The following is a 140,144-nucleotide window of genomic DNA, read 5'->3' as shown; positions in this document are numbered from 1 at the left end:
TAAAAACGAATAGGGGCGGAATTGTGGCACGTGAGTGACATCCATTTGCCACAGCTGATTCGCTGCGGTACCTCTGGGGTTAATGGCATAAGAAAAGGTAGGGGCAGCAGCGGCACAGTGGGGGCAGGAACGAACAATAGAACGTGCGTGATCAGCAGGAATGTGAAATTGTCGGGCCAAAACAGAGGCAGACTGATGAAAAAAGGAATGGCTTTCGATGAGGTCAGAAAAAAGGGAATTTACCTGACCACGTAATGCGCGATCAGCGTGCGCATTGCCCTCAGTGAGTAGCCCAGGCAGAGGGGTATGACTGCAAATATGAGCAACAAAATAAGGGAAGTTATGAGTGGTGAGGAGATACTGTAAGGACAAAAACAGGCGAAGAAGGTCCGCATCGACCTGAGGGGTAATGAGGGCAAGGGGTAAATGATCAATTACCTGATAAACATAATGGGTGTCCACAATTAAATTAAAGGGACAATCAGCAAAAAATTGAAAGGCCAAAATAACAGCAGCTAATTCCAGGAACTAGTGAAGCTCTCCAAGCGCTGTGCATGCAAATATTGTTGTACAAGTGAATGAAGCGCTTTCAGCTTTTCTAGTGGGAGGGGCCACTGGTCAATCCATATGGGCTCTAAGGATTGCCATACCAATGGTAATGCGGAGGGTAAGGTGGGTGGGGGAGGGTTTGGGGCCATTATATATTAATGTCGAGGGTAGTGTCCAGCTTTACAAGTAAGTCACGGCCCCAAATATTGAGGTGGACAGGGAGCACAAAAGGGCGGATCGTAGCAAGGGCACGGCCTCCTGGTTTAGAGACCCTGACCCAAGACAAACTTTGGCGCCCGGGTTTGCTACCCCCGATCCCCTACAACTCTTTAGAAGGAACTGTTGGCCAACTGACCGGCAAGTCCTGATCACGAATCACCGTAATGTCAGCTCCAGTGTTCACCAGCCCTGTAAAAGGAAAATTATTTAAAAGAAGTGTTAACTGAGGTTTCGAGGGGCGGAGCGACATTGTTAGAGCAACAAGTTGAGAGGACATGTCGTGAGGCGGCAACTGAGACGGCGTCGATCCAAAGCCACCTCCGCCCCGGGCTCGATCCTCTGCGGCTGGCACCTGATAGGGGACTAAAATCAATTGTGCAATTGACCGTCCACGCGGGAGTGACTGCGGAAGATGGGTCCACACCTGAACTTTAATAACGCCAGTGTAATCGGCGTCAATGACCCCTGGAATGACAAAAAAAACCCTGTTTCCCAGCGTGTGAGCGAGGGAGAACCAGACCCACCAATCCGGCAGGGAGAGGTCCCGTCACCTGTGTAGGTATGGCGCAAACCTCCCCCGGCAACTGAAAATCAGCGTCGTCCTGCATAATCAAATCAAGCCCTGCACTTCCAGCAGTCGCCACCCTCAGGGAGTCTATGGATTTTAAGGCAGAGGAACAGTTGTCTGAGTGGGAAACACCCCCGTTTGGCCCTGGATTCGGGGGGGACCCGTAGTGCAGTTTCCCGACCCGCTATGACACTGATTAGCCCAGTGATAGCCCTTCCGACACTTGGGGCACTTCTTTGAGGGGTGGGTGGGCGCCGTCGATGAGCAGCACTCCTTACCACAGCGATAACCACGCTTCCCTTTCTTCCGACTTTTCTGCAGGGCGGCAGCCAGAAACCCAGCTTTATGTGCTTGTGTGCCGATGTTTTGGCACGCCCGCAGCATGTCCGACAGCTCTAGAACGCCAGCGGCTTGTGCCGCCTGGAGAGCACAGCGGCAATCCTCGTTTGCATTTTCAACCGCCATTTTTAACAGAATCTCCTGAGCTGCCGCAGGGTTATCCACCTGTCAGAGGATAGCCTCCTGCAATCTGTTGGTAAAATCCATAAAGGACTCTGATGCACCCTGACGGATACTGGCAAAGCTTTTGGTAGGCTTGCCTGAATCCGGGACCTTCCGGAAAGCATGCTGGGCGCAGGCAGAAATAATGGGGAAGACAGCCTGCTGGAGTTGAGACTGCATCTGAACGGTAGCAAACGGGCCCTCCCCTGCTCATAAGTGACACCTTGTGCTATATATACCTGGGCTTGGCGTTCCACCATCTGCCGATACTCACTAAGCCAAATAACATACTGACTGGGCGTCACCATCATGCGCAACAGCGCCTTCCAATCTTCAGGGACCAGGGTGTACCCAGTACCTAGCCCTTCAAGGAGACCACGTACATACGTGCTAGTAAGGCCGAACTCGCGAATCGCTTTCTTTACCTCTCTGATCACCGAGTAAGGCAAACTGACCCAGTTTGCAAGCTGGTTGCCCTGGCCATCATCCTGCCAGGTCACCGGGCAAACTGAGACCAGATCAGCTAATTCCACTGTTGTAAGATCTGGGCGAGTCTTCGCTGCGTGAACCATTTGTTGCACCAGCGAAAGCCCCTGAGCAGACGCGGACGACCCCCCAGGGGGCCCCACGGGGGGACGGTGACCACTCACCGGCTCCAGAGGGGAAGACAAAGGAGGCGGCAGTAATTGAGGCACTGGGGGCGAAGCAGGGGGAGGGATGGCTGCAGGAGCGGACGGGGGTGGCGAGATCACCAGCCTCTCTATTGGCGCGAGGGAGGGCCTTTCCGAGGCGACACGCTGTATCGTGTCGCGGCAGAGGTGCCAGGCATATAAAGCCTGCACGGGCGCCCGAGGCTCTTTGTGCAACGTCTGGCCCAACCGCTCCCAGTCCGCTAGCTTAAGGGTTCCGGCTTCAGAGTACCACAGGCATTGGGCACTCACCTCCTGTAGCAGGAGAGTGAGTTCTCGAGTGGGGCAATCATGCTGAGCCTTACGCAGCAAATACTGTAGCTCACTGCGGTGTTGCACTTGCAAAGCAGAGAGGGAGCTTCCCATACTTACCACAACGAAAAATACTCACCGGGATCCGCAAAGCGGATGAGTGACGCGTCCGAAACCCTTTCTGGGCCAGGTGAGTGCTGAGGGCCCCACGTTTGGGTGCCAGTTGTTGCGGTCCAAATACAAGACAGAACAAGGCTTTAAGCAAGCAAGCAGGCTGGTCTGCCGACGGGTTGGTCTGCCTGTCAGCTTTCCACCCTCTCTTTTATTTCTCTCCCTTCTCCTGCGCATTACATACTCCAACAGATAAAAGGAATACACTGGCTTTGTTTAATATTCTTATTTACCAAAATCTATCTACCGCATTCCTTGCTCTCGGGCCTTGAGCCCAGTCCTGGGAGGCTTCTCACAGTTCATGTCAACTGGGTGAGATTCCAAGGTTCATGCCCTTGAGAGGAGCCGTGTGTGCACTGCTCCTACACAACACTCCGGGTGTGCCCTGAATGTTGCCAAGTGCATGAACCCTGCATGAATCCTACACTGGAAAGGATGTCATCAAGTCCAGTCCCATATGCTGAGAGAGGACCAAGTGAGCCTAGACCATCCCTGACAGGTGGTTGTCTAACCTGTTCTTAAAAACCCCCTGTGATAAGGATTCCACAACCTCCCTTGGAAACCTATTCTTATAATTAGGATAACTATCCTTATAATTGGAAAGTCTTTCCTAATATCTAACCTAAATCTCCCTTGCTGCAGTTAAGCTCGTTACTTCTTGTTGTATCTCCTGTGGACTTGGAGAACAATTAATTACCATCCTCTTTATAACAGCTCTTAATGTATTTGAAGACTTATTAGATCCCCTTTCAGTCTTCTTTTCTCAAGAAGATGGCTAGTGTTTTTAACCTTTCCTCATAAGACTGGTTTACTAACCCCTTTATAATTTTTGTTGCTTTCCTTTGGATTCTCCAATTTGTCCCCATCTTTCCTAAAGTATGGTGCCCAGAATTAGCCACAACTATTGTATTTACTTCATTTTAAAATAAATTTGTATGTACAGAGTCTTTCACTCAGAAGATTCCCTACGCAATTTACAGCCTGCATATACAGAGATCAATCATCCATCAAAAAATGCAATCTTCTCTGGGACCCCCGCCATTAAAGGAAATCAATGCTCACTAGCACAAAGATACTAGTGCTTGGGTGAAGGGATAGCTCAGTGGTTTGAGCATTAGCCTGCTAAATCCAGGGTTGTGAGGTCAATTCTTGAGGGGGCCATTTTGGGATCTGGGGCAAAAACTGGGGATTCGTCCTGCTTTTGAGCAGGGGGTTGGACTAGATGACCTCCTGAGGTCCCTTCTAACCCTGATATTCTATGACTCTATGATACAACTGTGATGTGTACACCTGTACACTCAACACTGCCTGTGAGATTACCACAAGATAATGGGCTGGATTTAAACCAGTTAATTAAAAATGAATCAAGATCCCATTACAACTCTTTAAACCAAACAGCCCTTTATTCTTTTAATCTTTAATAACACTAAGCTGTCAGGGATTCGATTTTATGTTTCATCTGAAAAATCCAGATTCTCAGGGTAGATGCAGAACTACTAAAAAGTTGCTTGCTGCTATTTCAATGGGCATCTGCAAACCAGTGTTAGAAGCTGAACCACTCAATTTGTGGGAGTCCCTGGGCAGTCACTTATAGTTTGCTGAAGTTATAAACCGATATTCTTCATTTGAATTATTGTGTTAAAATGTGAGGAACTAAATGGGAATGGAGAAAAGAGGAAAGCTAGTCTTGTGTTGTAGAAAATCTTATGGTCTGTATAGATCTTAATAGTCACAGCACTTGGTCTTGTATGAGGTTTTGTGGGTGCGATTTCATGAAGAATTGCTAGAGAACTTTCAGTGGTAGAACATCAAAGCTTTATAGTGAACTTGGCTCCTAGAGGTTACCTGCAAGGATTTTGAAAAATTGTGTTCCCATAGTCTTTTGGGCTGGTCTCTCCAGTTGGAACCCTTTTTCATGGATGACACAAAGTTGGGAGGTATTGCCAATGTGGAGGACCAGAATGTCATATAAGATGGGGAGGACCTTGAAAACTGGAGGAATAGAAACGGGATGAAATTTAATAGTGCAAAGTCATGTACTTAAGGACTAAAAAAAAAAAGATTGTTGCTATAAACTGAAGACTTATCAGTTGGAAGTGACGGGGAGACAAACCTGGATGTATTGATTGATCACAGGATGACTATGAGCTACTAATGTGACACAACCATGAAAAAGGCTAACACAATCCTAGGATGAATCAGGCAAGATATTTCCACTAGAGACAGAGAAGTATTATTGGCATAATACAAGGCACTGGTGGGATACCTCATTTGGAATACAGTGTGCGATTTTGGTCTCCCATGTTTAAGAAAGATGAATTCAAACTGAAACAGGTTCAGAGAACAGCTACGAGTTTGATCAGATGAATGGAAAACCTACTTTATGAGGGGAGGTGCAAGGAGCTTGGCTTGTTTAGCTCAACCAAATCAAGGCTGAGGGGAGATATGATTGCTCTCTGTAAATAAACCAAAGGGATAAATACCAGGAAGGGAGAGGAATTAATTAAGCGCCAATGTTGAACAAATGGATGTAAGCTAGCCATCAACAAATTTAGACTTGAAATTAGACAAAGGTTTCTAGCCATCAAAGGAGTGAAGTTCTGAAACAGCCTTCCAAGGGGAGCAGTAGCGGCAAAAAATTTATCTGGCTTCAAGACTGATGTTGATAAGTTTATGAGGCGGATGGTAAGATGAGACTGCTAAAATGGCATGCGGCCTATCTGCAAGTGCTAGTAGCAAATATCCCCAATAGCCACAGATGGGGCACTAGATGGAGAGATCTCTGAGTTACTACAGAGAATTTTTTCCCAGGTGTCTGGCTGGTGGGTCTTGTCCACATGCTCAGGGTCCAACTGATCACCATATATGGGGTTGGGAAGGAATTTTCCCCCAGGTCAGATTAGCAGAGACCCTAGAGGGTTTTCACCTTCCTCTGCAGCATGGGGAAGGAGTAACTTGCTTGTTTAAACTAGAGTAAATGGTGGATTCTCTGTAACTTAAATCTTTAAGTCATGATTTGAGGACGTGAGTAACTCATCCAGAGGTTAAGGGTCTATTACAGTAGTGGGTAGGTGAGGTTCTGTGGCCTGCAATGTCAGGAGGTCAGACTAGGTGATTGCAATAGTCCTTAAAGTCTGAGTCTCCTGGGAAAAGTCTTCCCCCCTTTTTTAATCACATAGTATATCAGCTTTTGGGTACTTGTTTTTATTTCAGCAGTTAGTACAAGTTTGACATTGTATGTCGGGGGAGAGGGGAGCAGAGGGGTATTTAAGTGAAGCAAAATGTATTTCTGTAATATTTTCCTCAAAACACCACATCTGTGACTCCATCACTTAAACAAAATCTAAACTATATATCTTTGACACATTATTGTAGCAGTCTAAGTCATATACACAGTACGATTGAGGAGCTCCACACAACATGGATAGCCAGATTTGCCTTATACAGGCCCAAAATGAAGATGTTTATTCTGAAAAAAAGTTACCTACAAATATTCAGATTAAGAAAGGGTGGGAAAGATGTAGAAAACATTCAATTTCTTGACTTCAGCTGATGGACTAAGGACTGAGAAGACTTTATTTTCCAGCTCACTTCCCAGGCTGCTTTTTAAGTCCATGTTTTTCCTAATTAATATATTTCACACATAGTTTTTTGCATGGGCAGTGAAGAATTATTTTTCCATATGAAACTATTAGGCAGCATCACTGGTAGAATATTTGTTCCATATGCTAGTAAAAGCTGGTGAGTCATAGAACATTAGGGATGGAAAAAACCTGTTAGGTCATCTAGTCCATTTCTCTGCTAATACTGAGTTCTTCTTTGAGTGATTGCACATGTCCATTCCGATGTAGGTGTGTGCATGCCCTGAGCACAGTCACCAGAATTTTTTCCCTCAGTGGTATCCGTCGGGTCAGCTCTGGCACCCTCTGGTGCCACATGCTCGTAACGCCATTATCAAGGGCCCAGCCAATGCTGTGCCCTCTCAGTTCCTTCTTACCACCTGTGACACTCACTGGAATTGCTCTCTTTGCTTTGGCAAACTTTTCCAGTGGTTTTCGCTGTTCTTTGTAGTGTAGTGTACATAGTTGATTTAGTTGTAAATATTCAGTTTTATTTAGTAAGTGTTTGGAGTTTTCTCCATCAGTTTGCAAAGTTTGTTTCCTAGTGCCAGGGCATGGCTCAGCCACCGGGTTTCAAGCCCTGTGCCTCCTGCCCTAAGTTGATGCTCTTGAGTGACCTGCACTCCAGTTGTCTCAAGTGCTTGAAAGACAGCATTGAGACCTGATTTTGAATTGAGTCACTTGGACTTGGCACCAAGTACCTCAGCATCGGTACGGAGTGCCCCTCCCACTGTGCAAGAGTCTTGGCACTGTTTGCATCCCCAGTGCCTAGAAGAAACACAAAAGGCAGCTGGCTGAGAGCAGTCACTCCCCGGCACCAAAGATGGCGAGGCATGGAGACTGGAACAGAGTGAGACCTGGGTCAGGCCATTCCTCTACCTTGGCACCACAACAGCTGGTACCAACAACCCCGGTTCCTACATAGGCCCTGCTGTCTCTGGCACTGGAGGCGCTGTCTTTGGCAGACAGCGCAGTACCAGTATGTTTATGGTACCATCAATTCCAGAGACATTCACTACAGCCAGGGACCTGCTGTCATTGCTGGTGCCTGTATCCCTGGCAGCATAGGGATCAGCACCACCGCTACTGTCCAGCAGGAGAGATCTGTCTTCTCTCAGTTCCCAGCTGGTTCCAGGTGCAGTGGCACCACCCAGGGACAACCTTCAATCTTCAGGTGGTGACTTGACCCGCAAGCAGTGTGCGTGGGAGTGCCTTTTTCCAGGCCCCAACTCTCGCGGTCTCTAGTAACAGATGCGTCGGCAATGGGTTGGGGGGAGCACTTAGGCAGACTCAGGACCTCTGGTCCCAGGCAGAACTTTCACTGCACATCAGTGTCAGGGAGTTAACAGCGGTGTGCCTTGCTTGCCAGACATTCCAGGCCCATCTGGAGGGCAGATGTGTATCTGTATTGACCGACAACATGATAGCGCTGTTCTACATAAACAGACAGGGTAGTGCTCTCTCCTCTCCCCTGTGCTGGAAAGCCCTCAAACTGTAGGAGTTCTGCATTGTCCATTTGATACATCTAGAGGCATCATAAGTTCCAGATTCCAGAACTGGCCGATCATCTCAGCAGGTCATTTCACAGACACGAGTGGTCCTTCCACCTGGGTGTTCTGATCAACATCTTCCAATGGTGGGTATTTCCCCAAATAGATTTTTTTGCAACAAAGTACAATAGAAAGTGTGACCAGTTTTTCTCCTGAATCACACCCCGGGCTCATTCACAGACACTTTTCTCCCCCCTTGGAAGGACCATGTACTATATGCTTTCCTGCCCTTCCCACTTGTATACATGGTCCTGCTGAAGGTCAGAAGGGAGGAAGCATCAATGATCTTAATAGCACCAGCGTGGCCTCGCCAGCACTGGTTCACCATGCTTCTAGGCCTGATGGTGGACATGCCAATAATCCTGCCCCTGGTCCCGGACTTGGCTATGGTCCTGGGTGTTCATCTCCAGCATCCCACTCTGCAGTCTCTCCATTTCATGGCAGAAAACTCCGTGGCTAAACCTCTCGGCGCTCACATGCTTGGACCCTGTTAGAGAGGTCCTCCTTAGCAGCAGGAAGCCATCCATTAGGGCCACCTATCTGACCAAGTGGAAAAGATTTTCCATTTGGGCATTACAAAAACACACTCTGCCATTACAGTCATCGATTCCCTTTATCCTGGACTATTTGCTGCATCTAAAACAGTAAGGTCTGTCGGTATCATCAATAAAAGTGCACCTGGATGGTCTCTCAGCTTTCCACACCGGTTCGGCCAGTTGCTGAGTTTTCACGAAACCCATGGTGGGCCACTTCCTCAAATAAAACAGCCAATTCCCCCTTGGGATCTCAACCTTGTGCTTTCTAGACTGATGGGACCTCCTTTTGAGCTCTTAGCAACATGCTCCCTCCTCTACCCTTCCTGGAAAGTAGCATTCTTGGTAGCTATAACTTCGGCCAGGAAGGTGTCTAAGCTTAAGGCCTTAACCTCAGAGCCCCCATATGTGGCCTTCTATAAGGACAAGGTACAGTTGCGACCACACCTGGCCTTTGTCCCGAAGGTAGTTTCACAATTCCATGTGAACCAGGACATTTTTCCTTCTGTGTTCTTTCCTAAGCCACACGCTAGCAACAGGAAATTAATGCTCCACTCCCTGGATGTCAGATGAGCATTAGCCTTCTACATTGAGAGAATGAAGCCATTTTGAAAATCAATACAACTCTTCATTACAATTGTGAAGCGTATGAAGGGGTGTCCAGTCTTGTCCCAAAGGATTTCTTCTTGGATCACAGCCTGTATCTGGGCATGCTCTGACTTGGCAAAGCTACCTGGGGGGGTTGCACCTTAGGATAGCAAACCAGTAGGCTCTGATGGGTTGCTATAACTTTAATACGTGGAATGCCATGCACAAATTTCTATTCCCACCCTTCCTCCCCATCCCTCTTCAGGGACCCCTCTCACAAGCAAATTTTGGTCCAGAAGGTCCAATCCCTCCTTTTGGGAGAGAACCGTGGAAGAGGCTCCGCAAAACTTGAGAGGAAAGGGGTTCTACTCCAATTATTTCCTAATTCTGGAAGCCCATGGTCGTCTCAAGCCTGTTCTCGACCTGCACCACCTCAACAGCTAACTCAAGGTTCCCTCCTGAAGTTCCTCATGGTCTCCCTGGCTTCCATAATTTCCTCTCTGGATCCTGGGGATTGGTGTGCTGCCCTTGATTTAAAGGACACCTATTTCCACATATACATTTTCCAAGGCCACAGAAGGTTCCTCAGATTCATTGTGAACCACACACACTACCAGTTCAAGGTACTCCCGTTCAGCCTATCAGCTGCTCCACGGGTTTTCACTAAATGCATGATGGTAGTGGTGGCCCTTCTGAGGAGACAAGGAGTAATGGTCTTCCCATGTCTCGACAACTGGCTAGTCAAAGGCCAGGTGGAGTCCAGCATACACCTCATACAGTTGACTTTCCAGGCCTACACCTGTTATCGTGATTCTTAAAACCCAAAGCTCTCGGTAACTATTACTCTTGTTGAGGTGGTGGTAAGAAATAAATCAGTGGAGACAAGGCCGTCCAACTAACAGGTGACTGGCACAAACATTATGAGTCCTTTCACTTAAAGCTGCACTTTATTTTAGTCTCAAACACTTACACATGTTCACAACTGGTTAGTAAAACACTCCAAAAATAAATAATTACCTAAGTCCTGAGTGGTTTTCGAGTGGTACACTGACAGCTGTCCAATTGGCCAGTCTTTTATCTGCCATATGGGACCCTAAGATGTGTCCACGAAATGTTCCTGAAGAATCTACCTAGCCAGAGCCATCCTGTTCATAGGGCAGAGCGGGGCAACCGCCCCAGAACCTGTGCTTTGGGGGGGCCCGCGCTTCAGTGGGATGCGGGGGGTGTCGGAGAAGCGGCCCGGGGGTCTAGCAGGGGGCCTAGCACCAGCAGCAGGGGTCAGGCCCGCACCCCGCACTCACTGGCCCAGCCGTTTATTTCTTTTTCTTGCCCACAGCCCACCAGGCTTAGGCTTGGGCTCAGTCTCTGTAGCAGCAGCAGCAAGTGACCCGGCCCCAACCCGCTCCACTCCGATCTGTCAGCTCCCGGTGTTGCCTACCACTGCAGGGTCCTAGCGCCCCCCACCACTAGTGCCAGGGCAGACTGACCCTGCCCTTCCACTCGGACAGATCCTTCCCTTTTCCAGCTGGACCCTCCACCAGCACAGGGGACCCCCTCGCCCCTAGCACAGGTGAGTGCCATCCAGCAGTCTCCACCATCCCTCGCCTGTCACCCAGCCCTGGTGTCCCCACAGTGCCTCACTTCTCCCCCTTCCACTGCCCTTTCTCCCAGCACTGGGTGGGGTCCTCCAATGCCATCTCCAGGCCAGGGCCAGCCCTTATCACTCCCCTGCCTCAGGGTCCTCCTTGCCTTTCATCTCTTCCAGCCTTGGCGTCCCCTGGACCCCACACCCCCCTAGGGATGGCCCCTGCACCTAGCCCGTGCTTTCTCTCCTTATTTATTTGGGTTAATGTAACAATAACATGTCAATAAAAAAACTTGTTAAGCAAACAATTCCACAGTTTAAGCAAGAGGTTTCCTCAAAACATTAATTAGACAGATGTGTTACAGCAGAGTCCACATCTCTTGAGAGCCCTGACAAACACATTCCAAAGGGCAGATATAGATAAGCTTCCTGTTCTTCTAAAATACATACCTCAGCAATTTCAATAGAGATCTCATCAGGAAGGACACAGGGTTGGCTCCCCCCTCAACCTCCTCCTCTCCTGGCTTCTTGCTAAGGCTGCTGTACAGGCCCAATACAGGCTTACTGACTTGGCTGCTCTGGGCAATAAGCATGATAATCGATAGTCCAATTATCGGTAGTGGTCCAGTCATTCTGTTGGTCCACTAAGATCTCCCCGTACAGGTCTACTAATAAATTTGCAGAAGTCTACCCTCATCCTGGTACAGAAGATAGAGTTCATCGGAGCGGTACTTGACTCCACTCAGGCCTGAGCCTTCCTCTCAGAAGGCTGGTTTCAAGCAATCTTTATAAGGTCCCTCAAGGTCCACCTGATTACAACAGCATGGAGCTCTCTGAGATTCCTGGGCCATATGGCATCATGCACTTACATGATGCAACATCCGAGACAATCTCAGACCACCTCAGGCATGGCTGGCCACCATGTACTTGACAAGTCGTCATCATCTGGACTCAGTTAACACTATACCTCCCTGAGTCCCTGTGTCCCTGGATTGGTGGCTAGACCAGCATGCAGTTTGTGTGGGAGTTCCCTTTTCGTGGCCCCAAGCTTCAATGTCCCTGATCTCGGACACATTGGCACTGGGCTGGGGAGACCACCTGGGGCCACTCCAGACGCAAGGCCTCCGGTTTCCAGAATAGCTCTCTCTCCACATCAGTGTCAGAGAGCTCAGGGCAGTTCACCTAATCTGTCAAGCATTCCTACCTCACGTTATGGGCAAGGATGTGTTGGTTCTCATGGACAACACTACAGCTATGTTTTACATCAACAGGCATGGAGGGGCATGCTCTTCCCCCTCCACCCCCTCAGCTGTGGGAGTTCTGCATAGTGCATTCAATCCACCTCAACACTTCTCACCTCCTGGGAGTGCAGAACCAGCTGGTGGATTGCCTCAGCAGGTCTTTCTCCAGTCACCATGAGTGGTCCCTTCAGCCAGACATCACAAGGGACATTTCCTATCGGTGGGGGACTTCCCAAATCGACCTTTTTGCTACCCAGATCAACAGGAAATACCACCAGTTCTGCTCCCTGCAAGGCCATAGCCCTGGGTATCTCATGGATGCTTTCCTGCTAGCATGGATAGATCATCTGTATTATGCTTTCCTCCCTATCCTGCTAGTGCACAAGGTTCTGATGAAGATCAAGTGGGACCGGGATGGAGTCATTTTCATAGCCCCAGCATCGCCAAGGCAACACTAGTTCACTGCTCCTGCTTCCTTTACATCCAGATCTGATCTCCCCAGGATCATCTGAGAGACGGTTGCCCCATCTGAACCTTAGCTCTCTTCATCAGACGGCCTGGAAGCTCTATTGCTGAATCCTGGAGAGCAGGCTTGGTCAGAACAGGTTTGTCAGGCCCTGTTAGGTAGTAGGAAGCCCTCCACCCGGGTTACTTACCTTGCAAAATGGAAGCAGTTCTCCATCTGGTCTTGCCAGTGCCAAGTTTCACTCTTGTGTTCTTCATTGCAGGATATTTTGGAGTACCTCTTGCACCTGAAGCAACAAGGCTTAGCTATCTCTTCTGTCAGGGTTCATCTTGCAGTGATATTGGCCTTCCATCACCCAGTCGACAACAGCTCCATCTTCTCCTGTGAGATGGCTATCTGTTTCCTGAAGAGCCTAGAGGTTAGAAGTTATACCCCCAGGTTAGAGAACCCATTCCTCCCTGGGACCTAAGCCTCATCTTATCAAAGCTTATGGGTTCCCTGTTCTAGCCTCTAGCTATGTGCTCATTAACACAACTTTTCTGCAAGGTGGCCTTCTTAGTGGCCATCACTGTAGCCATAAGGATGTTGGAGATCCATGCCCCTCACATCAGAGCCTCCATACCTTGATTTTTTTTTTAAGGATAAGGTGCAGTTGCATCCACACCCTGCTTTCCTCCCATAGGTGGTTTCGCAGTTCCACTGCAGTCAAGCAACCTTCATACTAGTTATCTTCCTGAAACCACATGTGAATAGAGAGAAGCAATGTCTTCACTCTTTAGATGTCAGATGGGCCTTAGCATTCTACAAAGAAAGGACCAAGCTGTTTTGTAGATCTACCCAGCTGTTTATAGTGGTAGCTGATAGGATGAAGGGCCTCCCTATCTCTGCTCAGAAAATTTCATCCTGCATCACATTGTGCATTTGCATGTGTTATGATCAGGCGGGCGTTCCACCTTTAGCTAACCTGACCACTCATTCCATGAGATCATAGGCTGCCACAGCTGCTCCTAGTGCAGGTCCCTATTCAGGACATCTGCAAAGTAGCAATTTGGTCATTGTCTCACACATTCTTGGCACACTGTGCCATAACCCAACAGGCCAGAGATAACACCAGCTTTGGCGGAGCGGTCTTGCAGTTAGCATGTCCATAGACTCCGAGCCCACCTTCTATAAACTGCTTGTGAGTCATCTACATTGGAATGGATAGATGCAAGCACTCAAAGAAGAAAAAACAGTTACTAACCTTCTGTAACTGTTGTTACCCCTGGGGAAATTCTGCACCACAGTGCGTGCACAAAATTCATGTGCTGCATACATTTTTAAAATTTTTTTGCAGAAAATAGCTTCTGCCAGAAAGTTGCCACAGTTCCTCTTTTTTGCCCACCAGAGGGTGCTGTGGTGCTAGAACAGAGCAGCCACTCCCGGCCAGCTAGGAAAAAGAGAGAGAGCATATAATGCCTTCTTCACAGCGCCTATTGGGCCAGGTCAGGAGACAGAGGATATGGGGAGACAGACAGCATGGGGCTGCTGGGGGGTCAAACAGGGACTCATAAGAGTTAGTGGGAGAGGACAGACTGGTGCAGGGGCTGAATGGGAGTGGAGACGCAAGAGATGGGGAAGGGAGTGCAGGGCCACATAGGGAAAGGGAGGTGCCTGAGTGCGGGCACAGACACATGGGGATGGCGCAGATGTGTCTGACTGAATGGGAGAGGCTAGGGGTCAGCCAGGATCTGCATGGGGGAAGCTCCCTAACAACCCCTTCCTGCCCCCCCAAAAAACCTGTCCCATACTTTTGCCACGCATATCCAACACCCCTCCAAATTCACACCCAGGCTTCTTCCCAGCAATTACTTCCCTCTCCCTCAGCTCCTCCGTTATCCCTGACTCCCACAAGCCTTTGCATGCTTCTGAAGGGTGCAGGAAATATGATTCTGTATTGTAGTGTAAATGAATTATTATTCAGAGTTCTGTATTAATATGCCTTGTAAGGAATCTATTTGTCAAAAAACATTTCCTGAATCTTTTTTGTTGTCTCTATTGTTACAGACATACTTGCTGACAGGTATTTTGAAATAAATTACCAAAATAATTGAAACTGGTGTGATTATATTGTGTTATTTTGACAAATAAAATATGCAGAAGTTTGCAGAATATTAAAATATTGTGCACAGAATTTTCGTGCATAAATTCATAAAAGCTTATTTATTAATATAATGGTTTGTACTTGACTAAAACTTCTAGACACTAAAAAATTTCCTAGCTGAAATTTGTAACAATGGCAAATTGTCTTTAATATCCTTCCAGGAATTATGTCTATTTCAATTAAGTTAGAAGATAAAGGACACTTAAAGAGAGACTCCCGAGCTGTTGTTTTATGCCTTTTCCTTTCATCCCAGTCCTAATTTTTGGCACAGAATTCCCCCAGGAGTATGTTGTTGTTTGAGATGTGTTGCACCCGCCTTTCTACCCCTCTGTCAGAGTTGGCCGGAAAGAAGGAACTGAGAGGGCACAGGGTCGGGTGGGCCTTTTATACTGGTGCTATGAGTGTACAGCACCAGAGGGCGCCAGAGCTGACCGAATGATACCACTGAGGGGAAAAATTCCCAGCCACTGTGCTCGAGGCATGCACAGACCTATATTGGAATGGACATCTGTAACACATCTCAAAGAACAACAGTTACAGAAGGTTAGGAACCATTTTTTGTTCATTGTGTACATTTGTCTTTTGTCAAGTCTAATGCCAAATAATGTACTTCTGCCACTTCTTATGGGAGACTATTTTACAACCTTATAGATCAGAACGTTTCAGCTAATATTCATCTTAAATATTTCCTTTTTTAATTATATCCCACTATTATAACACTAATTTCACTATTTTATTACTATTAATAAAACTGCTAGTTGCACTCTGTTGTATAAATATTTTTTCTCCTCAGTGTTCGCTTCAAATATTTGTAGATATTCCTGTCCACCTCCCCAGTGCTAAGTCACCATGGTATACACCATTGAAATAAATGAGACTATTCACAATGGTAAGCACCATGCTGACTAGTGAGTGTCTGATTTTGCATCACTGAAATCAATGGGACCATTGCCGTTTACTCCTTGGGTTCGGAATCAGGCCCTAATGTTACTAAAAGGGCCCATTTATAAAGGAGGATTTTAATATACCTGTGTAGGGTATTTTTAATTGCATGCTTTCAAATTTCAGAGTTAAGTCTTCGACAACGAAAATCTGGTCTATTTTAAATAAATTCAATAAGGACTTTTACAGATCTAACTAAAAAAATTATCCCACTCCATCATTGCTCCAGCCATACCTACGCCCACCCTCACCACACATGAATCTTAAGTTGTGCAGAAATTTCTGTGGGTGCTCTGCAAAAGAAGCATTTAAAAAGAGGTATTGCACAGCTCTGATGTCACAATTGAGAGTTATAACCATCTCATGACCTCATACCCAAGTGTTACCTTGCTTTCCAACAGACAGTGTCAGTTATAACAAATGTGTGCCTGACAGGAAGGATGAAGAGCCTGATGGCACTTAGGCAAGGTACCAGCTGTTATCACATCAGTGCTATCTATAACCCCTACTGAATATACCTACTAAATGGATCCTTTATAGGGGGAAAGTTAATATGTAAGTTGAAAGAAAATGAGAATTAGAATGTTAGACAATTTGAACTTACTGTAAATGTCTTATAACTTAAAGATTCTTTGAGGGCCTGTCCATATATATTCCACACCTGGTGTACATGTATCCCGTGTGCTCAGGATTTGAATCTTTTGCCCAGCAGTTTCTGTTGGAGCCATGGATGTACCCTGAATGTCCTCATGTCAAGGGAATAAAGGATGGGGTGGGCCCAACTGCCCCCAGTTCCTTTTTACTGCCATGGCTGAGAGACAGAACCCCAACAGTGTCTGCATCTCAGAACACTTTCTAAACCACTTATTGTAGATATTTGTAAATAGTGTAAAGATTAGGGTTTTTTTAGTGTAGTCAGTGTAGTTTTGGCCCATTAACATTGGCACAATTGTTATTTTTGGAGAGAAGTAGTTTTCTCCTGGTACTGGGACTTAGTCATGACTGAACCTAAGTCTCCCAGGTCCAAAAACGGCCCCTCCAGTGCAGCTTAATGATGGTCATACAAGATTACCTCAGGGACAGACACATCCCTCATAAATGTACCATTTCTAGGTCCCTTTCACAAAGGATCCAAAAGGTAAGAGAGGCTCACTTCAAACTTTTTTTCTTGGACCAGGCTTTGGCCTTCCTCAGACCCAGGCAAGCAAGACCCACCTGGACTAACTCAGTTTGAGTCCAGAAGTGCCCCAGTATACCCCCAATCAATAACTAGCTCCTAAGTCCCGTTCTCCAATGTTAAGGAAAAGTTAGCACATGTGACTCCATTTTGGTTTGGGGCCCACCATTGTTTAAATGCCAGCACATCATACACCAGGAGGAGTAATCCTTAGATACTGAATCCCTGTGAAAATCCTCCTCCTTGTCTCCAGCCTGCCTTGACTCCCCAGTATCTGGTTTTTGTCAGTCTTTAAGTCCCTGTCTCTTGGCCTTGATGTGAGGCCTCCCATCCTGATAATAAAAGTTACTGATGCATGCCTTTAGGACCATGCTGTGTAATTAACATACTGGTATAGCACGAGGAATGCACCAAGCAGGGATAGGTGGTAGATAAGACAAGGGTTTGTTTATTGGCTAAGGTTTCCGATGCACGAGGGCAACATGCTTTGCTAAAAGGTATATAACCTTTGTATAATCTGCATTCAGGGTCCCCTCCTGGCTAGCAGGGGGGCACCACGCTCGAGCGTAATAAACTTAGTGTCTTTTGGGAACTCTGCAGTTGTGGACTTTATTTCTGTGCCTCAGCCTAGATTCGAACTGTGCGTGACCTATCGGGTATAATTCGCAGCATTGGTGTGCGTGACCTATCAGGTATAATTCACAGCATTGGTGTGCATGTCCTACAAGGTATAATTCGTAGCACTTGTGTGCGTGTCCTATCAGGTATAATTCGCAGCAGTTGTGTGCGTGTCCTACCAGGTGTAATTTGCAGCAGTTGTGTGCGTGTCCTAAAAGGTGTAATTCGTAACACCAAGATGGCCCTGACTACAGACACTCACAGGGCTATGGGATCATCAGCTAAAACTTCAGATAGAGGTAAGAAAGGAGCATCACTCCTTTAGAAAACACTGAGGCACATCCCAGCTAGTTGACCCAAGCAAATAGAGAATGAAATCGCTTCTTTACTCACAGTCTAAGGGGATTTCACAGCCCGAAAAAGGTACTGCTGTAGCCCAAAGGGAGCATGGTACCAGACTCTTGGCATGTCTCATGGTACTAATTGCATCTGATACCAAATCTGCAGTACCAATGACTCATCCAACACCAGTTACTTTGGCACTAACCATTACAGCACAGTCAGCCCCCCCACTGCTATTTGCAGTACCAGGGTGGTATGTATAGTGAAGAACTTGCTCAAAAAAGCAGTGGATGTAAAGAAGATCCATATTTGGCACTACTCAACTATAGAGCTACATTATTGCAATGTGGAAGTCATCTACAACAGAAGTATAAATACTTGATTACCAGATGTGGGACAAAAACAAAGGTGGACTAAGGAGACTGTGATAGTGAGAAAAAGACTGGAAAAGTACAATTGGACAAAATATAAAGGAGTAAGACATCTTCCACAGTTAAAAAACAAAGACTGTGTGAGAATTTGGGAAGATGAGCACTGGCCAGTCAAAGCTATAGTGATGAAAAGAGGAGTCACCTCACTTATACTCACTGATCATAGATGAAGGCAAAATCTTACACGGGAATGTGCTTGAGTTTCCCCCGACACCTTAGCCAATACAAGAGAAACGAGAGTAGATGCATAAGGTGAAAATATTTCACAAACTGCCCCTATTATTTCATGAGACTGACCAGTTTCTTACAAAGAAAGACTTGTCTAAAGATGGTTTGCAATACAGCATCTCAGGAAGACTTCTGAAACACGCTAACAACTGCTCAAGACATGGCTGTGTTTAAGCAACTTGAAGGATTGTTGTTAGTTATTGTATTTATCATTTATAGTCTTTTAATTTAATAATGTTTTAGCTCAAAACAGGAAGATAGGATGTAGAATAAGTCCTCAGGAAGTGCAGACACGTCCCACTTCCTGTGCACTCTAGATGCAGTCCTTGGTTTCCAGCATCGCACTGCTGGAGCAGAACAGGGCTATCACAACCTGCAGCTCTGCAGAATAGCAGAACATTTAGATACCTCACTTCTGTACATAGACTTCAGCTTGAAACTGGTCAGCTCATCAGTAAGATACTACAGAGGAGGAGATTGTAGGAGAGGTATAGCTTGTGATGAGGGATTGGCTATGGGCATGGGTTGTGGCAAGAGCATGTGTGGCTATAGGGAAAGATATAGGTTATGGGTGTCTGGGTGTAGGAAGAGTAGTGGTTGTTTGTGTGTGTGTGTATAGATGTGTATATAGAAGAGGATGAATTGTGGTGAATGTGTGCAGGGATGTGTTTTTGTGTAGAGAAGGATACAGGACGTAGCAAGAGGTCTGTGTGTGTAGGGGGAAGAGTATGGAATCAGACAAGAGGTGTGTCTGTTCAGGGAAGGGGTTGGGAATGTGTATATGGAGGAGGGAGCAGAGTGGTGGGGGTGGACGCATGGGGGTATGAGGTGTGTGAGTAGAGGATAGGATAGAGATTTTGGTGGGGGATGGAGGGGGTCTGTATGGTACAGGTTGTGGGGTGTGTGTGAGAGGGGCAATACAGGTTGGGGTGGAGTGTGTGTGTGTGAAGGATGAGGACTGTGGGAGAAGGGGAGGGTACAGCGTGGGGTGGCGTAGGGTGTGGGTTGTGACAGGAAGGGGTTGCGGTGGGGTTTGGGGAGCAGGGGAGGGGTTGTGCTGGTGGGGTGTATGGGCGGAGTGGGGGTAGGGTACAAGTTATGGTGTGAGGGCTGGCGGGTGGGCTGTGGGTTGCGTGTGAGAGAGGGGAGGTGCGGCACAGGTTGGGAGGAGGGTGACGGGGTAGGAAAGCCATGGGTGGTTGCGAAGGGAGGGGCTACGAGCGGGCCGAGGTGAGACTCCGGGGGCTGGCAAGGTTCCCCGCCGCAGCCTGTGCTATCGGAGCTCAAGGTAGCTTCCGTCACCCAGCGGCAGCTCCGCGGTCTCTGCTGAAGCCACAGAGGCCTCCCCGCCCCAAGGGCTAGGTTGAAATCGGTGCAGTCGCCCTCGCTAAAGATGGCGGCGGCTGACGCTTGGGTCTTGCCCTTGCTAAAGATGGCTGCAATCGAGGCGGCAGCGCGCTTCCCCTTAGTAAAAGGGCGATTGATGGGAAGTCGCTCACGACCACTCTATTGCCCACATTTAAGATGGCGGCCGAGAGCGTTCACGCTGTCCTGGAAGGGGTCAGCTCAGTGACGCAAATTTCACTACCGGGTGAACGCCAGCGGGCGCCATATTGTCTTGTTCGTGAAGACGAGGAGTACGGGGAGAGGAAGCGGCGGTGGTGGTGGTGAAGGAGACGAAGCGGCGCCGCCTGTGACCGGTGGGGGGCGGAGAGGGGGCATGTAAGTAACGGGGCGCGAAGCGCTCATCGCGGCGACTGGGGGGCTGAAGCGACCGGCATCCCCGCCCCGCTGAGCCTGGGGGGGAGGGGCTGGAGGGCGCTCGGCGCTGTTGCCCGAGCCGCTGGCTGTGTGAGGCGCTGGGTGGGCAGCGCGAGCCTCCCTCCGCCCCTGGGGAGAGATTTATGTTCCCGATGAGAGGGACGGCATCTCCCGCCCCCGTGGCGGTTGGCACTTGCGCATGCGCTGCGCGAGGGAGCTGGGGTACAATCGAGGTGACTGGAGAGAGTGGCCCCCGTTTCTCGTGGTGCGCATGCGCTGCTGTCCTAGGGGGTACCCAAGAGACTGATGGAGACGGGTCTCCTGACCCCATATTGCGCATGCGTAAGTGGTCAACTCCAGCAGAACCCAATGGGCTGGAGCGCGTAGTCCACGCTGCTTTTCGAGCAGGAAGGGAAGCTCTTTGTTGAGGTCTCTGCCATGTGCCCATGGGTGTGGGAGACCTGCCTATTGTGTCTAGGGCTGCCCAACTTTTGGGACTTTGCCTGCGACAATGCTGTTAAACAGTCTCTGAAAACCAGTTGAGCCACCCTGGGTGGGTGGTTACTAGGTTTGCATACACCGACCTGCTCTGTGTTTAGGTCGTAGTGACGATTATATCATTGGGGTAACTTAGGCAGTGCCTTGTTCAGGTACAAGAAAGTTAGTGGCAACAAGGATAGGTTCATGATCTGCCTGATGGATGTGCACAAGCCGCTCTTTAAACTCCAAAAAGAAGGATTCTTCAGCTGATAGCATTGTAATACTTGTTGACACAGTGAAGTGGTGCTGATTCTGTGTGCTAGTGACCAGGGCATGAATACCTATGAGCCAGGTTTTTGCAGTAACAACGTTAGGATTCTGTAACTGTTAAATTACCAGGATACCTCTTTTAAATACTTAATGTGAAATAAATATATGTTGGATTGCACAGTATGTGTGATGATCATTCCACTGGGGAGCTCCTAAGGGGTAGCATTACCAATATTATCATTTACAAAATGCCTACACTTAATTGAACAGCTCAGCAGAGATGGGATGTTTCTAAACACCTTCTTAATCAGAGCTCAAGTTTTCAATCCTTACTCCTGTTAAGTGAATAATACTTATACAAGCAGTTCCATGGAGTTCAATGGGACTGCTTGTATGAGTAGATACTACTTTCTGTGAATAAGGGATTGGGTCCATAATTATGTAGATACTGTTCTACCTAAAACTTTGATCTGTCTAACTTAGGGAAATTTAACTTCATAGCCTGTTGTGTATTATTTCTTTTCTTCTGTTAAGGGGGGGTCTCAAGCAGGTTAGGCCTTTGGTTAGGGGGTCTCAAGCAGGTTACGCCTTTGGTTAGGCTCATCAAAATAAGATATTGTGGGGGCAGGTGCTTGCAGCTTCGTTCTCCTTTCATGGCTGGCAAGTCAGGTATGGATTCATAAGGTTGCCATTGACAACAGGTTACACTTTGCAGTGCGTATTTGGATGGGTTTTACTTGGCTAGAGAAATAAATATAATGGAAGAGTCACCTTCCCTGATGCACAGACATTACTTATGTATCATATACCTCATCAGTGTGCTTGGTTTCTATAGACAACAAATCATTCAGGAAGGATGTTACAGTCTAATGTAGACTGACAGTACTATTCAGGCACACAATATATTGGATGATCATTTGAAAAATCCAGTGCCAGTCCTGTTAGTTGGGGTGGCTTGATTTCATTTCTTTGTGCACCCATCAGTTCTTTCCTGAATGTATTCTAAATTCAGTAGAATTGACCATGATTTTAAAAAATATTTTTCTCATGTAAATGTAAACAGTCCATCAGCTGTTTCTGTATATGATATCAATGTAATCTTCTATATGAAGATAATTTTAAAAATAGCTTTGGTATATTTGTTACATTAGTCACAGATTTGTGAGATTATGTGATCCACAAACAGGTGAAGCAGAATAAAATATGACAGGTTATGGTGTCTTGGATGTACCTGAGCGTGTTTTGTCTTTATCTTTCCAAACATCCGAAAGTGAATATAAGACGCTGCAGTTGCCCATTTTTTGCCTAGTGTGCTTCTTAAAGTTTCTTTCTGGCTCAGTTCATTATGCAAGTATAAGTTTGAAATAACAGAAGACTAAAGTTTTATCCCTTCAGATTATTCTTTCAGTACAGGCGTTTTTATAACAATTTTTCAGTTAAATTTACCTCTGTTCAACCTGCTTCATTCCAGTGGGTAGTAATGTAAATGTTTCTCAGAACTGCTGATTCTTGAAGACTGTTACAGGTGCTAAACAAGCCACACATTACAATTTATCATTTATTTGTCCTTTATTTTGTATCGTCAGTACATATTTGGAAGGCCTGTATTCCGTGCTTTGACAAAGGCACATTGAGAAGAATGGTTAAAGTAGACTTCAGATACTAAGACCTAATGCAGTTAGGCCTAACTGTAAGGGCCATAATGATAAGTGACTGAGATAAAAATGCATTAGGTTTTGCTCTGATCTGCTGACAGAAGCTGTAGAAATAATTGTATTCTGAAAGAAGTTGGCATTTGAAAGAAATTATAAATATATGATACTTCTGACTATCTTAGGTATAAGGCAGATACCACAGTAACTAAGCATTAAATAACTTTAGCAACTTAGAAATACTACTCATGTTAACACTGAAGCCTTTGGCCAACTAAAAATGGGTTGGGTGACAAAGAGTAACTCCCAAGATAATTATATTAACTCAGTCCTAACTCACTTTGCAAAGATTTCATATTAAAGGCCACCAAATACAGTAATATATTTAGTATCCTTTTTTTTTTTTTTTCCAAATGAAATAAGGGAAACTGGTGCTTTTACCTATTGTTATCTGAATGTATAGCATATTTGGGCACACATTACAAATGCACAAGAAGAGATTCTGTTGCAGGGACAAGGAGGGAAGCAAAAAGAACAAATGTGTGTTTTCTGAGAGAAGTGGGAAATATATATAAAATAAGGATATTGTGACTGACTACTGTTCTTGGCTGTGGCTGAAGAGTGCACGCTGCTATTTGAGGGGTTACGCATAGATATCTTTTAAGTAACCTTTGTGCTTCCCTCTGTCCTGGGCTGGCTCTGTGCTGGGTCAGCCCCCACTGTAAATTATACTAGTTGCCCTTGGCTCCAAGAGTCTGTTATAGCTGTTGGGATCACTGGACCATGCCATTACACCAGCTCTACAGCAGCAGAAGGTCCTCCTACAAAATGTTGATTCTCTCATTGGCATCTGCTTCAACATTAGGCCTTTTTTTGTGTGGGTGGCATGGCACAACACAGCTCTACTAGAGGGGAAAATCTGGGCCAGTATTTTAAAGAATAACACACACAAGCACTATTACAGAGAATGTTACAAGACTGTTTATATTATTCTGTGACCTCCTATTAATTGTTAAATTGTCTGTAACAGGAAAATATATACAAGTAAAAAAAAAAGGGTAATCTGAATTCATTAGGTACCTTTCTTTCTTGTAGTCAAGTCTGTATAGCAAGAAAACGAAATTAGGTTCTTGTTCCCTCTTTGGTAAACAGATTTTTAATAGGTTCCAGTTTTCTGGTCTGACATAGGGGAATAAGAAAACAATTCTTAGAGCTCTGATAAAGTTGTCTTTTGTTTATTCCTGGCATGCAAGAGCAAGGAAATACAAAAGAGAGAAAGCTAATTTCACTGGTAGGTGAAACAGCCAGAAATGAAACTACCACAACTTTGTGTTTGATTGAGTGTGTGTTGATTTCCCCTTCCAGGTAGACACATATGAATTTAACATTCTTTTCTGAACCTTTATACCCAGTTATGCCTTTTAAATTATATTCATTGATGAGATCAGAGTCATACCCTCTTCCCGTTCGCTAAATGCCAAACTGACGTACCACTCTGTTGGAGGGGAGGTGTCTTGCTTAACATTTGAATCCAGCCAGCAGGAGAGATGTTCAGCTTTCTCAAGCTCCCAGATTCTGTTTGTATACTGAACTGTATTTTCCAGCATTTCTTTCCGTCTCAAAGGGGCTCTACCATCTCTTCTAGAACCTCCCACAACTCTTACTGACTCAGTGTTCTAGTGACTTTTCATTAGTGAGAAGTGGATTTGGATCTGTCCAAGTGCTACCCAAAGGGGCTCTACCTCTGTGGTGCCACCAACATAGGAAAAGACGGGCAAAGCAAAGTCCCAACGGTTTATCTTTTGTGTGGCAGTACTCCCATTAGGCACCAGGCTAGCCTTAGCAATACAGTTTTTAATCAGCTCATCATCTAGCACCTTAATTTCATAGGTGTCTTTCTTATATCTCTGTAAGTTGGACTCTATATTCTACAGCCTCGGCTCATTGCTGCCTGCATGTGTCAGTTGTTAATTTGAAGAAAAGGGTGTCAACTTTCGGATGCATCAAGGTGCCTTACACCCTGTCAGTTATTATGTGGAGACACTTCTCAGTTCTCTGGGATCAATTTTTTCAATTTATTTTGGAGAGCACTAAATTGGTGATCCTGACAGGGAAAAACACAAGTATAGTGTCTGTTATTTATTACTTATGAGACAAAATAAATCTGCCTTCACATTCTAGTTATACCTTTCACCATGAAGTTTGGGTAGATAAGTGTTCTTTATGGTCTGTTATGGATAAAACAGATAACTTGTTCAAATTAATTAACTACTAGCTTTGAATCTTGAAACTTTACAGCTTCACAGAATTACTAGGTCTTACAAAATGCTGGCACCAGAGGACTCTCCTACACTGTTGTGATCCTCCCATGGCCAGCCACGCTGGCTTGAGGACCATAGTGTCCCAGTGGTGAATTTGTAAAGCAGCCAACCCACACAGAGGATCTGGACTGAAAGACTTCCGTTTTCTCTTGGGAAAGATAAGATAAGATTCTCCTAAGAGAAAACTGTAGTCTTTTTCTGTCCAGATTGTCTGTGTTGGGTGGCTGCTTTACAAATTTGCAGCTGGAGCCCCCCTTTCCCAAACCAGGGGCTGACAGCCCCAGCTGTGAGCCAGGCTGGGACGCAATTTCATAGCTGGGAGCCTACCAGCCGTGAAATTAACAGTCTTGTCAGTTTCATGGTTTCACATTTCCTCTTTGGCTCCTACTGTCAGGGCTGGGTTCACCTAGCTGCCTCCCAGTGAGGCATTGGGGGCGGGGGAGGACAACCTGGGCAGTGGCTGGGCTTGGGCTCTCTTCTCCCCCCCCCTCTTCCCCCAGTCCCTCACTGAGAGGAGGTGGCAGGGCTCTGGGCTGTCAGCCAGCAGGCAAAGTAAGTCATGCAGTGTCTACACTGACCATGTGTTGTCCTAACTACATTGACCTAAACACTATGCCTCTCACAGTAGTGGAGTTATTGGGTCAAGGTAGTAGGTGGCTTACATTGGCGGAAGCACCATTCTAGTGTAGACACGTAATTAGGTCGTCGTAGGCTGCCTTATGTTGACCTAACTCTAGCGTAGACCAGGCTTGAGACCATCACTCTCCAAGAGTTAAAATCTTGTGAGATTCTATTGTTAGTGAAGCAGAATTACAAGTTATGTAATTTTCTCTTTGGCGATACCATCGTTGCAAAATTCTCATTCGGAGGAAAGGTTTCAAACCTCCAGTATGAGATTGGTCTCATGATAGGAAGCAGAGATGCAAGAATGAGAATCCTGTCAGAATATCTTCTTTAAAGAGGCAGAATTAAAAGTGAGTGAGTTTACCATCATGGCATGCAAAAGGGAGATTGATTATGAAGTCTGGTTATTCTGTTTATATCCAATAATAAAGAGCATGTTTTCTTAATTCTACACTTTCTCTTATAAGTTCCTGTCACCGTATCTACTGCCTTGTGTACTCCACTGCTGCACTCTTTGTTAGAAATATTGATACTTTTTAGTGTTGCAGTATCATTTTCTTGGCCATCAAAGGGGTGCATAAGAGCTATCTCTCTGTCTACTGACTGAGGTTCGAAGGTTACTCAATATAACCAAACTGTGTAAATGGAATAGTCCCTTCAATAGTAAGGTTAAATAGTCTGTACATCCTCCTACGCAACTGGGCACTGCTGGGGCTTATGTACCACGGAGCTATCTGTGGTATTTTAAAATTATGCTGTCTCTTTAAATTGTTACAAAGACCTTCTAATAACAACATTAGCCCATTCATTTAGCACGTTACCTGCTTATGTTGTCAAAGAATAAACCAAAGAGCAGGGCTTCATTTGTAGCCCATTTCTAGCAGCATTGAGCATCCACTTTTGACAGCTTCTTATTTCAGTGTAAAATTGTTAATAACATTCTGGAATCTTAGTCTTAATGTGTCTGCTTGAGGTACCCAGAAAAAATATTTGGGAATGAACAATTAGGGATGTAACAGATAATTAGATCTTATTGGTTGAGCATTAATCAGAATGCATTTTGAGTATTCATGTTGTCAGTTGCGTGTCATTTATGTACATGAATCCTGAGTGCCAGGGTGTGATAGCGTTAATGTCTGTTTATATTCTGAGACTAGTGGTGGAGTATTAGTAGGCCTTTTGGCTAAGATCATGTGTTTAAGGCCTTGTCTACATTAGGAAAGTATAGATTGGTGTAACTACATTGATCAATAGTTACACTAATACGTCCTTCCATTTGTTTGTCACGTGACATTCCTACGGCAACTTGCAGTATTTGCTTATGTGGAAGAGTAACAATGGGAGTATTGAAATATATATTTTAGCTTTTCTTACTGTAATATAAAAACCAGAAATCAAGACAGCTGTCATCGTGTGACCAGTCAGTTCTTTGGAGTCTGCTGGATCTTCACAATTAGAAGATGTGAAGATCATTGAAAAAACAAACTTAATTGTGTACATTTTCTTTGTTGCTTCAGAATGAAGGCACAGTTGTAAAGTTACTGTAATTCATATCTGAAGTCTAATACAAACACTTCCTTAAGCATAAGGCAGACCTTGCAAGATTATTTTAAATGTAACTTTTTCCATCTTTCTACTGATACAAAACAAAGCGGGCTTCTTAGTTATAGATCAAGACGCTACTGACTTGTGCTCTGCCTTTGTGCTCTTCGGTGTCTGTATATCCTAAACTGGTGCCATTGAGTAGTATGATATCTTAATGTAACAATGAAACTTCTTTCACCACCTTTTTGTTGCAGGATAAAACAAAGAAGTAAAATAAATTCATGCTGATAATCCCTATGTTAATCTCAAAATTGAACTGGTCTTGTTAAAAGCCTACAAAGTTTGTTTCACAGCTTCCAAGAGGATTGCATCTTTTTTTACCTGTACCATATTCATGTAATTATATACAACACATTTTGGCCCCACTCCCACAAGCCGATCTATATGAGTAGAGCCTGATGCCTGTGTGGAACCCCAGTAAAGTCTGTACAGATCAGCTTTCAGGATCAGGGCCGTTCTTTGTCTCTTGATAACAGCATTGTTTGAGGGTTGTATAGAAAAATACCTTTCTCCACAAGATATGCTGTCTATATAATAATATCTGTTTTAAAGAACACAGAAGTGCATCAGTTGGATAATATTGTTCTAGTTATAAAAATAACTCCTTAAATGTTAAGTTGTAAACTAATATTTACTTTCTTTAAATTGCTTGTAGACCTCTGTCATGTAAATTTATCTTAAGAAACTTATTGCCACATCTTGCATATAATTTTGTAATTTATTAAATTCTTTATGAAAATTTTGGGGAAGGAATATTAGTTTTTCAGAAGTCATACAATGTTGAGTTTAAACAGTGCACAGCTGTTTTTAATAACCTCTTTCAGTTGATGTTTTGAACAGTTAGCATTTTCCTCCAGCTAAAAATATTAAACCAATATTGCTATGTCAGCTTGGTTTTCCAGGAGTTAAATGTCTCTGTGTGATAGGTTCAAGTATGTAAAGTTTCCTGAGTATCAGTTCAAATGTAAAACCATTATTTTTATTAAATGTAGAATATATAAAGAATTAAAGATGTGGGATCAAGGTGGACAGCCTTGGCAGCAATGGCCTTTGAACCAGCAACAGTGGATGCAGTCCTTCCAGCATCAGCAAGATCCAAGTAAGTAAATAACAAGATTTGTGCTATCAAAATACAATTTAATTTATCTTTTGTAATCTGAATTTTAGTCCCTGGATTACAGCATGACTATGGTTACTCCTTTCTTATACCAGTTATTGAGCAATTGTATTTCTGATGCTCTTCTGAGCCATCACAATTCTTAGGCACAGCGATGCTTACAGTGTTTGTTTTCCCCCCCACACCCGTTGATTTTTAATATGTACAGTACGAGTAAGTGAATTGATTTGTCTTGGGTTGGTAAACTATCAACAGACTATAATCTATTCCCAACAGTTAGTCTGCTTTATTTGTTCTTGATTTTTGTTGCCTTAGTGATTCTTGATGGCTTTTGGCCTTTCTTTTCAGAAACATTGGCTTTTGGCTAAGCTGAGTTATGAGAAACCTTGTATTTGAGAATGCCAGCTTTACTAGGAAATGCCTGTATGGTAAAGTGTGCATGCAGATGTGTTTAAAAATCACTTCAGTGAAATCTGTTTTTGTGTAGATGGATATATTATTTATTTTGGTTACAGTAATGTGAATGGTGTGAAAGATGCTTTTCAAACACATAAGATGGTCCTTGCCCAACTAGGGTACGCAGAATGCTGGCAGACACATATGTCTTTAGTTCTGTTTTTTTTGTCTGTTGCATAAACTAGTCTACCTAGAGATTATATGCTGACTTTATGATGTCTAATACTTATTATGACAGTATCTTTGTGAATGGATGGGTTTGTGATAATTCACCAGTGGTGTAACCCCAAACAAGTTATTTTCCCTCCTGTTCTTATAAAGATAAATTGCATAACAGAGGTGAGGTAACATACAGGACGGGAAAGATGGTCTTGTGGTACATGCAGAGGACTAGTGACCCAGAGACCTGGAGTTTTATTTAAATATTTACCACTAACAAGTTCCTTAACCTTTCTGTGTTTGTGTTTCTATAAAATGTGAATATTTACAGCTGCCTAACTGGGAACTTGACAGTAAATTCATTAATATTTATAAAGTGCTTTTCAGATGTAAAGCACTATATAATTTTTAAAATAATGGTTTTTAGCATTCTGCAGAACTAAAACTGATATAGATGAGAATTGTAGAAAATGAGAAGTGCTCAAAATACACGTGGAGGCAAAAGGTCATTACGACTAAACACAAGTTATGTCCTCCATAAATAATAACACAGCAGTATATGACAGCTGTGAAATGAAAATGAAAAATGGAAAATCTGCATTTAAACTAGATGATTAGCAAATGGAACTCTGTGCTCCTGTTTGTACACATCTGTACACAGATCACCTATATCAGGAGTAATTAATGTATAGTTATTCACTTTGAAGTATGTTGTACCTGTTGCCTACTGTTCTTGGCACACTTCCATTTGCTTCTATTTCCTGTGCTAGTCTCTTGCTTTAATGCAAGGTGTGATGGTGGGAGAAAAAATGTGGAACAAAAAAGTAACAAGTCCAATCTCAAAGCAGAACAGACAATAGTTAAGAAAACATTATGGGAGAATAGACCAGGTAAAATGAGGAGTGACAGAGAAAAGGGAACAAAAAAGGAGTAGGAACTCAAAAGACAATTATAAGAAAATAAAAGATCATTTTAACACACACTACAAAATATGTTCTCTAACTATAAATTTTCCTTAAACTTAACTTCACTAAGTTTAGAATTTACAGTTTACATCTTTTTAAAATCTGAATTTGTATTCTTCACTCTCAACAAGAATACAACTACCATCCATTCAAGTAATGATAGGAAAACTAAAACAGTATGTATAGTATACATGTAGAGAAACTCCATTGCAACAGTATGCACGTACACGTTGACAAATTTGCAGTCGACAATAAAAATGTAATTAATTACATGCAACGAGTCAGCTGCAAGGGAATTGTTGTAGATAAATAAAGTGATTCTTCTGTTGAGAGAATATATGTATATCTCACTAATAGAATTGAATTTTGGAAGTTTAAATACTGAAATGGTAAAGTTTTTTTCTTAATTTTGTTTTAGGCCAGATTGATTGGGCTGCATTAGCTCAGGCATGGATTGCCCAACGGGAAGCCTCGGGGCAGCAGAGTGTGGTGGAACAACAAGGAATGATGCCAAATGGACAGGATATTTCCGGAATAGAGCCTGGTCCAAACAACCATGGTAATTTTCAAGGGGATCCCAACTTCAACAGAATGTGGCAGCCAGGTTTGTCTTTTTCTATTCCCCCCCGCCCCCATCCCTCCCATATTTTAATTCTTTATTCGGTAATTTGGTGAATATGTATTTATATTATGCACTGTTTCTCTATTTTGTGTGAGGGGGTGTGTGTGTGTGTCACCCTCCCCATTGCATCATTCACTTACTTCTGACAACATGATCTCTACACTCAACAAATAGCTGATTCAGGGATGGGAAAGAGTACAGTCATGAAGATTTTACAGCACAATCTAGTCATTTGTAATTTTTGTAGGCACCAGGTTGTGTGTGTGTGTGTGTGTGTGTGTATGTATGTGTGTATATATATAAAGTGTTTGGGTTTGTCTTTAAATTTTAATATAGGAAGGTGAACGCATGTGTTTGGTTTTTCCCCCCGTGAGATTCAGTTACTTGTTTCATTTCTTATTCCCAGGTCGGTAGGAGCTGGAGCATTGAAGGGCACACTATGCTCTTGAGGAAGAGAGCACCTATTGTCACTCTGTTGCAACCCTTGTAGCTGTTTTGGGCAATGTTTTTGACAGGTTATGGAATGAGTTCTGCCAGCACTTAGCTGGTAGGATGCTTGCAGTGGTGTTTTTTCAAGGCACAACAGCTTGGAGACCAGAAAGGGCAGAGGTCTCCTTGTGAAATATACTTGTATGTGTCTTATTTTTTGAGGTTATAGGCTCTCCCCAGGTCTTGTCCTACACATTATATACACCGCACATGGGATGCCTATAGTTAAGATTAACTGAGCATTTACAATAAAATAAATCAGTTTCGGTTAATTATAACTTTCTCAAAAAATTAGTTTTTGGCTGAAATGTGTGAAATGTGTTTTTTCCCTATCAAAGAAATTTTTGTCCTGAAAGTTTCATTTAAAAAAAATAAATAATAGAGCTGATTTCAAGCACAGAAGGAATAGAAGAATTGCAGTTTTACTGCCAAGAATTATTTTGCAAACATTTTCTTTTGCAGTTTTTAAAAAACAGATCTAGCACATCTGTAGAATGTAATGGCAATTTGAAATTTGGCAGGAATGCAGTTTCTAAGTCCGTAGCTAGTTTTTTATTAGTCCAGTGAAAATTGCTTTTGATTTTACAGCTACAAGGGAGGGGGGAAAAAAATCCCAAAAACTGCACACGTGCACTGAATTATGTTTAAAAGATTAAAACAATGATTTTCCAAAATCTCTTGGCACTTTGGCAAATGTGCCTACGTGAACTGAAAGTCTATTTCAATGAAAATTTCCAATCTCAGACCATTACTTGTGGTGCATAGACATGCTTAACAAAGTGGAGTAGAATGTCAGGTTTGAAAGGTAGAAGTTATATAGTATATAGTGAAGGAGGAAGAAAAATGTGGTTAAGTCACTGAATTGTGACATTAAAGATCTAGGGGAGTCATGGCCGCAGTATGCAGCTCTGCAGAGGATCTGAGCAGTGCTGCTTTCCACAGGGGATCTGCAGTAAGTAGGGTAGCCCTCAGGGCTGTCTGAATTACCCCCGGAGCAGCCCCAGGGTGCAAAGGTGTCTTAACGGCGCCTTAGTCCTTCCACCCCCGGTCTTCAAGTTCTGTGCTGCCACCTCTAAGATATGCAGTACTGAATCTTGCCTATAATGTTTGCAAGGTTTACAGTTGTGGGGTTTTTTTTGTTTGTTTTGTTTTGTAGTTTTGTTCTGACTAACTTTCTGCATTGTAATGTAAACATAGAGAACTTGACATAGAAATGTTGAATCATTATTGAGTGGCTATGTTTCTAGTGGGGTCCTGGGGGATTTTATGCCATTTAATATTTTTATCAATGATGTGGAGAAAAACAAAATAATTATTGATCAGGTTTGCAGAATATACAAAGATTGGAGGAATGGTAAATAATTGTTCTGTCAGTGCCCTGTCCTCTTAATATCTGACTTAATTGGTAAGATGGAGGCAAGCAAACAGTATTTATTTCACTACAGCCAAATGTGAAGTCATGCATTTAGGAACAAAGAATATGCATCTAGAAACATAGTGACAGGATGAGGGACTCTGTCCTTGGAACCAGAAACTCTGAAGAAGACTTGTGTCATGGTGGATGATCAGCTGAACCTGAGTTGCAGTGCAATATTGTGGCTGAAAGGACCATTGCATTCCTTAGGATGCATAAATAGGAATCTTGACGACTAAAGAGATTACCTTACTTCTGTATTTGGTATTAGCCTAACCACTACTGGTATACTTTGTCCACTTCTGGTGTTCATACTTCAAGAAGGATGTTTCAAAATTGGAGAAGGTTCAGAGAAGAGCCATGAGAATGATTAAAGGATTTGAAAGCCCTGCCTTATAGTGATAGACTCCAGGAGCTTCATCTGTTTAGCTTATCAAAGAGTAGGTCGAGGGGTGACTTGATCGCATCTATAAGTATCTACGTGGGGAACAGAAATTTGATATTAGAGGGCTCTTTAGCAGACAAAGGCATAACTAGATCCTGTAGCTAGAAGTTGAAACTAGACAAATTCAGACTAGGAATAATTTAGATTGTGGTGGATTCTCCATTGCTGGAGAATTTTAAATAGAGATTGGATGTCTTTGTAAAATATATATGCTATAATTCAAACACATTGTTTGGATTTGAAGCAGGAATTAATTCAGGGGTATCAGAGTAGGTGGTTATAATGGCTCCTCCTAACCCTAATCTATGGCTATATATCCGTTTATACCGACCTGACTCCTTATCGGACAAAAGCTGAAAGTCTTGTTTTTTGGCACTTCATGAGATTGATGGGTTAAGAACATTTATTATTTGTCTAAGTCTCACTGTTAACTTCATACTGAATTTTATTCTAAATCCTGAACAGAATGGGGAATGCCTCACCAACCTCCACATCCACCTCAAGATCAGCAGTGGATGCCTCCAGCCCCTGGTCCAATGGAAATTGTTCCTCCATCTGAAGACAGCAACAGTCAGGATAGTGGGGAATTTGCCCCTGACAACAGGCATATATTTAACCAGAACAATCACAACTTTGGGGGACCACCCGATAACTTTGCAATGGGGCCAGTGAACCAGTTTGACTATCAGGTGAAACATATTTGTTGCTTTAATATTGTAGACGTACAGAGTCCCTTCTGTGGAAGTGTTCCTCTAAGAATATCTAGCGGCGACTCTCACGCTTCAGTTCTACAAACAACAAGAAGTCTGTTAGCTGCTAAATCTTAGCAGCTAAGATACATTTTAACACCATGCAAAATACCTTATGCATACAGAAGAAGACTTTAGAGTTTTCAGTTCTGAGGCCAAACAAGATTTTTTTCCGTACAAATAATGAGAAATGGTTATGTGCAAGATTAAAATGAGTCCGTGTTTTCCAGTATATAATTAACACGACAAAATTGTGTAAAAGAAAAGAGCATTAAATAAAGTTAAGAAAATAATATACCTAAATATACTAGAAAATGTACTATAGGGCAGTGGTTCTCAGCTGGGGATCTGCGGCCCCCGGGGGGTCCACGAGCCCTTTCAGGAGATCCACGGAGCCCCACGGCTGAAACCCAGTGCGCCGAGCCTAGCGCTGAAGCTGGGAGCTGCATGGGGCTGAAGTTGGCGGCCCATCCCCCACCCCACGCAGTCAGGAGCAGCGCGGGGCTGAAGCCGGCAAACCTCCCCGCTGAAGCTGGGAGCTGCACTGGGAGTCCCCCGCCTGCCCATACATAGCGCCTAGCTACCCCCTGCCTGCACACAGCCCCTAGTTCTCCCCTCTCTGCACCCTGAGCAGTTTTCAGTCTTTTTGAACTGAGTCCACCCCCCCCGATCCGTCTCCCCCCCCCCCCTTTTGAGTTATATTTTTTGGTTGCATCCCTACACAGCCCAGACAGGCTGGGTGGCCTCCTGAGTGAGTCGGGGGTGGAGGTGGCGCTCCCTTCCTGGACCCCGCTGTGCGGAGTTGGTTCAAGCCCCACCAGCTCTTGCGCCTCCCCCCCAACTCCATAGAAGTAAAACTATGCCTATGTGTGCCCAGAGCCCTGAGTCTCCACCCTGCCCCCGCTGGGCCCTGGTGTTTTTATAGCATGCTGAGGGGGGCCTCAGCAAGAAAAAGGTTGAGGACCCCTGCTATAGGGAATAGCCCTGCTTTTGCAGGGAGATAGACTGGAGGATCCAATTGATCTTATCCCTCTCTATCTTCTGTGAGTCTATGAATAAACAATTATTTAAGAAAAATTCACATCCAATTTTTTTCTTTACTCTTGCAAACAAGTTATGTGTAGTGTGTATAAAGAATAGATTTTTTTTTAAAGTATTACAGTGAAGGGTGTTGTCCAAGTCTCTATATCCAAAGAATTTACTCTATTCCCACCCCCCTCCACCTCCCAATTTTCAATGGTATTGTATGATCAAACCTGTTTAAAATAAATTATAAACACACACTACCTTTTGGAACATCTACCTCATATTCACAGACAATAGAAATGTGTGGGGAAGACTGACAAAAGGCATAGGAATTTTTTTCTATTTTCTATCCTTCTTTCTGTACTCATAAATTTTAGTGCCAGGCATCATTGTTAGATGTGAGGTGAGCCATCCATTTTTAAATACTTTAGGCTATAAAAGTTTTCTGTCTGCTGTTACTGGACAAAGTTTTATAGAAAACTTCTCAGAATCCTGTAAAAATGGTACTGAAAGTCCACCTTGTAGCAGATGATGCAGTAAATGGTACTATATTTAAAATTCCCGTGGAAGTACTAAATGTCTGTTATTTGAATAACCAAAAGAATATAATAAAACATTGATTTTAAAAAGAGCAAAAAAAAATCAGATGTTTTAGATTTAAATTTAAAACATTTTTCTTTTTTAAAGTAACCTATTTAAATTTCAAATTAAGACAACCTGTGTTAAATCCTAAACTTCTTATAAATATTAAAGTAATTTAAATTGAATTAAAATATTAAGTGGTACATGTTTTCTGTCAAAATTTTCAATAAAATCATATACTGAACTGGTGGGAGTCACTGCCTAAGCACCTGGAACTAGAGTTTGTTGAATTACTAAGCCAGCTTTTGATAGTAGGAGCAGATATTTTCTTCGTTTCAGATTATTCAGATAGTTCAATGGCTAGTTCATTCAGAGTTAAAAAGTTGATTGGAGTTGAAAAAGAAGAAAAGTTTGTTTTCCTCTTCCAGTCTGTGAATAAAAACTCCGTGTGAGAGAATGAGATCTTCTCATTCTAAAATCTTGAAGGACATGGTAACCCGAAACAGTCAGTTCAGTTTATTAACCACAGATAGCTCTTATTATTTTTACGTGTTTGTATTGTTGCAGTGCCTACTAGGATTAGTCATGGACAGGATATAGTACTTTTCTTAATAATCAGTTTTAAATGCAAAACATGTTTTGATAAACTTGTTTTTTATGTATCCAGCACATTTAAGGGAGTTTTAGTTAACTAATAAAAAAAATTAAAATGCTGTTTTTGTGCATTTTTAATTGAATTCCAGTTTGCCTTCAAATAGAGCTTGACACAAATTACACATAAAAATGAACCTAGTAAATAAGAAATGTATCATCCATATAACAGGTATCATTTCAAACATAATAAAAAATGTAAAAAATTAAATATATGTTAAGCTGTATAATTGCTTAAATAAATGTGCATAGATATAGTGTGTCCCCTGGTTAACAAAGAGTAATATCAAATTTAGTGTAGAGGGTATATGTAGTTGTAAATAAGCATGTTTTAATGGTTTCCAACCAATGAGAATCAACCTTTTTTTAAAAGAAAATAAACTAAGTAGTACAAATGCAAAACAGGATTAAAATAAGGTTTCCTGCTTGTTTTAAATCATGCAGAAAATTGGCACTTTAAATAATTTTGACTTAAATCACCCTGTCATAAAATATTTGATGCAGCCTTATACCTTTACACCATCCTTTCAAATGGATTTGATGGCTATTTCTAGGCACCAACTATAACATGCAGTCATCGATGCCACAACTTTGGAACTTTGCATGGCAGTTTGGTAGGAATGCAAGGACTGTACCAAACTTGCATATAAATGTGTGCATTATTTTGATCAGCCATAATATATCTTTTTATTGGTAACATCCTCGATAGATGAGTGGAGATTGCAGGTAAAGTCCTGCAACAAGCAACAAAAAGTTGGAGCTTTTCACCCATGTCCTCAAGTTGTAGTCAGAGAGAGAGAGGGTGATTGCACATCCGCACTTGGCAGGACTCTGTGTGCTACTTTGACCCCCAGGCTGCACTTTGTGCACCCCAGCTTTAACTGAGTATTCCGGTGATAGTTGGTAGTGAATTGGTTAATATTGACTGCAGCTAGATGGCTATCAGACTTCAGTTTTAAGAGGCAGTGAAAAGGGGTTGTCTGCAGCCCATTCATAGATTCATTATGGTGTCCATGCATTGGTTTGCATTCTAAAATCTATTTTCAAAACCAGAAGTTCTTAAATAAATGTCATTTTTTAAATGAAAATGACACTTTAGATTTTGGGGACCACAGTAAAAGAGGTAGAAAGACCATAGTTAGGTAGAAAAATCCATGATTTCAATTTGCATGGACTTCTGTTGTTTCACTTACACACACGTGCGTGCACACATGCTATGTGGAGCCCAAGGAATAAGTTTAGAGTGCATTGTATTAAATGTGAAGAAAAATGAACTGCATTACTCTTTCAGCATGGGGCTGCTTTTGGTCCACCCCAAGGTGGATTTCATCCACCTTACTGGCAGCCAGGACCACCAGGGCCACCAGGTCCTCCAGCACCTTCAGCGCCTCCCCAGAACCGAAGGGAAAGGCCCTCATTCAGAGACCGTCAACGTTCACCCATCGCGATGCCTGTGAAGCAGGAGCCTCCACAGATTGGTACATGTTAACGACACTTTAATGAAAGAAACCCAAAACCATGATTTCAGAGATGGTTGTCATTGTAAAAAGAAATGTAATGTTTGAAACTGTAATTACAACTTTAGAAAAAAAAATTTGCTATTATTATTGGGTGAGAAATATGTATCTTTTTTTTAATTTTTTTTCCTTCTGACAAAACTATAAATCTCTGGCATGCAGATGCTGTGAAACGTAGAACCCTTCCTGCTTGGATTCGTGAGGGTCTGGAAAAGATGGAACGAGAAAAGCAGAAAAAGCTGGAGAAAGAGAGAATGGAACAGCAACGTTCTCAGATGTCTAAAAAAGAAAAGAAAGCAAGTGAGGAAGCTGAAGGAGATGGCCCACGGTTACCTCAGAAAAGTAAATTTGTAAGTAGAAACATTCGCTTTTGATCTAGATATGTATTTTCCTGAAAGGTCTTAACATTTCTCTCTTCTCTTGTAGATAAAGAGAAGCTATTTTTCAGTTTACAACACCTCTTTGATAACTCATGTTAAAAATGAAGATTGTGTCAACTGCAGTGCCACTTACCTGATCTTTGTAAATTCTTAGTAGATAATGGGCAAAAGTTTAAGCATAGTTTAAAGAATATTTATTATTACTTGGTTTGTAATAGCAAAGAGGAAGTGATAAAATTGGCCTTTATTTTCTGTTGGCATAAATTGGTAATTGGCAGAGACTAGTAGGCAGGTATCTATGGTAAAGAATTGAACCGTTTGTATTAGGACTAGTTTGAGTACAAATGTACCAGTGCATACATGCTTGCCAAACTGAACCAATTTAGGGAGCCTTATGCTGTAGCCTCGTGTTTGTGGTAGTGCTTCCTAAAGAATTTGCAGTGCTGGATACCTATCCTACAGTGACCATACCACTGCATAGGTGGCCTTTCTGGACACAGAGGGGTCAGGTGAGCAGTCGAGAGCCTTCAGTTTTTCTCCTTGGGCAGCTGCCTTGCCTGACGAATACCCTAGGTTGTTGGCTGAGGGTCCTCTCTTTGGACCCCGTAGTCAGATTCCTCCAATTCATGCATAAATGCCGTTCACTTGGGAAAAAGTATCTCCGTTGATCCCCTCACATTATTTCCTCCACACCCTGCCTCCAGTAACAGCTTTGTGTGTCCTAACCAAAAAGAACCACCATGGCTTGTCTTCTGCAAATACTGGTTTGACGGTACATCTGAGGATTATCAAATCTGCACTGCAGCTGGTGATTTATGGTTGGATTTCTGGCTCCAAGGGCTTGTAGAGTAGGAAGGGGGATCACTTATTTGTTTGGAGGGCTGTTTTGCGTCATTCTGAAGTGCTCTATTTCAATTTCTGTTGAGTACCATAAATAGAAACTGCCTTGTTTTAATTATGAATTTATCCTGAAGTATGCAATGGTCTTCTTATAGGACAGTGATGAGGAAGAAGATGACATTGAAAACACAGAAGCTGCAAGTGTTGGAAAAGTCAGTAGGAGCCCCTCTCCTGCTCTTCAGGAGGAGCAAAGTGAACCAGAAATGACAGAAGAAGAAAAGGAGTATCAAATGGTATAAATAACATAGTTCTCTCAAAAGCGTGTTCGTCGAAGAGCAGTTGTGCTTTTCTATGCCTAACATTTTAAATAAATATGTAACATAGATTGTATAATGTAATGGGATTATATATGGAGTCGTGCGTGTCTCCAGGTTAACATAGGGATAAGCATTTCCACGTCGGGGAGAATGAACTTACATACACGTGCGTACCATACCATTTATGTGAAGTTGATAGCTATCTGATAAGCTGTAAAAGAAATACAATATACTTATGCATTTTTGCCCACCTCACTGGTCTTCGTCCATTAATAATTCTAACATTCCAACCCCCCCCATCTACATTTTGCTAAAAATGCAGTTTTTTGAAGCCCAAGAATAGCAAAATTAAGTCTTGAGCCAGCAGCAACTTTTCTAACCAAAAAAAAAATTATTTGAAGTGCAATATCACTTGTGGTGTTGCATGATGAGAAGTGGGAGCTTGTTTCCCAGTATGACCTAGTTCATTGGAGGGTCTCTCTCCTACATATAAAAAAGCTATTGCAGGTGACTTTCTGTTTTTATGGTTCTTTCTGAACCCTCTACAACTGAATTCCTGGTATTTAAGGCCCCAAACCTGCGAAGTTGTATGCATGTACTTTATTTTAATGAAAGTGGGTAATTGTGCAATCTGTAATAGTGGGATTTCATACCCTGCTTCTGTATGTGAAATGCTTATGATTATAGGTCAGTGTGAGAGTCCAGACTGTTTGGATTTTTTCAGTTGGACTTAACTTCCAAACTACTTAAGAGTCCTAATTTTAACTGATCTTTTGTATAGAAAAAATAAGTAAGTAAAAGGAACCAAATTATGGTTTTACACCCAAGAAAAGCAGTGGGGTTGCATAAGTGTAACAAAGTGTAGAATTTGGTCCAAATACTTTGCTTACAGTGTTGTTTAACATTATTTTCTTCAGATGATGTTGACAAAACTGCTGCTGACAGAGATTCTTTTAGATGTCACAAATGAAGAAATTTATTATGTAGCCAAAGACGTACATCGTAAAGCAACTAAAGGTATGCTTTTCTTTTTTAGTTTGTTGAGTGAATATTCTATATTTGCATGTTTTTAGAACATTTTACCCCATAGCAACTGTTCCCAAGAGCAATCAATATATAATGCATCTGATTTGCTAGAGCTCAAATCCAGTAATCATATACTGTTGTCCTGTGCAGTGTATTGTGAGTTACTTCAGTTATTCCATTTCTTTCATATAATTCATTTCTTTAGTTATGATGGTATCTGTGTGTTAATGGCTTTTGCAGTGTAGATATCTGTTTCTTAATGCTATTGTTTTACCTCAAACTTTTAGTTGATCAAAAATGAAAGGAGACAAATATGAATCCTCAGGTAGCTCATTTTGTTTCACTGTTAACAAGCCACTCTATATATAAACAGCAGGTGATTTTTTTTCTATATAATTATGAGTAAAATTAAATATGTAAATACTGGTATTTGAAATATATATGCAGATGCTGTAACTTGGAAACAGATCTATGAATATAGATTTGTGGTTTGCAAGTGACTATTAACTCACGTTTATAATGTGAAACTTTTACATGGTGAGAAAATCTAGGACTGGTTTTAAATGGATGATACGTTTTTAATGTTTCTTCTCTCCCTCCAAAAAACAGCAATAGTAGTAGATTTAACAATACCATAGAATCTCATGACTATGAAATCGTGGCTATTTGTGTTAACATGTTGTTCCTGTTGTTGATGTGATACAAAGCTCCTGCAAAACAGCTGGCACAGTCCAGTGCACTGGCTTCCCTCACTGGGCTCGGTAAGTATGTTCCTTATTTTTGAGAGGGGCTTAATGGGGAGATCACTCTTACCTTGCATTTCCAGAAATTGTGTTTTGAAACTAGGTTGTAATTACCCTCATAATTAAGGGTCATTCTGCAACCTTTACTCATGTTGGGTAGGACCTTACTCTACAAGTTATCCCACAGATTTCAGAGGGATAATTTGTGGAGTAAGGAACTAATCATATGAGTAGAGTATCAGAATCTTGCCTAAGTTTGTAAACTAGGTAAACACATGAGAAGTACACTTACTTTTTTTTGGCTGTATAGTTTACTTGATAACTAATCTTAATAGGATGGTTTTTGAATTGTTCCAGGAGCAAACTACAGTCTTTTTGAAGGAAGATCACTATTTTTTTTGCATTACTCCCTTTTTGATCCAGCCTATGTTAACCGTGGGTAACAGTGGACAACATAACTGATAAAAATGTAAAGCTCTGGCTTGGAAAAAAAAAAAAAAGCCTATTCAAATGTTTAGAATAAATTTATACTTTCATTGAAAAACTACACACTTACTAAAGCTCCCATATCCACGATTATCAATTTGAAGATGTACAGGATGTGAAGCGTAGAATTGCATTCTGAGATGTAATAGGAAAAGCTCTTTCCCAATGTTGTCATCTTACCGTAGTCTAGTAGCAGTGCTACAATAAAATGTCAATGATCATGTGCTGTGAACTTTGTTGGTAAACACCTTTACATGAGGTGAAGTGTTCTCTGTCCCAATTATTCAGATGTTTTTAAACTAATTCTAATAAAGATTAAGAGAACCTCAAATGGAAAGAAAGTAAATTGCCTCTGTGTCAGATGTTTAAGGTTACTTCGTATAAGTCCAGTATATACTCCGATCTTTCTTTTGGGGGCGAGGGAAGTCCATTTCTATTCCATCTCTGTACCTTTTGACGTACAGTATTTTCTAAACCACAGTAGAAAAGTTGATATGGCATTCAGGAATTCTAAGCCCTGGACAACTGAAGGCTGCCGAAGTCATTGCAGAGATGTCTTCTGGGACAGGGTCCCAGGCATTTCACTGCTTTGTCTGTGCGCTTGCTGATACATGGGAAGGCATTGTTACTGGCTCCATATGGAGCTTTTTTTGCCCTTCCATACAATGAGAAAAGTGCCATGATCACTGTGGTTGCTTGCTGAGAAATAGACAAGCTGTTCCAGAAGGAGTAAACCCAGATAATAAGCATCAATACAGAAATGGGGGCCTTGAACACTCCAGTCAACCAGCATTGGCACTTCCCTCAGAATAAGTGGCTTCTTCAGAGAAGAGAAAGTGAAAAAAGGGCAATGTACTCTCCTTTTTGCCCCACAGAAATATTAAGAACAAGGCTTAATCTTTCCTCGTGATAGACTGGGCTTTATGCACGCAGGTGGACTGGGTGGTTATGGATCAGGAGACAGTGAAGATGAGAGGAGTGACAGAGGCTCTGAATCATCTGATACTGATGATGAGGAACTACGACACAGAATCAGGCAAAAACAGGAAGCATTTTGGAGAAAAGAGAGAGAACAGCAACTATTACTAGAAAAACAGCTAGAAGGTAAGTCACTTAAATGTGTTCCTGCTGTAAAAACCTACGCATGCATACTTTTTACAACTTAGTGGAATATGTGTGGGGTACTGATATATATATTCAGGCTAACACGTATGGAGCCTTATATAAAAATGATGTTCTTCAAGTGATTGTTCATGTCTACTCCAAGCAGGTGTGTGTGTGCTGCGTGCACGCCAGCTGGAAGATTTTTTCCCCTTGCAGCGTCCGTAGGGTCGGCCTGGGCGCCCCTGGGGTGGCGCCTTCATGGCGCCCAATATCGGGCCCCACCAACCCCCCATACCCCTTCAGTTCCTTCTTACCGCCCGTGACGGCTACAGCAAAGGGCGGCTGCTTTGCTCGCTCTTACAGCAAGCGCCTTAGCAGTGTCTTTGTTCTTAGTGTAAATAGTTTTTTTCTATAGTTGTCATATAGGTAGTAGTGTTTGGTTAGATAGTTGGTTTCCCCTTCGGGGGTATGCCCGGGCCTCCGGGGTTTAAACTCTGTGAGTCCTGTGGAAAGTTTATGCCCAAGAGTGATCCTCGCTCGTCTTGCCTGCGGTGCCTGGGTGAGACTCACCAAAAGAACAAGTGCCGCATTTGCAAGGGGTTCCACCCAAGAACCCTTAAGGACAGAAAGCAGAGACTAAAACTCCTGCTCATGGAGGCAGCTCCAAGACCATAATCCGACACGGGACCCAACGACCCGGCACCGAGGACGTCCTCTTCAGTGCACAGCGCTCTGGTGCCAATGGCGTGCGAAACGAGCCCGGCTAAGGACTCTAAAGCCCACCGGCACCGCCACTACTCAGGACATAGGGCATGGGTCTCAGTTCGGCACCATTCTCCATCTCCAGTGCCGGTAAAGAAAAAGAGGCCAGTGAGGGACCGATTACCCCCCTTGAAGCCTAAGGGGCCGGCGCCATCCACAAGTGGCTCGGCACAGACCGCCTCTGCCTCACTTCAGCCCAGGGTTTCGTCGACTCCTGCCCTGGCCGGGGTCCAGTCGAGTCCGAACCCTCCTCTGTCACCGGACCATCTGGTGGACATACAACCACCATCGACACCGGAGGCGTTTGAGGCGGTAACGGACCTGATGCGCCTCCGGGTGCCGTCCTCCCCCAAAGGGAGGGACAAATCTCTGGCGACCACACGCCCCCTGTTCCACTCCAAGAGTAAGGCAACCATGATGGCTCGTCTGTCTCCATCTCCGGCACCACCTGCACAGACGCAGGAAGCGCATCGCTCCCCAGAATCAAGTCGTCGTTGGTTGGCAACTCGGGGGACTGCTCCTCCATGGTGGTCTTATTCGGAGACCTCGGAGTCGGAGGTAGACTCAGCTCGATCTATCAGATTGCGGAGCAGAAGGTCCTGGTCCCGGCGCAGTCACCAACCAGACCCGGCACCTGCTCAGTGGCCCTTCTGGACACCCTGGGCGTACCATCAGAGCCAGGGTCAAGTCCATGGTCCACGCTCCAGAACGGTGTTGGCGTTGTTCATGCCACAATCCGTGCCGGCACCGCCGATGACGGCGCCACCCTCGAGCAGAGTGGGCCTGCCGACTCACATGGTTTCGGCACCGATACCTCAGTCAGCTTCGGCACCGGCTCTCCAGGTGACAGCACCGGTGGAAGCCTCAGCTCCGTCCCTACCGACCCCGACGGTCTCGGTCCTGCCGGATTTATCTGCCCCAGCGCCGGCTGGGGTGCAGAGTTCTTCACTGGTGCCGGCTCCACAGCCCGAGTACCACATGCTGAGGGACCCCAGGGGGGCCAAAGGTAGTGAACTGGGCCCACCTCTGGTTCTCTCTTCCTTGTCCTCACCCAATGAAGCAGTCGCGGGGAGTTCGGCCCCAGCTTTGGAGGACAACCAGGTTCTTAAACAGCTTTTGAGGCGGACCGCCCAAAGCCTGGGGATTCAGGCAGGGGAGGTGGAAGAGGATTTAGACCCTGTCATAGACATCATGGCTCCCTCCGGCCCATCCAGGGTTGCACTGCCATTTATCAAGTCGATAACTGAAACATCTAAGAACTTGTGGCAAACTCCTGCTTCTCTGGCACCTACAGCCAAGAAATCCGAGCGCCGCTACTTTGTTCCCTCTAGGGGGTATAAACATCTTTACACCCCCCCCCCCCCCCGGTCTCTTTGGTGGTCGACATGGCCAATCAGAGAGAACGTCAAGGGTTTCAAGGCTCCACCCCTAAAAACAGGGATGCCAAGAAACTGGACCTGTTTGGCCGGAAGGTCTACTCGACAGCAGGCCTACAACTTCCTATAGCCAACCAGCAGGCCATAGTAAGCCGCTACAGCCATAACACCTGCTCGTCTATGGCTAAGTTTACAGAACTTCTGCCCCAGGAAGCTTGGGAGAGTTCTCTGCGCTCGTGGAGGAGGAGAAACTGGTCTTGCGAGCATCTTTGCAAGCGGCCTTGGACGCTGCGGATGCGGCCTCCTGCACTTTGGCCACAGGGGTGGTTATGAAGAGAGGCTCCTGGCTACGCGTCTCTGGTCTTCCCGACAAGGTCCAGCAGACCATTCAAGACCTTCCCTTTGAGGGTGTAGCTCTCCTCTACGAGAAGACGGATAAGAGACTTCACAGCTTGAAGGACTTGAGGGCTACCCTTCGTTCGCTGGGGCTTCACACGCCTGCTACCCAGCGCAGACATTTTAGGCCTCAATGTACCCCTCGTCCTTACCAACCCCAAAACCGCCAGGACTCTCCGCATAGGCGGAACAGGAGCACTCGGAGGAGGCAACGCCCTCTCTCTGTACAAAGCTCGGGCCAGCCTAGGGCCCCACAGGGCTCTAGACTACCCTTTTGAGGGTACGGTCGAGGACTGCTTGCCAGTACGACCTTTGGATCCTTCCCATCTTACTTTCTCATCCCGTCTGTCTGTGCCAGGTCCCAAATTACTTCAGACCGATGGGTGCTCCGCATGGTAGAGAGGGGATATTCCATCCAATTCTGTACCCTCCTGCCTTCCCAGCCCCCTTCCCCGTCCCTCTTCAGGGACCCCTCTCACGAGCAACTTCTAATTCAAGAGGTTCAGTCCCTCCTATCGGGGGCAGTGGAGGAGGTTCCTCAGGAGCGAAGGGGCAAGGGTTTCTACTCCCGGTATTTCCTCATATGGAAGGCTAAGGGGGGGGCCTCAGACCCATACTGGACCTGCGACAGCTCAACAAGTACATAAAGAAACTCAAGTTTCGCATGGTCTCACTAACCTCCATTATCCCCTCACTGGATCCAGGAGACTGGTATGCCGCCCTCGACTTGAAAGATGCATATTTTCATATTGCAATAGTCCCACATAACAGACACTACCTCAGATTCGTGGTGAACAGAGGCAACTACCAGTTTGCCGTCCTCCCGTTCGGACTGTCGACTGCCCCCCTGAGTATTCACAAAATGCGTGACAGTCGTTGCGGCATTCCTGCGCAAGCGCCAGATAGATTTTTCCATACCTCAACGACTGACTGATCAAAGGTTGCTATTTGGAGGCTTAGGTTGAGTTTATAAGGAGGACCTTCCTCGACTTAGGTCTCCTCCTGAACAAGGAGAAATCTACTCTGTCCCCAGTGCAGAGGATAGAGTTCATAGGCACGGTCCTGGACTCTACCCAAGCCAGGACGTACCTCCCAGAGGCCAGGTTTCGCTCACTTCAGGACATCATACAGAGCCTCAGACGGTTCCCAACGATGTCGGCAAGAAACTGGCTAAAGCTGCTGGGATACATGGTCTCCTGCACATATGTGGTGCAGCATGCCAGGCTCAGGCTGCGCCCACTCCAGTCTTGGCTGGCATCGGTGTACCGACCAGCCAGAGATGTGTTGGACAGGGTCGTAACCCTGCCCCGTCTGGTACTGGACTCCCTCCTATGGTGGCTCGACCCTCGAATGGTTTGCGCAGGGGTGCCTTTTGCCAGCCCTCAGCCCTCGCTCACCTTGGTGTCAGACGCCTTGGATCTGGGTTGGGAGGGCTCATGTAGGGGACCTCAAGACCCAAGGCCTCTGGTCTCCGGTGGACCTTGCTCTTCACATCAATGTCAAAGAGCTGAGGGCAGTGCATCTGGCATGCTACGCTTTCAAAACACACATAATGGGCAGAGTGCACGCTCCTCTCCCCTGTGCCTAGAAGCCCTTGCCCTGTGGGACTTCTGCATAGAGCACTCGATCCACCTGCAGGCTTCATACCTCCCAGGGGTGCGAAACACACGGACAGCCTCAGCCGGACCTTCAACGGTCACAAGTGGTCCCTTTGGCCAGACGTGGTGAGCTCAATCTTCTGGGTCTGGGGCTCTCCCCAGATAGACCTGTTCACCACTCTGGGCAACAGGAAACGTCAGACTTTCTGTTCTCTCGGGAGCCACGGCTCGGGGTCCATCGGGGATGTCTTCCTTCTCTCATGGGAGGGCTGCCTGCTATATGCTTTCCCACCCATCCCCTTAGTCCACAGGGTGCTCCTCAAGATCCACAGGGACTGGGGCCGAGTCATACTAATAGCACCAGTGTGGCCGCGTCAGCACTGGTTCACCTCGCTCCTGGAAATGTCCGTAGCGACCCCACTCACCTTACCGCTGGTCCCCGACCTGATCACACAGGACCAGGGCCAACTCCGGCACCCGAATCTGGAGTCGCTCCACCTTATGACCTAGATGCTCCATGGCTAAGTGCCACAGAGCTGTCTTGTTCGGACCAGGTCAGACAAGTCCTCCTGGGTAGTAGAAAGCCCCCCACCAGGGCTACTTACCTGGCCAATTCTCTATCTGGGCGGAGCAATGTAGTCAGTTGCCGCTCCTCACCTCCATACCGTTTATACTGGACTACCTCCTTCACCTAAAGCATCAAGACTTGTCCCGGTCATCAATAAGGGTCCACTTGGCCGCTATCTCCGCCTTCCATCTGGGTTCAGACGGTCTCTCGGTCTTTGCAAACCCTCTGGTCAGTCGTTTTCTCAAGGGTTTGGACAGGCTCTTCCCACACACGCGTCAGCCTGTCCCTGCCTGGGACCTGAATTTAGTCCTCTCCAGGCCTTACAGGCTCGCCATTTGAATGTCTGGCCACCTGCTCCGTTATATCTCTCATTCAAGGTCACGTTCCTTGTGGCAATTACCTCGGCTCAACGAGTTTCAGAGCTCAGGGCTCTCACGTCTGAGCCCCCGACACAATTTTTCATAAGGATAAGGTCCAGCTCAGGCCTCATCTGACTTTTCTCCCGAAGGTCGTCTCCCATTTTCACATGACCCAGGACATCTTCCTCCTAGTGTTTTATCCCAAGCCACACAGCTGCACTCACTGGACGTGCGTAGGGCCTTAGCCTTCTACATAGAGAGAACTAAGTCGTTCCGGAAGTCCGTCCAACTCTTCGTAGCCATGGCGGACAGAATGAAGGGCCGCCCGGTATCCTCTCAATGCATATTGTCATGGATAACGTCCTGCATTAGGGACTGCTATACCCTGGCAAAGGAGCCCGCTCCACAGATAACCACTTACTCTACCAGGACCCAGGCCGCCTCTGCGGCGTTCCTGGCACAAGTCCCTATTCAGGAAATTTGCAGGGCAGCTACATGGTCCTCAATACATACATTTACGTCAGACTATGCAATTACACAACAGTCCAGGGACGATGCGGCTTTTGGGAGAACCGTGCTCTTTTCTGTGGATAACTCCGACCCCACCTCCTGAGCTCTAGCTTCTGAATCACCTGCTTGGAATTGACATGAACAATCACTCGAAGAAGAAAAAACGGTTACTCACTTTCTCGTAACTGTTTGTTCTTCGAGATGTGTTGTTCATGTCCATTCCAATACCCACCCTCCTACCCCTCGGTCGGAATAGTCAGCAAGAAAGAACTGAGGGGGGTGGGGGGTCGGCGGGGCCCGATATTGGGCGCCATGAAGGTGCCACCCCAGGGGACACCCAGGCCGACCCTACAGACGCTGCTAGGGGGAAAATCATCCGGCTGGTGTGCACGCAGCACGCGCACACCTGCTTGGAATGGACATGAACAACACATCTCGAAGAACAACAGTTACAAGAAAATGAGTAAGCGTTTTTTCCTTAATTCTAAATTTTTGCTCAAAAATGTGTTTGAACTGCTTTGCCAAAAACTGGTTTTGTGTCCTTTTTTTTCCTTCCTGCTTGTAAAATTCGTTATATTTGTTCTTCATAGACTATTTACTTTCTCAGTTTTAAAAGAGCAAATTACAACAGATAGTTAGAGCCCTGCAAATCCATGGAGATCTGATTTATGTCTGCGGATATCCACAGATTGTTTTTGCAGATCAGATGCAGATACAAATTTTGTATATGTGCAGGGTTCTACAGATAGTTTTCAAAAGTAAATTCCTTTAACATATCAACCCTGATTTAGAGTAAAATTCACCCCTATGGAGAGGGACCATGTGAAGCCTTTTCTCCACTGATCTTTAAAGTGGGACATAAGCCTTATGTTGTCCCTTCACATGCGAATGAATTTTACAAGGACTGCATTGCACAAGGATCTTTGAAATCGTATATGTTTACAAAGTGTTCTCAGGTTGAGAACCTTCTCCAAACCTATTTGCCAGGCTACACAGTGGTATAGGTCAGCTTACTAGTGGATGATGAAAAGAGCTTGTGCAGATGAAGAATTTTGTATATACTGTGGTAAACCCAGGTCAAACAGCTACAAGGGTAGGTAGTAATTAGTCTTCGGGGGGTTAAAAGGCCCCTCCCTCCACTGAGGAGAGAGAACCAGGGAGCAATAAGGTTCAGCTGGAAAAGGAGTTGCTAGGGAACAAATTAGGTTCAGCTGACTCCAACTACTTGAGACATTTTTAAACCGGCCCCTGCCTGGAAGAAGGGGGAGAGTGAGAGAAGCAGGGAAGCTGCCAGTCGGCTGTTTGCAGCAAGACACCAGACCTTCCCATTAGTGAGGCTGCACTACCCCTCCACCCCCCCCAGAAGGGAAGTAAAACAAGCACAAGGGACTGACTGAGGAGAGGAGCAGCAGCACCCTGTGCCACCTATAAGGATTTGCCTTGCCCCAAACTTGAGTCTCCAAGGCTAAAAAGGACTGAGCCTGCTGAGGCGAACAAGGTATTTCGCCACAATATGTTATAAATACATGAAATATATTCTAACGCTTGTGATGTCACTCCCCATTTCAAAGGGGCACGCTGGTTCTGTCTCTCACTAGATAGTGAAAACTTGGTGGCTGGATAAGCTATCATTTTTTGGGGATTTCCCCTTTTCCCTGCCTTTTAGAATTTTTCTCCTGTCACTTCATTGGGGCTAGATTAGCATAGGATGCTTCCTTGTGGGTAGTTAGACTTGTTTGCCTTAGGGTTCTCCTCTCTCCAACCTCCCCCCTCAAGAAAATCAGACTGCAATTTGGGTCTCTAAGAGAAAGCTGGGCAGTCCTCAGCCAAAGGGATTATCTTCTTTCAAACTGCTGAAAGTTGGTTTGGAGTGATTTGTGACTGCTCAGACCTTGAAGAAAGTAAGACCCAGGATATGCAATTTCTTAAAGCAGATGTAGAGATATATTCACTGATTTTTGTAGCCTGAGGTACCTATTGGGTTCCACTCTATTCTAAATGTGAAGAAAGTGAACTCTGTTTTCTGTGTGCCAGTCTAATTTCGGAGACTCAATTTTCCATTATTCAGCAAGTCAAATGGAAGGAATTCTGCAAGAGGCATGCATTCACGTACTCATTTACTCAAACAGTAAGAGGTTCCTTTGGGTTTTTGGGTTCTCAAAACCAACCAAAAGTTCCTTGCCCCATTGCAGAAAACACTTCTAGGTTAGATAGTCTGCTAAAGTGTTCCTTTCAGGACCTCAGATTATGCAACTAGGTATGTTTACGTGTGTCTTCGTAACTTGGTGTCGGTTCCAGTTTTCACATTCAGTCACTCCAGCTGTAGCTTCTGAGAACATAACCTTGATCAGAGCTCTCTCTGGCCTATCTCTCCTAACACTTTGGATATTAAGTCCCCCCTCATGCATGATGGTTATAGCACAAGAAAATTTGCTGGGGTTACTTCTATGTTTCCTGCCTGGAGAGCAATCATGATTGGTACATGCATGAGTGAGAGGCTCACTTAAGTCTCAGAGTGGGGTAAGTCCACTGGATGTTGGCAGAGAATAATGTTTACCAATCGTTTTGCTTAAATAAAGGGGGGCTATAGGCAATTTAGTACTTCAGTCAGGATCTGATGGGAGCAAGGCAGTTAAAACTCAAAAAACAGTGTATCACTGGCATATTTATTTCCTGTTGTGTTGAAGTTGGACATTTTCTCCTCTTTGTTTAAAGGCCTGGAAGCTGACCTGGATCAGCCATTCCTTCATAAAGGGGTGTGATAGCTCAACATTTCATTTTCATTCTTCTCTTTAGGTGTATTAAGCTGTGTGCATATATCAAGGGAGAGGAATGTGGAAGTGATCTGTATTATGGTCACATGAGGGAGAAGAAGTCTCCCTGAGGAAAAAAACAAACTGGAATTTTGAAAGGTTATTTTAAATTTTTGTCAAGGTAGTCCTTATAATAATAATTTCCTGGCCTGCTTGATTACTTCTAGTTAAACATGAGCAAACACAGAAACCTTTGTCATTGCTGAATATTCAAGAAGGTGGGTTTTATTGTGAAGCTTGAAGTGAAAATGATCCAAAATATCTTCCAAATCACTTCATTTTCATGAGTTTTTTCCCACCCCTGTAAAAGGTGGTCTCTTCATAAGGCAGTCCTTGCATGAGAACACACTTAATTATTGCATCTGTGTATCTCAAAGTTTTGTGTGGCTTTTAAACTTTCTATTTAGAAACCATGTTGCCTCTTTCGATTTTCAATTTCTCTTCCCCCTGCTTTTATTTGTATTTATATTAGGATATTTACATGAAAACAATACTATTTTTGCTTAGTCTTCTGCTCATCATGTAATATTCCCCACTTAAAGGCAAAACTAAAGCTGTGTGTCCAAGCCTATTAGCTAGAAAACACTTCTCTTCTGAGGTATTCACTTAGCCATTTAAACTGTCACAGCAAGCAAACAGTGGAGTTGTGCATGGCTATTTAGCCAGACTAAGTTATCACCAGATAGAGCAGTAAATGGATGTTTCCTATCATAAACAGACAAAAAAGCTTTACTGCAACAGAAGTGCTTTACCTTGGTTGAGTACATTTTTGGATCACAACTGTAATCATTATCTGTGTTCAGTGAGGTACAGCTGACTCAGTTTTATGTAGAATTTTGGGGGGCAACCTTTAACCTCTTCAACATGCAGCTGAAACAGACTTATCTTGTTACTCCATTTCTGTGTGTGTTATATATCAAAGTTGATTATAATTGAATTGTAAAAGGTGAGCATTTCCAGTTTTTCTGGGTAGCTGAGATTTTTGGCAATGTATGCATTTAATGTAATGGTGTCTTGTTCTGCTATTTAAAAAAAATTATATTGAAGGGGAAAAAGTATTCTAAAATTAATTTTTACCCCTTAAGCGGTGGTGTCCTAATCCTTTTAATGTGTTTAAAATATGTACGATGTACTGAAAAAACCTTCTAAAATTCATAAGTATTTTTTTCTTGCTTAAGCGCTATTTTAAAATAAAATATGTGGAAGGTCTGGATGATTTGGGGAACTTGGAGATGGGATATATAACCTTTTTTTACTCTCATGTCACCAGTTCGATGCATACTGGAAGTGATCTGTCAGCAGTCTGGTGTGCTGAAGGCTTGGTTATATGTGGAGTTGTTCCTGATTAACTCCATGTGTGAACACTCTTATTCCAGAAAATATCAACACATGGAGTTACTTAGGATCAACTCCATATATAGACAAGCCTTTAGTTCTGTTTCTAGTGGACAGATGTCCACTTCCCAACATTGCTAATTAGTCTCAACAAAGAACCTAATGATTAAATGAGTGAGTATGGAGTCTCCGCTATCCTTTTCTAGAGGTGTGGTCCATCAGGGTGGTATGGAGAAGTTAACACATCTTGCAGTACATATCCCTTTGAGGTGCAGTACATATCGCTTTGTCGTCATGGAAATAGAATGGTTTCTTTTACCCATATGCACCAAGTTCAGATACATTTAAAATACGAACATAAAGTATGAATTAATCACTTGCCAAAATTCTTGATTGAGTTATGTAAACAAAAATAGCATCCAAAACTGTTAAAAAAATATCTCCTGTTTTGCCTTTAAAAAAAAAAAAAATTCAGAAAACAGGTTTTAGAAATCACTTCTAAATTACAGTGTCATAAAATTAGGTCATCCAATGCAGTTCCCTGTCATTACAGGCTTGTGAATTAAATCCTGTATGTTGAATGACATTAAGCACTGGGGAGGGGGAGGGAGAGGGATATATTTTTTTTTTAAGAAGACGCAAAAGTCATCCAGGAACTTTAAGATGATGGTGTAGTGAGGAGTGGCAAGTGAATTGTTTTCTAAAAATGACTAAGGTGGTCTGGGAACTTGTTCCTTAGCCAAGAAAGACAGCACATTTGTTCTCTTGCCATGTATCTGTACACATTATTTGGCATTACTTGTGGTTTTTTTCTTTCATATGCTTTTCCAGAAGAAAAACTACAAAATGAAAAAATTGCAAGAGAGATGAGTGAATTCATCAATAAAGAGCAAAATAGCAATTCAGCACCACAGGAAGCGAAGGAAACAGAGGATGATCTGTTCAATGAAAAGAAAAGATCTCCAGGTGAAACTGCACCAGATATAGAATCCAAAAAAGAGGTTAAAGAAAAAGAGAGAACAGGAAGGAGTAGGTCAAGAAGTTCTAGTAGTGGTACCACTAGCAGCAACAGTAGAAGCAGTAGTAGCAGCAGTACTGTGTCTAGTACATCATATAGTACGAGCTCAGGTAGTAGCCGCAGTTCTTCACGGTCTTCCTCTCCTAAAAGGAAGAAGAGGCGTAGTCACAGTAGATCTCCATCACATAAAATTAGGCGCAGTAGAAGTAGGAGTTATTCTCGTAGAAATAGGAGAGAGAGGAGTAGAAGTAGGGAAAAGATAAGAGAAAGGAGAAGGTCTAGTAGAAATAGCATTGACAAGGGGGAGAGACGAAAAAATCGTAGTCCTTCCCGGGAACGAAGTTGGGAGAGGCGTAGGAGCAGTAGTCACTCAAGGGATAGGCGAGCTAGTCATGCTAGTCGCAGCAGGAGTCGAGATAGGCGTAAAAGTGATGACCAGCATAGAAGTCTTAGTGGAAATAGGCACAAGCACAAGGGTGATGGTAAAGATCAAGAGAGGAAAAAGGAACGAAGTAGGAGCATAGATAAAGATAGGAAGAAGAACAGAGAACGGGAGAGAGACCAGGAGAAAAGAAAAGAGAAGCAAAGAAAAGAAGAAAAAGACAGTAAGTCTGGCAATCATGATGACAGTAGGTTAAAAAGAAAAAGAGATAGTGAAAGAGCTCTCTCTCGCAATTCAATATCTGTTAAAATTTTAAGACAGGATTCTAGACAGGAAAGCAAAAAAAGTTCTACCAAAGATAGTAAAAAACATTCAGGCTCTGAATCTAGTGTCAGGAGCAGTTCTGAATCACCAGGAAGCAGCAAAGAAAAGAAGGCTAAGAAATCAAAGCATAGTCGGTCACGATCCATGGAGAAATCTCAAAGGTCTGGTAAGAAGGCAAGCCGCAAACACAAGTCTAAGTCACGATCAAGGTAGTATACTTTTTAAGTATTTTGTCTGATTATTTTTTTTTTTTACTATTCGTCTTCCTGTGTACAACATATAAAAGTATTTTTTAAAATAAAATTTGGTATTTGTTGTAATTGTTGTCTTGGGCAAAAGTAATTTTGGGAAGTCTTTTAAAATTACTAATTGTTAAGCCTAAAGTATGTGTGGTTTTGGGGCGGGGTGTCTTTCCCCATTAACTTTTTCCCCTTTCCCTTTATTTTTCAGGTCAATCACCCCTCCTCGTCGTAAACGCTGAGGAATGATGTGGCACCAGTGACATGACATTAAAAAATTCCATGAGTTTTAAGGGCTTGTCTCATTATAGAGGCACATTGTGGCTGTGTAGGTGAAACCAGAATCCTTTTTTTAAACTGTAAATAGGTGTATTTTTTTCCAAATGCTGCTCAGTTAAATAATAGGATTTCTTTGTATTGCAATTTTTTCAAAAACAGTAGTGCTTAATAAGAATATAAAACATGCCATTCTCTTTCAGCTGTAATGTTCTTAAAATTACTATTGAATGTATTGTGATGTCAATAAAGCTCTTTAGTTCATTTTTGTTTAAAATTCTTGCACCTTAATTTTGCGTGTTAAAATACAGATAATACTTTTTTTAAAGGCAGCTGTTTTTTGTATAACAAATTTTAAAAGTACTTTGAAAAAATTTTTAACATCTATTGTTTTTCAAAGTATGTAATTTTATTTTATTTTTTTATTTTGTCCAGGGATTTAAAATTAATCAGTTGGGTTGGGGTTGGGGAGAAAAAGAAATAGTTTTCTAATTATTTTTTTCGTTAGATGAAAATGTCTTAACATTTTCACAGTTCTCCTTCTTTTTTGGACTATCAGGTAACATATGCTGTGTGTGTAAAATATGGATCATTCTGTAATATGCCATATGCTAAACCCAACTGAGCACCAGTAGGAATATGTGAAAGTAACTGATCATGTGCACCATGAATGTTCAGCTTTGGAACTATATTCCTCAATCAACCACTTCTATTTTGTGTTCAACCGCTACTTAATACTGGTTGGAATATAGAATAATGGATAATAATCTGCTCTCAATAGACTATCAGTTCTCTTAAGAAGTGAGAATTTTGTGAAACATTGGTTATCTTGACAGTTTAGACATTTGGGAATGTGTAGATTTTTTTTTTATTTTATTTTTTTTCAATCAGCTACAATTAAGTTTAAGATACACTACTGTGGAATATAGGTTCTGCGATGCACTGCATTTGGTTTTCAGTCCAGATCTTATATTATCTATTCAGTTTAAAAAAAAAAAAAAAAGTGTGAGAGGTTTATATACTCTCCCAATAACTGGAATTTTGTCATGTCCTGTAATTATGGAAATTACATTTGACACAACTTCACTGATATTGGTATTGACTTGGCAATAAAGAGAGCATACTACAGTACTGCTGTATTCCATAGAATTCCATAGATCTAGCTAAATAGCATATACAGAACATCTATTATTAGCAGTACATTGACATTAATTTTGTTACGTTGTTGACATTCACATACATTAAACTTCGTGTTTTATAAGAGAGTTCTCTTACGAGCATGTTTGAATGGGAAAGGTAAATAAGACTGTCAGGTGTAATTTCATACATGGAGGAGATATGGTCTTAAACAGTTTTGTGGGTAAGTATATAATGGAGGGTTTGTATAAATAAAGAGAACTCTAAATTTAGATGCTCTATTAATTTGGATTTGTGAAGGCTTCTGCCTGTTCCAAACAGACACAGATTAAAATAATTTTAAAAGATTTGTGCAGTAGGGAAAAGGAAACACCATTTTTAAGTGTATGGAGCAAGTGTTATGGAGTTTCTTTAAAACCCAAGTTCACAAATGAAGGCTGGGGTGGAATGAATTTAGTATCCTCCCTCTTAGGGCTTCCCCTCGTCCTCCCTTGGTTCTTGTCACGCAGACAGAAAGAAGGCCAGAGTCTGAAGTGCAAGCAATGCAGTGTTTATTGGGGTTAATCAAGCAAGCATATCCATAGCTTTGTACACCAGTAGAGTTTTTTCCTCTGCTCCTCACCCCCCAGCTCTTTCTTAGCAGGCTCAATTATACCTGTAGTGCATGCTCCAGCACCACTCCTTACAGTTTATGGTCCTATTCCATTTTTGGGGGGTAGGGGTAGGGGGTGGTCAGGGGACAAGGGGCAGGGGGTTGGATGGGTTGAGATTCTGAGGGGGGCAGTTGGGGTGGGAAGTGGGAGGGGGCAGATAGGGGGTTGGGGCCAGGCTGTTTGGGGGGCACAGCCTTCCCTACCTAGCACCCCCATACAGTTTTGCACCCCAAGGTGGCCCTTGGGCCAAAACATTTGCCCACCCCTGTCCTAAACTATGGCTACCGTACCCCTTACAAGTAGTGTTGAGGGTTCTAATTTTATTCTCACTAGATTTAGAAAACACAGAATTGCTAGAAAGTCTCTGTCCCCAGAAGTTTGTAACTTCTTCAGTTACTTGAGGGAAATAATTTTTAAAATAATCCTGATTTTTACTTTCATTTTGATGAAATAAAATTCTAAACTCAGACTGATAAACCAATTCTGGAATTTTGAGTGGAAGCCATGATGGGATGGAAGTTTTGCACCAGCTCCTAGAAAACCACAGGAAAATCATTGTGATCCTCAAACCTGATTTAGGCACCTAGGTTCCCTGTACAATGAATGAAGAAAGATAAGTGCCTTAGAATGTGATCCACAAAAGCCAGCATGCTAGGCAGGGAGACACCGAAGCTTGCTAGGGGAGATGGTAACAAGAGAAGTGTGTCCTAAATCCCTCCCCTCTCAAAAATAGGTGCCTAAGTCTGGGCTGCACGGTGACAACTATATCTGCTTAGTGATCCACAAACAGGGAGCCAGCCACATGAAGTCAGGTGGATTAGGGGCCTAAGGTGTCTCTTAGTAGTTAGACACATGCCTTGCTTCACGCAAAATGGTGAGAGGAGGAGGTGCCCACCTTATTACTCCTTGCCCAGTGGTTAAAGCACTCATGTAAGACGTGGAGACCCAGGTTCAATTCCCTTCTGTCTGATGGGATGTGTGGGAGAGGAAGGATTTGCACACTTCTCAGGAGGGTACTTTAACCATTGAGATATGACAAATTGTGTGTGTGTGAAAGAGAGAGAGAGAGACTGTAGTCCAGGGGTTAGGGCAGCCCTTTGGGGAGTAGGAGACCCAGGGTCCAGTCCCTCCTCCCCCCATCCCCTTTTCATTAGCCACAGTGGCACAGCTTCAATAGGAGAGATTGAGGAAACCCTCTAACATCAGAATACTACATAGCTCAGTGGTTAGAGCACTCACCTGAGAGGCAGCAGACCCTTATTCACATCCTTTTCCCCCTCTGGCAGAGAGGGGGAAATTCAACCTGTTTCTCCCACATCCCATGTAAATGCTCTAACCCCAGGGCTAAAGGTACTAAGGTGGGCACCATCTTCTTGGGTGGCCAGATTTTGAATAGAACCTGATCCAGCTTTTGAGCACACCTACTGGATTGGGCCCTGAATGTGACTTAGGCATTCAGCTGTCTGTCTTCTCTGGGGTTGTGAATTGCTCTGGGACCTAGGCAGGAGTTAGGCGTGCAGATGCCTAGATGGAGGCAGCAATGTGCATGCCCAGATGCAAAAACATAGGTGCCTAGGAAACTCTGACCCTGAAAATTTAGGCTTCTAAGTAATTTAGGCACCTACAGGGTTCAGCAGAAGTTTTGTGGATCACAGTGGAACCAAAACTGGAATGTAAGTGCCTGAGGCTTAGGTTCCTAAGTCTGTGGTTTAGGCTCCTAAGTACCTTTGTAGTTCTGGGCCCCTGTTCCTTATTTCAATAATTCCATATTCCAAAAATGGAAATTGTCAGATTAGGTTTCCTCCTGGTAAAGGAGCACACTAAGACCTGGTCATCTATTTTAGCACATTATAATCCACTCAAAAACAAACACCACCACTTGATTCCAGCATTCTAATACTGCTTCCAAATTGACATGTCTTAATTGCTACTTGTTTTCTGTCATCATTTTGATTTCTCAACACTGTATTAGTTTAATGTTCTTAATTAGCATCAGATCCATTGATCTTACCCACATCGTCAGTATTTCCCTTTGCCTGCTACAAACAAAACTTTTAAATTCTTAATCCAGTACAACCACTGTATTGTGTCTAAGCTTTTGTTACCATCATCTCTGCTCATACTAAGTAACTCAACATTGTTCAATAAGATATAGATACATCTTTGATGTCTTCTGCAAACACAAACAAAAAACCAACCTGCGATAGTGGGAGAAGCCTAGAGCTGACTCACCACTCTGCACTTTGTAAGTACCCAGATTGAGAGTTGATTAGAACTGGGTGATTAAACAGTTAATGAGGAGATTCAGCTCATCAGCTAAGGACTATTAATTGGGAGACAGGAGACAGAAGGAAAGGTAAAACAGCCCAAGATCTTAGAGAGATAAGAGCTCTCTTTCAACTCTCTCACCCAGTGCCAAGAGGGCTGTTGAAGCTTGGGGAAAGCCTTATGGTAACAGGACATGAAGTCTGTGTAAAACACTGTAAATAAAGTGCACTGTTAGTGAACTCACCAAGAGTGTGTGAGGACTGCTTGCAAAGAGAAAGCCAGGGTGAAGGAACCTCATGTGCAATTTGGAGACTTGTCCTGGCATTTCCTACTCCACTGTATGTGAAGGACTGGAAAGGGAAGCTGATGATGTGGGCAGACTGGGAAATATGGAGGAACTCCTGTGGTGGATAGGTGAGTAGTAAAAGTTTCAACAGATCCAGTACACAGAGAGGCAGTTCTTGTTATCTTAGCAAGCTGAACAACAAAAAAGCCTACAGTAATTTATTGCAGGCCAGTTGCATGTGCAGCAACAGCTCTTTGAGAAGTTGGTGAGTCCCTCAATAAGGAGTGATTACCAGGCAACGGACATGAGGCTGTGCAAAATGGGCCTAGTGGATGACCCTGATGCTTTTTTGTTAACACCTGAGAGAATGGCTTCAGGAGTAGCCTGGAAAAAGAGGGTATGGGCCCGACGTGTCTTTGTATCTCTTGTAAAAAGGTCAATGCCACTCAGTGATGAACAAGCAGCAGATTATGATACCGTGAATGCAGCCATTTTAGATTGGCTGGGTCTGTTGGCAGATTGATACAGGCAGAAGTTTTGAGCAGCAAAGTGGTTGGAGGGGACAAAACTTGGGGCCGTTGCTCAAAAAGTGATTAGATTGGGCCGCTAGGTGGCTGAGGCCAGATGTCTGAGGAGTTTGGGAGATTTGTGGACTCCATTATTTTGGGACTTGTAGACTGAGGTAGATAGTCCAGGTTGCAGAGATTTCTAAGACAGTTGTGGCTCACTCAGCTACTGAGCAACCAGTTACACCTGCTATTTCTATGGCCACTGCAGTTGCTATATGTGGAATACCTCTCGTAGATTCCCCCACCAGTAGCAGCTCAAGAAATACACAAAGTAATCCCACCACCACCACCTTGAGCTGGCTACTCCAGCACAAGGAGAAGAGGCCCCAAGCGGGAGTTAGCCAGATGTTGTAACCTACCTCTTCTCCCACACTTAAGGTGCATACTTATCCCTCCCAAGTCCTGAATTTGGAATAAACAGTACTGGAAAGGAGCCTGGAACCTGGTTGGGGGAAAAATATTTTACATAGGGAATCTCGAAGGTATTGCCCCTACAGCATCATCACCCTACTGAAGCTGAATGATGAAGGTTGGGGGTGATTTGGTTTTGGATCAGAAGTGGCCGAGGTTGAACAGTTTACCATCCATTTGATAGATTAGCTGCACTGCTGCTGGAATCTTGTCAGTGATCAAATAGAGCATCGCAGCGAGGAAGATGGAGAAGAGCATTGGGACAATAACACAGCCCTGCTAAATGCATGTCTTAATCTTAAAAGGCACCATAGTAGATCCATTTCAAAAGATCACTGCTTGCAAGTCATTGTGAAAGAGTCAAAAGAATGGTGATAAATGTTGGTGGGCATCCATACTTCAGAAGGATTTTCTACCGTGCTTCTCTCTTGATGGAGTCAAAGGCTTCTGTCAGGTCCATGAACACCAGTCTGTGGTATTCTCTACATTTTTCCTGCAGCTGGCAAGCAGTAAAGATCTTGTCAGTGGTGCCTTTTGATGGTTAAACTAGGGGTTCTCACAACAAAATTTTTGGTGGCCTAAGAGTACAACCACCCACTCGTGCTCATGGCTGGTCTGACAATTTTTCTTAAAGTATTAATTAACTTTAGGAAAAACAAATATGCACATATACATGTCCACATCATTGTAATTTATATATGTAGGGTTGGTTTTTTTTCTTTTTTTTAACACAATAATAAAAACGTACTGTTGTCTCCATTCTTTACTGGTCCTAAACAACATAGAAACACAAAGTGCTTTGCACGTTCTTGTCTTTTTTGTTATTTCTTTTGCTTTTTTGTTTTTTAAAAGACTTGTTAGCTCCTACAACTACTGCTGTAAAAAGGAATACTTGCATGTAATATTTTTCACAGTCCTCCTAGCTGGCTCCTAAGTCTGCTGTGAAAAGTAGTATTAACAAATATCACTTTTCACAGTAGCCTTACTTAGCTCTGGGACAAATTAAGCCCTGGATGAGGTGGTGAAGAGGAAGGCAGCAGAGTCCTGGGGGGAGTTGATGGAGGGTGTGGGGGAGGCAGCAGGGGCAATTGGGGCAGGGGGGGTGAGCCTGGGGTCAGCACCCACCGCTGCCACACAGCTGGGGCCCAGGGCCAGAACTCCATAGCTGGGGCCTGAGCCCGAAGCCCTGTGCCTGGGGGATGGAGCCCCCTGCTGTGTGGTGGAAGCCCAGGCTGGAGAAGGCAGCAGGGGCCAGAGGCAATGGGGAAGGGGAGGTAAGCCAGAGGCTGGAGCCTGCTGCCCCACGACCAAAGCCTGGCTAGTGCAGCCAAACCCTGGCGTTGCAGGAGGTGGGGGGGGGGGGGGGGGAGGGGAGGAGGAGGGATGAGCTTGGGGTGGGAGCCTGCCCCCGGGCTTAAAAAACTCAACCCCACTGCCCTTGGGAAAGCGGGGAACTTGCTGGCTGCCTTCTCCAACATTTGTGGTTCCAGAGGGGTCCTGGGGGAGAGATCCTGGTAGTGGTAGGGGACTCTGGGAGCGGTCCTGGGAGAGAGGCTGCTGCTTCCTCCCTTCACCAGAGCACAGCTCAGCATGCTGTGGCCACAAGAAAGGCAGCATTTGAGAAATGTTGGTATAAACCCACATTGAGATTCACAAAGCATGTCTTCCCAGGGGAAGAAGATGGTTCAGGAGGAATCTAGCAAGGACGTTTCCTGAAGTTACTAGCAGAGAGATTCCTCTATAATTTCCGCAGTCAGACTGATTTCTGATGTTGTGTTAATGTGTCAGAATATATACAGGTACCATTGATATAACTAGGTTGAAACCACACTGAAGTTTTCACTGATTTAACTAAATCAATTTTAAACAGATTTAAAATAAACTGGTGAAATCCTGTGTTCAGACAATCCCTGAGAGCAAGGATGGAGAGAAGTGGAGACACCAGGCAGCGGTGTTGGGCGGTAAAGCAGTGACCTTCCTGCAGCGCTGGGGAGGCAGGTGGAGGGGCTCTCCCAGGGGGGCCGCTGTATGCTGTGTGGTGATCACGATTTTAATTCTGGCTTGGGGCACGTAAAAAAAGAAGTGTGGGTCAGGCAGGGGTTCTGCTACTCACTGGCAGGGGGCAGGGTGATAGACCTGGTCGCAGCCAGCGTTCCCTCTAATTTTTGACAGGCCGTGTGTGTAAAAAAATTTATTCTGCGCAAATTTTTGAAGCAGAGTCCAAATTTGTGTGCCATGAGGCAAATGCGCCCAAGCGAGTAAAATACTTATATGTTATCCCTTTCCCCCACCTTGCCAGCTGGCAGAATCTGGCTGTGTTGATAGATGGCAGGCGAACAATGTCAAAAGTCGCCCATAAATGATATTTCGGCCTGACTCCGAGGTAGTATTCCATTTTTTGTGCGTCTGGTGTTTTGCCATGTGCACAGGGTTTAGGATCTGTGCGCACACACACATGTACAACTTAGAGGGAACAGTGGTCGCAGCACCTGTGCCTGCAGGTGACTCCCAGTAGCCACTCGGTCTGCTGCCCAGCCCTAGGGTGACCAGACGTCCTGATAAAATGGGACTGTCCCGATATATAGTTGTTTGTCCCATGTCCCGACCAATGTACTGTTTGGACGCCATTTGTCCCGATATTTTGGCGTGGGGCTGGACTGAATTGGTCACCCTAGCTGGCAGGCTCCTGCGCAGCTACTGGGACGCGGCCGGCAGGACCCTGCAGCCCCTAGGCACAGTGGCAGCCGGGGGGGGGGGGGGGAGGAGGAGTCTCCAGTCCGTGTGCTATGCCCACCACCAGCGCTGGCTCCATTGCAGCCAATGGGAGTTGCAGGAGCAGGGCCTGTGAGCATGGGCAGCGCACAGAGCCCCCTGGCCGCCCTGACCCTAGGAGCCAGAGGGACCTGATGGCCACTTCCCCAGAGCTGCCCCAGGTGAGTGCCACTGGGACCCCCACCCCACCCCTGCCCCAGGCAGGTCCTTCTGGCTCCTAGGGTCAGGGACAGACAGGGGGCTCTGCGCACTACCTGTGCCATGCAAGCCCTGCCCCCGCAGCTCCCATTGGCACAATTCCGGCCAATGGGAGCTGCGGAGCTGGCACTAGTAATGGGTACAGCATGTGGAGAAGCCCCAGCAACCCTGACCCTAGAAGCCAGAGGGACCTGCTGGCTGCTTTCTGGGAGCCACCCCAGGTAACCGCCACCTGGACCCTGCCCCTCCTCCCCTTGCCCCAGCCCTCAGGTGAGCAGGCGGGCGGAAGACCAGCCAGGGGCAATGGGGCATGCACGGCATGATCAGATGCACACTGGTCTGCCTGGCCCTGTTGGGGGCAAGCCCATGCTGTACCACACAGCTCCCCCGTCCAACACCCCTTGAACGCCCCATGCTCTGCACACCACCACTACTACCCAGCGCCCCCCTGCCCACAGCCCCACCACAACTGCCCAGCACCTCACAGAACCCCCACTCCCTAGTTCCCCAACACACAGATGCCCCCTTACTGCCCAATGCCCTTCCCCACAGCCCCACCACAACTACACAGCTCCCTACACAGACCCCTACTGCCCAGCGTCCTGGCACACACAGATCTCCCCCACTGCCCAGTCCCCCAACAGGCCCCCCACTGCCAGGCACTCCACCACAGACCTCCCAGACACTTACTCCCCCATGCCCTGGGCCTGCCCCCTCCCCTGGCCACACTCACGGGCCCTGCTGGGAGGTGATGTGAGTGTCAGCTGGGTGACCAGACAGCAAGTGTGTTAAATCGGGACGGGGGTTAGGGGTAATAGGAGCCTATGTTAAAAAAAACCCCAAATATCAGGACTGTCCCTATCAAATCAGGACATCTGGTCACCCTAGCTGAGCCAGCAGCGCGGTGGGGGTTGGAACTGGGACCATGCCCCCCCACCCCCGCCCCGTGGCTTCAGCTCCGGGGGCTGGAGCTGGGGCCATGTGCCCCTCGCAGGGGCCGTACGCCCTCCACAGCTTCCAGGGCTGTGCGTCCCCCTCCCCCGGGGCCCGGTCGGGGCTCTGCGCCTGTGGCGTCCCCGCCCCATGTGTCCTGAGATTTTCCTCTCGCGCTCGGCTCACTGCCCAGCCCGGAACTATGCGGCGGAGGCCGCGCCGTGCGGCGGCGGGAGGCGGGTCCCGGGTCCCGCTCGGGGCGGAGCTCGGCAGCAGCGCTCTGCCTGGGGCAATGTGGGGCTGCGGCGGGCTGAACAGAGCAGCCCGGGCTCTCGTCGCCCCGCGGGGCCGGAGCAGCGGGGCGGGCCCGCCTGGGAGGAGGCCGGGGGCAGCGGCCGGTGAGTACCTTCTGTGCCCGGCCACAGCCAAGCGGGGCTGGGGCAGGCAGCCCGGGGCGGCGGCATCAGCTGGCTCTGGGTGTTTCCTGCGGGGCCTGCCTGTGGCCCGCGGCGGCCGGGCTACGTGTCCCCCAGCGCTGGGCGCGCCTCCACCGCCGCCAGCCCCCGTGGCTGTGCCGGGGCCAGTAGCGCTCTCCAATGCTTGGCGCGGGCTCCGGAACCGCCGCGGTGCCTCTGCGGCCGGCTTGCGCCATCGGCGTGATTGACAGCGCCCAGGCGCCGCCCGCGCCGCGCTGCCCCAGAGCTGCCATGGGGCGGGCGGGCGCTTACCCGGGGCCCAGTGCGGACGCGCCGCGGCCGAACTGCCCAGCAGCCCTGGGAGCTGCGGGCGGCTGTGCAAATGTAAACAAACTGTCTCCTGCCCGCCAGCGGATTACCCTGACGGGCCGCGGGTTGCCCACCCTTGCAGGACTGTTCTTGTGGTCACTGGCTTCGATGTGTCACAATACTGTACTTGCAGCCTAAATTGTTATAATATGTACGGAGGAGTCGCTTTTTAGAAACAAATGGAGGGTTGGCCGGTTGGCATGGTGGAAGTTCCACACGGAGTAATAGCTACTTTGCTACAGCCATTTAAACAGGAAAGCTAATTGTCAATGTATTTAGGATGGAACTAATTATATAAAATTAAGCTTAGAAGCATTTTATGGGTCGTTTGCTCTATTAAAGCTTGAAGCTGGCAATTTTGAATGGCCCTACTGGTCTGCAAAGGTGGCTTAGAGGAGTAAAGCTCTAAAGAGTACCATCGACAGGGATTCACAATGTCTGGTCTATGCCCCAGCTTGCGGAGTGATCCCTTTTCTGTGCTGGGCCCTGAGAACTCGCAAAGTTCCAGAAGGGCAGGTCCAGGACCTCCCAGAGTTTGAAACTGGGCCTTTGGGCACCAGTGATCCCTGTTTCTCTCCTCGGCTCCCTGCAGCAAAGCTAGATAAGGCAGACTTCTCTGGGAGACTTGTGTGGTACCCGTTCAGGGCACAGTGCTCCCAATGAGTATTTGCTGCAACACCAGGCATCCTTTCCAAAATAAAATGGTCATTTATTAATCACCTAGCCTACAGAATCTGAGAGTCCTTTAATTAGCATAGAGAAACAAAGGTTAAGATAGAGTTGCTCCCTTGAGCCAGGCTGCCATCACCATGCCAACTAAGCCATCTTGGCTCTCTCACTATCTTTTTGTTTTTACAGGCATCTGGGAGTGGGACTATCTGGCTATGTCTACACTTGCAGAGTTTTCATGCTGTCAGTTTCAAGGGTGATAGTGAAAGAAAAGTTTTGGTTTGTGTACTCACTTACTTCCACAGGCATCAGAGAGTGTTTACATTTGCAGCACTTCCATCCTGGATGAGAGCAGTGCACTGAGGGCAGCTATCCCACAGTGCAGCTCTCTCCATTTTGACAATGTGCCTTTTGGGAAGGGGTGAGGGATGATCGCGGGGCATCCTGGGTACCTGCACAGCCTCCTCTCCCCAAACACTGATCAGCTGCAGTAGCTCAGCATTGCTTTAAGCAGGGGATCCTTTGCTCCATGGAGCAGACATTGTCACCTGGCCAGATGATAAGTGAGCTCTTGCCAAGAAAACAGGAAGGGGAGTTTCAAAGTTCCAGGGGCTTTACAGGGGGAGGGATGGATGTGTGTTTACTTGGCATCAGATCAGCAGAGCTGCTGGCCAGAGTGGTCACCTAGGTACTGTGGGATATCCTCAGGAGGTTAAAGGCTGTGTAAACAGGAAGAATGTGTCTTCACTTGCACATCACTGCCAAAGCATCACCGGTAAGAGCTGTACGCCTCTCATGGAGTTGGTTTTCTTTTTGTGGTGAAACTTCTGAAGTTTCACTGCAAAAAGTCAATGGCAAGTGTAGACACTCCCACGGTTTTTGCTCAAAAAAGGAGACTTTTTCTGTTTTAAATAGCAAGTGTAGACATGCCCTAAGTCTCTCTCGGACACCTCCCCCTCCAGGCCAGATCTTAATGCAACTTCCAAATACCTTTTCTCTTCATTCTTTAGCTGGGGCTTTTGCTCCTCTTCCCTGCGGGGAGGTGAGGGAAAAAATCTCCTTTCTCTTGGTTGTTGATTGCTAGGTGTGAATGGCTCAGCCACTGGGGTTCCCATTGTCTTTCCATAGATATGGGTTGGTTTCAGTCAGTCCTTAGTAACCCATTCCTACCACCCTAGACACGTGTGGCACAGTGCAGAGTCAACCTATGGAATTCATTGACATGGGATGTTATAAAGGCCAAAAGCATAACTGTGTTCAGAATAGGTAGATAAGTTCCTGGAGGATAGGTCCATCAGTAGTTATTAGGCAAGATGGTCAGAGAGACAACTCCATGTTTTAGGTGTCCCTAAATGTCTGACTGCCAGAGACTGGAATTGGATGACGGGATGGATCACTTGATAATTACCTTGTTCAGTTCATGCCCTCTGAAGCATCTGGCACCTGCCCCTGTGGGGAAACAGGATACTGAGCTAGATAGACCATTGATCTGACCCAGTATGGCCATTCTTATGTTCCCATGTCCCCTGCTCTGCCCCAAGAACAGCTTTGTAACCTTTTACACTTCATGCATAGCCATGCAAAACACAGAGGGAAACTGAAGCGCACATAGCAATCATAAAAATATTACCAAAATTCTTACTTCATCACACCATAAAACAGGATAAGCACTTTTCAACTTCACTGGTGGATTTTCCTAAATCAATAACTAAAGGACATAGTTGTAGGTATATATTGTTACATGAAATAAGGGCATAAGCCACCATTAGCAGGAGTAAATATTCATATAATGGTAGTACTGAAGGACCCCAATAGGGTTAATAAATTAAAACTACCAAAATGATTTGCTTTGTATTTTTTAAGCTGGCAGCAAAAAAATCAGTCTAAAGCATTGGTAGGGTGATCTGATTCATAAAAATAATACCAACAGATCTATGGCCTTTGAACTATGTACTCGCTTTATTTGCATTATACATTTCCAGTTGTTTGACAGCACATTTGTGTTTCATTTTATCTACATTAGTTCTCTGTTTTTTTTGTATGCAATGTTGTAGTAGTCATATTAGTCTCAGGGTATTAGAGAAACAAGGTGGGTGAGGTAATATCTTTTACTGCACCAACTTCTGTCGGTGAGAGAGACAAGCTTTCGAGTTTACACAGAGCTCTTCTTCAGGTCTGGGAAACTAACTCAGACACTCTGTGTCAGTTTTCCAGACTTGAAGAGGAGATCCCTGTAAGCTCGAAAGCTTTTCTCTCTTACCAACAGAAGTTGGTCCAGTAAAAGATATGACCTCACCCATCTTGTGTCTGTCTCTCTCTCTCTCTCTTTTTTCCTGTCATTTAGTTGCTTTATTTATCACCTGTAAATTACCTAAGTATTTTCTATAAATAACTTAGTAGTGAGATTCTCCCTTCTCTCCTCAGAAGGGATACAGCACTGTTAGCATGAAACTGACTGTCATGTAAACACATTGGAGCATGTTCATATACATTAATAAAATAAAACAAATAACCCTACCAAAACACTACACTAGCCCACATAATTTTCCCCATGGGGAGAGTATGAGACAGAGCGAACTGCATATGAACAGATGTTAGTCACATTGCTTAATACGCTGCTGGAAGGCACTCATATTTCAGTGATGAGGGGTGGTATAAGAACTTATATAAGAACAAATTGCTTAAAATAATTGCTCTAATTCTGTTTTGTTACTCAAGTATAAACACACAGACTATGACTTGACGCATGTGTCTAAATGAGAGGTGATAAATAGTTTTTTTAGATACTTCAAGTTTGATGCTCGAAATCGTCTACTACAGGAATAAAACTAGCTATTCCCTTTGTTCTGTATCTGAGTTTTTAATGACAGGCTGATGTTTTTGGCAACTTTTCTTTCAATAGTTCTTGGTTTTTCTTTTTTAAAATCTCACTCGCTATTTATTCTTAAAGAGTGGGAAGGTGCGGGGGAGAAGCTATATGCAACATTATGATTGCACAGCTAAAAATTAGGAAATCCAGAAGTTATGGTTGCAGTAGTGATGCTAACTCAGCTGTGTTGCATATCCTGTATGTTTTATGGCAAATACTACAATGTTAAGCTACATATTTAACTAGAACAGTGGGAATAGAAAATGGGTAAAATATTCAGAAGTACCTATATCCCATTTTCAAATGAGATTTAGGAGATAGGTTTCATCAAAAGTCAATGGGATTTCGGTACATAGGTGGTAGGATTTGGTTTAAGACATTCAGATTTAGGAACATATGGAGTTGTCATCTTGGATCAGATCCAAGGTACATCTACTACAGTATTGTGTCTCTCACAGGCCAGCACCAGCAGCTTCAGAGGAAAGTGTAAGAATCCTGTAGCAGGCAGATGGTCTGCCTGCACATTGTCTCTTCCTGGCCTTTAATAGCGGAGATCAGTTAAAGACCTGAAGTATGAGGTTTAATATCCCTTCCAAAATGTTTGTTATCATTAATTATAACTGGATATTTTTGATATCCATATAAATGTCCATTACCTTTTGGAATTTTGTTAATTTCTTGGCCTCAATAGCTTCCTGTGGCAATGAGTACCACAGGTGAATGATCATTAGGTAATGTCATTGAATGTCCTCTTGTTCTTGTGTTATGAGTCAGGGAAAATGGAAGGGTCCTGATCTACCTACTCTGTATCATTTATTATTTTATAGACTTTTATCATGTTCCCTCTTACTCGCCTCCTTTCTAAGGTAAATAATCACAATCTTCAATCTCTCTTCATATGAGTTTTTCCAGGCCTTGGATCATTCTCATAGCCCTCCTCTGAACCCCCTCTAGTTCTGCAGTAACCTTTTAGAGATGGTGTGACAATACACTGTATTCCAGATGAGATCACTTCACTGATTTATATAAAGGCGTTATAATGATGATGTTTTCTGTATTATTCTCCCTCCCTCCCATTCCTTATGCATCCTACCATCTTGTTTGCTTTTTGTCTGCAGCTGCCCACTGAGCATGGGTTTTCATTGAGCTGTCTACAGTGACATCCAGGTGTCTTTCTTGAGTTGATACAATTAATTTAGAACCCTGTAAGGTGTACAAGTAGTTTATATTTTTTCTCTTCAGTGTGCATGACTCTGTATTTATCAATATTGTCATCATTTGCCTTTGTGTTGCCCATTCACCTAGCTTGTTTGGTCTCTCTGAAGTTCCTCACAGCCCCCTCTGGTCCTGAATAATCTAAGTAATTTTGTCATCTTCACATTTTGCTATCTCACTACTTAGCCTGTGGTTTCAGATCACTAAGAAATATATAGAAGAACACAGAACCTTGAGAGACCCCATTGTTAACCTTCTGCTATGATGAAAATTGTCCATTTAATTCTAGCCTTTGCTTTCTGTCTCCTAGCCAGTTTTTTATTTGATAGTACTTTGACTCTCGCCCCATGACTTTTTAGCTTCTTTAGTAGCTTCTTATGCAGGGCCTTTTTGAAGTCTAAATTCTGTCAATCAATTTATTGACAAATTCAAAGAATTCTAAGAGATTAGTGAGATACGATTTTCCTTTGCAGAAAGGAGCATATATGCCACCACTACAGATTTTACTTTCTCAGCTTTTAACTTTAGGGCCTTTTTTTGACTAATCTCATTTTATTGAAATCTCCTTTTTTAAAGGTTAGTGTTCTGTATGTTGTCATTTTTCAGTATCCTCCCTATCCCATTGGAAGTTGAACCTTAGTGCTTCATGTTCCCTATGTCTAAATGGGGATTGTACCATTTGTTTCCCAGATATTTTGTGCGATTTCATTAATTGCTGATAAAGCTGAAATCCTTGAATAGAAGGCATGGTAGAAGTACAGTATGATGTTAAGAACTACAGTTTATAAACCTTTATTTTTATCATAATTATATTTAATCAGATATATAATCACAGATCTCACTTTGAGATGGATCTCTGTAGTTCTGAATAATACTCAGCAAACCAAAGAAATCTATGCTTGTTAGTAGGTTCTATTCAAAAACAAAAATTTTTGCAAAGCTTAATCTCTTTGATAGTAGATATGTCCACAATTATTTTCTCTGTATGGAACTATCCTGGCCTATATAATCTAATAATAAATCAATAAGAATATTTTTAGATGTAGTTTAGAGGGAAAGTGGCTCCAAACAAAGTGACCAGTGTAAATATGCCACATGCTCACTGTTACAGAATGTAAGCTGTACAAAGTGTTTTTTACCTGGGCAACCCATGTGAACAGTATAAGTGAATCCCATTCTACTTGACACTGTGTCCCTTTTTAATGATAATGTACAGAAGTGATTAGAAGGAAGATTGTGTACCTAGTATTTGTACGAATAAATTGTAATTACTCCAGAAGTCTTCAGATGCATCACCATTGTATAGGGCTGATTAATAACAGTAGGGATTCTGAGGTTTATTGATCTGCATGCAGGAGGTATGCTTTGCATCGCATAAAAAGTGAGTCCTGTGATTGTATTCTTTATCCTACCTAATAAGATTCCCTTCTCCCCAGACCCCCTTTAGTCTCTGAAAAACAAACTGGATGATTGCACAGTATTATGAGGCATTGTCACGCTCTCCATCATCCATTATGCTGTCGGACAAATAATCTGACATGTGGAACAAGTTAAAAAGTCAGGCTGGTGGTAATCAGATATCCCATGGGTACCGATTATGAGGCATGGCTTTGACTAAAGCTATGGATGAGGGTGCATGTGATAGGGAGAGGAGATTAATGGATTGGAAAAGTATGGGGCAGGCTGGGGAGAGGAGGACCACAGTTTCTAAAATGACATGGTGGATTTGGGGTGTGCCACCTTTAAATGTATCAGGGATCAGAGCCCTGTTATGCTAGGCATTGTACATATATGTTAAAAATGGTCCTTGCTCCAAAGAGCTTGCCAACTAAGATCCCAATGTGCAAACACGCACATGCTTAATTTAACTACCGTGAAGTCCCCTTAAAGTCAGTGGGGTTACTTGTGGTAGTAAAGTTAAGCATGTGCATAAGTGTTTGCAATATTGGGGTCTCCACTACAAAGTTTGGTCGATTCAAATTACATATCTATACAGCCACCAAAATGTGTATATTGCATGGCTGTGTGCATTTCTGGTTGCTTGCACTGGTACCCAGAGTCTGTGTGTTGATGTAACAGTAGTGTGAAGTGCAGTGTATCCTGGGTAGGTATCCCAGTGTGCCCTGCTGTCTGGTGCAGTGCATTTTGGGACACTTTCACAGTGCTTTGTGAACTAGTAGCATATATCACCCAGGGATTTCTGGGAGCGAGAGGCCAAGTTCCCACCATGCTAATTTCTCCATCCTATAATACTTTCCATATCCCATAATTTTTGTTCCGTTTTTCAAAATTCTCACAGTCGCTTGGAGTGCTTTTTGGTGTCCGCCATCTGTCTGTCAGAAGCATGGAGCCGGCAGAACTCAGTACAGTTCTTGTCTGCGCTGCTAATACAGGGCACATGATTGTCCGGTATTTTCACAGCTTGAGGGAGTACTGCTGCAATTGGGATTGTGATAAAGACAATGCAGCGTTATTTGAGCACAGTAACTGGATGCTGGTGGACATAGTGAAAAACAATGCCAGGTTGCTGCTGGCATTCCCGGAGCTGCTCTGCATGTTGGAGCACTGTTTCTGGGCCTGAGAAATGAGCATTGGCTGATGAGAATTGCATCATAATGCAGATTTGGGATGATGAGCAGTAGCTACAGAGCTTTCAGATGTGAAAAGCCACATTCCTGGGGCTCTGTGTCGAGCTCACCTCAGCCCTCCGCAACAGGGACACCAAAATGAGAGCAGCATTGTCAAGTGGAGAAGCAAGTGGAGATCACTCTCAGGAAGCTTTTAACACTGGCTTGCTACTGGTCAGTGGGCAATAATTTTGGGTTGGAAAATCCGTAGTGCGGGGCCCATTATGCTCCAACTGTATAAGGCCATAAAACATCTCTTGCTATGCAGGACTGTGACTCTTGATAATGTGTAGGAAATAGTAGGCAGATTTGCAGTAATGGGGTTCCTGAACTGGACATAGAGCGGGTCCTCAAGGAACCAATTTTGAAGCACTTAGAGGAGAGGAAAGTGATCGGGAACAGTCAGCATGGCAAGTCATGCCTGACTAGTCTAATTGCCTTCTATGACGGGATAACTGGTTCTGTGGATGAGGGGAAAGCAATGGATATGTTATTCCTTCACTTTAGCAAAGCTTTTGATATGGTCTCCCACAGTATTCTTGCCAGCAAGTTAAAGAAATATGGGCTGGATGAATGGACTATAAGATGGATAGAAAGCTGTCTAGATCATCGAGCTCAACGGGTAGTGATCAATGGCTCCATATCTAGTTGGCAGCTGCTATCAAGTGGAGTGCCCCAAGGGTCAGTCCTGGGGCCGGTTTTGTTCAATATCTTCATTAATGATCTGGAGGATGACGTGGATTGCACCCTCAGCAAGTTTGCAGATGACACTAAACTGGGAGGAGAGGTAGATATGCTGGAGGGTAGGGATAGGATACAGAGGGCACTAGACAAATTAGAGGATTGGGCCAAAAGAAATCTGCTGAGGTTCAACAAGGACAAGTGCAGAGTCCTGCACTTAGGACAGAAGAATACCAGGCACTGCTACAGACTAGGGACTGAATGGCTAGGCAGCAGTTCTGCAGAAAAGGACCTAGGGGTTACAGTGGACGAGAAGGTGGATATGAGTCAATAGTGTGCCCTTGTTGCCAAGAAGGCTAATGGCATTTTGGGATGTATAAGTAGGAGCATTGCCAGCAGATCGAGGGATGTGATCATTCCCCTCTATTCAGCATTGGTGAGGCCTCATCTAGAGTACTGTGTTTTGGTCCCCACATTACAAGAAGGATGTGGAAAAATTGGAAAGAGACCAGCGGAGGGCAACACAAATTATTAGGGGGCTGGAGCACATGACTTATGAGGAGAGGCTGAGGGAACTGGGATTATTTAGTCTGCAGAAGAGAAGAATGAGGGAGGATTTGATAGCTGCTTTCAACTACCTGAAAGGGGTTCCAAAGAGAATAGATCTAGACCAGGGGTCTCAAACTCAAATGACCACGAGGGCCACATGAGGACTAGTGCATTGGCCCGAGGGCCGCATCAGTGACACCCTACCCTTGCTGCCCCTGGCCCCGCCCCGTATTTCTTTGGTGCCTCCTAGTCCTTTTGCCTGTCCTGCAGCAACTGCTCTCTTCATTCTCGGTTTTCCCCTCTGTTATGTTCTGAAGAGTTCTCCAAGACCTTTGATCATGGTCCAAGGCAATTGTGGCCTGGAGGCTCTTGCAGCACATATACTCCCTAGTCCTCTTTCTTTGCCTCCTGATCAGGGTCAGACGTGGCTTGGGCATGGAGGGGTGACTCCTCAAAACCACCTGATAAAAACAGACTGATACACTTTAGAGTTGCAGTCACAACGAAAAGGGAAAGAGAAGTCTCAAAACTCTCTTTGCATTATTTCCACAAATACCTTAATAAAAAATGCTTATTGACATCTGGGTTTTGGAGCATCTTGGTACAGCATTGCTCTGCAGCTCAAACCCTGGTGGGTACGGCCTAGCAGGGGGAGGACAAGGGGGTGTTCTATTGCATGTGGCTATACAGTTTGGTCCTCTTCCTGGTACAGATATAGGGAAATGGCTGTGACTATTAATGCTATTTTTCATAGGCAATGGTGATTTTGGCTAATATCTCACTCCTGAGGGTCACAAAGGCACAGAGAACATGGCTGCTGATGGCTTCCTTAAGCTGCCTGGGCCTGTGTGGGACTAGCTTGTTTACTGCAATGGTGCCAGCTGAACTCATCACAGAGTGGCATGGGAAGGCGTCTTTATCTCAGAGGAAGAAATAAAGCTACCATCTCTAGAATTCTTCAGGAGAGGATAGCAGAAGATCTCCATGAAAGTTTCATGTGGATCTCTTGAGGATAAAAGACATCCCTATTCTGATAAACATAGTACTCCCCATGACCCCCCTCCTAGCCCAACAAGCCAAAAAAATGAAAAGTGAGCCTCAAGTCTGCCTCTGTTTCTTCCATTGCTACCTGAGCACATGACACTGATCTGATGTGTATTGTATAATCAGACTGCCATACAACCCTTTTTGAAATGTATTTTCTAACATTACACCAGTACAGCAATGAAAAGTTGATCCATTGTTTTAACTTGTGAATGGGACTGGTGTCATTTTAAAATGGGGAATAAAGGTGGCTGGGGGGAGGCGGGAGATGAGGTTTGAGGGAACGGAAAAGCAAAAAAAAAAAAAATTGCAAGGAAAACTGCTCGTACACTTACTCAAATTCCCTTCCCCTTTGGCAGTGGATTCATCTGTGCTCACCTGGTGAGACTGGCTAGACTCCTGCACAGTTTTAGACTGTTCCTAGATTGTGGCATGGTTTGAGTTCCCTGCCATGTCTCTCTCCCTGCTGTTCATGGCAGGCATCTCCTTCTCTGGCTCTTCCACAGTCACTATCCTGAACACCATAGTCAAGTCCTGGAATTGACACCACTAGGTCGATGGAAGAATTCTCCCGTTAACCTAGCAGTGGCCTCTCGAGGAGTTGGATTAACTACAGTGACGGAAACCCCCTTCACTATGGTGCCTACAGACGCACAGCTGCCGCACCGTAGCTGTACCACTCGAGCATCTACAGTGTAGACAGACTCTAAGAGCTGTACTGTCTTAGTGCAAAGGCAAGAGTCAGCTTCTGTTTTTAGCACACTCTTAGATCACTTGATTAGATCATAAGAAATGCATTCTTCCTTAACTTTCCTGTGAAGTCTTAAAGTAATTCTTGTTTTAAGGTTGTAAATTGATTTAAATGCTTATTGTAGTAATTGGCAAACCAGATACATTGAACCATGGATCTGTTAATTGAATTTCAATTGTAATCTTAATTTGATTGTTGGATTGTGTTCTATTTGATTAGTTCAGGGAAATTAGAAGTAAATCAGTGATATATCTGCTTAGCTTTGTATTTGTTTGCGTATTCTTTTCATAAATCCATAACAACAGGGGACTGGTTTCTCTCTCAAAACTTTTGTGTGAGAAAACAATGTATTCACAGGTAAAGGTAAATACATTGATTAGCTCCTGGACACATATTTTAATTATTTAAACTTATGACCACTACATAGTGTTTCAAACCAATTTGACAAACAGATCTTTTATCTCTGAATGATCATAAAGCTAATGATTTCCATTGCACTGATTTTGTTATATATGCAGGTGACCATTATGGTCAGGCTTTTCAGAGAGGCCCCGGGGGCTTCAGTGAGAACTACAGCTGGAAAATGCAGTTGACATCCAACAGTACAAGGTTTGTCTGTCTGACTGAAACGAAAAGCAGCATGTAAGTACAGTAGCTAATCAAATTATCCATGACGTTATCCTTTACTGTATAAAAATGAGCTTAATGATGTTTGATGACAACTTGATGATGATCTGATAAACTCTTCTGAAAGATCAGAATTGATTTTTTCAGATAATTTTTGCTCTTCCTTTTTATTGTTACTGTACATAAATACATACTACTAAGTTTAAAAAATCCCCTACATGATGTACATTAAATAATCTATTTTATGCTCAGAGTTATCAGTAATTCAGTGTGACGTTAAATGATCTTAACTAAGTTAAAAGGAGAGATTTTAGATTCTAGGCAGCGAGATAAATTGAATTAAAAGTGCTTTCTCTGGCTTTGTTCCTCCTCCCACCTTGAAGGAAATATTTTTCCTCCTCTTAACCCAACTTTTGTTTCAGTCACATGTTTTGGTGCCAGGTATTCATGTTTATGACATGATGTTTGGCTTTCATTGTTTAGGTCTGCTATGAAGAGGCTATACAGTACTTCACACACGACAGTGGATTCAAAAGAAATGAAAAAATTCCAGCTTTTGGCACATAGATGGTGGGATGAACAAGGAGAATATTCCATCTTGCATTCTCTGAATGATATTAGAGTGCCATTTATTAGGTACAGTTTTGGAATTACTTTTGCTGCGTAATGCTATTTCTAAGCATCCATCTAAAAACAGTGTAAAATAATTAGACAGGAAAATGAGACATAACTTGTTGAACAATTATAGTTACTTAACACACATTTTAAAGAAACATTTCATTTAAACCATTTTGTATCTTTGTGCTTATTTATGTTCACTTTATTTCAGAGATACTCTATTGAACATGAGTAGTGATCGTCAGTTGGGAAGCCCTCTGTCCGGTGTAAAGATTCTAGATGTTGGCTGTGGTGGTGGATTGTTAAGTGAAGTAAGAAACACAGTTTGTTGTTCCCGCCCCTCCAGCTAAGGCGCATATAAAGACTTTGAAAGGTGTTTGTTTAACTCCTAAATCTCAGATGAGGAGGAGTAGCCCCAGGCCCTTTTCTGCCGTATCGGTACATTGATAAATGCATGTTTTGGAGTGCAGTAAATTCTGCAAACCACATTTAGTATTTGGGTTAAAAAAAAGTACACGCAATGTTTTGTTATAATCAACTGAGGTTCATCAAGAAAAGAGAAACGAAAGGAAGAGGTGCTAAAACTTTATGGTTAACCAACAAACAGATTATTCAAATATTGTCACAAACAGCAAAATATCATCAGTCCTTTCTAGTATTCCTTTGGAAAGTCATTGGAAAATAACTTTTCTTTGTATTGGGTGGTGGGGGGAGGTTAGTAAAAGATCACTTTTTATCATGACCACTCTTGTTAATGAAGTAACATGTTTTCCATTGTAACCTATTTTCACATGCCTGACACTTTTGAAACTTCTGGGCTTAAATTTTCCATATTGGGCAAAGTTCTCATCTCTGACCTTGCCTCTTGACACCACCTAATAGTACTGGGGCTGTACAAAGGGGCCCTAAAAGCCCTGTATCTGGCATAAGGAGGATTCCTGTGGTGCAGGGGGCAGCCGTATATACAAGGTTTACAGTTTGGTTCAATGACTCTCAGCACCCCCAGTATAAAAATTGTTCCAGCACCCCTGGTTGAGGGTGGGAGTGTAACACACAGATTCTGGTCAGCGCTGTGTCTCATAGGGCTGCTCTAATTTAGACTGTCTAAGTTACGCTGGGGACCTCTCTAGCCCCCAGAGCAGCCCAAGATCTTTTGAAGCTTTCAAGTTCAGAGGTGTAGCACAGACGCTCACCCTGGCTCTCTGCACAAAGGTGGGTCTCTCTCTTCCCCCCGATTTCTGGTAGCTAGACGTAAATCCTTTTTAACTGCGAGAGAGTGAAAAATGTGTATCTTTACCCTGTTATAAAACAATTCCTCCTTCCTTCACCTCCTACCCTCCAAATACATGAGCCAGCTAGAGCAAAAACTACTGAAGTGGAAACTTGGTATAGTCTTAATTCTCATTGATGATTAGTACCTTTGCTTGATTTTTGAAAAATAAAACAAATGGTTTCTGTTTTATAGAATTATGACTGCTTGAAAATTGTACATGAGCATTAGAAAATTTTGCGGGTGTGTGCTTAAGGGTGGATATACTGTGCATATGTGTCCATCTAGTTAAGTTCTCACTGGCTGGTTCAAAGTACTTACAAGCTCCACACACTGAATGACTATGGACGAGTAGCTCTCTCACTCTGCTGATAAAGCCAGTGGAGTTTGTAACTTTCACAAGCTTAATAACTAGAGAATTTAGAGTTCCAATAACATAAAGTTATTGGTTGTGTTGCACAAAGTATTCCAGTTTCAAAAGAGACATCAACCTCTGAGAAAGAACGTACTTAAAATATTTCAGTGACAGTCAAGACTGGTACTTTCCGAGTAAACATCTGAGTATTCAGCTTTCAGCATTGAGCAGGTATCATAGATAATCATTTGTAGAGTAACCATTAAAAAGACACGTGGATTCACCATTTCAGTAAGGAGTGACCATACGTGTAGGTTCAAAAACCTAGGGGAGAAAAATGGTGTCTCTGTGATAGTTGCAGTGGAGAAAATCTGCACTTGTGGCAAAGTGGACAAAGAACAATTATTTAAAAAAACAGATGTAAAAGAATCACTATCTTCTATTTGACAATATTAGTTTTTAAAAGAATAGAAAATCTGAAATGTGTTTTGTGCTTTCTCTGTCTAATAAACTTTTAAAAATGCTGCAGATCAAAGGCCACCCTTGTTTGTCTCACTGTTCTAATGATGATTACTGCAAGATTTTTTTGTGACTTTGACATTAGATTCTGTTAGTTTACACAGAGCCTTATGCTTACCCTGATTGTTTTAATGCAGCGAATAAACAACACTGTATGTATCATTAGCCTCTAGGTAGACTGGGAGCTTCAGTTACTGGAATTGATCCTCTGGAGGACAACATTAGAACAGCAGAACAGCACAAGTCATTTGATCCAGTCCTAGCCAAGAGAATACAGTACAAACCGTGTTCACTGGAGGATATTGCAGAAGAGGCTACAGAAACCTTTGATGTAATGGTTGCTTCTGAAGTAGTGGAGCATGTGGCTGACTTAGAAACATTTATCAAGTACTGCTATCAAGTGTTAAAAGTAAGTGTTTGTTTTAATTGTAGGAAATGTTTGTTCCTTCCTTCTTTAATGAAGTTTTTATTTAAAAAGTTAATCAGAGCACATGTAGATCCCAAAGGCCTCTGTGACATCACTTAATATTGCAGTAGTACCATGACTCCCATTAGGTTGTACAAGGTCAAAACCTAATGGAAAGTTCTTACAGCCTGATTTTCCACTGGTGGAGGAAGATCTAATAGCTATGTTGATGGTGTCTACAAATATGATTTAACTATGCACTGAAGTTCTGTCTGCAGTTAAACTTCTGTCTCATGGCATCTTATTCCAACTCAGCATTAAAAGTCAGATGTATTCCTGGATTGCTTTAAAGAGTGCCATGTTTACATTTAGATGTGCTTAGGATTTATTTTATTTTTTCTAGTATTCTTGTTTCTGGTTAGTAGAGGATGACGGTAGGCCCAGTGTGCAGTCTGAGACTCTTCTTTACTTCACCGCCTTGTCAAACTACTCACGCAGGGAACATAGTTTATCTGAATAGGAACCATCGCTCCCTTCTGTCTAATTTCTCATGCCCCTATCATTCTTTTTCTACCAGTGCATAGAACCACTAATATTACTTTTGTTCTTTGAAAGTGTTTACGTTAGGACATACAGAGACTCAATTAAACAAAATTTTATCTAGAAGTATATTAATTGTGTAATGGTATCTCATATTTTGCAATTTATGCTGCTGTACATTATGAAGATTTGCTGGTGACTTAGTGTTATGGCCAAATTCCAGCATGGGGAATTACAGTCTACCTACCTACCTAAATAATGCCTATAGTTTCAGTGGGATAAACTAAGTCTTCACTTCTTGTCCAGAACTGCTGTGTAGTGTAACATTGTTGCAGCTGTTAAACAGCACCTGTGTTGTGCTTCACAAATTGCTGCTTGTCAGTGGGTAAAGTGATCTTTCTGTACAATCTGTAAACCGTTTTAAGGTCTTTGAGGATGAACTATGCAATATAGGTTTATTAATGTGCTTATTTTTACAAGAATGCGGAATATATATGAATTGAAATAGCAAGTCAGCCAGTCACGACGCAACTCACTTCACGATGGCCCAAAAGAAAGCCCCCCAAAATGAGCACTGATTGGCTGCACTATCCGTTTTTGGCTGCCCTCTGAGCAAACAAGCATTTCCATTAGTAAGTGCCCCACTGATCCCACTCGCTGTAGGAGAAATATCCTTGGGCAGTTTTTGCTCTATGGATTTGTGGTGTGGTCAGCAGCCACAGTTAGGTATGAAAATAGCCCAAACTAATCTGCTTGCAGTTGCCATGGAGAAGGGTGTGTATGTTTGTTTAATTTAAATTGAAGTTTAATAAATAAGACCGGATATTGTCTTGTGTTTACTACACACATTCTTATACTTGTAATTCATTCTCTTCTCGGGCATCATTTGCATGTATTGTTTTATAATTTAATTAGGTGTTATCCTTGATTAGCATAGACATTTCTGGGCATGGCTGTTCTTTTTTAATGATCCAAAACCTTGATGATGTTGACTGTTGGTTAAATGCTGAAAAGACTCAGTCTTTACAAAAAAAAATCACATTCTGATTTTTCTATCACCTGCAGTTGTCTTAAAACATTTATGTCCATGTATCGGTGAAAGTAGCTTTCATTCCTGCAGCTCCTGGCTTCTAAATGGACACATTCTGTACTTGAAATTCAAAAATGATTAGTCTTGTACTTTTTCATGTGAAAGGTCCTCACACTTTTTGTTTAGTTAAATGTACTGCTAATTGAATATTGTTTTAATATTTTTATTAGCCTGGAGGCTCGTTATTCATTACTACAATCAACAAAACACAGTTGTCCTATATCTTGGGGATTGTAGTTGCAGAGAAAATAATGGGCATTGTACCAGAAGGTACTCATGACTGGGAGAAGTTTATTTCACCTGAAGAGCTAGAATGCCTGCTCGACTCAAGTAAGTGTCAAATAGAATGACGGGAGTGAATAGAGAGATCCAGGTGTCACTGATTATAACGGCAACTGTCTGGGGACTAGATAGCTAGGATGATTGGTAACCTTGAAGTGAAGAGTTCTGTACTCCTGTTAGCAGCTCAGATTTGGCGTAGGTCAAGCATAACTAAAAGTCATTACCACATACTGGCTGTTCAGGTGAGTATGTAGAGTTGATGATTTCAGTTCAACTCCAAGCGTACAGAGGTCACTTAAACAAAACCACCGTCACAACTAGCCTCCTTGTTGATAGCCAAAGCATCAAAAGATGCAAATTCTTGGACTCTTTTTGGAGACAATAGTGTTTCGTTTCTAAGGGTGAGTCCTCTAGGTCAGGGTTGAGACACTTGATGAGCTAGTGTCCAAAGGTTGCACTGCTGCTGCACTGTATAAACCAAGGGCTTTTGTCGTCTTCATCTTTCATTAGCCTTATATTTATTAAAACATTTCATTTAAAAACTGTCTGAAGTTGAAAGCTGACCACAGACTTTCCAATAAAACTTGAAAGAGTGTATTATGGTGTCTGGATCAAAATACTAAGTCACACCAATGATCCCAGTTTGATTGCTTTCCTAAAAGACTGATTTCTGAGGTGTTGGGTTTTTCCCTCAGATGCTCCTTCTCTACAGAAAGTTAAAAATAAAACAAAAACCCACCAGCAAGCACCTCACTTTTCCTGTAACTCGCTGTAAACAAGCTGGTGCCTGAACTCAATTTTTTATCTTTTATCCTGCTGAGTCTGAGATGATGCAGCATCATATGATGAACCTAAGGGATATTAAGAAGGGAGCATAAAATTTCTCTTTATTTACACCATTTCCTTGATCCATGTTCTTCTTGCCTTATTTTTTTCATTCATAGCTAAATCTCCAGTGTCTTCCATAGATATTGTGACAGGTTGGCTCACAGAACCCCCCTTGGGAACTGCCAACTGATGTGCCAAGACTACTACTGCTCCTGCTTTCCTGCCCTGTCAGCTTAGGACTTCAGTACCCTGCCTGGTTTGAGCCAGACTCGCTAGCCTGCTGCAAACCCAGACCCAGGTCTGAACCATGCCCCCTAACAGCTGTAGGCTTAACTGAAAGCAGCTTACCAGAAGTGTTCCTGTCCTTAACACTCAGATGCCAACTCCCAATGGGGTCCAAACCCTAAATAAATCCGTTTTAACCTGTATAAAGCTTATACAGGGTAAACTCATAAATTGTTCACCCTCTATAACACTGATAGAGAGATATGCACAGCTGTTTCTCCCCCTCCCCACCCCCCGGTATTAATACATACTCTGTGTTAATTAATAAGTAAAAAGTGATTTTATTAAATACAGAAAGTAGGATTTAAGTGGTTCCAAGTAGTAACAGACAGAACAAAGTGAATTACCAAGCAAAATAAAATAAAACACGCAAGTCTATGTCTAGTACGGTAATAAAACTGAATACAGATAAAAACCTCACCAGTTCCAAAAAGAAAAGGAGTACTTGTGGCACCTTAGAGACTAACAAATTTAGTTGAGCATAAGCTTTCGTGAGCTACAGCTCACTTCATCGGATGCAGTGAGCTGTAGCTCACGAAAGCTTATGCTCAAATAAATTTGTTAGTCTCTAAGGTGCCACAAGTACTCCTTTTCTTTTTGCGAAGACAGATTAACACGGCTGCTACTCTGAAACCTGTCACCAGTTCCAGTAAGCTTTCTTTTACAGACTAATCTCCTTCTAGTCTGCGTCCAGCAATCACTCACACCCCCTGTAGTTACTGTCCTTTGTTCCAGTTTCTTTCAGGTGTCTTTGGGGGTGGAGAGGCTCTCTTTTTAGCCAGCTGAAGACAAAATGGAGGGGTCTCCCTGGGGTTTAAATAGACTTTCTCTTGTGGGTAGAGACCCCCTCCTCTCTCCTGTGCAAAGTCCAGCTACAAAATGGAGTTTTGGAGTCCCCTGGGCAAGTCACATGTCCAAGCATGATTGAGTTCCTTACCGGCCAAGCCACGTTCCTGGGAAAGCCCAGATGTGGATTGGCGTCTCCAGGTTCATTGTTGGCTTAAGGGCTCTTGATTGGGCACTTACTGAGAATAGTCTTTTCTCAGGAAGCTGACCAACTGCTTCATTAAAACCTACTCAGAATCAAACAAGTATACAGCCAATGTTCATAACTTCAAATACAAAAATGATACATGCATACAAGTAGGATTAATAGATCCAGTAGATCATAGCCTCTACAGAGATATGTTACATGGCACATGTAGCATAAAACATATTCCAGTTATGTCATATATACATTCATAAGCATATCTCCATAAAGCCTTATGGGGGGCACCGTCACAGGTATATTCAGTTTATCAGTTTTGAAGTGGATGACCTGAATCTGCAAAACTTGAGCAACTATAAATATGCTTCTGATGACTCAGTGTTGTTGCTCTAAAGCTCAGTGGAAGAATGTATATTTAGAACTTGCTATTTTTTTAGAGCTTGATGTTTTATTGACTTAGAATGTCTGAGGATCGCCATCTTTTTTCCCTTTCTTTTACAGATGGCTTTTTAGTCAAGACAGTGAATGGAATGTCATACAACCCCTTGTCAGGGTCCTGGAGTTGGACTGAAAGCACTAGCATTAACTATGCGGTGCATGCCATGAAAACTAGGGTAAAAGAACAATCAAATTCAAGAGAGCCACCTTCAGAGACAGATAAGGAGGAGCACCTAGCCGAAGCTAATGCCAGCACAACTGTCTAAGACACGGTAGTAGGCAAGCAGCAAGGAGTTGAAGGAAGATTTGCATAAATGGTTGTAATAAAACTGTTTGTTTGCAACAAGTCTGCTGTTCATATAAATGGCAGTTAAGATGTTTTTGCCAATCTGTTTCAATGTAGTCTGGGGGGAGAACAATTGTTTATTCTCTCAGGAATCATGTAGGATTAAGATGGGAAAGTTTTTGGAGAGCTCTTTTATGAGAAAATAATTTCAAACCTTCAGATTATTCTGTCAGTATTTGTGTACGATGGCTTTTACAGTCCTACCAAGAAAACACAAGTTTCAACAGGACTCCAGAGAGTAATGGGTTGATGCTGAGTTCAATGTGGAGTCACTTTTAAAAACGCAATACACTGTGTAAATAGAAGGATTTAAGCAATTTTTAAATTAAACTACCCAAGTGCGCTGTTCAGAAACTTGTTTCTGTATTTAATTAATTGTTAAAACACCAAAACCCTCTTTTCCTCCTTCCGTTCTGGATATTCCAACTGTGGGAAAAGAAGGGACGGGTAGTGACATAGGAGCTCTTGCTCTGTCTCCGCGCCACTGGTGTGAGCCGTCCATGGCTGGTTACACTAGTACTGCAGTCTGGTTCACCGATGGCAATACCACACTTGAGAATCTGGTCTCTGAATGTCAACCTGTCTCACCCTCCAAAAATGGGACCTGTTATCAGGTCCTTCATATTTAAGTAAAATCGTCACAATTTAAACAGTCACTTTTGTAGCATAAAGCGGCAGTTATCAGGCCATCAGTTCGTTTACAATCTGTTATAGAATCTAAATTATGTGAGTGGCACAATCCTTTACCTACTTCACTGAGCTGATAGGAGGTGTTCTTGGTAAAAAGCTATTCTGCTCTGAAATGTGAGTCTCTAAATAAAATGGTGTTGCATGTGTCTATGATCATCTGTTTCCAATTTTATTTTTATCAGATGTGCTCAGTTTACACATAAAGAGATGGGGTTGTTTTATTTTCCTAACTGCAGCCCTGCAAACTCAGCCTGGGATCTGAAAGTCAGCTGGGTTCTCTCTTTGTCGTGCATCATCCCCTGTAAAAGGTTCAGCAGCTCAAATTAACCTCTCTGCTTTGTGTAGTTCCCTTGCCTTCTCTGGCCTTGCACAAATGCAACTGGCCTTGTAATTGGAATTTAGTAGATGATCTGATGCACAAAAAAATATAGAATCCAGTTTGATTAATCTATTTTTGGCTTTTGATTAATCTATTTTTGGAATTGTCAGTAATTAATAGATTTTTTTTTTTTAAAGCCAGAAGCGACTGGTATGGTCATCTAGTCTGACTATATGCATAACAGGCCATAGAACTACACCCATCAATTTTGGCATCCAGCCCATAATTTCTCTTTGAGCTATAGCATTGCTTTTAGAAAGATGTCCAGTCTCAATTTAAAGGCTTCAGGTAATTGAGAATCCACCATGGCCCCAGGTAAGTTGTTCTAGTGGTTAATTGTCATAATTATACAAATTTTCACCTTATTTGTAGTCAAATTTGTCTGTCTCATATTACAGCAATGGGATCTCATGCCTTTTTCTCCTAGATTGAAGAGCCCTTTACTATCAGAAATCTCTCCCCCATGCAGGTACTTGTAGTTTGTTATTAAGTCGTCACCTGTTCGCTTTCTCTTGGATAAACTAAATAGACCGAGGTTCTTCAGCCATTCACTTAAAGGCATTTCTTCCCAGACCTCAAATAACTCTTGTAATTCTCTTCTGAACCCTTTCTCATGTTCCAGCATTCTTTGTGAAGAGTGGCCACCAGAGTTGGACAACAGTATTTCAGTAATGAGTCTCACTTATGCTGTATGGGGAGGTAATACATCTTCTTACTCCTACTTGATATTATTCTACTTACACATCCAAGGGTTGCATTGCTCTCTTATCTATAGCATTGCACTGGGAGCTCATGTTTCATTGGTTATCCACCATGACTTCCAATTCCTTTTCAGTATTTCTGCATTCTAGGATACTGAATGTAGGATCTTATGTGACTTACATTCTTTGTTCTAGATGTATGGCTTTGCGTTATGCTGTGTTAAAATATAGTGTTTAAGCGAGGCCGCCTTACCAAGTGATCCAGGTTGGTCTGTGTAAGTGACCTGTTCCCATCAAAATTACCATATGATGGGGTGTACAAACCCCACATTAGAACTGAAGGGCAAGTCTGGACCACCCTAGATGATCCTGCCTAGCCACACCTGCAGACCATGGTCCAGATGGAGCTGGAACTTAAAAGGAAGCCACACAGCTCAGAAAGGGGCCTGACAAGGCAGGGAGAGGAAGCTGCCCTGGGAACTCCTTAGAAGGGACTTTGCAGCAGCCTTATCTTGGGAAAGAAGGGTCTGCCTGCTGGGCCCAGACTGACTGAAGGTGCAGTTAGTATTTTTTTCTATTATCATTTCACTACAGGCTGCAAAACTTGGACGGTAGAGGGATGGTAAGAAGTGGCCCAACGAGGGCAGCCATAAGGTGCTCTGGGATGCTGGACCTGGACCTTACAGTGCCCTGGGCTGGAGCCTGGTGGAATGGGAAGACCCGGTCTCTTCTACCAACTCCCCTTTTTGCATTCAGAAGGGCTTGATCCACTAGGCAACACTTCCAGCAAGCACCAACCATCACATATCACTCCACTCATGTTTGCCGATGACACAGTGTTTTTATATTTTCTTCCAAATCATTGATAAAAATGTTGAATAGCATGAGGCTTAGAGCAGATCGCTGTGGGTGTCCACTAGAAATACCCCCCTAGAATGATAATTTCCCAGCATGGATTTATCAAGAACAAATCGTGTCAAATTAACTTAATAGCTTTCTTTGACAGGGTAACAAGCTTCATGGATGGGGGAAGTGGTAGATGTGGTATAGCTTGACTTTAATATGGCTTTTGATATTGTCTCACATGACCACCTCATAAACAAACTAGGGAAATACAACCTAGCTGAAGCTACTATATGGTGGGTACATAACTGGTTGGAAAGCCATTCCCAGAGAGTAGTTATCAGTGGTTCATAGTCAAGCTGGAAGGGCATAACGAGTAGGGTCCCGCCAGGATCAGTTCTCAGTCCGATTCTGTTCAATATCTTCATTAATGATTTAGATAATGGGGTAGAAAGTACACATAAAGTTTGCAGACGATACCAAGCTGGGAGGTGTTGCAAGTGCTTGGGAGGGTAGGATTAACATTCAAAATGATCTGGCCAAACTGAAGAAATGGTCTGAAGTAAATAAGGTGAAATTCAATAAGGACAAATGCAAAGTGCTCCACTTAGGAAGGAACAATCAGTTGCACACAGTGGTGAGTTGGAGCGTGAACCGGTTGTTAAATTTTGAAGCCGGTTTAGAACCGGTTGTTAAAAGGTGGGCAAACTCCTGCCCACGGGCCACATCTGGCCCGCAGGACCATCCTGTCTGGCCTACCTGAGCTCCTGGCTGGGGAGGCTCCCCTGGCTGAGAATCCCTTTTTAATTTTTACTCACCCGGCGGCAGGTGCTCTGGGTCTTCGGCAGCACTTCGGCGGCGGGTCCTTCAGTGCCACCGAAGACCCGGAGCGACTGAAGGACCCGCTGCCGAAGACCCGGAGCGACTGAAGGAACCGGTTCTTCAGTTTTTGGCAGCTCATCACTGGTTTCACACATACAAAATGGGAAATGACTGCCAAAGAAGCAATACTGCAGAAAGGCATCTGGGGCCCTGTCATAAATATAAAGGGAAGGGTAACCACCTTTCTGTATAGAGTGCTATAAAATCCCTCCTGGCCAGACGCAAAACCCTTTTACCTGTAAAGGGTTAAGGAGCTAAGGTAACCTCACTGGCACCTGACCCAAAACGACCAATGAGGGGACAAGATACTTTCAAATCTGGGGCGGGAGGAACAAAGGGTCTGTGTGTTGCTTTTGCCGGGACCAGATCAGGAGTGCAGCCTTACAACTCCTGTAAAGTTAGTAAATAATCTAGCTAGAACATGCGTTAGATTTTCTTTTGTTTAATGGCTGGTAAAATAAGCTGTGTCTTTTTGTAATTTAATTGCCTAGAGGGATTCTCTATGTTTTGAATCTGATTACCCTGTAAGGTATTTACCATCCTGATTTTACAGAGGTGATTCTTTTACCTTTTCTTTAAGTAAAATTCTTCTTTTAAGATTGATTTTTCATCATTCTTAAGATCCAAGGGTTTGGGTCTGTGTTCACCTGTACCAATTGGTGAGGATTCTTATCAAGCCTTCCCCAGGAAAGGGGGTGTAGGGCTTGGGGGGATATTTTGGGGGAAGACATCTCCAAGTGGGCTCTTTCCCTGTTCTTTGTTTAAAACGCTTGGTGGTGGCAGCATACGGTTCAAAGACAAGGCAAAGTTTATACCTTGGGGAAGTTTTTAACCTAAACTGGTAAGAATAAGCTTCGGGGGCCTTTCATGCGGGTCCCCACATCTGTACCTTAGAGTTCAGAGTGGGGAAGGAACCTTGTGGATTACAAGTTAAATATGCGTGAATAATATAATACTGGAAAAAATAGAAAACCTCATTCTGGAACATATTAGCAGGAATGTTGTAAGCAAGACACAAGAAGTAATTCTTCCGCCCTACTCCATGCTACTATGGCCTTAAATGAAGTTCTGAGTCCAGTTCTGGGTGCCACATTTCAGGAAAGATGTGGACAAATTGGAGAAAGTCCAGAGAAGAAAAACAACAACGATTAAAGGTCTAGAAAACATGACCTATGAGGGAAGAATGAAAAATCTATGTTTGTTTAGTCTGGAAAAGAGAACTGCGCGGGGACATAACAGTTTTCAAGTACATAAAAGGTTGTTACAAGGAGGAGAGAGAAAAATTGTTCTCTTTAACCTCTGAGGATAGGACAAGAAGCAATGGGCTTAAATTGCAGAAAGGGCGGTTTAGGTTGGACATTAGGAAAAAGTTCCTAACTGTCAGGATGGCTAACCGCTGGAATAAATTGCCTAAAGAGGTTGTGGAATCTCCATCACTGGAGATTTTTGAGAGCAGGTTAGACAAACACCTGTCAGGAATAGTCTAGATCAAGGGTTCTCAAACTGGGGGTCATGACACCTCAGGGGGTCACAGGGTGCTAACATGGGGTCATGAGCTGTGAACTCTTCGGGGCTGACAGCTTCCAGCCCCCATTAAATTAAATTACCCCTCCCATTTTTAATGTATAAGGGGGGGAGGGGTGTCACACTCAGAAGCTTGCTGTGTGAAAGGGGTCACCAATACAAAAAGTTTGAAAACCATTGGTCTGCCATGAGTGCAGAGGACTGGACTAGATAAACTCTCGAGGTCCCTACCAGTTCTGATTCTACGATTGCAAAGTTCTTATATCAGGTTTGAAGCTGTGATGGAATAAACTGCTAGTTTGCAAAATCTCTCTGGAAATTACCCAAACAGCTTTGGGGTCATCAGTCTTTGTTTAGAGCTTCGTTTTTAGAAATCCAGTTCAGAGAAATGAAGCAGGATATGAAGACAAAATGGAGATGTTTCCAGGGTCTTTTATACCCTCTGCCACATGGATGGAATTTTACTGTTCCAAACAAAGCCCACAGCATAGTTTGTGGAAAAGTACAGGCACAAGGTGGCGTCCACGGTCACATGAGCAAGTCACATGCACTTACATGGCTTTGATGACTCACAGGAGCAGCCAGTGCCAACTTGGAGGCTAAGGCGACCACAGGAAGACTTTCTGGGTGGGACAAGTTTCTTCTGGGGCCCATTATGCAAGTAATTTGCCTTTGAGGAACCATCAACACAAAGCTGTCTTGCTTCAATGTAGATTTTTACCTTATGGGTGTTACCCCAGGAACAAACACATTTGGGATACAGATGTATAGCCAATATTCATAACTTCAGATACATGCATATAAATAGAATAATCACACTTCGCAAATCATAACTTTTCCATTGACGCCTTACATGACATACTTTGTACAAGTTTTGTTGTAATTGTCTAACAGTGGTAGCAATAGTGATGTACACGGTCACATTTCAATCATACAGCATCACAGTTGTCTGTAGGGTTCCATTGTTGAAGCTGATTTTGGTGTCCAGGAAGTTGATACTAGTGTTCCAGAACAAACTTAATGGATAGGTGGTGGTGGTTGAAGTTGTGGTGGAAATCTATGAGGGAGTTTGTTGTCTGTCCAGAGGATGAAAATATCATTGATGTATTACAGGTATATCATTAGTTTTGTGGTGCATTTGTCCAGAAATTCTTCTTCAAGGTGGCCCATGAAGAGTTGGCTTATTGGGCGGTCATCCTAGTATCCAGGGCTGTTCCCATGGTCGGACAAAGTATTGTTGAATGTACAATTGTTATGAGTGAGGATGAAAAGGATGAGTGTGGTGATGTGTTTGTGGGGGATGAATTTGTAGAGTTTGTTTTGGGGTTGTTTGGGGAAAGATTTGATGATATCCTCACATTCCTGGGTAAATTGTTTTGTGGTGTCATCTTTGAGGTCTTTATAGTAGGTGGTGTCAGAGAGTTGTTGGTTGGCCTCATTAACGTAACCATCACAGTTGAGGACTACAATGGTGCCCCCTTTGTCTGCTGGTTTGATCACTATCATGTAGTCAGACTTCAGGGACTATATATCTGTCTTCTTGGTGGTGGAGAGATTGTGGTGGATGTGATGTTTAAGGATTTCACAGTCAATCAATGTAATGATTAAGAGTGTGCATTCATCTGCTCTTTGTTGTCCGGTCAGATGATTCTTTCTTCTTATGATTGTTGGTGGGATCGTGGTAGTTGTGAGTGGTGTCATCATTGTTATGAAAGAATTTGTTGAGGCTACACAATCTCTTTCACCTTGTATTTAGCAGTGAAACTCTGAGTTAGTTTCCCAGACCTGAAGAAGAGCTGTGTGTAAGCTCAAAAGCTTGTCTCTCTCACCAGCAGAAGTTGATCCAATAAAAGATATTACCTTACCCACCTCTCTAATATCCTGGAACCAACACAACTACAACAACACTGCAAATATAAAATAAACACACATTATTTAAAGGTGAGCTGTAATCCTAAAATGAAATTTGAGTTAAACACAGAAATTTGTTCTATATGCCCCCACCAACCATGGTGTGGGATCATTTAGCAGCTAAGTTTTAACTTACTTTTAAGAAGTTTACTTTCCCATTCTGTGAAATCCTTTTGAACATCCTGGTTTGGGAAATCCATCCTGACATTCATTTTTGCGATCAGAGATTTCACAGCTCTTGTGGGTTGCATGACTTTTCTAGTCCAATGCTGCTGCAGATTGATGCACCTTGGGCAAACTAGAAAGTCTTGGGCAAGCTAAGGAGTATCAGAGGATTTCCTAGGGGCAGAAAAGAATGTTGTAAAAATGTGTAGGCCTCTCTGTGGCCTTGTTACCACAGCATCTTAGCCCCTGACATAAATTCATGAATTTACCGATGTAACATCCTGCATTATTACCATCCCCATTTCTCAGATAAGAAACTGAGGCACAGTCAAGTACCTTTTCCAGGGTCACAAGGAAGTCTGTAGCAGATCCAGGAATATATCTCACACCTCTTGAGCCCCAGTCCAGTGCCTTAACCACAGCTTGTTCAATGCTAAATTTATCCACAGCCCGGTTCAAGTACAGCGTTGGTAGTCAGATGGCCATGAATGCTAATCCTGGCTCTGTCACTGGCTCACTCCGTGGCCTTGGTCAAGTCATGTCCATCTTATTGCTTCAGGTTCCCACTCTGCAAAACAGGGCTGATAACACCTCACTGGAGTGGTGTGAGGAGTGCTTAATTGGTTGTAAAGTGCTTTGAACATGTGAATCTGTGTATAATAAATGTTATTAATTATTTCTAATATTGACTCCATTTTACTGTTAATTTTGCAGTTTGCCTGTAACTGTAGAAGAAACCCTTTCCAGACCACTTCTTGCAATGACCATCTTACTCACATTCAAGTCAAAATGATAGTATTGAATGGACATATTCTAGATTATGTGGTACTGAAATTTCTTTAACCCACAAACCAGACATGGTCACAAGAAGTCGTCTAGCAAAGTAAAAATGTCTGCAGTTTGATGTCTCTTCCCTTCTCATAATAATGTAGTTCATTAATATTGTCACTATGCTGGTTGGATAAAGATTTAGTATTATCCTTCGGGGGGTGGGGTGGGGAGCCTCCAAAATGCTGGTTAAACTGTACCATATGGGACATTGTGATTCTTTTAGAAGTTTTTGATCTGAATTAAATGAGTCCTCCTTTCTCTATTTAAATTTCACCATCACTAGAAGGAAGATGCTACTGATAGTGGAAATAATCACAGTACCTGTGTCTGCTTTACAAGAAATGAATTTCTCGAGATATTTCATAGACCTCTAGGAGCTGAAACACCAGAAACACTATACTCAACTATACATCTGGTTAAGCTATGTGCTGGCGTGGGAAGGAGTGTTGGTAATTTTCCTTAAGAACAAAGACTAGGAAAGTTTAGATTCTTGCGTCAAAAACATCAATGTATGTGAAGACACCAATATTATTTGAGTACATATGTACATTTTAAAAATTTCTGGAAGACCAGTGGACAGGTATTCGAAAAATGTATGCACGTGGGTACATCCATTAATCTTTCTTAAGAATGTAGGTGGCTCCCATCACCATAGTGTGTGAGAACCTCATAATTTTTAATGTACTTATCCTCGCAACACCCCTTTGAGGCATGTTATCCCTATCTTACAAATTGGAAACTGAGGCACAGAGAGACTAAGTGACTTGCCCAAGGTGATACAGGAATATTGTGGCAGGCTAGGGAATTGAACCCACTTCTGCCAAGTTCCAGGCTAGTGCCCAACCCACTGGTGTAGTGTATCTATATGAAATGAGTTTGGTATCTTCAGTCCATTACCCAGTGAACATGGGTTTTGTGGTTTGGACGCACCAGCTGGGACTGATCATCATCATTGTTAGTAATTAAAGCAGAGAGGCCAAGGATCAAATGGGTACGATGGCTGAACTCTACTTCCTGCCAGGGGTGGTCCTGTGAGGGCAGGGTTGGACTAGATGACCTCCTGAGATCTCTTCCAACCCTAATCTTCTATGATTCTATACTGACACGTAAGTAGGGAAACTTGCATTGCCACTGTCTCTGTTGTACCTGCTCTTCATGTCACAAGACGGCTTCAGTCTCCAGGGTCAACCTGGCACTTTTCAGAAGTACTAAACTGTCATCCCCACCCCCAATATCTGGTAGCATTGCCCTAAGGTTCAGCATTTCTGGTCTGAGGTCTCTCAGCATATAAAATAACTAAGGGTGAACTGCCATGGGATACTAGATGTTACTTTTGAGGTTTCCACCACATGAAATCAGTAACAGTGAGGGGAGATCCTTTCTTTCATGTGTATAGGTAGCTGCCCACTATAATACCATAGCAGCATTCTGGGGAAGAAAGAAATCTCCTGAGAATGTGATCTGGCTCAACCAAATAGAGGAGACATTTGCTAAGGAGAAAAATACACAGGGGATTAGGGAGAGAAGTAGTTACATGGTCTGAGCCTTGAGGTGGTTCCTCTAGATCAGGGTGAGGTTCAGCATGGGAATACCTACACTGTCACTGTCTGTGCTGTATGTAAACCCTAAATAAGGTAAAGGCTTCTGTTTCCACAGCTGTCATCCAAGCACCTTTTACCAGCCCCATACAAAAATACCTGCCCTTCTGCTGCGATGCCCTTTTATTTCATTTCTCCGAGGATGCAGGCAGTCAGGCAGCTACAAAAACACAATCACTCTTATCCCTCTTCTGGAAGCTCTCTGAATCTGAAAGAACACTCTCACCCTGGGGACATACACACTGAAATGAGATCTTGGCCTTCCCCTATAACTATCCCCCCCTTATTCTTCTGCTATCATCTTCAGCTCAGATTTGATTTGTAGATGAACATGTTGCATTTAAATGATCAAGATCTCTTCCTGATCACTTTTTTATCTTATTACACTGCTCTGATATGGTTTGGGTTAGACATTCCATTCTGCAGGGCGAGTAGTGCCCAGCTTTTATCTGTTATCAGAGCTTTGGGCTGGTCATTTACTAATCTAAGACAAATGCATGTAATAACCTATTTGTCCACAAAGACGGGCACTACCCAGGCAATGTGTTTACATCTGAATTTTGTATACATTTTGAAATAATAAAAAAGCATGTAAGGAAACAGAAAAACCCCAAACAAACTGGCTCATGAATCTTTATTGCTAATCAAATATGAACAAAGACATTGAGACAGTTATAGGAGATTGCAGTATATATCTTAAATATCACTGCATCCAACCAAAGGAATTCATACCAGCAAGTACAATGCCTGTACATCCCTAGGAAAAGGATCAGATGCATTTCATTTTGGTGGAAAAAATTGTTTATTAATTACTATTAATCTATCTTTTTGGAGACCGCCAGGCTGTCAAACACAATTTCCAGTGCTGAAATAATGTATCTGAAACCCATTGGCTAGGCATGGACCCACAACAATATTATTCTTTATATATATATACATATATATATGTTCTTGTACAGTACTCATTACTGTAGGATCTGCCACAGTGCAGTACTAGACATTGCAGACACTGCATTCCAGCAAAATAACATCACTCATCCTCCATGAGTTCTCAAAGATAACTAGCCGTTCTGAGATTGCTTCAGTTAGTTCCTTAAATACCTTAGGATGAATTTCATCAGGCGCTGCTGACTTTAATACATCTAAAGTAGCTAAATATTCTTTAATCTGTCCCTTGCCTATTTTGGCTTGTATTCCTTTGATCTTGTTGTTAATATTACTTGTGTTGAGTATCTGGACCCCCTTAACCTTTTCAATGATGACAAACAAAATAGGCATTAAACACCTCATCTTTCTCGATGTCAATTGGTTATTAGTTCTCCTTTTCTGCTAGATAGAGGACTTACACTTTCCTTCATCCTTTTCTTGCTCCTAGTGTATTTAAAGAACTCCTGTTTATTGCCTTTCATGTCCTTTGCTAGGTCTAACTCATAAGCATAAGAGTTTAACAAATCTTTTAACTGCAACTGATCAACCTTGGCATGAGACTCCTGCCCCCAGTGCTTTAGCTGTCTTCTCTCTTACTTGCTTGCAGATCATCCACAAAAGAGTGTAACCTGTGAGAACTAAGCCAGAGAAGGGGACACCTCATCAATGGTGGACAAAAAGAGTATTTTAATGTCCTGCCTGACCACTGAGGGAGTAGTCTATCAATAGAACAAAATGCTCCCTCAGAGCTCTCTGGAACCTTTCTAATTCCATTAATCTCCAAGGACGCATCATTAACACGAGTGTTTTGGATCAAACTGTGTTTTTACAGTGCCTAGGACAATAGGATCCTGATCCATGACTGGGGCCAGTTGGTGCTACCACAATACAAATAAATAATTAAACTTAAAAAATGGGGATTAAAATAAAAAACTAAAGAATTATTGCAGGAAAGGGCAGATGGAATATGATTTCACTCCTATTAAATGTAGGTTAAGCACAGACACTTGCTCTTGCTTATATGGCTAAGTAAAAATGAGCCTGTATCCAAACACCACTGAATTTTGAGGAAGTTTGGATACAGCTCTGAACTTCACAACTGGTCCTTTTCTCTACAGTGAGCATAACCAAAACCTTGGATCCAAACACTCCTAAGCTTTGAAGATGTTTGGTTGAGAATCAGGTTATGAATCTGATATCTGGATATGAACTTTACTGCTTAGCCTACTTCTAGTTCTGAGTGATTAATAATTATGGCAGATTTAACATTAGGGATTTCAATTCTTTCAATTGCTTCTATGTTGTCTAATGTATCCCGTATGCATGAGGTAAAACATCTCCAGCACTGTGACAGCTATCTGGTATGTCCCTATTGAATGCTGAATATTGTTTCATCAATGTTAAAAATCTCGTAATTTTAAGAAAAGGAGTACTTGTGGCACCTTAGAGACTAACAAATAAATCTGTTAGTCTCGAAGGAGCCATAAGTCCTCCTTTTCTTTTTGCGGATACAAACTAACATGGCTGCTACTCTGAAACCTGTAATTTTAAGAGTAACTCTTTTTTGTGATGATATGAACAAGTATCTAAATTCATGGCAGTTTTCTGGGGCCAGCTCTGTGAACAACAGTATTCAGTAAATAATTAGCTATATGCTTTTCTTTAGTGATGATGTCATGCAGAAAGATAAGGGCATTTCTTAGCAGGGGAATATTAGGGCTGTCTTATTGTTATGAATTACACCTGGTAGGACACGTGCACAAGTGCTGCGAATTACACCTGGTAGGACACGCGCACAAGTGCTATGAATTATACCTGATAGGATACGCACACCAATGCTGCGAATTATACCTGGTAGGACACGCACAGTTCGAATCTAGGCTGAGGCACAGAAATAAAGTCCACAACTGCAGAGTTCCCAAAAAACACTAAATTTATTACGCTCGAGCGTGGTGCCCCCCTGCTAGCCAGGAGGGGACCCTGAATGCAGATTATACAAAGGTTGTATACCTTTTAACAAAACATGTTGACCTCGTGCATCAGAAACCTTAGCCAATAAACAAACCCTTGTCTTATCTACCACCTATCCCTGCTTGGTGCATTCCTCGTGCTATATCAGTATGTTAATTACACAGCATGGTCCTAAAGCCATGCATCAGTAACTTTTATTATCAGGATGGGAGGCCTCACATCAAGGCCAAGAGACAGGGAGTTAGAGACTGACAAAAACCAGATACTGGGAGTCAAGGCAGGCTGGAGACAAGGAGGAGGATTTTCACAGGGATTCAGTATTTAAAGATTACTCCTCCTGGTGTATGATGTGCTGGCATTTAAACAATGGTGGGCCCCAAACCAAAATGGAGTCACATGTGCTAACTTTTCCTTAACACTTATCCAATGGGAGAAACAAGTCTGTTGTACATTATATGCAGGCTAAGATCTTGATCCTACAATCTTTGTTCACCCAAAGCTCCCCATGTAGTAATCGGTTTAAAGTAGGGCTGTTGATGAATCGCAGCTAACTCACATGATTATCTCAAAAAAATTACTTGTGATTAAAAATATTAATCATGATTAATCGCAGTTTTAATTGCACTGTTAAACAGTAGAATGCCAATTGAAATTTATTAAATATTTTCGATGTTTTTATATATTTTCATATATATTGTATTTTGTGTTGTAATTTATATCAAAGTGTATATTATTTTTATTACAAATATTTCCACTATAAAAATGATAAACAAAACAGTATTTTTCAATTCACCTCATACAAGTACTGTAGTGCAATATCTTTGTCGTGAAATGCAACTTAAAAATACAGGATTTTTTTTTGTTACATAACTGCACTCAAAACCAAAACAATGTAAAACTTTGGAGCCTACAAGTCCACTCAGTCCTACTTCTTGTTCAGCCAATCACTAAGACAAACAAGTTTGTTTACATTTACAGGAGATAATTCTGCCCTCTTCTTATTCACAGTGTCACCAGAAAGTGAGAACAGGTATTTCCATGGTGCTTTTATAGCTGGCATTGCAAGGTATTTACTTGCCAGATATGCTAAACATTCATATACTCCTTCATGCTTTGGCCACCATTCCAGAGGACATGCTTCCATGCTGATGAAGCTCATTAAAAAAATTTGTTAATTAAATTTGTGACCGAACTCCTTGGGGAAGAATTGTATATCCCCTGTTCTGTTTTACCCACATTCTGCCATATATTTCATGTTATAGCAGTCTTGGATGATGACCCAGCACATGTTCATTTTAAGAACACTTTCACTGCAGATTTGACAAAACACAAAGAAGGTCCCAATGTGAGATTTCTAAAGATAGCTACAGTACTCAACCAAAGGTTTAAGAATCTGAAGTGCCTTCCAAAATCTGAGAGGGACCAGGTGTGGAGCACGCTTTCAGAAGTCTTAAAAGAGCAACACTCTGATGTGGAAACTACAAAACCCGAACCACCAAAAAAGAAAATGAACCGTCTGCTGGGGGCATCTGACTCAGATGATGAAAATGAACATGTGTCGGTCTGCACTGCTTTGGATTGTTATTGAGCAGAACCCATCATCAGCATGGATGTGGGTCCCCTGGAATGGTGGTTGAAGCATGAAGGGACATATGAATCTTTAGCGCATCTGGCACATAAATATCTTGCAACGCTGGCTACAACAGTGCCGTGAGAATGTCTGTTCTCACTTTCAGGTGACATTGTAAACAAGAAGCAGGCAGTATTATCTCCTGCAAATGTAAACAAACTTGTTTGTCTGAGCGATTGGCTGAACAAGAAGAAGGTCTGAGTGGACTTGCAGGGTCTAAAATTTTACATTGTTTTATTTTTGAATGCAGCGTTTTTTGTACATAATTCTACATTTGTGAATTCAACTTTCATGATAGAGATTGCACTACAGTACTTGTATTAGGTGAACTGAAAAATACTATTTCTTTTGTTTTTTTTACAGTGCAAATACTTGTAATCAAAGTAAATATAAAGTGAGCACTGTACACTTTGTATTCTATGTTGTAATCGAAATCAATATATTTAAAAATGTAGAAAACATCCAAAAATATTTAAATAAATGGTATTCTATTATTGTTTAACAGTGAGATTAATTGCGCAATTAATTATGATAATTTTTTTTAATCACTTGACAGCCCTAGTTTAAAGTTACAGGAGATCTGTACAGTTCATCCCGAATGAGTTACAGTAAAATCTCTATACCACCTTATGGTACCTTGTATTTTTTGTATCATATTGCAGAAAAGAGTTATTCAAGAACACTTTTTAGTTTTAAAATTATATTGAGACTATTTTTGTACCCTTTGGCCTTTTAAAATCATGTTTCTTAGTTACCATGTGCAATACTCTAAGTGACAGAAGAATTAGAACTGGCATATTCTAAATTGATCATAAGTGGTTTTTTTTTAATAAATCCAGGTGCCACAATATTATGGTATGGTATCTTGTGACCAGCTGGAGTTGAATAGTAGAGGCTTGGGTCCCAACTCCTCTGTGGAGAAAGTGGAAAGCAACCAAATACTAAGAAACATTCTTTTAGAAAATAACTGATTTTTTAGATAAGGGAAGTGTGGTAGATCTAATGTACTTGGATTTCAGTATATCATCTGACACAGTACCACATAGGAAGTTATTAGTTAAATTGGGGAAGATGAGGGTCAGAACAAGCATTGTAAAGGAATTGGTTAAAGGAGAGAAGGCAACGGGTTGTGCTGAAAGGTGAATTATCAGACTGGAAGGAGATTACTAGTGGATTTCCTCAGGGATTGGTCTTAGGACCAATCTTATTCAATATTTTTATTAATGACCTTGGCACCAAAAGTAGGAGTGTACTAATGAAATTGCCTGATGATACAAAGTTGGGAGGCATTGTCAATACAGAGGAGGATCAGAACATTATATAGGAAGATTTGAGTGACCTTGAAGATGGGAGTGACAGAAATTAAATGAAATTCAATTGAACAAAATGCAGTCATTTACTTAGGGTCTAATAATAAGAATTTCTCCTGCCAGCTGGGGAACCATCATTTGGAAGTAACAGAGCAGGAGAGAGAACTGGGTGTCTACGCTGATCACAGGATGAGTATGAGCCACCAATGTGATGTAGTTGTGGAAAAAAAGGCAAATGCGATCCTAGGATGTATTAGAGGTATTTCCAGTAGAGAGAGAGAAGTAATAATGCCATTGTACAAGGCACTGGTAAAGACCTCATCTGAAATACTGTATACAATTTTGGTCACCTGTATTCAAGAAAGATTAATTGAAACTGGAACGGGTACAGAGAAGAGCTACTAGGATGATCGGGGAAAGAAGGGCCTATCTTATGAGAGGAGACTGGCAGAGCTTTGTTTGTTTAGTCTAGCAAAAAGAAGGCTGAAAAGGGATATGATTGCTCTTTATAAATACGTTAGGGGGAGTTAATACTAGGGATGGTAAAGAGCTATTTAAGCCTAAGGACAATGTCAGCACAAGACCAAGTGGATATAAACTGGCCATGAAAAAATTCAGGCTAAAAATTAGAAGGTTTCTAACCATCAGAGAGGTGAGGTTTTGGAACAGCCTCCCAATAGGAGGGGGAGGGGCAAAAAACTTAATTACTTTTAACTGAGAGCTGGACAAATGTATGAGTGTAATTGCATGGTGGGGGTTGCTTGTGATAATAGCGGGGAGGGCTCACTTCAGAGCTCAGGAGGCCAGACTAGATGTGGTGGTCCTCTCTGGCCTTAAACTCTGTGACTGTGTTGTATAACCATTGATGTTTTAAATGATGGACTTAAACAGCAATAATAACGAGCAGTCCTTGTGGCACCTTAGAAACTAACAAATTTATTTGGGCATAAGCTTTCGTGGCTTAGAACCCACTTCATCGGATGCATGGAGTGAAAATACAGGAGCAGGTATAAATACATGAAAGGATGGGGGTTGCTTTACCAAGTGTGAGCAAGTCTAACAGCAATGAAAGACTAGATGTGCAACGTGCAGTGATTTCAATGGGTCCAGGATTTCACCCTAGAGTTTTAGAAACCCTTGTCTAAACAGCATCCACAAAATCTGCATGTATTCCTACTATGCACCAATTTATCCACAGCTGCACCTGCAAAATAGGTCATTCCTTTAAGTCTACAGAATGGCACAGCTGGTCATTCAGAATTCCCTGCTATATGTTTATAAATGACATGGTTCTTCATACATGGCAAGAGGTGCAATCATGCTAGATGCTCATCTAGCACACCTAGTGGGAGGTATTTAACACTTAGAAAACCAAACCCCCCTAGCCTTGCTACCTGTTCCAATGCACATTGCAAGGGTAGGGTGCAACTGGCAGGTCTTTACTGCCGTTTTAATACAACCCCAAAGAGGGTAGATTGCAGTCAGGTTTGTTTACCAGATAAAACACACAACAATGGTTGATTTCCATTTTCTCAAGCTAAAGCCTAAGCACGTGACCTGGTCCAGGCTAACTGTGCAATGTAATTATAGCTTGGGGGGGGGGGGGGGGGAAATTAGCTATCAGAGCAGAAAGCTGCTTCCTCCCCCTGGAGAGTAAATCTTTCCAATCCAGCCATTACTCTGGATCCTCCCCCTCCGGCTAGCAGCACATGCCAGCATGTCCCTTGAGCTCTAGGTGAGTTTTGTCCTTTTCCTGTGACCTTCCCTAGCCCGCGCTGATGGGGAGAGCAGGGCAGCTCTCCGGAAGAGGCTGTCTGTGGGGGGCGGACAGGCAGGGGACAGGAGAGAGGGGTGTGATTTTTACTGCCCCGGTATTTTGGTGCTCCCAGGAGCAATGACATCACCCAGCCTCCTCGATGCGAAGAGACAAAGGCGAGAGGCAGCTGCAGAAGGAGGCGGCTGCTGCAGCGAGCACCACGGAGACCCAGCACCGCTGCTCCATCCCCTCCTGGCCCGCTGCTCAGCTGAGCGGCCCTTGCCCATGCGGACTGCCCCGGCGAGCGGCGGGGGGAAAGGGAGCCGCAGGCAACGCGCAGCATGCACTGGGGTGTTGGCTTTGCCCCCTCCAGGTCCTGTGTGGTTGCGCTGAGCCGGAATCAGAGCCTCACCCTCGGCTGGTGTGCAGGACCCGAAGAGCACTTCTCCTTTTATGGGGACATCATCGCTTTCCCTTTGCAGGATTACGGTGGGATCATGGCAGGGCTGGGTTCGGATTCGTGGTGGAAGAAAACCCTGTATTTGACTGGGGGAGCCCTGCTCGCTGCCGCGGCGTATCTGCTCCATGAACTCCTGGCAATTAGGTGAGAGACCGGGAGAGAGAGAGAGAGAGAGCGAGCCTGGGGCAGGCTGCAGCAGGGAGGATTTGGAATAGACGCTGCAATGGGAGTAGGAAATAATAAGACAGTACTGACCTGATGGGAATGCATGGTACTCGACCTTCACCCCTTGAGAAACTGACGCAATAACAAGGAGCAAGGCAGAAATCGGGAGTCTTTTGTAGTTGTTTTTGTTTATTAGGCATTTCAGAGCTTCACCTCTGTAAGGATTAATGTCGCACCAGTAGATACATCGTTCTTAAAACCCAAGTGTCATTGGTACTAGGGGGATCAACCACAGGGCTCTTTTCTGGGATGGATTTAGCCTTATCTGGAAACATCTAACTTGTCTGGCCTGTGTTTTAAGGACAGGGGCTCAGGATTAAACCAGTGGGCTTTAAAACAAGAGCTATCTTCATCATGGACCCATCTTACTCTTAGATCTTGCCATTTTAGATGCTTTGCAAAAACATTGTTTAATAAATCTTCAGGTAATAACCCACCTCCGCCCAAATGACCAGTATGTTTAAATAAGACAACTCTGCAAAATAAACCTCAGCGTCAAATTGAACATACTGGTCAGTGCTATTTTGGGGTTGCTCAAACATCTGATATGAAAATGCATATTTAAAATGATGCAGCATCAACCGGTTATGCAAGAGCTCTTGAAAATAAGAAGAAGCCACAATTGTTTTCAGTGCAGTATTGTGCCTGGTTATGATCTCTAGCTTCATAATGGTGTGAGTAATAGGGAGCGTGAGAGCTCCGAATAGACACAGGAATATGTTTGTCATAGACTGAGATCTGAAGTGAACAGTTGCATATGGTGCTGCAGCTTGTTTACAAGGATAGTAAATCATCTCAGAAAATGGTGGCTTTAACTACTGATTTCCCAGGGATGTACCTGGAAATATAATATCCACAACAGAGGTGATATATTACTAGTACGCTGTTTTAAAGAACTCAGTGAGAACAATCTCAGGGCATTTTATATAAGTATACCATAGAAGTCTGGTGGAGACTAACATTATGAAAATGGAATGGAGATGAACTTCAGATTACTATGGGCCCAAACCTGCACTTCTTACTCAGCTAAGTCGCTCATTGATTTCAGTGAGGACTGCATAATTGGGTCCTAAACGGTTTCTACGATCATTGCATAAGACAGCTGTTTGTGTAATATAAACAATGGCAAAATACAGAAGTTATTTCTGGGTACATTTACAGAGAAATAAAGGATCAAAGTAGCCCTGTACTAATGGGCTGCCATGCACAGCATAAGGTAAACAAAGATAATGTTGCCATTGATAACCTTTTAATAACACTAGCACTGAGAGATATACTTGCCTTATATATTTTATGCACTTATTTTCATTCAGCTTACAATAAATACCTGTATAAACATAATTCTTGGAAAATACTTGAATTCAGAGATGTTTTTATTATTGAAATTTCATACATTATCTTGCCTCTATCCTTAGGAGAGATTTACAGAATGAAATTACTTCATGTAGCCATATTTTAAAAGATATTAAATTTTCTGGAGAAATGCGCAGATGTGATTTACAGGCTCAGCAAACGTGTACCACCTCTGCAGGCTCCTAGCAATGTTAAATCTGTGTATGAATGTTTCAATATTCGTATATAATGGGATGCTATAAATGTATTCAATGATTTAAAATCAGACATTTTAAAATGTGTCAAATTTGGCAGTCAAATTGCAATGGCTAGTGGCCGGATTTTAAAAGCAAAGCAAGCTAACATCATCTCTGGCAGTTCAGAGCTCATTTTTGAGAGGTTAAAATCATCTTCGTCATGCTAACCAAAACTGCATGGGCTGCTCTCTGTGATGTGCAGTGCAACCCTATTCTGTACAGAATCTTTCATGGACAATATATCCCAAATGCTTCACAGACTGAAACTATTCAACACGATGTATTGTATCAAGATAGTGTGTGATGATTCAGGTAAGACCTGGAGTCATAAAGGGGGTGGTTTCTAAAGCGATAAAGAGCCAGTAAGCACCTCACTCCCTTTGACATATGTGCCTATGAAAATCTCCCTTAAACTCAATAACCAAAGGCAGTTCCTGTAAGAGAGGCCTGGGCTTGGGCAAAGAAGAACAGATATGTTTGGAGATAAGATATCAACAGAGATGAAGACTGTATGAGGTGGATGGATACTGAAACACTGTTTGAGATGGTAGAAGCATCAGAGCAGAAGGCACTTACACTAACAGTTGCAAACTTGTGCGAAGGCCCAGATAAGAGGCCAGTGCTAGACAAGTGCCAGAGGTGCAGGAGGGTGCGTAAGAGCCAATGGGCCTTCTTCTTACTCCTTTGACTTGCTGCAGTTTTATACCTGTACAGCTACATTGACCTGAATGGATCTCATGGAGTTTGGGTCAAATTCTACTCTCAGTTACACTAGTGTAAATCCTTTGGAATCCTCTTGATTTACCTCAGTGTAATTGAGAGCAAAAGTTTGGTCCCAAGTCCAGGAGGTAGATTGGAGCAAGTCCAGGTGGGCTTTGAGAACCATGAATGGGACATTTTGAACTGGATCCTGAAATGAATGGATAGCCATTGGAGTTGTTTGACAGCAGAGGTGATGTGGCCGTGAGTCTTTGTACATGGGAGAAGGCAAGCAGCAGTCTCTTGGATATTCTGGAGTTAGGATGATAGGGATCTTGAGAGGCCACAGAGATGAGAGTTAAAATAGTTGAGGCGAGAAGGGATGAAGGCTTTGGCAGGGTGGAGTCAAGGCAGTGGTGTATTTGGGCAGCCAAGTGGAGAGGTGACAATGGACACCTACAATGGGAGGTGATACAAAGAACAGAGAACAAGGCCAAAGATAATGACAAGTTTACAGACAGTGGAAGTGAATGGCATTTCTGAGTCTGGAAGTGGGGATCGGAGAGCTGAAACTATGCTTGAGTTGCTCATGTTCTTCAAGAGAGTCTCTTTGTTCTTTAGGGCCCTTAATTGAAGGAAGTAGATTTGCAGGGCCTGATTTTCCATTGCCTCACCCCTTGTGTTGTCATTTATAACTGTGCAGAGTGGCTGAAAAACACTACCACAGCAAAGTCGGAGCATTTTACACTCACTTTGTCTAAGTGGTCTGTGAAAGACATAGACTGAAAACAGAATTCAACTATATATACAGACAATAGATTTCCAAAGGGGCCTGCACCTCTATTCGAAATTTCCAAAGGGGTCTTCACCTCCATTTGAAATTTTTTAGGGGTTCGCAAGTGAAAAAAGGTTGAGAACCCCTGCCTTAGTCCACATGAGCTTGGGTGTCAATTTTAGTGCATACTAGCGTTCTGCACACTAACTGGCTCGTATGAACCCTACTGATATGCACTAAAAGTTCCCCAGTGTATGTTAATGTAGTCCCATTTCAAACAGCAATATGGTACCAAGAACAAGGGAACTTTTAATATGAGCCAGGTTCACACCGGCCAGGTAGTGTGCAACATGCTAGTGCACATTAAAAATCACACCTTAGCTAGTACGGACTAAGGCACCATGTAGACAAGGCATAGGCGCCGACTTCCCCTCTGCTCTGTGGTTGGTCGACCTCCTGGGCCCCCCCATGCCCACCCCTGCATCACCCTCGCCCAGCCCCAATTCCTCCCCCTTCCCCCAAGTCCCCACCCCTGTCCCTCATCTTTACCGCCTCCTCCTCCTCCCTCCCAGAAAGTCCTAAGTGCCGCCAAACAGCTGTTAGGCGGCGGGTGGGAAGTGCTGGGAGGGGGAGGAGCAGGGACACAGTGCGCTCAGGGGAGGTGGGGGCAGGGGCGGGGGGAGTTTGGTTGCCAGTGGGTGCGGAGCACCTGCTAATTTTTCCCTGTGGATGCTCCAGCCCTGCAGTACCCATGGAGTTGGCGCCTATGAGACAAGCCCTAAGTGACTACATGAGACACAAGGCAGGGGAGATTCAGGCTTGCTTGCTTATTTATTTTAGTCTATGAGCCTGGGCTTATTACCAAAGGTTTGCAAGATTTTTGGGTCTCTCCAACATAGAATTAACTAAGCTTCCTGTCTGAATTCTGCTCCTGCAATGTAAGTGCTTTTTAGTGATTTCAGACTCGATGAATAAAAAATTACAATAACCCATTAAAGAGAGGACAAAATGTTTTGCCTCAGCCATTCTCGCTCCTTCATGCACTTAATGTATTGATATATGGCACATGCTGTAGTCTGGGTTTCTTTTAATTCTGTTTTGTTTTTGACAGGAAAGAGCAAGAGGTTGATTCCAAAGATGCTATTATACTGCATCAATTTTCAAGGCCTAACAATGGTGTTCCCAGTTTATCTCCTTTTTGTTTGAAAATGGAAACTTATTTAAGGATGGCTGATTTACCCTACCAGGTAAACTTGAGTGTACTGTTTCCCTTTACGTTATGGTTAACTATAGAAACACACAATGCTAAGTATGCAAGGGAAATATCTATCTTATCCAAGAAAAGTATATGTGTACACATATAGCTAACTAGATACACACTTATCACTATAGTGAAGTTTTGGTCTGTGATCTTCAAGGTAGGCCTAACAGAAGCTGGTTGGTCTAAACATTCAAGCACTATTCCAGATTTCATTGCTTGATGGCAATTGAAAATTTAATTTTGGGGGAAATGAACTTTTGGAGTGCTTCAGCGTTCATATAATGCTACATAATGGACTGGTTTGCTCTAAAATTCAATGTTGTTTAGTTTTATTTAGCCTACCAGATCTGCTATGTTAATAGATCAAATTTAAGCTGTTGCATTTTTTTTTCTTGTCTTTGAGGGTGTCTCTTCTATGCTCTCCTAGTAGAATAGTGACAAATCCCTCATTTGGCCTTTCATTGCAGACACTGCCCTCCTGGCTGAGGAGGACTGGGCTTGCAGAGCCCATGAATACCCTTTCTTAATAGTGGATGGGTTGCCGTTGAGGCACTGTCTTTCTCCAGGGAATGAATCCCAAAGTAAACCCGAGACTGAGAGACAGGAGACTGGGAAATTTATTCTGATTCTCTCATCTGTTAGAGTCAAGATCTAGCCACCAGACCTCTGGATAAGTTCACACTCCATTGTTGCAATTTTAACAGAGCTGTTTTACATTTTATCATATATATGTTTGTCAGCTCTCTGAGGCAGAGAACATATCTGTTTTCTGCGTGTGTAATGCACTGTGTAAATTTAAGATGGACTATACGAATGCTTACTAATATAAGAATACACGATGGTACAATGTGGTATAAATGTTTGTTTTATTGGCACATGTTTTGGGATGACTACATTATTCACAAGTAGTAGAGCCATGAGTAAGTTGTGTGGTCATCTCAGATGGGTTCCAGTAACACTTTTATATCACACCGTTATGAAAAGTATCTTGTTTTTGCCATGTAGCTGGCAGGGATTTTTTTTTTTTTAGAAAATTTATTTAGAGTATTTTTACTTTTTTATTGTTGTTGGTATCCACTCCCAATAAAACTAGCCTGCTTTACAGCTATGAATCCACATGTACGGACATCTGAGGTAAAGAAAAACAATAACTGATATACCTTAGAACCCTTTAAGAGTATCTAAAATATCTAAAATATAAAAGTATCTAAAATAGTTTTTAAAAAAGTCACGTCTGGTTTTAATGTCCATTATCTTGTGATTTTCCAGCACTAGAACCAAGCACAGTATTGTACTGGAAAGGAAGAAATTCCTGGCTTCCCAAGGATAGACGCCTCCCAGGTCCAGCTGGCACAGCTCACAAGATAGTGAACTTTAAACATATCACAGGTGCAGCATGGGCAAAAGCCCCTCCGACATCTCCGACCAATTTGAGGCTGAATTGTAATTTGGGGGTGAAATTGCTGTTTGCAGGGACAAACATATTTTTGGCGGGGTGTCTTTTCTTTGCAATTGGTTGGTTAAGCAGGTTTGGAATGATTAAAATAGCTCTAGTGAAGGTGGAGTAGTGGGCAGAAGGCAGGTGAGGCTGACAAAATTGCAATATAAAAGCAGCTTAGCCCATGGTTCTGCAATTTTTAAAGGAATGTTACTTACCATGTATGGGATACACACACGCACACCCCCTGGACATCTTATTTTAGGAATGAACGTATTGGGGCCCTCTATGCCATAGGAGGTATGTCTAGCAGGCAGGAAGCATCCGTGGTCCTGGCCGCAGTGTGTGATGGATGCTGAAAATGACCACTGACAGGGGCACTACCAAATGGGCTGGTTCAGAGTGGAACTGGCGCACCTGCCTTCCACACAGCTGATGTGTAGATCCGAATAGCTGTTTTGCCCTGGCATTGAATCCTGACCCATGTGGAGTGCATCATCCATGTACTGAGCACAGGCATTTTTGCAACTGCCCATCGTCAGCGACAACCACACACGTCCGACTCTAAGAGTCTTCCTTTTTGGCAGGAGGCTGTGCTGGGTTGCCCTCTGCCCAGGGTCTACCAGTGTTGTTTCCAACACATGGACTTTAAAGCACCCTCAACCAGCTTTATTTTGCACTGTCCTTACTCTGGATGTTTACATGCAGTTGGAAGGAAGCATGTGGCCCAGTCCTTTATCCTCTGGCCATACAGAGACTTTGCATGATCATGTTTACTTTCCTACCACCACTTGGTACGTCCAGTGTGCGTAAGGCTGTGCTTGTCTCAGCCCCGCACAGAAGCATGACAGCAGTCTTTACTTGGTGTTCTCCAGTCAGGTCAGTTGAGTACATCATGCACTCTTAGGACATGTCTCCACAGCAATTCAACATCCACGGCTGGCCCATGTCAGCTGACTTGGGCTCGCGGGGCTGTCAAATTGCATTGGAGACATTTGGGCGTGGGCTGGAGCCCAGGTTCTGGGACCATCCCCCCTTGCAGATCCCAGAACTTGAGCTCCAGCCTGAGCCCAAACCTCTATACCACAATCTTACATCCCTGCAGCCTGAGCCCTGTAAGTCCAAGTCAGCAGACCTGGGCCAGCTGTGGGTGTTTAATTGCTGTGTAAACATACCCTAAATCTCCCCTGTGCATTGTGTCTCTGGGCCTTCTGGAAGAGATGTTAATGTAGGGGCTGCAGGTCACTTGGAAACCTAGTTGAAGTCTTTATAAACTTTTAAAAAGTTTAATCAGGAGGAGAAATTTTCTACCATGACACCCAAATTGCTTAATGTTCAGTCCCTGGGGTTGAAGTCTATGGGGCTGCATGGGGTTTAAAGGCAGAATTTATCCCAGTTAAACTGCTGACAGGAAGGGACAAAGACAGGACTTTTTGCTGCTGGCCCTGGAGGCACCTACCTTCCTTGTGGCAAGGAGTCCTGTGGTACCTTATAGACTAACAGACATTTTGGAGCGTAAGCTTTCGTGGGTGAGTAATGTTTTCTTTCTGCGAATACAGACTAACACGGCTGTTACTCTGAAACTTATAAATGTAGTCGAAGGGAGCTGTCCAACAATCTCATTGGCTGAGACAATAGAAATCTGACTGCAGGTATACAAAATTCTATGGAGTTTGAAGATTTAGAGATTTTTGTCTCTCTCTGCGCCCCCTCCCCCGCAATTCTAAGCTTTTATTTACAAGGAAAGGAAGTTTCCAGCCCCGCAGGTTTTAGAGGCCCCCTTTCCCAGTGTAAATTAAAGCACTGCTCTTTTCTGATCCCATAAACATTGTAAAACCAGCAGTGCTGGAGGGACCCAGTTAGACCATGGCTGTCTCCTGACATGGTTTGTCATAGTTACAGGGCAAATGTGCCTTAGATGCCTTCTAGTACCTTTTGAGTGTACCCAGTGGGTGACAGGCCTGCCTCCCGGCACCTCACTCTGGTGGAACCATGTAGTCCAACCACTGCTAGATGGAATCTATGGGCTGCAGGCCCCTTTTCCCCACAGTTCTAATCCAACAGGCCCAACTGCATTGGTACCTGCCAGCTTTTTCTTTCTGGGGACCCGTGACCAGCAAGTTGATTAAAGTGACTCAGAATCAGCATCTTCAAAACAAAGCTGTATTTATTCCTTTCCCCAAAGGTAGAAAGCACGTACAGCAAAGGGTACAAAAAATAAAAGGCCTGTATGCCTCGTTCTTACTTATGTCTTAGTCTTTTCTTGCCAACTTTTGTAAATTTCCCTCAGTCCAGCTAATCCCCATCTCTGGCTGGGAGAAACCGATTGCTCACAGCAGACTTGCTCTCTTTCCTTGCCAGCTCTCACTGACACTTCTTGGGCAGTGTCTGGCCACTCACCCCAGCTCTTTTCTAGGCCCAGGATCCTTTAATATTTGGTATTCTCCTTCTGATCCTAGATTTAGCCTTGGGAAGAATAAACTGTTCTCAGGCTACCTGGTGGGGGTATTCCCTAATAAACAGCTTTTTCCATTGTTTCCTCTAGATCTCCTATCTGTGTCATTGTTTTACCTTCCCTTCTTGGTTCCTCTACAACCCTTTTTTATCTAACTCCATGGCCAAGTACCCATCATAGAAAGACGCAGAGAGGCATGCACCATATTCATAAAAACCCGCGCTAGCTCTGATCAAACTAGAGTGCTAAAAATAGAGTGTCGCTGCAGCAGCATGAAGAGAGATGAGCTGGGAGAGACGAGCTGCCCAAGTACATACCCTTCTCAGATGGTAGGTATGTATTCAGGAGAGCTAGCCCCTCCTGTTGCTTGCACCTCTGCAGCTACACTGTAGTCCACTAGCTGGATCAGAGCTAGCGTGGGTATGTCTCCTCAAGCTATGAATCACACCTCCAGCTCCAAGTGTAGACACACCCTCAGAGAAAAGGAGGATTAAAAAAAGATGAAATTAAGCTACTGAGGAACCCTTAGAACTTCTTAGAAACTCCTGTTAGCTGGACAATAGCAGACAGCACAGTTTTGAACTGCATCCTTTGCCGTTCCCTGCAGCACAAATTTTAATGGTCACTGGAGAGTGATTATCTGGTGAATTTATCCAGTGTTTCTTCCCCTCCCTCCAGATATAAATATCACAGAGAAGCAGAAGGTGACATTTACACATCAGTTTTGCTAGCATTTCTTGCATTTAGTATATGTTGGCAGCCGGTGCTGCCTGTGTAATGCCTGTGCCCTACGAGTGTATAGACCTTTAAAGGAGAATGTGCCTCTCATTTCTACCCTTCCTTTGTCTTCTGTCAGCACTGTGGCACCTTTCAGGCCACTCAATGTGGCAAGGACATTTCTGAGCCTGCTTGACTTCTGAACCATCAAGAAATTCACTTGTTGCTAGAATGCCTTATCCATTTTTATGGACCACTGCCAACAAGTCACCATGCTATTTTGATCAGATGTGTTTGCTGTTGAATATAAGCTTTGCTTTGCTTTGCCAGTCCTCCTATCCTAAACGTTGCCACAGATTGCTTTCTCTTCCCAAGCCATCTTGATCTGGCCTGATTGCTTTGTTGATGTCTGTGAATGTTACAATGTAGCAAAAGGTTTTTATGCCAGGTGTTGAACTTTGATGATGTTCTCTGTAGAGTCTGGTTTGAAGGAACCAGTTTTGGGTTCAGGGGTTTTCTGTAAAATAGAATTTTTGAAATATATGGATTTTTTTACAGTCTGACAAAGTATAAAGGCAACAGAAACGTTATATTTATATATTTATTAAGAAATAGTTTAAAAAATAGATACAAAGGGGCACAACACAAACTGTAGTAATTGGAACTATTAGGCTTAATTCTTCCTGGTTATCACTATAAAAGGGCCCCAAAATGTCTTGTGCAATTCAGTTTGTAAATTCCATCTACCTAAAATGAGCTTCCTATGGGCTCTTGTGACAATTGCTTTGTAGATTACAGTTAAAGTTAACGTACTAGGGCGGATTTATTTGTTTTTATGTACCAATACCAAGGCCACTCACTGTTCTTTGCAGCTGGACTGGTTCTTAAGTGAGAGTTTGGTAAATATTTGATGACAATTAGTAGCAGCTTTAAAGATATAAAGGTTTTGGGCCGAAAGATATCCGCTTCAGACACAGTACAATGTAGTGTAAGAGATTTTGCCCAGGGATGGAGGGCATCTTAAAATATCACAGGATAATGAATAGAAGTCTTATATTCCATTTTTCTTGCTTAATCACATTGCAAGGAAACATTAAAAAAGCAAACCCTAGAAAGCATAAGATTCAGCAGATTTTACCTGTGTAATACGCTTGTCAACTTTGTTTCTAGGATCTTAACTTTTGCATTTCCTAAGTTTAAAATGTGTAAACGTAATGTTGTGTTAACGTAATTCTTTACACACAAATGCACTCACACACATATTACATAAAATCGTCTTAATTTTTATTAATGCAAGGTATATTGATTTAAACTATTGCAATAAAGAAAATTATGCAAATATATTTTATAAAAGCTAACAGCAAATGACCAAAATTATCAATATTTTTGGCATAAGGGGAAAAGCTCTAATGGAACAATCCTATGGAGTTTAATTGAGATTAAACCAACAATACTGTATATCTATTTAATAGGGTCCTAGAGAAACTATTTTAAAATCCTATAGAATATAATAAGAATGAGATTCTTTCTATAGGTTTTTTTAATCAATGTATAGAAGGACTATTAAATTTTATAGGATGGTTTAAAAAAATCTATAGAAAGGTTACCAGTTTATTTTAAATTCTATAGGCCTTTTTTCATAAGGGAAGAGCCTGGACTAAAGAGCATGGAAGTGTTGGTATTCTCCTTTAAGTTTCAAGTCATCTGTTTCTGTAGTCTTTCTGCTATGAGCCAGAACACCTTCCATCTTTTCTCCTCACTCATACACTAGACAGATGATTTCCATTCCCTTATTCATTCATTTCTAGATACAAGTCATGACAAATCATATCATTTTATTCTCATATCAGGATATCTGTGTATGGGCAGAAATCCAAGAGTCACTAGAGCCAGAAGACACTGTTCCCAACAATGTTCCCCAATATTTCTTCTAATTTGATCCAGAAGGAAGATGTGTCTGAGAAAGAACATGTATGTATAATGTATCAGACATCCATATTATTAAATATAGCCAGGGTGAAGTGCCATCTAACGAGGATCTCCTGCTGAATCTCCATTGCCACACAGTGTGCTATGTGTTTGTCTATCTTCCACCTTAATGGATTTCTGGAATTTAAATTTTTGAGGCCTAAACAGGTTGACATTGTATTGCCAACTCCAAACCTTCAAAAATCACGAGTCACGCATCCAAAATAATTGGCCTAAAATCATAACATTTTAAAAAATAATAAATTTGAGTTTTTTTATTTGGCTTCTCATTTTGAGCCTTTAGGGTTCACATTTTTGAGCTTTTCACCACAGACATGAAGGCTAGAAACTTACTCTATCTTTAAACGGAAACTGAGATTTGTATGTAATAACAAGACTCCAGGAGCTGGGTCTTTAAGAAGAACACCAACTATCACGAGACTTGCTGTAAAATCACAAGAATAGTTAACATTGTTGAGTGTCCTTTTAAATAAATAAAAAATAAAAGAACAGGAATACAGCAGCTCATACCTGTGCTTTTAGGAATAAGCAGAGTTGTAATTAAAGAGAGTTATGGTCTAATGATCTAATCACATGACTGGAAGCCAGGAATTCCTGCGTTTTACTCCTGACTCATTCCCTGCTTGATCTCTCTGCTTCAGCTTCCCCATCTGTAAAATGGGGATAAATACTTAGATGCAGAGACCTGCTAGCTTTAATGGGACTCCACACAGGTGATGTTCTTGTGGATCTGATTGCAGGAACTTTGGCTGCAGATGACTGAGGTTCGCAGACCAGGAAATGCCAGGATCATAGGCAAAGACATACTTTCCCACTCCAATGAGGGAGTGACATATCATTCCATCGCTTGGGCCTGGCAGCTTGTTGAAGGCCTGAAAGAAGGCAGGAGTACATGCCATTGGGGTTTCCTCATCTGAGCTTGAGGTTGAGTCTAGGTCCTTCTTGTTCCCACTGCATCCACTTTTGGTATAGATTAGTGGGTGTGCAGATTAGCCACATTTGCCTTTCAGGGCTACTGAGACATTTAGTTAGTAAGGTATCAGAGGGGTAGCCGTGTTAGTCTGTACCCACAAAAACAACAAGGAGCCCGGTGGCACCTTAAAGGCTAACAGATTTATTTGGGCATAAGATTTCATGGGTAAAAGAAAGCTTATGCCCAAATAAATCTGTTAGTTTTTAAGGTGCCACCAGACTCCTCCTTGTTTTTATTAGTTAGGGTTCGTAAGGTGCTTTTAAGATGAAGAATGCTACTGTGAATAAGTACCAAATATTATTGTTATTTTCTCTATGATGCAAAATTGTCCAGAATATTGGGCCTGACCCTGTGGAGTTCTGAGTGCTTCTATCCCCACTGGACTTTCATTAAATAATTAACATTAAAACACACTATAGAAGGCATCAAAGGCACATAACACCTTTCAGGACTGGTCCCATTGCTTTGCATTAAAAAACAAAACCAAACCAATGATGGGTACATTCTTTTGGCTAGGAATTACTTACGCTGGAAATAGGTTTTTGCATTTCCATTTAGAGTAAGGTTGTGGCTCTAGTTTGATAGCTATTTATGGAGGATATTGATTTTATGCTTTGGGTATTGGCACCTTTTAAAAAAAACTTTATACTGATCAAACAGAAGCTGAAGGGTGTTTTTTGTGTGTTTGTTTTTTTGTTTTTGTTTACTTGCTTCTTTTCTTAGAACTATTTTGATGGAAAACTTTCCCCTCAAGGGAAAATGCCCTGGATTGAATACAATCGCAAAAAAGTATCTGGCACTGAGTTCATTATTGACTTTTTGGAAGAGAAACTCGGAGTGAATTTAAATAAAAACCTTGGTCCACATGAAAGAGCTGTTTCCAGAGCAGTGACAAAAATGGTGGAGGAGCACTTCTATTGGTAAGCTTGCATGGTAAAGCTAGTTCTGTTCTGATCTTATCAAACCTGCCGCTGCACGTTTTATCTGGAAATGAATGCTTGCTTTGTCTTTCAAATAACTCAGAACCGAGCTGTCAATTCCACAATTCTTTTCACTCTTGGAGAATTGGTGTCTCTTTCTGTTCTTACTTGTGCCAGTGTGAATCAGGAGTAAACACCACTGGAGGGTGTAAAACCATTGCAAATGAAGTTCAGAATCGGGCCTTTTGCCCACCTGCAAGTTTATAAAAAGGAGCAACCACAGGCTAATACTGCAGTCCTTTCACATGTACCCCTTCAGTGGCACATGAGAAATAACTACAGGATTGGGCTGGTTAATAATAGGCTGAATTTGAGACTGTTTAATAAATTTGTGATTGCCAAAAGGGAGAGAAAAAAATCCAGCTTTTGGGATTAATAGGTGACAGGAATGCAATATTTTGAACTAACTGAAAACTATACATATATTTGCACAGTCCTCTTCATTTAATAGAATTTTGTTGTTATTCTTCCACTATCAGTAATGGGATGCAGTATTGTTGGCTGAGCGAAGCAAGGTCTAACGTTCAACTCAAAGGATTTCTCTCTGTGTCTGTCTGGTAGTAGAATGACCTGAAGTCATTTAAAAGCCCATAAACCATAATATGGGATAGAACCTTACTAAATCTCCTATTGCTAATTGTTACACTCTCACTCACAAAAATGAGACTCTGCCCACTCACCAGCAAAGATTTAGGACTAGACACAGCAACCCTGACTCATGTAGGATGCTGCTTGTGACATCAGTGAGACTACTGGTTGAGTAAGGCCCTTAAAAGTACAGTGAGGGTTCCCATTATGACTTCATTGCATTAAAATATGTATGCCAGAACACCTATTCGCATTTTGGGGAGCCTTGTCATAAATAATTACAGTTAAACTACGCTTGTCAAATAAATGATCAAAGTACATTTTGTGATGCCTTATTCTTTCTTAAAAAAAAAAAAAAAGGCCCCATCCTTCCTGGGGCTGAGTGCCTCCTGCTGAGGTGTTCCACTCCTACTGGGCCAACTGCTGAGAGGAGCTGCTGAGCACCTGGAACTCCAGGTGTCTTCATTGGGCGTTGCGCATACTTGATGCTTCTCAAGATCTGAACTTCAATGGCAGTTGACGGCACTTGGGCCAAGGTTCACCAACATACGTAGGTGTTGTGATACTGAGCGTCCCAATGCCAAACTTTTAGATGCTTAGAAAATCACAGGAACACACTGCAAATCACAAAGCCTAAGTTAGGTGCCTAGACTCCAAGACACTGAATGGGGAGAGATAGGCACCTTAGACTGTGATTCCCAAAAGCTAGCAGGCTAGGCAGGGAGCCACCTAAATTAGCCACTAGGAGATGCTGATGAGAGGGGTGTATGTTAGGCCTCTTCTCTCTCACCAAGATAGGCGCCTAACTCTAGGTTATAGGGAAGCGTGTATATCTACTAGAGATTCACATCTGGGAGCGCTATTTGCAGTTAAGCACCTACAGCATTTCCACAAGAAGCTGGGGAAGGAGGAGGACCTCTCTCACAACTTTTAGCTCAGTGGGAGATGTGGGAGACCCCTGGTTCAAGTCCCACCTTCACCTGATGAGAGAGATTTGAACAGAGATCTACCACCTGTCTTCTAGGCTGAGGTCAGATTTAAAGTGGCCTTCAAAAATGGTCTCACTCGGTTGATATGTCCCCTGCTGGAATAGTCAATGTCAATCCAGATTAGATGAAACAAAAGTTACTTTCAAGTTATGGCGCAGCAGAGAAAACAGTCAGAAACTAGGAATTTATACATTAGCTTCTTTACACAGTCTGTTCTCTGGGGGTCTTGCAAAGGTTTCTAATTAAGGGAAAGGAAAGGACTATTACTCATGGCATTCAGAAATTTTAGCTATGAATTACCAATATAGACGTCATGGTTCCTGCTGGGTCTACAGGAGAAGTCTTTTGTCTCTTCAAAATGGAGTCTGTCTCCTTGCTGCTTTCTAAGCGGTAGTCTAGATTAGGAAGAGAGGTTGAGATTAGGTTGGGGTTGGTTAACACATGTTAGGAATGTGTTTGTTTACCCAGAATGATCTCAACTATTTGCCTAAACTAGACAAAATCGAAGGATCAGATCCTCACCTGGTGCAAGCTATCATAGCTCCATCGAGCACCAGTGATGTACACCAGCTGAGGACCTGTCCCTAATGGTCTCCTACTTTCTACATGCTAAGGAGCCACCCCCCTACTTCACCTTTGAGAACACCCACCTCTTGCTTTGCATAAGTTCTCAATTAGTTTCCGACAGTAAGGGGGCGCTTCAAGCTAGCCACTTCTAGTGACCCTCTCTGCCTGCTCCCATTACTGACTTATGTATTGAGACTAAGGTAATTACCTATGTCTTTGTTTCAGATATGCTAGTTCCCGGGACCATTCGTATTCAATGGATTATTATTTAATTTATGTCCAAAGATTTGTACAGGAGTGCCTATCTGAGGCACTAGTAAGTTTTCAAAAATACACAGATCACACAAATACTTAAAGCCAGTGTATAACAGTCTAGACCCATGTAACCAAATAAACAACCAGCTGATGACACTACTCACCCCTCTCCCAATGCCTGAGGAAATAGATCATCTTACAGTGTGTCCTAAAGGTCTGGAGTTCAGAGAGGCCTTTTATAAAGGGACTCATGGCCGCGGGGTGAGGGAGGAACTGGCCTTGAGCTACAGTGGTATGATTGCTCCCAGTACTCTCTTAAGATGGACTCTCCTTAATGATTCTTTTCTGGGTCTTCAGGACATCCACTATTGATCCCTGGTAGTTCTTATGATTGGCCCAACAGGACTATTAGGAGTCAGTGAAATAGTCCGCTTGAGCGACAGTGTGAGCTGAGGCCCGTCTTAGTGCAACAGGCTGGTTTGCTAACATGAAGTGTGAATTAGTGCTCATCTTTAAGCAAGTTTCACCATTCTAATATTACAGATATAAAATGAATAGATATTGGTAGTAAGTACAGATAAATCAGTTTATCAAGCTGTGTAACAATAATATACTTTGATCAGGCTTGACAAAGCCCTGGCTGGGATGATTTAGTTGGGGATTGGTCTTGCTTTGAGCAGGGGGTTGGACTAGATGACCTCCTGAGGTCCCCTCCAACCCTGATATTCTATGATTCTATGATAAGACCCTGCGTAGGGCCAATTTGCAGTTGCCTTAACCCAGCCTCTAAATTTGTTGGCACACACATTTCTGTGTGCTCAGAATCATGGCTTTGTGTGAACAGATCAGGTAGTTGGCTGTTTAGTTACCTTCTTTGCAGGCCCAAATTTGAGATTTGGGGCATCTGATCCTCCAAAGCAGCCATACAAAATGTCACAAGTCTGAGGTTGTTCATGAAAATTATGTCTTTAATGAATCATCTGGGTCCACCCCCTTTGTACTTTCACCAGATTAATATCCATATTGGCAATCTTTATTTTGTGGTTGTCCTTTCCTGAACCAACCAGTTCTCAGTACTGCTCCACAACCAGTAAGTGAGGCTCATGGAAATATTTAATTCCAGTGAGAGTTTAATGGACAGGTATTGGGTGTTGAAGTTGTGGTGGAAATCTATGAGGGAGTTTAAGTCATTTGTCCAGAGGATGGAAATATCATTGATGTATCTCAGGTATATCATTGGTGCATTTGTCCCAAAATTCTTCTCCAAGTGGCCCATGAAGAGGTTGGCATATTGGGGAGTACCTATGGTTGTTCCCATGGTTTGGACAAAGTGTTTGTTGTTGAATGTAAAATTGTTATGGGTGAGGATGAAATGGATGAGTTTAGCGATGTGTTTGGGGTGGATATCTGAGGGTTGTCATTTGTTTTGTAACTATTTGAAGCAGGCAGCTATCCAGTCATTGTGAGGGATATTGGTGTATAGGGAGGTGACATCCATGGTGGCAAAGAGGGTGTGCTGAGGGAGGTTGTTAATGTTGTGGAATTTGTGGAGGAAGTCAGTTGTGTCCTGGAGGAAGCTGTCCCTTTGTGTGGTGAGTGGGTTGAGGATGGTTTCTATGAGTCCCAATATTCCTTCAGTAAGAGTGCTGTGGCCACATAGGATGGGTCTGCCTGGGTTCCTTGTTTGTGTATCTTGGGAAGCATGTAGAAGGTCCCTGGTTTGGGTTCGTGGGGGATGAGTTTGTAGAGTTTCTCTTGGATTTGTTTGGAAAAGGATTTGATGATATCCTTAAATTTATGGGTAAATTGTGTTGTAGAGGTCTTTTTTGAGTTCCTTATAATAGGTGGTGTCAGAAAGTTGTCAGTTGGCCTTGTTAACATAGTCAGCACTGTTGAGGACTATGATGGCACCCCCTTTGTCCGCTGGTTTGATCATTATTGTGGTTAGATTTTAGGGACTCTGGACAGATGACTTGGGGGGAGGGATAGCTCGGTGGTTTGAGCATTGGCCTGCTAAACCCAGGGTTGTGAGTTCAATCCATGAGGGGGCCATTTAGGGATCGGGGGCAAAAATTGGGGATTGGTCCTGCTTTGAGCAGGGGGTTGGACTAGATGACCTCCTGAGGTCCCTTCCAACTCTGATATTCTATGATTCTATGATGATAAACTCCCTCATATATTTACACCACAACTTCAGCAACCACCACCCAGCCATTAAACTCTCTTGCGAATACTCCCACACAAGCATCAACTTCCTGGACATCAGAATCAGCTTCAGCAATGGAATCTTATAAACAACTATATACAAGAAACCATGGATCATCACATCTGCCTTCATAGATCCAGTGACGACCCCAAAAGACACCAAGAAATCCTATTATCTACAGCTAGACGCTCAGGTACCACAGAATATGCTCTGAGGAGAAAGTCTCGGATACACACTTTAACACACACAAAACTGCTTTCACCAAACAAGGACACTCCACCAGAGACGTAGATCACATCATGGATCAGGCTACCCAAACACCCTGAGAGGACCTGCTTCAGTACAGCAATAAGACGCCCTTTGACCACACACACCTAGTTAAAAGAAAAGGAATACTTGTGGCACCTTAGAGACTAACAAATTTATTTGAGCATAAGCTTTCATGAACTACAGCTCACTTGTCACCGACCATCCCACACTGGAGCCCATATGGGGTATCATCCAAAAACTACAACCCATACTCAATGGGAATCCCACCCTGAAAGAAATCTTTCTTGAATCCCCTCTTCTGGCCTTCAAACAACCCCCCAATCTCTCCCAGCTCATAATCAGAAGCAAGCTCTCCACACACCAGGACACACCAACTCAAAGTGGCACCAGATCCTGCCAGAATACCAGTTGCAAAATCTGCAGACATATCTCCACTACTACAATGATCAACAGGCCCCCACAACACATCTTTCAAGATCCATGGATCCTACACATGCTAATCACAACATGTGGTATACCACATCCAGTGCCCTGAATGCCCCTGAACTACGTGGGTGAAACCAGACAATCACTGTGTTCTCGAATGAACTCACAGGAAAATGATAAAAGACAAAAACATCATATCACCTATTGGTGAATGCTTTTCACAGAACGATCACTCTATATCTGACTTCTCAGTCCTCATCCTGAAAGGAAACCTGCAGATCACTTTCAAAAAACAAGCCTAGGAGCTTAAATTCATATCTTTGCTAGATGTTAAAAATCATGGTCTCAATAAAGACACTGGATTTATGGTCCATTTCAACAATCTATAACTCACTAACTCCCCTTTTTGTCCTATGACTACAGGGTATTAATGGGTCACCTGGGATGGTCCCTTTAGAATATGTATTAATTACTGATGCTAAACTATCTGTTTGATCTTGTATTTAGCTTTGACACTCTTAGTACCTTTCCCAGACCGCAAGAAGAGTTCTGTGTGGCTCAGATGCTTGTCTCTCTTGCCAACAGAAGTTGGCCCAATAAAAGATATGACATCACCCACCTTGTTTCTTTAAAACTGACTTACCTAAATCAATTTCAAATTAAAAAAATTGCCTTGCCTTTAGTAGACCAGCTCTCAGAATACTTAAATATAAATATTAATTCACAGAATTAATTTTAATTTGATTAACTGAAAATGTTTCTAGGTGCTCAGCTTTGAGAGTATTGTATATTTTAGGCTTTTATTACAACTTGCTTGGCTTTTAAGCCAAATATCCTCCTTTTACTCTTAGCAAGAAATATCCTTGGTGACTTTTTGCCACATGTTAATAGAGTCATTAAAGTGAAGAATTTGTGAGCTGTTGCCTAAAGAGATTAGAAATGGACCCTAGTGAGAAAGTAGGTGTCGTGTCAGGGGAATATTGAACTCTGCTTCTGTCTGTGGTTGCAGACATTTGTGATGATATGAAAGAAAATGTATAGGAGTGCCCAAAAGGATTTTGCTCATTCTCTCTCTTGCATTAGTTAATCAGTATGTACAATGAGGAAATCCCATAGGCTTAGAACTATGTACAATGATAAACTGAAGTCATGTTCAGAACAGGAAAAACTGGGTTCTGGTGGCTTCTGCTGGAAAATCCCAGTACACTGGAACAGTTAATCTGTAGACCGTATTCTACACTGTGTGATATTTCAACTTCTCTGACTAACTGCACTAGGCTGTTGTGCCTCCATCAACCAGCTTTCAAAATGACCAAAAATGTTTCAGCTGATTTTATATTTTCCAGTTTGGAAATTACTAGGAATACCCGGCACAAATTGTCATAAACACCCTGCATTTCCCAGACACCCGAGGCTGCATCTGCTCTTCCCACCTCCTTCTCCGATGGATAACTCTTTTAAACTCCCTGCTCCTGCTCTCTTTGAAGTTGGTGACAATAATCCTATTGCCTTCAATGGGAGTGCTTAACTGTTCAATATTTACTTACGATGACTGTCACTTTCCAAATTAATTGTTCCTTTTTTCACAAGCTTCTTCAGCAAAAAATTGAAATTTCTCTTTAACCCATTGGAAGAGTAATAAAGACCAGCAATTCAAGTGAGAACTGGGAGATTTTGGCTGGCAAAGCAAATATAATGAAGACTCCTTTTAAAAGAATACATCCTCCATTCAACCAAACAAACATATAGATTGAAATACAGCAAAGTCCTTTTGAAAATATATCTCATTCAGGGTAAACCTTCACTTCATAAGAGGATAAAATGCAAAAGAAAACCAACCTGACAAAGCATAAATCTCTTAAATGAATTATTTTTCTGTTTAAACCATAAACCTTAATACATTTCAGAGGAGAGTGGAGGTCTCTGAAACAAATACCTATTACAAGAATCATATTATTAGGTCTCTGAAACAAATACCTATTACAAGAATAATATTATTGCAGCAAAATGATTCATTTGGCAGGCTTCAGCAGTGCATAGAGTCACTTCTTAGACGAAGTAAAAATAAAGCTTAAGACAAAGGGAATGGATAGGTAGGAAAAGTTTGTCTAATGTGTATCAGTCTTTTATTAACACCAGATCTGGTTTGCACAACGCTTTGCTGTGCTAATCTAGGGCTTGGACTTGCAACCCTTATTTCTGTTGAGTAGTACTTACTCCTCGAATCTCACTGATCTCAGTGAGACTACTTGCATGACTAAGTGCTATGCAGTGTGAAAAAGTGTTTCAGAACGAGGGCCAACATTTAGTATTCTGGTTGATATTCCACATTCACAGAAAGATGTATATTTTACCACAGAGCTAACTTTCCATCAGGCCAATAATCCTCAGGGCCTCAAGATTTACGCAAGCTCTTCATCAAACCCTTTTGCGGGTTACTTTGTAGCGGTGGTGGGGGGGTCAATATGCTGCACAGTTGTAACTTGTTTTCACCACATTCTAGGACATTAGCTTATTGCCAGTGGGTGGACAATCTCCACGAGACCCAGAAGATGCTTTCGTGCAGTGGCCCCTTTAGTGACCTGCTGAAGTGGATTCTGTGCCACCTAACAAAAGGAATTGTGAAACGAGAAATGTATGGTCATGGCATCGGCCGCTTCTCGGAGGAAGAGATATACAAGCTGATGGAGAAAGACATGCGGTCACTAGCAGGCCTCTTGGGTAATGTACAACCCATTATATTCTGCACAGTCACTTTTTTCATGATTAGATTTACTGGTAATGCTCTCTGCCAGGCTGTTTAAACATTACATTTTGTTTCCAAACTCTATGTACAGACTATCATGGCACTATCATTCCATGTCTGTCTTCCTAGTTAAGGGGATGTCACTTCTTTTCTTGCTGCCATTGTACATGTATATTGCCAAATTCTGCCACCAGAGGCATACACTCATCTCCTTTTATCTTTGCTGGGAATTGTGTGTGTGTGTGTGTGTGTGTGTGTGAGAGAGGGCAGAATTTGGCCCAGGGCTTTTTAACAGAAAATATTTGTAAAGCTGGTGTTTGAAAATCACTTGAAGGTATTATAGTTGTTTTGATGAGTGGATAATTTGATTGACATTAACACTCTGAGTGAGCTGTTTACTAACAAGTGATAACTGTTATTTGGTTGGCATTCAAACTGGTTGAGCTTCTGGTGAGACATGGGTTTGTACTGTCAGAAGTGATGGTGTAGGACTTGTTTGTTGCAGCAGGTGGACCTTTAGTGACAAAACTGAACCAAATTAGTGACCACTTTAAAAGTTTTTGGTTTCCTCCTTCAAAAGAGCTAGTCTACTCCACTCATCTGTGCTCCCTTCTCCAACCCCCGCCCCCAAGAAATACTGTTCAGCTGACTGCTTGATAGAGCAGTAGTGAAACTCTGTATTAGAAAAGACGAATTTTAGTTCCTTTATCTTATCCTTTTCCACTGTCCTCTAATTTTTCCTCTGTTTCATACATGTATGGTAAAGTTAAAGGGGTAAAGCTTGATTCAGAGTTAGCTCATGTCTAGCTGTGTAGGATGAAATCCTGTTGGAGCATTGTTGATGTATGAGGAATTTATTAAATGCATATCTTCTATTTGTTAACAATGCTTTCTCCACTCTTAATTCTGTTTTTCATAACACCTTTTCCAGCTCTTTGCTAGCTTCAGCTACATTGTTCTTTCTCTGGGATTCACAGTGAAATTCATAGAGTTTAAGGCCAGAAGAGACCATTAGGTCATCTAATCTAACCTGTATATTGCAGGCTACTAAGTTTCACTCCTGTAGCGGGCCCAATAACTTGTGTGTGACTAAAGCATATTTTCCAGAAATGTACCCAGTCTTGATTTATAAACATCAAGAATCCACCACTTCCCTTTGTAGTTTGTTCCAGTGATTAATCCACCTCACTGTTAAAAATTGGTGCCTAATTTCTGACTTTTGAGCCCTTTAGTACATGGTATTTTCTCCCTGTAAAGGTACTTAAGCTGTGTAATCAAGTCACCTTTCAGTCTTTTTGATCTTCTTAAGTCTCTCACTGGTATTTTCTGCAGCCCTCAAATCATTTTTATGGCTCTTTTCTGCACCCTCTACAATTGTACAACATTCTTTTAAAAATGTGGCCACTAGAATTGTATGCAGTATTCCTATTTCATTCTCATCAATGTCCCTACTTCTACTCACTGCTCCCCTGTTTATACATCGAAGGATTGCATTAGCCCTTTTTGCCATACCATCGCATTGGGAGTGCATGCTATTTATTATTAATTATTATTATTATTGTTATTATTTGGATGATGATCATGTCTAGGAGCTCCAGTCATGGAACAGGACCCTATTGTATTAGGTTCTGTACAAACAGAGAACAAAGATGGTTCTTGCCCCAAAAGTTTGTAATCTAAGTATAAGACAAGAAACAACAGATGTATACAAACTGACCAACAAGGAAGTACAAGGAAAGAGAGAATATTGGCTGGCATAGTAAGCTGTGGTTTCAGCACACCAGCTATTCTAGCCCATAAATCCTTTTCAGAGACTCTGCTTTCAGGATACAGACCCCATTCTGTAGGTATGGCCCGCATTCCTTGTACGTAGGCGAGGCTCCTGCATGTGTCCCACTTTTGCCTTTTGCCTTCAAAAGGCAAAAGCTGGACACATGCAGGAGCCTCGCCCCTTTGGGGCCACATCCCTGCTCCTCCTCATCCCTGATGCCCCACTCCCTGCTCCTCCTCCTCTTCCCCAAGACCTCACCCTCTGCTTCTCCTCTTCCCCCTGAGGACCTGCACTCTTACCAGGCCAGAAGCCTGAGCTGGGCTGTGGTAAGAGCTGCCCAGGGAGCCCAGGCCGCTCTGGGGGAGCCCTGGACCGTTCACCTGCCCTGAGCTATGATCATTCCTTGTAACTAGTAGGGCCTCATGGTGAGGGGGGCTAAGGCCCACCTCAACTCCCCCTCCAGGAAGAGGCCAGCACTGCCCCTGAGCTTTGGGCAGCCGCAGAGCAGCACCACAGGTAATCCGGGACAAACATTGTCCTGGAGTCATTCGGACCGGGACTTGAACTCTGTATTTCAGGACTGTCCTGCCTAATGTGGTACAGGTGGTCACCGTAGTACCTAGATATACAACTTTTCATTTGTCTGTATTAAAACATATTTTGTTTGAATGGGCCCAAGTGATCCACGTCGCTCTGTATGACAGCCCTGTCCTCATCATTATTTACCACTCCTCCAATCTTTGTCATCTACAGATTTTATCAACAGTGATTTTATATTTACTTCCAGGTCATTTAAAATGTTGAATAGCATTGGACTTAATCCCAGTCCCTGCAGAACCCCACTAGAAATACCCCTCTTCAGTAATGATTTCCCTTTGATGACTACTTTTTGAGATCTGCCAGTTAGCTAGTTCTTAATCCGCTTAACGTTTGTTTTCTTGATATTAGATAATGGCAATTTTTAATCAGAATGTCAGGTAGTACTAAGCCCAATGCCTTACAGTAGTTTAAACTAATTTTATATAACTATTACTATATCTACATATCTATATTGATATAAGTATGTAACTATATTTGATAACTTTATTGCAGTTATCTTTAGCAACCAAACTTGTAATCTCATCAAAGAATGAAGTCAGGGCTATTTTTCATAAACCCTGTTGATGATCATAAATTATATTCATATCTTTTAATTCTTTTTCAGTTGAATCTCATATCAGCTTTTCTATTGTTTTGCCTGGGATTTGTGTTAGACTATCTAGCATTTAGTTACCTGGATCATCCTGTTTGCCTTTTTTGAATATTGGCATATTATTAGCACTCTTCCACTCTTATGGAATTTTCCTGGTATTCCAATATTTATTAAAAATTAGCGTCAGCAGTCTAAAGATCTTCTCACCTAGCTCTTTTAGGATACTTGGGTGCAAGGTTATCTAGGGCCTGCTAATTTTAAAACTTTTATCCCTAGTAGAGGTTGTCTAACATCCTCTCCACTAGAGATGTGTGGAAAAAGGGAATTCTGTTTTGTAGAGGATTTCAATATTTTGAAATTTGGTTTAATCCTGATTGGGAAATTTGGTTTCATTCCCTGCCTGAGTTCCATCAGAACTTTGGCAAAATTAGACTGTCTCTGGAAAAGTTCCAATTTTGTTGCATAGGCAAATTCTGACGAAGGATTGTTTTGCTAGTGTTGTGCTGACCAGCTCTACTGCTTAGCTGATAATGGCCTGGAAGTTTGTTCATCGTTGTCATATGATATTAGTATATCATCCTCCTTCTTTCCAAATATAGAACAAAATATTTATTGAGCACTTCTGCCTTTTCTGTGTCATTATTAACAATCTTACCCTTTCCATATAGCAATGGATCTATACCATTGTTAGGATTTCTTTTGTTCCTAATATACTTAACTCCTTTTTATTGTCCTTTGCCCTGTCAGCCCTGGATTTTCCCTGTTGTTTTTAACTTCCCTTATAATTGTTCTGCACCCTATAACTTCTGATTTATATTGATGCTATCTTTCTTCCCTTTCCCCCATTTGTTATATTTTGCTTTTTTATTTCTAGTTGCAGCCTTCACTTTGCCACTGAACTAGGATGGGCTTGTAGCCAAAGTTGTCCTCTTTCTTGATTTTGGAATTATGGCTTTTTGGCCATCTGATGAACTCTTCTTAAAGAGCTCCCAATTTTCATTCACATTTCTGTCTAAATTGTTCTCCTGGTCAATTTTGCCAATAATTTTCCTTTTGAAGCATCATGAGTGTGTATATTTCTGGTTGGAACTGTCCTCTCTTTGCCCATATTGAATGCAATCAGGCCATCTTCACTGGTTCCTAGGCAACTGCCAACTTCCAGTCCAGTGATTAATTTATCATAAAGAAGTCATAAAGAAAATAGTTACCTTATGTCGGATGCAATACTTTTGGTGTTAGAAAAATTATCATCCACAATTTTTCCTACTGGCTATGTGAGATCTCTACCATATGTCTCCCAAACAGTGCTTTTTGGGGTGTAGTAATGGCAATATTACTTCTTTCCAAAGAGTATGTTTAGAGGAGATCTTAGCAGATGTGTGTTTAGTACTTCTGTGGGACTAGCACTAATTGGAAAGTGAAGTGACCAACAGGGATCTCCTACAATATTCTGCATTCCTTCCAACAGCTGGACCACTATGTAAAGATACTTTGGGCCTTATTTGCAGAGCTGCACAGCTCCAGCAGCTGATATTGAAGACAACTGCACTTCTGAACATCAGGCCACATGTAAATTCAATTAATACGTAAATTAGAATTGGTTGAACTATCCATTTTGAATTTAGCTCTTGTTAGGTAGCTAATCAGTTGTAAACTCATCCCAACTTTCTGGGAATTAATTCATTATTTGTAAGTAGAGGAAAGATGGGTCAGTGGCTAGCCAAGGATTTGGGAGAGTATCACTGGGCTCTTTGTTTGTGAACTAGTTGATAGGATTCATTTATTTTTTCTAAAATGGCTTTAATTTGTTTAGCAGTTTTGCGGTTTTATAAAATAAAGCAGTGTCTCCTTCTACTTCCCCCAGTTTCAAAAGGCTGTTGGGTCATTCTCTACAATGGAATGGCTTTACTTTCCACATTGTCTTGTCATATATCTGAGAATGATACATTTTATAATATGCCTGGGCACAGTGTGCTGAATTAAGTGCTCGTCCTTATTTCCTAGTGTATATAGATTGAAATCAGACCCATAATCAAGCAATAAGACTTTACAGACACTTCTCCTAGTTTATTATTGCAGATCTCGGGTAATGTAATAAGTAAGGCATCAGACAGAAGCGCATGTGAATAGCTGCTTGAGAAGCACAATAATCCTTGGAAGTGCAGTGTCAAATATCTTGTTGTAAAAGTTTATTTATAAATAAAAATGAGGCAAAATGAATTTATAAATAAAAACCAGTCAGAGCTTGACATTATGATGACATCTGGGTAGCCAATTAGAAAACTCTGTTTATAATCTAATCTTCTCTCCTAAAACTGGTTGATCACCTTTTTTGTTTGTTTCATTAAAATGTCAGTTTAACAGCATGATAGCAGAACACGGTGAATGTTTTTAGGACACTGGCAGTCTGCATGAAATTTGTATACTTAATAATGAACAGAGTGTGACCCTGGGTGCCTGTGGCAGCCCTCACTGAAAATACCAAGGTCAGGGCAGGCTACAAAAGGGAGAGCAGATATTCCCAAAACTGGTGGTTAACACTGAAGTTAAACTCACCAATGAGACACAAACTGTACCTCTGAGCCCCCAAACTGGTTATCAAGAAGCAAAAAAAAAAAAAAAAAAAAAAAAGAAGAAGAAGAAGAAAGAAATTACACAGCCCCCTTTATTGCATTCCGGTTTTCTGGCTCCCAATCATCACATAGGTCCAGTACAGTGAGAAGTTATTTAAAAACTCTGCTCACTATACACAATGTTCTTCTGACCCCAAAGAGTCAGCCACTTTACCAGGTCAATATTAGTTTTGATCTTATCCAAAATACCACGCTGCCAGCCAATTGTTTAGTGTCTCAAACTAAAGGTTTAACATTAAAAAAAAAAAAAGAACAAGAAGAGAGTTGTTAAATGATAAAGCATTCAGATACATACAGAGACTTCACAGTCTATATGTCAGGTTCTTAGCAGTATTGGTGAGTTTGCTGGCTTGAAATTCTCTCTGGAATATATCCACAGGTCTTGGATGGGTCTGTCAGCTCTTTGTTCAGAGCTTCAGTTTGTCGCAAAGTTACTCCAGCAGTAAGAAGCAGGAATGAAGACAAAATGGAGATGATGCAGCTGCCCTTTATATTCCTTTTGCCATGTGGCTTGTACTTCCTATGTCCCAAATGCAAGCTTCACAGCACATGGCATGGAAAAGCCTCAGAGTTCTCTGCTCACACGCATACCACATGCCTTGCAGACTCATAAGGTGTAATCCCTGGCCTTTCAGTGGGTTCATTGTACAGCTGATGACCCATCAAACAAGCTAGGTAGTGCTGATGCCAATCTGTCTAGGGGGGCACCCAGAAACACAGCACAAGTTTGGAAACATAGATATAGATGTAGGGACATATCTATAACTCACAATACAAAGGTGATACAAACAAGATTATCATATTTAGTGAATTGTAACTTTTCCATGGATGCCTTACATGGTATATCTGGTAAGATTCATTGCACTTTTATAATATTGGTATCAACAATATCATAAAGTGTCTCCCATATTCCATACAGTGTCACACAGAGAAACACAGAAATTTACATAGTACATCTCTACCCCGATATAACGTGGGTTCGCATACAACGCGGTAAAGCTCCGACATGCTGCTCTGAGCAGTGTGTTAAGGGTGCCGGGCTGGGCCGGGGCCGAGGGGTTGGATAAGAGGCAGAGAGTCTTGGGGGCAGTCAGGGGCTCCCCCCCAGGGTCTGGGAGGCAGGAGCTGTGGGGGGGCACTTTTGGGGGCCCCGCAGTCCCAGAGTAGTCTGGGGGATTAGCAGGGGGCCGGGAGCCGCCTGTTCTGCTTCCCTCGTCCCAGCCCTCGCCCCAGCCGTGTCGCTCAGGAGAGGGAGCTTGGGGGAAGAGATCCCCCCCGCATTCACCGGCAGCGGTGGAAGTGGAGCAGCCCAGCCCCAGCCTGCTCCACTCCACCAGCTCCCAGCAGCGGCGCTCCGCTTCCCGTTGCAGGTGAGTACGGGGGGCGTCCCTTCCCCAACCTTCCCACACTCACTGGTGGCAGGAAGTGGAGCACTGTGACTGGGAGGTGGCGGAGTGGAGTGGGCTGGGGCCATGTTGCTCCACTTCCCGCCGTTGCCGGTGAATGCCTGTCAGGGGGCGGGGGTGTGGATAGGGGTTGGAGCAGTCAGGGGACAGGAAGCAGGGGGGTTGGGTAGGGGGTGGGGTCCTGGAGGTGATTAGGGACAGGGATCTCTGGAGGGGGCGGTCAGGGAACAAGGAATGGTGGGGGGGGGGGCAAAGCAAGTTCAGTATAACGCGGTCTCACCTATAACGTGGTGAGATTTTTTATCTCGCAAGGACCGCGTTATATCGGGGTAGAGGTGTAGTTAAAGAGCAACATAAAATACTTCATTGGAATAGTCTAATATCACTGGGTCAAATTTTGCTCCCCCCCCCCCCCCCCCCGTTGTGTTGAATAGTATCTTGCTCCCAAGGTGTTACTCCCACTAATTTTAATGCAATTATTTGTGGCCCTCGTCAATGATAGGGTGTCAGAATCTGGCCCTTTGTCTTTACAAAATGATTCTCCCTGTGATTGACAAACCCTGTTTGGGCTTAATTTTTTCAGCTGATCCAAGTGTCATTCAGGCACTACAGCACGGGGAGCCATATAAGCACCTAGACAGATAAATAGCAACTGCTGCAAGAGTTCTCCTTCGTGTGTGGATATCTTGACATAATCACCTGGGCTGGGATTTTTAAATGTGCATGTTGGAGTTAGATGTCCAGCTCCTAGGAAATTCAATGGCAGCTGCTGGGTACCTAACTCCCAGCTGCTGCCACAGCTACTGCTTCCATGGGGCTCCGACGGTAATTTAGAGGGCCCGGGCTCCCAGCTACTGCAGTTGGGGTATTTAAAGGCCCCGCGCCATCTGGTTGAGGCCCCACCACCCCTGCTTAGGACCCCAGCCCTGTGTACCAGTAAGTCCCTTGAGTTACTTTCACCCCTGAGCATAACGCCACGGCATGATAGGGGTACAATTGCCCTGACCCTTACAATTAAATAAAAAGCTCTTCTGGATTTCCCACCTATCTTCTCCCTTCCATGAGTTTTCCCATAGGAGGGGGCAATTGGTTCTTGGTTCTTAATTAGAAAAACCCAGGGCAACAGTAGGAGGATTCAAGTTCTGTCTAAATCCTAATGCAAAGTGGCTGCTTATCTTGAGTTGATTTGGAGACTGTTACAGATCAGATTACTTTGAAGCCCCTTTTGCACCATGACAAACACACACTGGAGCAACAATATTTATTTTTAGCTTCAAAAATAGTTTCCGTAAAGGAATAACTTGGCAGCTGTCCAGTCTCTCTATGTGGAAGGGGTGGAAATATTTACCTTGCTTGGTTTGAAGCTGAGCTTTACTCCTCACCTGGTGGTGGTAGAGTACTATTGCAACGTTCTGAAGCAGACTTTAACATGTATATGGTGTCAGTAAGTGCATGCATAGAATAGTGTAGAAGTAGAATTTTATATAGCACCTCTCATACTCAAGATATCCCAGAAGGCCTGGCAAAACAACAGATTAGTAAGCATAACAACAGTTCATGCTTAACTTTGGACACCAAGGACCAGATCGTTAATGGGTGTAAATCAACAGCAAGAGATCTATTTACACCAGGTTAAGATGTGGGCTAGGAGCTCTTTAGTCAATTTTTCTTATCAGAATTTTCTTCTACAGTTTTCAGAAAGTACCACTAAGGTCTTCTACTTCCACACAGATTACTGCCAGAGATGCTACCTTTATCAGAAAGGTGGTGTAGTTTGTACTCTGCTGTATTGTCTATATATCTTAGGTATTTAAATGGCCCACATTATCAAACTATTTTAGCACTGATATTTAATGAATATACCCTCACAAAACCCTGGGAAAAATATGGAAATAATATTAGTCCCATTTTACAGATAGGGAACTGAAGCATAGAGGGCTCAATGGTGGGATCCACACAGGGACTTCAGTAGGTTTCTATGATTTCTTTTACAATTGCAAATGAGCAAGAGATTTTAATGAATCTGTTAACTGGCCACCCAGCTGTTCTCAGCTAGCAGTTTACCACAGGCATCATGGCTGAGGCGGATTCTGAGTAGGCACTTGAGGGAAGACAGGGCACTGGCTTTGAGTCAGCACAGGGAGCGCATTTAATGCTTTATGTGCACTGGCGATTGTGGGAGGTGAGCACTCTGAGAGATGCAGTTTAAATTACCTTTGTGGGGCAGGATGGTCTCTCCTTTTATTGCACTTGTCATCCCTATGGAGAATTCTGTTTCTTTTCTTTTTAATTATCTAAAATCCTAAAGGAGAAGTTCTCAGGGAAATTCTGATGGTCAAGAATCAGCTTTCTTGCCATCTCTTGGGGCAAGATTGTGAATTAGGTACAGCTCAGAGCAAGGAGTCCTGTGAGAGTGTTGCCACCCCACGAGGGGCCCTAGGAGGTATGCCTACGATATAATTTGATGCTTGCTTATACCAGTAGTCCATGTCTACACTGCTAGCTAGGGGTTGTGATGCTGAGCTCCCTCACACATGCTTATGCTAGCTTGATGAAAGCTAGTGTGAGTATATTGTAGTGTAGCTGTGATAGCATGGGCAATGCTGGCATGGCTCAGCCGTGCCAAATATGTACTCACGGGGTTCAGGTGGGTTCGCACTTGGCACGGCTATGTTGTGCTGCAGCTGCTTGTGCGACTGTGGCTACACTATTTCATACCTATGCTAGGTCTCAGTGAGCTAGCCTGAGTGTGTGTACGTGAACTGTGAATTGCCCCCAAGCTTGTAGTGTAGATGGGGCCTCAGTGATGACTTGCCTCATGGCTCTGCTGTAACGAAGGCATGTTGGGAGTGCCTGCCTATGCCTGAATCCAGAGTCCAAGTAGCCATATATATAAATGTCATATATATAATATCAGAGTTGGAAGGGACCTCAGGAGGTCATCTAGTCCAACCCCCTGCTCAAAGCAGGACCAATCCCCAATTTTTGCCCCAGATCCCTAAATGGCCCCCTCAAGGATTGAACTCACAACCCTAGGTTTAGCAGGCCAATGCTCAAACCACTGAGCTAGCCCATGCAGAAGTGTCGGGGACTGTTTTTACTCCCCTTTAATCCCTTCCTCGGGCATGTAGTCCTAGTCACAGTCTTGTTTGCATTTGTTTTTAGGGATCTGAGAACAAAATTTCAGAAGAATGAGGTTGGGAACCCTCTTTCTCTTCTCACATGTCTGGTATTATGCTTTAACTGTCTGAAGAGTTCCACTGAGATTTTCTGTCTGCCCTCCCTCCCCCCGCAGCTAGGCGTGCTGCAGGTGTGAGAGGAGGCCACTGGCAGGAGAGTAGGTGAATATAACAGTCACTACCTTCCCTGGCTGTACCAACATCACCATGCAGCAAGGTGGATTGATTTAAATCAAGGTAATTTAAAGGATGATTTAAGCCAGCAACCAGGAAACCTTGATTTAACTCATCTTGTTTTGCATTTGTACTTTTGTTATTTTCCTAAAGAAAGGTTGATTCTCATTGATCTGTAACAATTAAAACATGTTGATTTGCAACTAAATATAGCCTTTAGATGAAATTTGGTACTCTCTTTTGTTAACCACGAGGATGCACTATATCTGTACATATTTACTTAATAAATTATGTAGCTTAACACACATTAATTCAGATTCTTAATTTTTGCGTCTTTATCGTGTTAGAAAATAGTGAATGGTGCATTTCTTATTTACTGGATGATGTTGAAATTTTTACTCGTGACTTGTGTCAAGCTGCATTTGGACAGAAATTGGAATTAAATTAATAATGTGCAAAACCAACATTTAATAGTTTTTATTAATTAAATAACTATCTTAAATGTGCTGGATACTTAAGAAAAAATAAGTAAGTTTATCACAATATGTTTTGCATTTAAAACTAACTGATTTAGTAAACAAAGTAAAGCAAGTATTATCTATAGTTAGTGAATTGAACTGATTGTTTCTTGTCACAATGTCCTTCAAGGTTTCAGGCTTTGTCTACACTCGCACTTCTGTTGGTAATACTTTTGTCAGTCAGGGATGTGAAAAAACACACACAAAAGTTTCACCCGCAAAAGCAGGGGATGCTCTCCCACCAACATAGCTACCACTGCTTGTTAAGGGTGGTTTAATTGTGCCGGAGGGAGAGCTCTCTCCCACCAGAATAGAGCAGCTACCCGGGAGACCTTACAGCAGCGCAGCTGGAGCAGTACATCTGTGCCACTGTAAGGTCCGTAGTATAGACAAAGCCTTAGAATTAGTAAATCTCATCCTCTCACATCTAGTTTTTATTCATAGATTGGAAGAAGAAAACAAGCTTTCCTGGTTTTTCAACTCCCTGTTGTTTTCTTACATTTGAATGAACTCGTTATTGAACTGAACTGAACTGATTGAATAAATTGAAATGAAGAAAATATTCACTCTGCCCTTGCAGAAGAGGCTACTGTTGTAAAAAGCTGGTTTAGCACTTCAGCAACACTAGCTGCTGGGATGCTTAGCCAGTGACTTTCACTAATCCACTGGTATGACTTTCTTTAAAACTTCAGCAGCAAACATGATTGGCTTAATATTATTTTTTATTTAAATGATTTTAATACATTATGGTAAGCTTAGGCCTTAAGAGAGGCTGTCATAATTTCAAATTTAATTTTAAATAGATTTATTTTTGAAAATAAAATATGTTTAAATGAACATAATCAATTTTAAATGAATAAATTCTGATGTTTTTTTTAAAAAATAGTATTTTTAAAAATAATAGATTTTTAAAAATCCACTCCAAAATGCAGTGTTACTTCCCAGCATGACACTGTTCTGGACTTGAGCATGAAGCACAGTTAAATTGTGTTAAATTCCTCGCAGCAGGTAAAATGGGATTTTAGCTCAAAGTATGTAACTGTGGTGTTGGGAACAACTTTTGAGATTTGTACAAGATGGTTCAAGACTAGACACAATGTAACTACCACAAAGACATTTGCTGCATTTCCTGCTGCCAGAGGGATTGCTTACCTGAATGTTCTATTCAGACAATGGACTTATGTAGTAGCTGGTCTTTTCACAGGGAAAAAGTGTTCAATTTTAATATTCTGTTTGACTTCGTAGAGGAAGTTGTCATTCTCGGTTATTCACAAAGCTGCATTACTACGATGTAGGATGCTTGAGTAGTAGACTGTGTAGTACTTTGGAATACACTGCATTGCATTGCTGTACAGTTTTGCTTAAAGTTGTTTTATAAACCTAAAGCTAGTAACCCCAACAAACCAGAGCAGTGTAAACCAAACCGAGGAAGACTATCACTCAGAAGTGGGATGAATAGATTTGGATGATTCAGATCCATACAGTACTGGATGTGCCTTTCCTGATGATGATTCTGAATTGCTTTTCAAAAGAATCTTCTTTCATACCTTACTGTGTGATGATTATAATTATTTATTTGTATTGTAGCGCCTAGGAGCCCCAGTCATAGACCAGGATCTTTTGTGCGAGACGCTGTACAAATAGAACGAAAAGAACCTTCTCTGTGCCCAGGCCAAAATTTGGCCCATATGCAGTTGCTAAAGCATAGATCCCAGAACCGGATATTTTTGGGGAGCATACGGGTTGCCAGTCAAATCGTTTCAGTAAGACACATGTTAAAAGATGCAATCCATATTTATAGTTGGGAGAGGTACCTGCAGGTCCATAATTGTTCACCATTTTACCATTTACAGGCGACAAGAAGTACATCATGGGACCAAAGCTTTCCACTCTCGATGCCACTGTCTTTGGCCACCTGGCTCAAGCAATGTGGACATTACCAGGGACTAGACCTGAGAGACTAATCAAAGGTAAGACAATCTTAGAGATTTGGACATCTCTTTTGGTAGCATTCTCTGCTTGTAGGACTAGGGCAGGCTTTCAGGGGGATCTCATTATAATATGCAGGAAAACACTGTCAGGATCATATGACATTTGAAGACAGAATGAGCCTAGAAGTTCAGCTAGAGTGTCCTGTCTTTTGATGTACTCTGTACTTTTGATGTTTTTCTATCCAAAGGTGCCTTCATTTCCCCCCATGAAATTCTTCACATTAGTTGCTCCTATTGCTGTACTTGGTAGCTTACACACTACAGCACTCTGTTTAAATAAATTTGGCCTTTGCTCTGTTAATTAATTAATGTTCGCAAAGTGTTTGATAATGAAATCACTATGGGCTAGATGATGCCTCTCTTGCTTACACTGAGTAGTATCATACTCTGCAAGTAGTCCCAGTGAAATCAGAACCTTAATGGCTACTGCAGATACAGGGAAAGGAAGGAGCCCATCTTCACTTTTGGATCCCAAGGTAAGTTTGCAGAACTAGCAGTTAGAAAAAAACCCACTCTTTTACTGGTAAGCTGAGCACATTTGATCTGGAGTCATAGATGCATGATAAATATGAAGGTTCCCGCCCCGAGCCATTGATGAAAAACACTGCATATAAGAGCTGGGTGTTGTTGTTGTTGTTATATGCTTCTCTTCTATGACTTTGATCTCTGAAGGATCTCAGGGAAAATCTTAGGGGACCCATGAATTTCAAGAATTAGCCTTATGTTGATTGAAACCCCATCTGCCCTACCAAAATAATCAGATGGACACACCCATCCCCTACAATACAGTACTCTCCAGTCTGACTCCCCCTAACCAGACAGCTGCTTATGCTATGAAATACTGCACACACGTTTTTTTCCTGGATGTACTGTTGTGTTTTGTCCTTCACTGAGGTTTTTATAATATCTTCATAAATGTATAAGAAAAATACTTTCATTCCATCCTTCCATCCCTAATGTGTACAATACCTAAGGGTGTGCTACAGTGACCATGTAAAAATTCTGTGTGTCAAATGCCAAATTTATCTTGCGAACAGTACTGCCATCTTGTGGTCCAAAACCAAAATTTGCCTCCAATTGCACGACATTCATTTAATAAGTACATAGAATATGTATGGCCAAATTCTGTCTTTGGATGCCAGGTTTGTACAAAATGCATAACAATTTTATTGTGACAGATTTATAAAATCAGTAATCTTTTTCCTTTGAGTCACATTCATGAAGATTAATTCTAATTGCTTAACTTTATAGCTACGCTCATACATAATCCTTTCATTTTGACCCTGCTTACCACAGGTACGTTAATCAAGTCACAACTATTTGCATTTTTCATTTGATTGAACTCGTAAACAGTACCGTTACTATGTTTGATCGCATCTTAGCCTTTTGGAAAGAGGTCTCTAATGCCTCCCTGGAAACAAGCCAGGAAGATTTCTTTTAAGACCACTCCTGTGAATTTTCTTTGCAGTAAACATTGTCACAGGATTAATGATTAGGAGTATTTACACTGGCTTATTTTACTGTGTTGCAGGTGAACTGATTAACCTTGCTATGTACTGTGAAAGAATAAGGAGGAAATTCTGGCCAGAGTGGCACCAGGACGACGATAATACCTTTTACGAATCTGAGGAAAGTAGTGAAGCTAGCAAGACTCACACCCCATTGCAGGACTTCAGCTTTTATTCAAGGACAGAAACATTTGATGAGGAGGGGACAGAGAACAGTATTTCCCAAACCCCTGACACAGATTATACTGGACACTCGCTCTTTGATTCTGATGTGGACATGGATGACTATACAGATCACGCACAATGCAAGTAATGTATCCAAGCACCTCTCCATTTGTATCAGAAATGCCACTTCTTGGGACCAGTCCAACTTTCCCATGTTCATGCCAGTGTGGAAGAGATCATTGTGCTTGACACGTTTCACATGCTACCTGGACTATTTCAGCCTTATTTCATTTTGTAAATCCATTCAGATGGAGCTTAGGTTAAACAATTAGAACAAGGCAAACAAGAGATCCAGAGGGTAGGAGGATCTTAGGCCTACATATTGCTCCCACTGAAAACAGATTCCAAAATCATGCGAGCAAACCGACCAGAGGTGGAACAGAGAGGTCACGAGAGCTGCTGTGTGTTGAGTTTCTCATCTTCACAGCAAGGGGTTGACAGAAAGGGAAAAGTGTTTATTGGAATTCCCCTCTCCCCTCTTGGTAAGCAGTGATTTCACTGTATTAATGCAACAGGATGCCAGGGCAACTTTACTCAACAGCTTCTTGCACTCTGGGTGTGTACGTTATGTGTATAGGAGAGGAGTAGGGGTTTGGTCTCCAGTGCACAGACTGTCAATCAATAAAGGCAAGAAAAAAATGTGCTCATGAAAAAAGCAACATTTTATAATTCCTATTCTGTACAATAGCTTGAAATCTTTCAGTTTTATAACTTTTTTAGTTGAAAGGGAGACTTCAGAGTATTTTAAATTATTACCTAATAATCCCTCAGAAGATTGTTTAGGAGTCTTGGCTAAACCCCATCTCAGGTATATATATACTCTGCTCATCCAAATTCCCCTTGCAGTTTCGATTATGTCAAGTGTTCTTTCCACTTCCTGGTGAAAACTGTTGTGTGGTATTGTTAGATACTGTTAAGTTAAACACCTAAAGTGCACCACCCCGGAGTCAACTGCATTGCAGTGCTGGACACTTCAGTCTCTCTAGTTTTTGTGTATCAGTTGGCAAAGTTTGCGAAGCACTGTGGAGTGCTGCCGGGTATAAGATGCTATGTAAATTCAAAATACCAGATCCTCAGAAGTGCCAGAGCAGAACTCAACATGCCTTAGGGTGAAGGCTAGGTAGGTCATCTATATTGGGTCTAGGGCCCCTGACGCACTCCCTGTAACCAAGTGGGTGGGAATGTGTAGAAGGGAACTTGCTGGCTATGTCAGTTCTGTAGCCTGTGTGGATTTCCCCATGCCAGACTGGATGCTGACACTGATTGACTGATTTCAGGCAGAGAAAAAGCATATGAGGAATTAAAGTATGTCAAGGTGTTTGTAAATATATTTAAGAAAAATCAGATTTTGGGTCCACAAACCTTGATGGTGTCCCTTAAAATGTTTTAAGCATGGCTTTCGTGGTTTAGGAAAAAAGTGGTTACGTGAACAGGACCACTTTGCAACATTATTAATTATGCAGCTGATAAATAACTTGTTCCTGTATCTTGTATTCTGGGAAGCTAAGGGTAAAAGGGGCAGTTGAGGACTCTTCTCATGATTGTTACTGCTTCTCCTAATACTGAGAATTCAAAATAAATGGAGGAGTTTCCCAAAGCTTTAAAAGAAATTCATCTTTTGGGGATCTTTTCACTAACTGTGAAGACCCCCTTCCAGCTCGGAGTCCTTTGATTGTTCCAGGGAACCACAGAGCTGGCTGTGGATCTGGAATGGGAGAGTCACAGTTCACACGTGGCGATCCACAACCAGCCTGGTGGCTGCTCCTTGTGTTTAGGTGGGAACAGCTATTATGAAGACAGCAGATGGCTTGCGTAGTGTGGGATGCATAGTTTTGTGTTTGTTTCTTAAAATAGGCCAGACATTCCTTTGAAGTCATGCGTCTATCAAACATTTCCAATCTCATGGATGAGTACTATTCATGAAGTGAATCTGAGCTATAGTTGACTTGCAGATGATGGAGAGGAAGGTGCAAATCAAGCATTTAGGAACCTTGTCAGCAAACTAAGCACAAAACACAGGACACAAAGGGTAAAGCCTTGGGACTAAAAGGACAGACACGCTTGGTCAGAAATGCCTTTGAAACCCCACAGATCATTCAACCTAGGTGTTACACCTGAAGAAATTCAGATGTTGAAATCTGACCACAAGAATCACATTGGACAGGGGAATTTTGTTCTTTAAAAACGTCAGATATGACCCTGGTTTATATCTGTTTTGTTTGTTTTGTTTTTTATATTGATTTAACTTTCAAAGCTCTTTATTTGAAGTCAGTGGTTTTTTCAACTTTTTGATGTTAGGAGCTTGAGTTTCAGGTCTGGAGTCCACTGCTGAAATGGATGTGTCACAGCAATAAGATACTGTAGCTAAAAGATTAACCTGAGTTATAAGGCACTTGCATCTTCCCCAGTTGCAGAGGCTGACAAATCTGCCTGTGACTGTGGTCCGTCATAAAGGGAAAGGACCCAATCTGACCAGAATTCTAAAGGTTAACTTTCCCCCTCTAAATTCATGGGGTCTGATTCTGATCCCACATTGCTGTAAACAGCAGTAACCACTGAGATGAGTGAAGTTAGACTGATGTAAAAGCAGTGAGAGAGCAGCATTCTGTCCATCATGTTCTTAGGTATCCAAATTCTTTCTAATTCCAGACCTCAAGCCTATCTGAACAGAATCTCCCTTATAACTGTATGATATATTCTCTACCTTCATACAGTACTAGACTCATTTTCACTCAGAATGGCAAATAAAAACCTAGTTAGAGGATATGATTATTGGTGTCTTCCCATCTCTGGGGAGAGTGAAAAATAAAAGCACTCTGGAGACTTTCGCTACAAATGACTAGAATGCTAACAAGGTTCCCTGCCCCCACTGTTGTGCATTCTCATGCATTTTGATGCTTCCATACATACACCTTGGAGAGAGGTGGCTGGAGCAAAATCATTAAAAATCTGTGTCATGTCTTGTGACAAACACTTGCTGGAGGTGGCTTTTAGATATTAGAAACCCCACACAACAGCAGGAATGGAAGAGGGAAGGGGATTGAACTTAGATGGCCTATTCTGGGTATCTCCAGTACTTAGAATTCTGTATTACAGAGGCAGGCAAACAGCGTGGGGAGAAAACTCATATTCATGTGAGTAAAACTTACTTATGCAAGTTTTCCCATTGAAGTCACAGAAACAGTGCCTCCAGTTAGAACAGTGTAAACCTGGAACACTTTCCTGGATTGAAACTGGTCTAATAATGTTGGGCAGTATTTGGACCAATGGTCTGCTGTATCAACAGGTTCATGTGAAATCAATAGGACCACTTGAATAAAAATTGCTACTCTTAGAATTGCACATTTAGTCCCTAAAGAAGGAGGAAGTGTACTTTAGATAGAAGTATCTCCCACTGAAATTTAGGTTGGAAAAATAAGTTGTGCAACAGTCACTTTATGAGCTAAGATTTTTATTTTTATTTTTATTCTGAATATCCACAAATTTTCCAGTGAAGGCTTAACTTGAAACTAACAAGCGCAGTAACACATTTTGTCTTAGGAAAGTAACATTTAAAAAAAATGTGTAAGGATCCAAAGAGACAACAAATGCAGCAGCCCTTGCCAGTATCAGCTGCAATTTTCTAGCTGCACTGATCTGTTT

The 140,144-nt window shown here is 42.8% G+C and overlaps 3 protein-coding genes across 6 annotated transcripts; all 3 read left to right on the top strand.

Annotated features, from left to right (window-relative positions):
- The first annotated feature begins 18,788 nt into the window (after window positions 1–18,788).
- Window positions 18,789–54,434, top strand: PNISR (PNN interacting serine and arginine rich protein). 3 transcript variants are annotated; one of them, XM_077812856.1, is made up of 12 exons: window positions 18,789–18,901; window positions 28,119–28,225; window positions 30,242–30,427; window positions 33,259–33,482; window positions 37,093–37,279; window positions 37,481–37,668; window positions 38,694–38,831; window positions 39,773–39,872; window positions 40,589–40,642; window positions 42,044–42,214; window positions 52,763–53,864; window positions 54,106–54,434. In XM_077812856.1, exons 2-12 carry the CDS (start codon window positions 28,138–28,140, stop codon window positions 54,134–54,136), a joined length of 2,469 nt encoding a protein of 822 aa, XP_077668982.1. In that variant the 5' UTR covers window positions 18,789–18,901; window positions 28,119–28,137; the 3' UTR covers window positions 54,137–54,434. The 3 variants fall into 3 exon arrangements, with proteins under 3 accessions (XP_077668982.1, XP_077668983.1, XP_077668981.1); XM_077812855.1 differs by lacking the exon at window positions 18,789–18,901 and adding an exon at window positions 20,023–20,135; XM_077812857.1 differs by lacking the exons at window positions 18,789–18,901; window positions 42,044–42,214; window positions 52,763–53,864; window positions 54,106–54,434 and adding an exon at window positions 20,017–20,135 and having other exon boundaries at window positions 40,491–41,456.
- Window positions 54,435–63,656: 9,222 nt separating this feature from the next.
- Window positions 63,657–84,015, top strand: COQ3 (coenzyme Q3, methyltransferase). 2 transcript variants are annotated; one of them, XM_077812853.1, is made up of 7 exons: window positions 63,657–63,795; window positions 75,106–75,229; window positions 75,698–75,850; window positions 76,044–76,143; window positions 78,143–78,385; window positions 80,183–80,342; window positions 82,897–84,015. In XM_077812853.1, the coding sequence occupies exons 1-7, from the start codon at window positions 63,690–63,692 to the stop codon at window positions 83,097–83,099; spliced, it is 1,089 nt and encodes a 362-aa protein (XP_077668979.1). In that variant the 5' UTR covers window positions 63,657–63,689; the 3' UTR covers window positions 83,100–84,015. The 2 variants fall into 2 exon arrangements, with proteins under 2 accessions (XP_077668979.1, XP_077668980.1); XM_077812854.1 differs by having other exon boundaries at window positions 63,673–63,795; window positions 73,547–75,229.
- Window positions 84,016–100,638: 16,623 nt separating this feature from the next.
- Window positions 100,639–136,590, top strand: FAXC (failed axon connections homolog, metaxin like GST domain containing). The gene is made up of 6 exons (XM_077811687.1): window positions 100,639–100,901; window positions 105,157–105,292; window positions 113,602–113,798; window positions 121,663–121,880; window positions 134,632–134,748; window positions 136,301–136,590. Exons 1-6 carry the CDS (start codon window positions 100,639–100,641, stop codon window positions 136,588–136,590), a joined length of 1,221 nt encoding a protein of 406 aa, XP_077667813.1.
- Window positions 136,591–140,144: the final 3,554 nt, after the last annotated feature.

The sequence above is a fragment of the Eretmochelys imbricata genome, chromosome 3 (assembly GCF_965152235.1).
Source record: "Eretmochelys imbricata isolate rEreImb1 chromosome 3, rEreImb1.hap1, whole genome shotgun sequence".
In the NCBI taxonomy this organism is placed as follows: Eukaryota; Metazoa; Chordata; order Testudines; family Cheloniidae; genus Eretmochelys; species Eretmochelys imbricata.
This window is presented reverse-complemented; position numbering and strand designations above follow the sequence as displayed.

Excerpts from the sequence above, each read along its gene's own strand:
- FAXC (XM_077811687.1), top strand. The coding sequence starts at position 100,639 with ATGCACTGGGGTGTTGGCTTTGCCCCCTCCAGGTCCTGTGTGGTTGCG. Across the intron at positions 100,902-105,156 it reads CATGAACTCCTGGCAATTAG|GAAAGAGCAAGAGGTTGATT; the intron begins GTGAGAGACCGG and ends TGTTTTTGACAG. Across the intron at positions 113,799-121,662 it reads GTGGAGGAGCACTTCTATTG|GACATTAGCTTATTGCCAGT; the intron begins GTAAGCTTGCAT and ends ACCACATTCTAG.
- COQ3 (XM_077812853.1), top strand. The coding sequence starts at position 63,690 with ATGTGGGGCTGCGGCGGGCTGAACAGAGCAGCCCGGGCTCTCGTCGCC. Across the intron at positions 75,230-75,697 it reads ACTGAAACGAAAAGCAGCAT|GTCTGCTATGAAGAGGCTAT; the intron begins GTAAGTACAGTA and ends TTCATTGTTTAG. Across the intron at positions 75,851-76,043 it reads ATTAGAGTGCCATTTATTAG|AGATACTCTATTGAACATGA; the intron begins GTACAGTTTTGG and ends ACTTTATTTCAG.
- PNISR (XM_077812856.1), top strand. The coding sequence starts at position 28,138 with ATGTGGGATCAAGGTGGACAGCCTTGGCAGCAATGGCCTTTGAACCAG. Across the intron at positions 30,428-33,258 it reads CAACAGAATGTGGCAGCCAG|AATGGGGAATGCCTCACCAA; the intron begins GTTTGTCTTTTT and ends AATCCTGAACAG. Across the intron at positions 53,865-54,105 it reads AAGTCTAAGTCACGATCAAG|GTCAATCACCCCTCCTCGTC; the intron begins GTAGTATACTTT and ends TTTATTTTTCAG.